At 40.7% G+C, this 144,179-nt stretch overlaps 2 protein-coding genes, 1 long non-coding RNA gene and 1 pseudogene across 5 annotated transcripts; 2 read left to right on the top strand and 2 right to left on the bottom strand.

Moving 5' to 3' along the window:
• The first annotated feature begins 29,453 nt into the window (after positions 1–29,453).
• Positions 29,454–37,781, top strand: MCTS1 (MCTS1 re-initiation and release factor). Of its 3 annotated transcripts, none has more exons than XM_037008465.2 (7): positions 29,454–29,784; positions 30,364–30,408; positions 30,940–31,092; positions 31,616–31,713; positions 34,981–35,114; positions 36,752–36,819; positions 37,577–37,781. In XM_037008465.2, exons 1-7 carry the CDS (start codon positions 29,774–29,776, stop codon positions 37,656–37,658), a joined length of 591 nt encoding a protein of 196 aa, XP_036864360.2. In that variant the 5' UTR covers positions 29,454–29,773; the 3' UTR covers positions 37,659–37,781. The 3 variants fall into 3 exon arrangements, with proteins under 3 accessions (XP_036864360.2, XP_017527451.3, XP_017527452.3); XM_017671962.3 differs by having other exon boundaries at positions 29,455–29,687; XM_017671963.3 differs by lacking the exon at positions 30,364–30,408 and having other exon boundaries at positions 29,457–29,784.
• A 6,492-nt stretch (positions 37,782–44,273) lies between these two features.
• Positions 44,274–47,398, bottom strand: C1GALT1C1 (C1GALT1 specific chaperone 1). The gene is made up of 2 exons (XM_017671964.3): positions 47,205–47,398; positions 44,274–45,320 (listed from the first exon to the last, which is right to left on the bottom strand). Exon 2 carries the CDS (start codon positions 45,313–45,315, stop codon positions 44,359–44,361), a length of 957 nt encoding a protein of 318 aa, XP_017527453.1. The 5' UTR covers positions 45,316–45,320; positions 47,205–47,398; the 3' UTR covers positions 44,274–44,358.
• A 183-nt stretch (positions 47,399–47,581) lies between these two features.
• On the top strand, positions 47,582–127,565 carry LOC108397513 (uncharacterized). Its single transcript, XR_005058593.2, has 3 exons — positions 47,582–47,863; positions 114,742–114,879; positions 124,328–127,565. It is a non-coding gene; the product is annotated as an uncharacterized lncRNA (long non-coding RNA).
• LOC108397512 (eukaryotic translation initiation factor 2 subunit 3 pseudogene) lies at positions 74,849–80,727 on the bottom strand (annotated as a pseudogene).
• Positions 127,566–144,179: the final 16,614 nt, after the last annotated feature.

The following is a 144,179-nucleotide window of genomic DNA, read 5'->3' as shown; positions in this document are numbered from 1 at the left end:
TGTTATAATCCAGTCCCTGAGTATACAAAGACAACCCTTGCCCTCAGTTTTCCACTGGCCTAGTGGGTGAGGCGGACAATTACAGGACAGAGTGATAAAGGCTGCATTAGGGATGCAGAAGAGACACCTGCACAGCCAGGAAGGTGGGGTGGGGTGGAGGAAAGGTTGGGGTGGGGAGTTAAGAATAGCTTCCAGAGAAAGTAATTCAATTTAACCCCCTGAGGGTAAGCGGGAATTAGCCAAGCAAGAGGAATGGGAGGGAGCAGGGGGCTCATGGAAGGAAAATAGGGAACATATTTAAATCCTGAGGGTGAGAGAATAAGGCATATTCAGGAAATTGCAAGGAGACTGGTTTTCAGGGACTATTTTCAGTCCTAACCAGAAGCCCTAGAGTACTAAGGAAGGAAATCAAAGTAGTACCCCAGTCTCAAATCTCGTACAGCAGTTCTTAGGCCTCTTAGCACCAGGCAGTACTTCTTCTATACCTTACTTGCTACTGGAGCCGTGACTACTGATAATTCTTGCTTTGAGCCACACTGGTTCAGGAATTGGGCTTAGAGCTTGGGCACATCCTTAGATATAGGAGCACAGAATAGCAAAGGGCAGGGGCAAGGGTGGGGTGGGAGGATGAGGCATGGGAAATAAGATGAGAAAAAAATGAGATAATATAGATGCACATATGACAATATTGGACAATGCTACAGGAATTCAGATGAACTAGAGCAGTTTGGGAAATGATGGCCAATGGACCAAACTCAGCTGGCTGCCTGTTTTCATCCAGAAAGTTTTAATGGAACACTACCATACTCGTTCATTTACATATTTCCTGCAGCTGCTTTCATGCTCAAACAACAAGAGTTTAGTAGAGTAGTTGCAATAGCCCTTATGACCCACAGAGCCTAAAATATTTCCTATCTAATTCTTCAAAGAAAAAAAGTTGCTGATCCTTGCCCTTGAATATACTAAGTGCTGAAAGTAGATGGATGGGGAATGTTTAGTGGTAGCACAGAGGAAGAAATGATTCAAAACAGGATAAGGATTTTCTGTTCTTTGTCTGCATCACCTTTGATACAGACTTCAAAGAATATCAAGAGAGTGTTCTTCAACGTGAGATTCTTCATGAGTAAATAAAGCACGGTAGAGTCACACAACAAAATACTACACAGCCCTGAAAAATGAAGTATAGCTACATGCATTAAATCACATAAATAACATGACATGAAAAGAGCAAATCACAGAAGAATACATACAATTTGATAACTGCTTTCCAAAGCTCAAAGATAAGGAAAAGTTATGGATACATAATGTGGTAAAAACCATTAAAATATAGAAGGGAAATAATAGACACAAAATCCAGGATAGGGCATTGCTCTGAGGGAAGCAAGGGCGAGAATTTAGGTAGATTCAGAGGCTCTGATAATGTTCTAGTTTTTAAGCTGACAAGGGGTTCCTGGATGTTTGTTTTATTACTATGTTCCATAAATTACATGTCACACATATTCTTTTGTATGTATTAAAATTATATAACAAAAAGTTTTTAAAGAGTAGAAAGACATCAAGTGGTGACTTGTTTAACACTAGAGCACAGCAGTTTGGAGAAAGAATAGCTCACAGAGATGGCAAAGGACACGTAGGACTGCTTTTTGGAACATTTAAGCATTTCTTGTGGAGTCCTTGGAATTACTTGGGAGCTAGGAGAATCAATCACCCACCAACCTGGTGAAAGAAGACAGAAGCTATGTCATGCTCCAGAGTTTGGATTCGATCCAGTAGGTAATAGGTAAATACTGAAGAGCTTCAAGCAGGGAAGGGAGTAATATCAGCTGTATATTTAGAGATGTCCAGATCTCAACTGCCTTTGACTACGAAACAAGATGATACCTCCCTTCACTCCCTGCTCCCCAACTAAACCACTACCCAAAGTTAACCTCAGTTAACAGTTTGCTAATTAAAAATCTTTTCTATACATTTAGCAACATACAGAATTTTTGCATTTTAAAAAAAGAGGATCACACTGTTTGAATTGTTCTGTGACTTTATTTTGCCTAATATTACATCATGGACATCTTTCCTTATCAGTAGACATAGATTTACCTCACAATTTTTAAGGGCATCATAATATACTGTATGTGGATGTATATATTCCTGTCATTTTTTAGAAAGTTCTAATTATCACTTTATTGTTTCTTTTTTTCCCCTTATTGGACTGACTGAATTTCCTTTTTTCAACTATTAGTGTTTGGGAAGTTCTATACACTATTCACATTCTATGAGTGGTTATCTTTAAGTTTTGTTTACTTATACAAATGACACACATACACATTCTTATAAAAACAATACAGAAGGTAGGGTAAAAAGTGGAAGTGTCCCTTCACTTTTAAGTTTAGTGCATAGCCTTCCTCAGCATTTATGTATATATATTTGTATATATGCAAATAGGAAGCTTTGGTATTTTTTAATGGTATCACTACTGTACATATAGCCCTACAATTTGCTTTTTAAACTTGGTATATTTTGGAGATTTTTCCATGACAGTACATAGAGATCTATCTCATTCTCTTTCAAGGCTGCATACCATTTCATAATAAAGCCAAAGCACATTTTTTTTAACCAGTCCCCTATTTTTGGATATTTGGTTATTTCCAATTTTTTGCTACCACAAACATGGAGCAATGAACACCCTGTAACATAGATCTTTGTGTGTGTGTACAAGTATTTCTGAGGATACATTTGAAGAAGTAGAACTGGGTCAAGGAGAAAGTACACTTAAAATTTTGATAGACTGCCATATTACTCTTCAGAAATGGTCATACACTCCCACTTTCAGAATGACTGCTGATTGCCCACACCATTAGCACACTCAATATTATCAAACTTCAAAGTTTTTGCCAAAATGTTCACAAATTCATTCTCATTGTAAAACAACACAAGAAAGCAAAAGCGAAGTGCCCCCTTTACCACCATCCCCTGATACCTACCCTCTCTTGAGAAATTTATTTCCACTTTGCTATTCATTTTCTATTAATGGTTTCATTATACTTGATCTTTTTTGGAATAATTTATTAATAATTTACTCAAACTTTCTAAACATATCCTTAACAATTATTTGGACTTAACTCTTAAGTTTTACTAGTTCATTTACTCACCATTGTCTTCTGGGTTGGCCTCATCATCAATCTCATGCCTTGATCCAGATGAATGTGACATCATCTATCTTTGGGGGGCTATGTTGGAAAACAGAATTCATTTTTACAACTGCCCTCTCTCTTATCTGTATGGTATTATGGATTGACTTTGGTTTCTCAATGAATTTTATCCTATTTGTTTGGTATCTTTAAGAAAATCCTCACAATTTTGGCCTGCTAATCATGCCCTTCTCTATTATCTCTTCTGGTTATGGCTCTATTCTTTCATTTAAAGCTAATTTGGGGAGAAAAACACATTTGTCCTTAGTATCTTAAATTGGAGTCTGACATGCCCTTTTAAATCCTCTTTTAAATTATGGTGGCTTGCCAGTTTGAAAAAGACATATACACCCCTATGTTTATCGCAGCACTATTTACAATAGCCAAGAAATGGAAGCAACCTAAGTGTCCATCAGTAGATGAATGGATAAAGAAGTGTGGTACATGTACACAATCTAATATTATACAGCCATAAGAAGAAAACATCCTACCATTTGCAACAACATGGATGGAGCTAGAGGGTATTATGCTCAGTGAAATAAGTCAGTCAGAGAAAGACAATTACCAAATGATTTCACTCAACTGTGGAGTACAAGAACAAAGAAAAAACCGAAGGAACAAAACAGCAGCAGAATCACAGAACCCAAGAATGGACTAACAGTTACCAAAGGGAAAGGGACTGGGGAGGATGGGTGAGAAGGGAGAGATAAGGGGAAAAAAGGAGGCATTACTATTAGCATGTATAATGTGGGGGGGTGCATGGGGAGGGCTGTACCACACAGAGAAGACAAGTGGTATTCTATAGCATTTTACTACTCTGATGGACAGTGACGGTAATGGGGTATGTGGGGGGGACTTGGTGATGGGGGGAATCTAGTAAACATAATGTTCCTCATGTAATTGTAAATTAATGATACCAAAAAAAAATTATGGTGGCTTGAGCCCCCACCAAAGAGACTCCCCTCAAAGGTGTCTTCCACCTATTTCAGAGGGTTCTGGAAAGTACGATCTCAACATGATCTGAACCAGGTCTCTAACTCTATTTTGGAAGCCTTTTCATCAAGCTACAGCGCTATGGTTGTTGAAGGACTTCCTGTGGACACCACTTTACAATGGAGTTTTCTGATAGATAACAACGGCTCTAACATGCTTTTCCCTAAAATCTTCATCTCAGGTAAGGGCTCTAATTTTGAACATACCTCTTCTAAACATTTGGGAATAACGAAAGGAAGTACAACATGCAGAAATATTTAAAATTGCCTAAAGATGTGGCTTTGCTAAGAGTTTCTTGGCCTCAATGCAGGCCTACAGTTCAGTAAATCCCTAGGGAGCTTTCCCACTTCACAGTCTTGATGGGGCACTTTAACCCACCATCTGAGAGGGCCAACAGAATTTGTTAATTCTGTTCTATCTAGTCTAGTCAGACCCCAACAACTGAGGGCCCTGAGCAAGAACGTTCTGTAAACACTCCACTAATTGCCGTCTGTTCTTCAAATTAAGCTCCACCCACTGAAGATGCATTTCTGGTGTATCTAATGCATTTCAAGGATGATTGACAGTGGATCTGACCAATCCCTTCAGAGGAAACCCCACACACCTCACAGGGGCCTGATTGGCAACAAAAGAAAAAAGAAAAACTCCAAACAATCAGATATTCATGCATTTACCAAAGTCTGGCATATTCTATCTTTAATAATACCACCTTCGGGATATCAGCACATCAGTCAATGTTGTTCTGTGCCAAAACTGGCACAGTTCCTTCACTGATACCAGGTGGTAGTGAAATCCTGACTCTCCCCTGAGTGCTCTGACATGCTCCGAGTGGGGAGGGAAAGGAGGTATCAGGCCCCCCATGTGGTCTCCACTGATGGGGTGGGGGGCAGGAAGGAGGGGAAACAGGAGATAGGGGGAGGAGAGCCTCCTTGTAGCCTGGCAAGTGTGGAAGTCTAGGCTCCCTACTCTGCCATTGCCAGCATGGATGAGGGTAGGGCCACGGGTGTTTTTCTGTGGCATTCGGCTAGGGTAAATTAGTTACCTAAAATTTTCTGCCTTGCTAAGTTGCTTCTTTCCTGGTCCTTTGTCTAGAGAGAACAGAATTTTGTGGTGGCTTTATTTGTGCCAGTTGGTATTTCACACATCTCTTCCCACTGTTGTGAATGGGATACATTTTTTTCCTATTTCTATTTATGTTATTGTTAAAATGAAAGCTATTGGAATATAATAGTAGAGTGTTAATTGTAAAATGTAGGTGGTGAATATGTTGATGTTCACTGTAGAAATCGTTAAACTTTTCTGTGTGTATGGACATTTTTATAATAAATGTTGGAAAATAAAACAAAAGGGAACTTCTTTATAATACTTCAAAAAAAGAAAAAAATGAAAGCTGTGGGATTCTGTATATTATCTTACATCCGGCTTGTGTTAGTTAGGATGCTTGTTTGCAAGTGACAGAAACCCACTTGAATAAGCTTGAGGAAAATTGAGTTTATTGGTTTACATAACTGGGAAGGACAGGGAAGGTCTCAGACACACAGGATCTAGAGACTCAAATAGTATCAAGGCTCTCACTCATCTCTTCATCTCTCTTCTCTGTATTGCCTCATTTTATAAGATTCTTACACATGGGAGAGACATGGGTACCAGCTACTCTGGGGTCACATTCTTACAGTTCAAGATCCAAAGAAAAGGGAAGCTACTTCTTTATATCTGATTTGAAATATTCCAAGGAAGGACTTATATCTCTTGCCTGGGTCACATGCCTATCCCCGGGAGCTGCCACTGTGTCCAGTGGGGGTTTGATATTATGATCAGCCCATTTAGTTGTGTGTGTGTGTGTGTGTGATAAGGCACTATCATTGCTACCCCACCAGGACTATATTGAAAGGACAGTGAAGGAGGAGCAGATCTCTCAAGGAAGAAGAGTGCTGTTACCAGAATCAGGGAGGAAGGAACATTGGGCAAACCAAAACAGCAGATGTCCACTACATAGACTTTTTAATTTTAATAGTTTTAAATTGCATTTCTTGGATTCTCAATACATATAGTCATATAATCCACAAATACTTACTTTTTTCTTTCTTCTTTTTAAATTTATACAACTTATTTAATTTCCTTGATTTATTACATTTCAGAATCTTCAAAACATGGTAAAGGACATCTGTGTCCTATTCCTGAATTTCATGGGAAATGGCTTGATTATGATGCTTGCTCACATGAAACTTGATTATAAGGCTTTTTGATACTCTGTACTATGTTTATAAAGTTCTCTTCTGTTCCATTGTACTTGGAATTTTTATAAGAATTAGCTGATGATTTTTTTTTTAGCTGATGATTTTTATCCAGTGCCTTTTGGGCAGACAAGTCTATATAAAAATCAAGAATTTTGTAGAATGAAGCACAGAAGTCACCCAAAATCAATAAGGAAAAGAAAAAACTAGAATGCAGGCAGGTTCCATCTTCCATGAAACTAGGAAATAAATATGACATGAAGCACAACTTACAAAGATGGAAAGTAGGTAGATAGGTGATTGACTGATGATAGCTAGCACTAGTAGAAGCACTCAAAATATGCCATGGATTGCTGTAAGCACTTCTTGTATGTTATCTCAGTGAGGCAAGTAATAGAGGGATGCAGGCAAATAGAGTTCAGCCGCTGTAAAATAGCCGCTGTAGGTTTCAAGGCCCTTGTAAGTTTCAAGAAGCTTCAGGGTCCTTGAAGGTTTCAAGACTCTTGTGAGTCTCAAAAAAAAAAAACACCCTCTAATCGAACTCAGCCATTCAGCAAGTACACTTGAATAGACCTCAGCTCTGATTGGTTATGCCCTATGCAAGCTGATTGGTTATGCCCTATGCAAATGAAGCATTGTACTTTCAATCAAGAATGGGTTGTGATGTCATCAGTTCAGTTCTCAATTTGGTCCAGGGAGGGTGGGTCTTCCTCCTCTCAGGAGGCAATATCCCAGACTCCACAGTCCCGATTGGCATCATTCCTTGGAGCCCCCCTCCCTCCACTGCTCCCCACCCCGCGCCTTTCTCTTTTCACTCATTAAAAGATCTTTGCTGGTTGCTACCTACTCTTGTCTGCTGGTTTCATTCTCCGTCGCCGCCAGGACACGATACTGGGAAATACAGCAGCGTTCTCAGCCGTTAACATGAGCAAAGAGGCTTATTATTTGTAGAAATAACTAGAGAGATATGGATGCTCATGCCACAGCTGGTTGTGCTTGTGAAAATTCATTGATCTAAACACATCATTTTTGCATTTCTGTATGTTATCAGTAAAAAGTTTAAAAAATAGATTAAAAAATAAATAAATGAAAATGAACCAGGGAGTTATAGACTTGGAAACAAATAGGGGTGGTGGAGTGTGCTAGACTGAAAATAGGGGGAATAAAATAAAGTCAGGGGTTCTATTTCCCATCCAGTTCCCAGAATACAGGCAGCCAGTCTTATATCCCAAGTACGAGATTTAAACCTCCTCCGAAGAACTGAAACACCCTATTGAAAAGACTACTGATACCCCAACCAAAAAGCATCCTGCCATCCAGTCACTGCACAACAAAGTCCTCCTTACCTTGGGTACACAGAACGTCCAATCAGCTTTTTAGTGCCTCACTGTTAAGTATGAACAAATGACCATGAAATTCCAACATGAAAGCCAGAGACCAAAACAAAAATGGGAGTCTTTGATAAAACCAAGACAATGCAGAGAACAGATGAAAACAAAAACAACCAATATGTTTCTACTCCAATCAGTATATTCAGAGAACTAAGAGGCAATGTTGTATTCATAAAACATGTAACAGGAGTGACAACTGGGGACAAAAGGCCCACATAGGGGCACACCATTGTGAAATTTCAGAATACCAGAGTTAAAGAGCAGAACTTAGAAGCTCCCAGAATTAGGAAAAAATGAAGGCCCCATACAAATGATTAGGAATAAGAATGATATTGGGCTTCTCAACAGAAATAGGTAAAGCTGAAAGGCTTTATTGAACCATGCCTTTAATATTCTTAATGAATATAATTTCCAAGATAGAATTCTGTATTCAGCTATCAGCAGAGTGTTAGATAGAATAAATACATTTTCAGACATGCAGTGTTCAAAGTTATTTCCTCCCATGACTGCTTTCTCAAGAAGGGACAGGGACTGGAGGACATGCTTCACTAAACCTAGAGAATAAACCAAGGAGGAAGAAAACACAGCACCCAGGAAACAGAAGATCTCACGCAGATTAGAGAAGGAAGACAGAGGGCTCCAAGAAAAAAAAAATGGAACTGACAGAATATCTATTCATTTCACTGAGTTGAAAATTATATTGAAAGTTTGTTAGATAGTTTAGAAAGTATTCATCACATGTACAAACAGGGCTGCCATGTATAAATGCACAGACCATGCACTGTACAACTCCATAGAACACCATAGAAAACAGCAAATGAAAAAAAGAGACAATTATTAAATCCAGGAAAAGAAAAAGTTGTTTAAGAAAGGAAATGTAACCATAATATACTACCTGGCTCATCAATGAATTATTTACATATAATGATAATGATGTAAAGATAATAGTTTATCCCCAAATTGCTGTAATTCTATTGAGAAGACGAAGAGGAGAGAACAGGGGGAAAGGTAAGGGAGCTAAATAGTTTACGGCCACACCACCCTGAAAGCACCCAAACTCATCTGATCTCAGAATCTAAGCAGGGGTGAGCCTCTTACCACTTGAATGGGAGAGCTAAATAAATGATGGTGTATATGTGCAATGGAACACTATGCAGCTATGAAAAAGAAAGTGATGGAACTGTATGTACCCATCTGAAAGGTATCTATGATGCATTAAGTGGGAAGTAAAACAAATTGTAGCCTAATGTGTATTGACTAATCACATTTTTGTTTAAAAAATATGAATATATATATTTGACTTATATATTTGAATAAGGATAGTAACAAGTCAAAACCATGCAGCAAACTGTTGATAATAGTAATTTCTGAGAGATGTTATTAGATACATATATATGTATTTACAACATACCTCCTCCTACAAGGTTGCTAAGAGGTTTACCTCTGGTGGATATGGTGATGGCCCGGGTCAGATGATTGGAAGTTCTGTGTGCCCAGGGTGAGGGGTACTTTGTTGTGTAGGTCAGATGAAGGAGGGACCTAGTGGTTTCTGATGGTGTCTGATGGCTGTTGGTGGCATTTGCATTAAAGCCTTCTCCCAGTGCTGAGGGTGGTTCTATCTCCAGTGAGGAGGCCCTAGGGTTTAAAACCAGAGTTCCCCGATTGCTGGGGGCATGATCTCTAGGCTGCTCTGCAGTGTTGTCTCTGCAAGGGCTCAGGGAGGTCAGAGGCCCATCTCTTGGAGCAATGGATGGTGGGAAGCAAAGGCTGCTATCACAGGGGGCCTACTTGAGCAAAGTGTCTCTGAGCTTGAACCTGACCTCTCAGCCCTGTGTGTGGAATTGGGAGAAGCCCCAGAGGGTGGAGGCATTGTCTCTGGGCATTGTAATTGGCACTGGCAGAGGCTACCATTGGCTGTATATGCTCCTGTAGCGTATGCCATGCACAAGGGTGAAGGGGTATTGGGGGATGAAATCTGGCCTATACTTTGCTAGTCAATAGCCTTGTGTCCTATTGCAGGGATGCCACTGTCAAGCTTTTTAATAATTGGTCGGTCCAAAGGGGTGCCATTTTCTAATTAATTCACCTTGAGGGGGACCTTCTTTTATTTATTTGTTTATTTATGCAATTCTTCTGCTCTGAGGGTTGTGCTTGCTAGTTGTCACCTTGGCTTTCTCAGAAGCACTGATAACGCAGATACTAGATTCTAAACCCTAATGGGCCTTTTTTAGAAGTTTTGAGTAATCAGAAGCCAGCACTGGAAGAGGCCCTTTCCCCCTTGCTTCTCAGAGTGATCCCTGGCCACTCCACTTGCCTCAGGCAAATTGACCCAAGCAAATACTTTTCATCAGATTAGATTAAGATGGCAGCCTAAGCACTTGTAATTTTGTCCCTATTCTCCCCTCCTCAAATCCCTTAAAACATCAGGACAGCAAAAGGATCAAGAGTGGTAAAATTTAAGATAAGTGTGCCGTCAGCAGTCCAGAAATTGTGAAGAATCCCTGGGTGAAGATAGAAATCAGATATGATCATATTGATAAGAGAGGAGGAGCCCAGTCCAAAACCTGCAAGATAAAATTACTGAAGCAAATCCAGAGTAAATCAAAGCTCAGAATGAATAAATGCAAAGAGCAGGGACCCCTCCTGTCAGTTAAAAAATTATATTCAGAAAAGAAGTTTTAGTTGGGCCTGTCTGTGATCAGCCCTGCCCCTCCTTCCCTCCACTCATTCTAAGGTTAAAGCCTAAACATTCACACTAAAGAAAGTGAGCCTTAAAAAAAAAAAAGAAAGTGAGCCTTTTGCTTCCCAAAGTTTGCAAGTGTGTGTGTAGAATCCTAGAAAAACAAAACAAAAATAAGAACAGATCTTGGCGCAATTTCGACGTCCACAAATTATATGGAAAAACTAAAACGAGAAGCAGCTTTGTCTAGGAGAGACACTGAAGTCCTTCACTACTAGAGTAAAATGGTCTGGGCAATTTGCAGGGAATGAAGTGAGGGGAACAGCCTGTTTCCTCCATACTCACCCACTTTAAAGTGAAGCCTGACAGGTCAACACAGGTCAACACTTACACAAAGTCCTCCCGCTCTGGAGACAGGCAAGTACACACTTAACTGAGGAGGAAACCCAAGCAAGCTGTCTTTGCTAATTGATTTGATTTATCCTTATTCACTGCTATGCATAGGCAACAAAGGATTAACAGAAATACTTGGAGAAAACCTACAACACAAAAGAGAAGAACCAAAACAAAGTGAACAGTTGACTCTGAGTGGGGAAAGGGTGCAGGGGGTGAAATAATACACAGAGAAAGACTCCAATTTTCAGATTCTAATTTCCAGACATATTCAGAATCTCTATGAATTAGACAGGTATTGCAGCAAAATGAAAAATGAATCCCCAAAAAGAGGGTTATGTATAATACAAGAAAAGAGTGGTGAGCAAAGAAATAGTAAAACTGAGTTGTCCAAATGCTAGCCAAAAAAGAGCACTATTTAAATCAGACAAAAATAGAATTCAGAAAGAGAACCCTCATACACTGCTGGTGGGATTGTAAATTGGTGCAGCCACTATGCAAAGCAATATGGAGGTTTCTCAGAAAGCTAAAAAATAGAAATGCCATATGACCCAGCAATTCCACTTCTGGGAATTGACCTGAAGAAAACAAAATCACTAATCCGAAAAGATATATGCATTCTTATGTTTATCACAGCATTATTTATGATAGCCAAAATATGTAAACAACCTAAATGTCCATTGATAGATGAATGCATAAAAAAGATTGATACATATATATACAATGGAATGTTATTCAGCCATAAAAAAGAATGAAATCTTGCCATTTGTGACAACATGGATGGACCTACAGGGCATTATGCTAAGTGAAATAAGTCAGAGAAAGACAAATACCATATGATTCCACTTATATATGGATTCTACAAAACCAATGAACAAATAAAATTGAAATAGACTCATAAACATGAAGAAAAGACTGGCTATTGCCATAGGGGAGGGGTATGGGGGGAGTAGGGGAAACAGGAGAAAAAACAATTGAGAGCCAAAAATATTAAGAGAGACAGAGAGATATTTAATATTGATAAAAGGTATGCTCCACCAAGAACATGTGACAATCATGGACCTTAATGTACATAAAGACATGAATTAGAGATATATAAAGCAGGGTCTATTGGACATACAAGGAGAATAAATGTATAAGAATAAAACAATCATAGAGGGGAGATTCCCTTCTCTTGCTTTCCCTTCCTTCTTTCCTCCCTTTCCTCATTATCTCTTTCCTGTCTTCTCCCCTACTTTCCTCTAAAAATACTTATTCAGCACCTAATATGAGCCAGGCGTTGTGTTAGGTATTGTGAGCACAGTAACAAGCAAAACAATCCTGATACATGCTGCATGAAGCTTACAATCTACTCAGGGAGACAAATGTTATTCAAATATTCATGCAAATACATGTAAAATCACAACTGTGATGAGTGTTCTACAGGAGAAGTACACAGAGATATGAGAGGTCAGGGAAGGTTATCTGAGTAAGTGAAACCTTCCCAGAGATCTGAAGAGTACATTGGAATTAACTGGGTGAAGAGAGAGAATAGGCACTCCAAGCAGGGCAGAGGGAGGCTGCATGTGCAAAGGCCCTGTGGCAGGAGGAAGCGCAGTGCATCTAAGGGACAAAAGAGAGCTGGTGCTACTGCACCTCAGTCAGCAGGTGGAGAATTTTATAAGATGAAGCTAGTGATGCAGATACTGGCCAGGCAATGTAGAGCCTGTATTAATGATTCATGTCTTTATCCTAATCACAATAGGAATTACTGAAAAGATTAAAAGCCTAAAAGACTATTCTTTTTGTAAAAGGTACTAGATGAGGGGCAAAAGTCAAAGAACGGAGCTCAATTAGAAGGTGATAACTGCATGCCTGGTGAGAGAAGAAGGTATCTTAGCAGAGGTGGTGAGAGTGGTAAATCTTGAGAGTGTAGGAGAGAGCTTTAAGAGATATTTAGTAGGTAAAATGGATAGGGCTTCAGGATGGGTTGCACATGAAAATGAGAGAAGACATGGCAAGGATGACTCCTTGGTTTCTGACTTTTGCAAGTGGATGGATGATGGTGCCATTCACTGAGATAGGGAACACTGCAAGAAGACCAGGTTATTGTTTTTGGTTTTTATGGAAAAGGGGAAGAGAAGAGTTTGATTCTGAATATGTTGAATCTGAGGTGCATTTGAGACATCCAAGAGGAGATGTATAGTAGGCCCTTGGATAAAAATGTTTGGAGCTCAGAGAAAAGCTGGAGATATAAATTTGTGAGATATATTAACAGGTGGTAATAGAAGCCCCAGATGTGGATGAGACCATTTGAAGAGAGATTATAAAATGAGAAGGGGTTGTAACTGAGTTAAATGTTAACATTTAGTGACTGAGGTAGAGGTGGGTAAGGAGGAAGCAGAGTGGTTTGAGAAAACTAGGAGATTGATATGTGAGGTGAACTAAGGGAAGAGATTATTTCAAAAAGAGGGAATGGTTACCGTTGACAAGAGCTACTGACACATCAAATGAGGATGAAAACATGTCTATTATATTTAGCAATATGAAGGTCATTTTTTATTGTTTCAGTTATTCATTTCTATATAACATACAATCCTAAAATTTAGTGGCTTAAAAAAAGTTTAACTGTTATTTTTATTATACCTCATGATTATTTGGGTCAGGAATTCAGACAGAGCATATCAGGGATGGCTTGTTTCTGCTTCATGATATCTGGGGCCTCAGCTGGAGTGACTTGAATGGAAAGCAACTAGAATATTTGGGGACAGTCTGAGCATCTTTCTTTCCAGACAGTCTCTCCACATGGCTAGCTTGGACCTTCTCACAGAATGGCAGACTTGGGATTGGCAGACTTGCTACATGGTACCTCAAGATTCCATGAGTGAGTGTTTCAAGAGGCTAAAAAATCAAGAGACAGAAGGGAGAATTGAAAAGGCAAGGTTTCTGAGAAAGCAGAAAGGCATTCGATTCAAAGGACAGGTGGACAGATCAGTCTCAGAGGAGGGCTAGCTTTTCCGTTGCTATGAAGAGGAAAGTTAAGTGGAATTGGATGAGGTAAGTTGTATGTTTGGTAGCAGGAAGATAACGGCAATCCCATCTTATATTTTATGTATAAAGTAGGATGTGATGCAGTGGGGTGGGGAGGAAGTTGAAAAGTACAGAAGCTTTAAACAGTTCAGAATAACTTGAGAAGACATAAATACTAGGATTGCTGGGCAGACTTTCAGGCAAATTTGAGGTAAAATATTTCTCAGAAATCAACAGATCAGGTGAATGAGTAAGGATGTAGAGAAGTTCATAACACTACTTAACAAAGCTGACTATATACATGAGAGATTATCCTCTGCAAACATAGAATTTATTTTCTTGGCAAATACCCATAGAACATTTTAAAAAATGAATCAATTATTAGTCTGCAAGTTTTCAAAAATCATACAGGTATATGGCCCTGGAAGATGACTGGTTAGCCAGAGACGGGTAAGATTCCTCAAGGGAGGAACAACCTAAGACAGGCACAGTCGCAGGGGGGCCATCAGGTGAGAAATTGGGGATCAACAGTGATGAAGCTTAGAACCTCACCCCCCTGTTTTGAGAGAAATCTTCTGCATCCGTGGATGTTTTATTGCCCTTGTCTAGCTTGGATTAAAACATAGTCTACAGGCACACACCTGATCATCTACAATTGCTCTCTTACAACACTAAACTATGTTTTCTACCTTTATCTTGCATCTACCTACCACTTCAGCATTTTTTTAAAAATGAAAATAATAATAATAATAAAGGGAGAAATGTGGGATCCACATATAAATCAAGTATAAAAATCAAACGAATATTCATATTTGACCTGATTGTTTATAGTTCATAATGCGTGATCAAAACCGAAAGTTTCTGTGATGACTGCCCTTGTACTGTTCACCATGTAAGAATTTATTCACTATGTAAGAACTCGTTCACCATGTAAGAACTTGTTCATTATGCTTCAGAAGATTGGAGACTGACGAGAATTAGGCTTGAGATGGATTAATGATTGTGCATTGAGCATTGACTTCCCTATACAGAATTTTATTGTTGTTAACAACCATTTGATCAATAAATATGAGAGATGCCCTCTCAAAAAAAAAATAGACTTTAAGAAGGTATCCCTTGTGTGACAGAAATATTGTTCATAATCTAATCATGTAAAGTGACAGAAAAGGTAATAAAACAGAATTCAACTGTTAAAAAAAAAATCATACAGGTAACAGTCTCTGATCACAAGGCAATAACATTAGAAATTGACAACAAAAAAGGAACCAAAAAAATCTACACACATAGAGTTTTTTCCTGGTTAAAGTCACTTAGATAACAGCTCTCTTGAGACACAGTTTATGTACTATAAAATTCACCCTTTTAAAGCGTATAATTCGGTAGTCTTAAGAATATCCACAGAGTTGTGCAACCATTGTTGTCACATTCTGATTTTAGAACATCTGTACTACTCCCAGAAGAAGCCCTGCATTCATTATCTATCATATCTATTCTCATCTTTCCTTATGCCCTGGCAACCACTAATCTACTGTCTGTCTCTGTATGTTTGCCTATTCTGGATATTTCATATAAATGGAACCATACAATATGTGTACTTCATGACTGGCTTCTTTCACAGCCTAATATTTTCAAGGCTTCTCCGTGTTGTAGCATGCATCAGAACTTCATTCATTTTTATGGCCAAATAATATTCCATTTCTACTTTTTAGGTTTTATGAACATTTGTGTAAAAGTTTTCTATGGGCATATATTTTAATTTTTCTTGGGTATATACCTAGGAGTAGAATTGTTGGATTATGGTAACTCTGCTGTTTTCCACAGAGGTTGCACTATTTTATATTCCCACAGCTATGTACGATATTGTTTATCTTTTTAATTATAGTCACCCTGAAAAGGTATTTTTAATTAACATTTAATTAAATGTTAACTAATTAAATTAATTAAAATTTAATTTAACATTTAATAAACTATTTTAGAATAGTTTTAGATTCACAAAAAAGATACAAGAATATTACAGAGTTCCTATATATCCTGCACCTAGTTTTTCCTATCATTTTTTAAAATTGAAATATAGTTGATGTAACTGTTGACTCACTATGTTGTATACTTGAAACCAAATGTCAGGATTTCTTTCTTTTTTATGAGTGAATAATATTCATAATGTATATGTACCATGTCTTCTTTAATTCATTCATCCGTTGACAGACATTTACATTGCTTCCACATCTTGACTATTGTAAATAATGCTGTGATAAACATAGGGGTACATATATCTTTTTGAATCAGGGATTTTGTTTTCTTTGGGTAAGTTCCCAGAAGTGGAATTATTGGGTTGTATGTAATTTTTTAAAACTATTTTTAGTTTTTTGAGGAACCTCCATCCTGCTTCCCATAATCCAGTGCTACTTGATTTTGTTGTTTATATTGATCCAACTTTGGCCATTAGGAGCTCTTTCTTATTGCTGTATCCCTTTGATATACCCTTATCATTGTGGGGTTTCTTTGTTTGTATGTTTGTTCAGTTTTTGAGAAATTAAAATTTTTTCCAGTGCTTCAGGCTCATCTTATATTTTCTCTGCCCCACTCTTAGAGTCAGCCATTTCTCTACAGAGCTCTGGTTCCTTCTATAAGAGAATGGAGGAAAATTTGGTGCTATTTATTAAATCAAAAATCCACTTAACCTTCAACCCTGCAATTCTATTAGGTATGTAGCTTAAAGAAATAATGACATTTGTTTTGAAAGAGATATGTGCAAGCAATTGTTTGTATGTAAGCATTTTTTTATTATGGTATCATTGATATACAAACTTATAAAAGTTTCACATGAGCAACACTGTGGTTACTACATTCACTCATATTATTGAGTCCCTCCACACACCCCATTGCAGTCACTGTCCATCAGTGTAGTAAGATGCTATAGAGTCACTGCTTGTCTTCTCCATGCTATACTGCCCCCCCCTACATTATGTGTGTTAATCCCTTTCTTCCTCCCTCTACTCCACCCTCCCCTCCCCTTTCCTTTGGTAACCACTAGTCTCTTCTTAGAGTCTGTGAGTCTGCTGCTGTTTTGTTCCTTCAGTTTTGCTTTGTTGTTATACTAGACAAAATGAGTGAAATCATTTGGTACTTGTCTTTTTCTGCCTGACTTACTTCACTGAGCATAATATCCTCCAGCTCCATCTATGTTGTTGCAAATGGTAAGATTTGTTTCTTTCTTATGGCTGAATAGTATTCCATTGTGTACATGTACCACCTCTTCTTTATCCATTCATCTACTGATGGACACTTAGGTTGCTTCCATATCTTGGCTATTGTAAATAGTGCTGCGATAAACATAGGGGTGCATCTGTCTTTTTGAATCTGGGATCTTGTTTTCCTCAGGTAAATTCCTAGGAGTGGAATTCCTGGGTCAAATGGTATTTCTATTTTGAGGTTTTGAGGAACCTCTATATTGCTTTCCACAGAGGTTGAACTAATTTACATTCCCAACAGTGTAGGAGGGTTCCCCTTTCTCCACATCCTCGCCAGCATTTGTTGTTCCTTGTCTGTTGGATGTTACCATCCTAACTGGTGTGAGGTAATATCTCATTGTAGTTTTAATTTGCATTTCCCGATTATTAGAAATGTGGAGCAACTTTTCATGTGTCTGTTGGCCATCTGAATTTCTTCTTTTGAGAAGAGTCTGTTCATATCCTCTGCCCATTTTTTAATCGGGTTATTTGCTTTTTTGGTGTTGAGGCATGTGAGTTCTTTACTTATTTTGGATGTTAACCTCTGTGCATAAGCATTTTGAATGAAGTATTGTATGCATTAAAAATTCATTTAAGAAATATTTATTACATGTTTATTATGAGTACAGCACTATTCTACGTCTTAGTGAGACAGGGACCGTGGGTGTAGTCAGGGTAGGGTGAAGGCCTCCAGAAAAAGCAAGGCAGGATATTTGCAGTCAGAGCAATGTAACTACATGCAAGGAAACCCCCTACTAAAACTCTGTGTTAAACATTCAGCTCTAAAGTCATTCTTCAGTGAGATCAGTTAATATACCCCAGATAAAGAGGAGTAGCACATGTTTATTTTATGCTAATCATTTATAATCATGTGTAAGATTCACTTCAACATGCTAAAAGGCCCAGGCCTATGTGCTGTCTTTCCTCCTTCAGATCTGATGAAGTGATTTTGCAAACTGGGCAAACTAATTTAGCTGCAGGCCCAGCCATAAACAACACACTAAAACGCAAGAGGGATTCCACCTTAAGGATAAGATTGCATTTTAATACCGAAGAAGTTAACATGTTAGAAATTCTTAACTTACTCTTTAGCAAACAATACCTCAGCCCACCTTGGGGGCTGAGCCGGTGGCCTTGTTTCCTATGCCCCCAGACCAAGATCCTGGTATCTCAAGGAGAAATCATCAGAGCAGGAAGTTACTTGTGTTAATTCTAAATATTCTGGGACCATTTAATAAGTCCACACCCCTAAGCTTTTTTTCATTTTCTCAAAAATCCTCAACTGCCTATAAAATCCCTAGACAACTCTCTACTAGGGACTCTCTTGTCCCCTCCTGGCATGAGCCAGGATCTCTCTCCTTTCACTTTATCTCTAAATAAAAGCCTGTACCTTGCTCTCTCACCTTGAGTGTTTGTGGAGCTCATTCTTTGGCTTCGTGAACAAGAACCCTGGCATCATCAGGGGTACAGCAAGGAATCAGACAAAGTCCCTACCCTCTTGGAGCTTACAATCTAGTGGGAGAAACAGACAATCAACAACAAGAAAAATAGATAAATGATATTAATGTCAGTCAGGGTACTAGCAGGAAATAGATGGTACATTCAAACAGAAGAATTGATAAGAGCTTAATGAAAGAGTATGTACAAAGTTGTGAACAATGTTAAGGGAAATAACAAGGAATGATTAAGAACCCAGGGATAGGAGTGGAATGAGGAGACATCACAGCTTGGCCTTAAGGGGCATGGGGAGGGAGAAGTTACTGGAACCTGGAGATAAGTGTAGCAGGATGAGCGTCATTGGATAGGAACATGGCAGCTGCTGAAAAATCACAGTAGGGTGGGAGCTGGGGAATAGATATTACAACTTCATTCTCTCCTACCCTCCTATCTCTTGAGGGCATCTCTCATAGACAAAACCGAAAGGGGAAGCCAGAGGTAAGGAAGCCTATTGTTACAGATCATAAAGCCTTTTTTCCTAGGGCACAGAGCAGGGTGGAAAGGGTAGAGTGGACCTGGACAGGCAAAGTGAGAATATTCAGCAGAGTGGTGATAAGTGCTATGGGGAAAGGGAAGATGGATAAAAGAGATAGAAAGTAAAATGGTATGCTATTGGAGATAGTGTTAAGAGGAGGTAGCATTTGAGTCATGGCATGGATGAAATGAGGGAAGGATACATGTGTCTATCTGAGAGAAGCACACTCTGTGCAGAAGTAACAAAGTTCAAAGGCCCTGAAATGTCACTCACACAATAAAATACCATACAACAATCAAAGTGAATGAACCACAGCAACATGCAAATATATATGGATGAATCTTAGAAAATTAAATATTGAGAGTAAGAATTAGGTTCTGAAAGAGTGCATACAGCTTAATAACCTTTCTATAAAGTTAAAATGAATTATAATAAAAATATATACTTTTAAGAAAATATCTATCTATATACACATACACAAACACAAACATATATGTAAAATTGTATTCAATGGGGTGCCACAGAATGATGAACAAAGGATTCAGATGAGATCAGGCACATTCAGGGAGGTATGGATGAAGGCACTGAACAAAGGATTCAGGTGGTGGCTATTTGCCAGGGGGCGGAGATTGGGGGCTATATAGTTAGACTTGATTATTGGATTCATGGATACTTATTACGTTATTAAAAATAACTATCTAAAAGTGAGCTATACTTGGATTAATGATGAGAATGTGCCATGAATAAAGGATTATGATTGATTTTATTTTATTGATCTGAGGACCAATTAATAAAAAAAAGTTCTGAAGAGCAAGGGACCATGCTTGGCATGCTTGTGGCATAGCAAGAAGGCAATGTAGGTGGATCAGAGTGAGGGAAGGGGAGAGTAGTACTAGATGAGGTGGAGGGGTGGATAGGAGCCAGATGGTTTAGGGCATAGTGATTATTATAACTGAATGGGAAGCCACTGGGCATTTGGAGCAGGAGAGTTACATGATATGACTTATGTTTTTGAAAGTTTGCCCTACCTGCTGTGTAAAAAATAGTCTGTAGGTGGGGGGAGGCATAAGGGTGAAAGCAAGAAGGTAAATTAAGAGGCTAATTTGGTAGTCAAAATGAAAGATGACCACAAATTTTACTAGGGTCACAGTGGTGGAGGTGTGTGAGAAGTGATAAGATTTTTGACATATTTCGAAAGTAAAGGTGGTAATACTTGCTGATGGCCCAGCTGCAGGATGTGAAAGAGAAGACTTCAAGGATTTGGGCCCAAAGAAATAGATAGATAGAAGTGACATTTACTGAGATGAGGAAGACTGCAGGTTAGGGAAGGGGCTGAAATCAAGAATTCTATTTTGGACATGTTTGGTTTCCAATGTTTATTATTCAAGTGGAGATATCAACTTTGGACAGTCTGTAGTGTAGAGGAGGCATCCAGGCTGGAGACTTAAAATTGGAAGTTGATGGTATGTAGATGGTAGAAGCCATGAACTGGCTGGGTGTCACCAAGGGAAAAGACATAGAGAAGAAATTCATGGACTGAGTCCTAGAGCAATCCAACATTAAGTGATTGAACAGAGAAGGAACAGCCAGTCTGGGATAAGGAGAATCATGAGAGTGTGGTGTTAAAGAAGTCAAGGTACTAAAGCATTTCAAAAAGAGATCATAATCAACTCTATTAAATACTAAGTTTGAATAAAATGAGAGAGTTGAGAATGATTTTTGGTTTTGGCAAGGTGGAGGTCATTGGTAACTTTGATGAGAGCTGTTTCAGTGACAAAGGAGTAACAAAAGCCTAACTGGAGTGGATTCAAGAAATAATAGGTGAATAGGGATTGGAGATGGTAAGTATAGACAACTGTCTGAAGGATTGCTGCTATGATGGGGAACGGGGACATTTAATGGTAGCTAAAGTGGTATTCCACTTATTCACTCTATGAATATTTATTAAATGTCTGCTATGTGCCAGGAACCTGGATATAACAGTGGGCAAAAACAGATGAATCCCTGCCTTCAATAGGAGTCAATAGGATTTGTTCATGACTTGGGTGTGGAGTGTAAGAGAAAGAGAGAGTCAAGGAAATTCCCAAGATATTGGATCTGAGCACATGAAAGGATGGAGCTGTCAATAACTGAAGACTGTGGATAAAATAAGTTTGGGGATGAGTGTGTGTGTGGAGGGGGGCATGGAATGCAAAGAGCCTAGTAGTACAGTTTTAGACATGTTTGAGATATCTTTTAGATATCAAGGGAGATATTTAGGCTGGAGATACAAATGTAGGTGTCACTGGCATATAAAAGGTGTTAGGCTGGAGGAAGGGAAAACAAGGACTGCAAACAGAACAGAGAGATGCCATAGGGGAAGAACAGACCAGACCCCAAGGTCCATGCCTTATATGGAAGGGGGACAGCTCTTCCTGAATTCCATCCTTCTGATGTGCCAACTAAGACCCGGATGTCAGCCTCTTCCCTCTTGGAAGGAAAAAAAGTTTCTAGTTGTTTATTATGTCACCTTTAGCCAATCATACCTCTCCACGTCCCCTAGGATAGCTTGCCCACTACCCCCCTCCTAATCCTTTATAAGCCCCCACCTCCCTGACCGGGTGTGACTTCCCCGGCCTGTAGTACCCAGACCGAGGAACATCACCCGGGAGTGGCATTCAAATAAACTACCTGGCCCTTTGTTGCCTGCTTATTTCAGCTAAAATTTATCTTACAAAAGGTATTCCAAGCTGCAAGACTAACTGAGATTACTAAAGGAGGAAGTGTGGAAGGAGAAGAGAAGACCAGGACAGAATTCTGGGGAAAAAAAAGAAATCAGTGAAGGAATATGAGAAAGAGCAGAAAATGAAGTAGGAGGACAACCAAAAGAAGACAATGGAAGATAGTGTTTCCAGGAAGAAGTGGTTAACTCTGTAAAGTGGTGCAGATAGATGAAGTAAGATTAAAACAGAACTGACCACTGGACTTAGTAATGTAGAACTCATTGATTACTTTGACAAGAGAAGTTTTGATAGAGTGGTTGGGGAGAAAACTTAATTGAAGTAGGTTCAAGAGGGAACAGGAAGAGAGAAATAGGAAACTGAACATACACAAGTCTTTTCAGGTGTTGTGCTGTGATGGGGGTAGCTATAGGGAGAAGCTGGAGCTGGAGGTAGAAGCTGGATTAAGAGAGTTTTGTTGTTTGTTTCAGTTTTCTGGATGGAGATGTAAAAGCCTTTTTGTAAGATAATAGGAATGATCAAGTAAAGAGGGGGAAGAAACATTGATACTGGAGAGGTAGGGGATAAGTGGTTAAGCCATGACCTAAAGTAGCTGAGAGGGGTGGACCTAGTCCACGAGTGGAAGGATTGACTTTAGAAACTAGCAGCAGCAAGGATGAGTCATCTCAAACAACAGTTCTCAAACTTATGTCAGCACTCTTTCACACTCTTAAAAATTATGGACAAAAAGAGCTTTTGTTCATGCTGGTTATTTCTGTTAACACTTATGATAAGTTAAAACTTAGAAATTTAAAAGTATTTATTTGTTATAAAATAATAATAATAAAACTCTTACATGTTAACATAACCAACACATTTTAATGAAAATAACAATATTGTCTAAAACCAAACAAGAAACCTTAATGAGAAGAGTGGCATTGTTTCACATTTTTGCAAGTCTTTTAAATGCCTGGCTTAATAGAAGCTGATTTTTCATATCTTCTTTTTCAGTATGTTGGGATATGTTGTTTGGTAGGCATATGTGGAGGAAAGTTCAACCTCAAACAGATACGTAGTTAGAAACAAGAGGATGTCATAGACTCCCAGCGGTCCCCAGACCACACTTTGAGATCCACTGAACTATAGTAAAGGGAGAGAAGACAGAATATATGGGTACAGTTGCTGGTAGAAGTGGATGGATGGGGTGGTGGCAGTCTGTGGAAGGTGTTGGAGGTGGAAGGAGAGAAACAGTCTGAATGGCCTATGCTGTGCTGTACAACACTTACTCACCAGCTACCATTGAGCACTTTCAATGTGGCTAATATGACTAAGGAATGGATTTAAAAATTCTATTTAATTTAATTATCTAATGTAAATATAAGTAGTCATATGTGCAAATGGTTACCCATTGGGCCTGCACAGATTATAGAATATTTACATCATTGCAGAAAGTTCTATTGGACAGCACTAGTCTAATAATACATAATATGATTGCCAGGCAGCATTAAAGAAATGCCCACTTAAGATCAGTGATCTTGAATTAAAAAAAAGTCAGTCAGCATGGTTGTATATTTTTCTTCAGCCACATTCAATTGTCTGGATCTAGGGACAGAATGGGCAGGGTTAGATTTAACCTCGGTCAGATTTTGCCTGATGAATATATCAAAGTGAGGGAGGGAAGGGACTTGAGGATAAATGGAGTGGACCAGTTTATAGTGATTGATCAGGGAATATAAGCTGCGTAAGGAGGGAACTCAGATGATGACAAGAGTGAGGGGCACGGTGAGCAATTGGTAAAATCAGTAGATTGGAATAGAAGTTCAAGTGGGAAAGGAATATTGGAGTCAGAGTACTAGAGGGAATGATCTGTAAATGGAGGAGGTGGTGGTCAGAATGGGGTATATGAAAGTGAGATTATGGTGGGGTTTCAGTTACCGGTAAAGACACAGTCTAAGCGTATCACTATGGAAGAGAATGACTGAGATAAGGTGGGGAGCAAGCAACTGAAAGAGTGGAGGTCAAGGAACTGAAAGGAAAGGATGTTGGGAAGATTGATTAAATGCTTATTGAAAGACTCAGTAATCATAATAGGATTAGTGTTGGGGTTGATAGTATCTCTGGAGTTAAATTGAGAGATAAAGAGGGGTAATCCAGAGATCAGCAGATGATAGGATCAATAAGTGCCAGTAAATGGGTAATATAATCTGCTGACACAAAATAAAGTGGAGAGTTCTAGGGAGGAGAGAGGGGCAATGGTTTGGAAGTGTCAATAGGGAACAAGGAGGAGTCATACCCCACCCTATAGGAGAGTAAACAGCCATGATCTGAGAGCTGCAGGGAATCCACGACTGCAAGGAAGCTCAGATATCCTTTAGAATAAGAAGATGAAGGGTGTACACAGAAGGGAGGCTTAGAAGATATAAAGTTTTGCTGATGATGATACATGTGAATTCTAAACGCTACAGTGGAAAGATTTCAGAAGTTGGGAAAACATGGGAGATAGGGATAGAATGGGGGATGTCCAGAGGCAATCAGAGATAAGAGTGGGCAAGATGAATGGTGACTCAGGAGTCTGGGCTTCTTATGGTGACTTACATAAATGAAGACACATAAATCTCTCTCTAATGAGAACAGTCCCTGATGGACTCAAGGTAGACAATAATAGTGAGGTTGGAGGGAGCAATGGGTGTTTGGAGCTCCCACTTCATTCTTGCTGACAGAGGTGAGGAAGTTTGGGGAAGCTTGAAATTTGCCCCACTCTGAGCCCTTAGTTGGAATGCCTGGGTCCCCTCTTGACCACTGTTGGCAGTAGGTGAAAATCTTGATGAAGTGTGGTTTTAGTCCCAATGTATGAGTTTCTTCTTGACTTCTGCCAGGGGCAGGGCTGTGTATGGAGTCCCCACTGACCTCCTTATGATGTAGTTGAAGACTTTTGAGGTTAAGACAGGTGTTAGAGCACAGAGCCCTGACCCTGATAATAGGAGGTCAGTACAAGGTCTGAGGAACATTGGAGTTCTGTGGCTCCATCCTACCCTTCAGTCTTCTGTGCATGCTGAAATGACTATCAGAAGGGAGCTGTTAATAAATTATGGTACATATGTACCATGGAGTGCCCTATAGCCATCAAAAGCAATTAAGTATGTCATCTATCTATCCATCATCATCTATGATGTATCCATCATCATTTATGATCTGACATGGAAAAATCTTCAAGATATATTTCACCCATAAAGTGAAAAAGCAAAAACAAAATAGCATGTATAATGTGGTCCCACTTATGTTTTTTAAAAGCAGTTATGTACAATGAATATGTGAATACACACAAAAATTTCCATAAGGATACACACAAAACTATCACCAGTTATTACCTATGGGGCGAGAAGGGAAGGAAGGAAGGAAAGGAAGAGCAGAGGAGGGGCTGGTTGTTGGGGGCAGAGTAGATCAGGGGAGAGGGGGATTTAAGTGTTGTGATATAGAGAGCAGAGTTGTGACCACTTGAGTTCAGGTCCAAATTCTGTTACTTCATAGCCTGGTAATCTTGGGCAAGCAACTTAACCTCCTTTTTCCTCAGTTTTGTCATCCAAAAAATGGAAAAATAATAGCATTTGCTTCATAAAGTCAGTCTGATAATGAAATGAGAATACATGAAAGCACTTGCATCAGTGCCTGGCATAGGAGAAGCACTCAATAGATGCAAGCTATTATTGTCATTATACTTCTGTGTTGTTTGGATGGTATATAATGTGGGCATATTCACGTATTTCCTTTGAAAAAAGCTGAGAGAAAGGAGCCAGTAGAGAGGGAGAGGTCGAAGATATAGGAGAGATGTGAGAATAGATTGAGTAAAGTTGCTGAGGACCCATATGTGAATGGGATCCACAACACAGATGGCGGATTAGAACTGGATTGGGGGAAGGCTAGTTGTCATTTTAACAGGAGAAGGATGGCTGGGAGTATATTCCTAGTTTGGTAGTAGTAGGTGGTAGGGAGTTGTTTTCCCATGTGCTGATTTCTGTCTCATCTTTAAGAAGTGAGTTATTTGGTAAGATTGAAGGGGCTGTTGAGGAGTCACAGTTTTTAGGAGAAAGGAGAAACTTTGAAAGAATCATTGGGGAGTATGAGAGTGAGCTAAAAACATGCAAGGTGTCCTCAGGAATATTGAAGGTCCACTTGAGGTTGGCAATCACAAATTGAGAGTCATTCCAGTTTATTCAACTGTGTGATTTTCTTTTGTACTGTTTGACAGTTCTACAGTGGAGAGGAAAAATGGTGAACCATGATGAACCAGATGCCAGGATCTGCAATGAATGAATAGAAGACAGCAAAGAGGCAGTTGAGGTGTAACCAGATGGTATGAAACCAAGAGGAAGGAGGATCAGGATTTTTTTTACCTGAGAGTGAGGGAGGAATTGTCTGGAAGTTGTAATGTGGCTGGAAGAGACTGCCTACCTCACCTCCTGATTCTGTAGTACATGAATGTATTGGTATACATCACTTTCACTTGGAAGGTTGGTAAGGGAAGCACCATCCTCATGGGAAAGCCGGGAATATCAGTGGATATTCAGGGAAGAGTTGAAGAATAGTAGGAGAGTTTGTGAATCATGGAATGCTGTTCTGGGAGGCACAGCAGAAGCACCTGGAAGTTAGAGTAGAAATGAGAGTTCTGGTGGTGGGAGAAGCAGCACAGAGGAATATGGGGATGAAGTCAGAGGAAAGGAATAACAACAAAAAGAAAATAGTTATTTAATAATAACAATAAGAATAAACAATGCTTTGCATGGATTATTTCATTTTACCCTCATAAACTCATAAATTAGAGCATTTATTTTATAAATGAGAAGACAGGCATAGAGTTTAAGTGACTTGCTGAAGGTCACACAGGAAATAAGTTGAACTTGATGCTCACGTATTGGGTGATGACAAAGGAAAACAGGGATGTGAGGGAGGCATGGTGGGCCTGGCTTATCATGAATTTGGCAAGATGGTTAGTTTTGACAGTCTTCTGATAAATATGGGACTCTCAGGTCTCCCCAAATTTAGCCATACTTGGGATTGGAGGTGGGAGTTACAGTTTTGTTGATGTTCCTTACATTGCTCAGCATGGAAGGATCCAGCAAGTGGCAGGGCCAGCATTTTCTTACCTGTGTTTGGCAGAGTGATTGATCGGTGGTAGGGGTAGTGGGATAATTTTAAGGTATGTCTTGCCCTTGTCGGGGGGGGGTAGCTGTAAAGCCAGGCTGCAGGGACCTCTAAGGTGTAAGGCTGAGAGGCACTTTGTGGGAAAAGTGACCCTCCTGGAAGACTATAGAGGCTGTAGATTCTGAGAGTTAAGGCCCAGCAGGGGCTGGCAGTGGCCCAATTGTTTCTTGTGGGGAAGAAGGTCCTCTGGTATGCAAAGCTGTGACTTAGCTCTTAAGAAAATCTTTCTTTACTGGATACTCTGAAGGGTTTTGATGCTATGCTTATTGCTCAAGAAAGCTTATGAAGAAGAAAAGGAGGCCTTTCTGCAAACTTCTGTGGGCAGGATTTTAGAGGTTCATGTCAAGATGACCCTGCAAAATCCTTTCAGAATTCTATGAAGGCAAATACAATTGTTAAACATTTAATGCTTATGAGAGCTAGTTTACTTATTTTAGTAAAATGTATGATGGATTTGGGTTTTCTGTATGCTGTGCTGAATGTACATTGAGGACCATTGTAAAAGAAGTTACACAGAACATTTATGCACAAATTAGAGTATAGAGAACATCTATGTTTAAAACATAAAGGTCCTTTATAACTATTTATTCCATGAGTAAATTAAGCTCATTATTTTAATTTTTGAAGAAGTTTATTTTAAGGTATTTCTTCTTTTTTGACATGCTGTTTGTTGTTGCAATGATTTATTTGAGGATGAGTCCTTTGTTAGGAGCAAACTCCCAGTAATAACCTTGGAAAAACAGAGTCCACTTTATGATGATACTGTTCACTAAACCAAACCAGAAACATGCTGAGGTAAGATTTTGTTCCTACTTATTTATCTGTGTAGGTGGATTATGAATGAAGATATTCATGCACACATACAGAACTAAATACTCCATTAATACTTATGACCTCACTGGGCATTTGTTATAATTCAGATTAGGTTTCCATGACTATCAAAGTACATGAATGTGGATTAATACATGTATGTACATGTAGCTATAGATCTATTCCCATGCATATGGGATTTGTCATAATTTAGACACAGTATGTATGTTATAGAATTAAAACTTAACTTTTGTTTCTAGTACTGCAAATATTCAGCATATTTTTTAGTAAGTCTAAAATTAGGTTTCTCAAACAAAAAGTTCAAGAAGGTAGGAAGTTTTTCTAGGTGTTACTAAGTTTGGGGTCCATCAAGTTAAATTTTATTTACTAGTGGAATAGATAGTTGCTATCATGGTGTTATCATGTATAGATTGAATACAAATGACCTATTTTCACTCACCTGAAACTGCTTAATACTATTTATTGCTGTTATAATTTACTGTTACATGGCAGACTCCCAGGATGATGCGAGAGTTGCCAAGAAAGCTGTTTGGCAAGAACCCTGGGGTCTGGGCTTCAGTTTTGCATTTTCATAAACAATATTCTAAATGTCACAGACTTGACTGATGCTGGGAATGTAGAGTTATGCTAAGGATGTTTGGAAGAGGCTGATGTATAAACCAGAATGCCAATTTACTAATTTGCAGAGACAAACAATTGTTCATGAAGATTTGATTTGACAATAGCAAATTTGTTCTGTGATTTGATTTGCAAATAGCAAATTCTAATTTTCTTTGAAAACAGAAAATCTTCATGAGGAGCTAAATTTTAATCAGAAGATTGTTGCTACCATAGAATCAAGGCAAGGTGAGTTGGTTGTCCAATTCAAACATATAGTGGCACTTGCTAGGATTGCTCCAAGCGCCCGTCTCCCCAATATAGTATTTGCTCCCTGGAGAAATTGGTGTATTTGTTTTACAGGTCAGTGCATATCCACCCAACCTGCTTAAGTTTTGTATTTTTCTATGTTTTCTTTGCCAATCAAAACTCTTGCTTCACTCTCCTTTTAAAAATTACACAAGTAAAACATGTTTCTTTAGCTGCTATTTCTTCAGATTAGTCTAGTATTGCTCGCCTAGAAGGCACTCTATCATTCAAGGAAATTACCTCTTTTGATTTATAGCTCAACTTGAAGGTATGGGGGTGAGACAGGAGACGGCAACCTAGTGAATAATTCTATGGGATCATTTCACTGAGGCCAGTGACCATGGTTGTCAGATTAAAATACTGGACGCCCAACTAAACTCAGATAACAAGGAATTTTTTTTTAGTGTATGTCCCTAATATTGCATGAAGTATAGTTATACGAAAAAAAGTATTCATTGCTTATCTGAAATTCATATTTAACTGGGCATTCTGTATTTTTATTTGCTGAATTTGGCAAGCCCATGAGTACACTAACATGATGCCATGAGGCTTGCCTTCATGCTTGTCGGTTAGCACCAGTCCATTCGATTGTGTTAGGGAACAAAACCCATTCCCACTTAAAAATTATTTAAGTTAACAGTAGATAGCAACGAAAGACGGAACAATCTTGACCTTTGAAGTACCCGTAACTGACGCAAGGACCATAAGTGCTGCCCTGCTTGATTTCCCCGCCCCCTCCAGTCTTCTCTTCCTGCTTCTAAAAGATTGCTCTATCTTTTCTTCCTTCTCAAGTCCCGCCTTTGCTCTGGAAAGGAATCGGTAGCCCGAAAAGGTCCAGCAGAAGCGCCGACGTGTTCAGAGGAGCGGAAGTAGTCAAAGTTCCCTGAGAACCGTAAAGTGCTGCTGGCTGTCTCCCTTTCCGGAGAACGACAGCAGTTCCGACTGTCAGTGCCGGCCTTCCTCGTGTAAGGGGATCTGCCCCACCCTTGCTAATTCAATTTTTTCCCCCATTCCGGGCCCTTCCCTATCGTCGCCCCCTTGACCTTGGATCATGTTCAAGAAGTAAGGACATGCTGTGGCCTCCAACGGCTGCTCACAAAGACGGTGGGGTGGGGGTGGGGAAGAGGGCAAGAGCAAAGATCCTCTTTCTCTCTCCCCGGCCCCTGCCAGCCTTACTCTCTAAGGTTTCTTACAGCACTATGCTGTCCCTCGCAACTTGCAATATTTCTTTGAAGCTTGCCATCTCTAATCCGCAATCAGATTTCAGTCCTCCCACCTTCTTTTTATTTCTCCTTACCCCGCTTTCACCTTTGCGCCCTCTCCCAATCCTATCTCCAGTCCTAGGGTTCTACCAATCACATGCTTGCACTGTGATTTAGGGGCATATCCTCTTTAGCTGGGAGGCAAGCCCTGCAATCACTGCCATATGTTTATTAGTTATGAACTGAATAAAGGAAGGCTTGACTTCCTGGGTCATGGGAGTGAGGGAGTCTGGGTGACAGGAAGCAAGCGGCCTGTCATGCCTATTGCCTAGCTGCTAGATTAACCTTGTCTTGAAAATAGCGTGATTGCCCCATAGGCTATTGAGTATAAGGAAGACAAAAATTCTTTTGGAACCTACCTAGTGTGTTTGCCTTCCAGATTTGGTAGACGCAAAAAGCAAAGGGGGAACATGGGCAAAGGAAGGTGGGTTTTGTGCATGACATTTTGATAAAAAATGACTAATCTTAGAAATCATCATGATCACTTCTTAAAAAGTTTCATCAGATTAAATAGCCTACCAGAAGCCATTTTTTTGTTTTGTATTTGGGTTGGTCTTTTGTATCTCAACAGTTAAGGATTTTTTTTTTTTGTTTTTTGTTTGTTTTTTTCACACAGGTTTTGTTATAGGTGAGAATCTGTGTTTCTTCTTGGGTAAAATTAAGATTTTCCACGGAAGGCATTAGTGAGCTGATTACAAATTATGTGAAATACGCCTAATTCACTACCCCAGCTAATTGTGTAGACATGACAGTTTATTCTAATATTATATTAAAATGTTGATTTTGTGCTAGACAGAATAAAAGGGGAATTATATTTTTAAAAACAATTTATTTCATAATTATTTTAGGCATGTAAATACTTGCTTGGGAATAGGTGACTAAAGTAATACCTTTAGCTATTCTCATACATCTGCTGAGATATGCCTTTTTTTTTCTTGCAAAAATCATTTGGCAGATTTGATGAAAAAGAAAATGTGTCCAACTGCATCCAGTTGAAAACCTCAGTTATAAAGGGTATTAAGAACCAGTTGATAGAGCAGTTTCCAGGTATTGAACCATGGCTTAATCAAATCATGCCCAAGAAAGATCCTGTCAAAATAGTGCGATGGTAAGTCTTTGTTTTTCTTTATGTAAAGTTCAGAGTAGCTGAATACTGTGTGATTAGATTGCACTGATAGAAACAATGATTTTCACATTAACCATTGGTAGGTTAATTACAGGAGTAGATATATAGAATAAAACATCAGTATTTGTATTTTCAAATGTTTTTCTATGTTTGTGAAAAATGTAGCTTTGTGTACTGATTGTTCTATAAAAGAGTTAAATCTTTTAAAATTCAGTTGGATTTATTTCAGTTTGTACTTTAGAGATTTGTTTTATTGAATTATCTAACAATGGAATTAAAATAAGAAAATGTGAAATAAAATTGTAGCAGGTCATATTTTTTCTCTACTGGCATGATAGGAAAGACAATTTCAACAATTTTTTTTTGCCTGGATTTTATTGAAATTTAAAAAATGCTTTCTGTATCTATATGCATATTTCATATTATACATTATTTAGAGGATGTTTGCATATTCATTTTTGAAAGAAAATATCTAACTTGGTACTTTGTGACATTTGTCTTACAGCCATGAACATATAGAAATCCTTACAGTAAATGGAGAGTTACTATTTTTTAGACAAAGAGAAGGGCCTTTTTATCCAACTCTAAGGTTACTTCACAAATGTAAGTCTTATTAGAAATTATGTATTTGGGGATACTGAAAGAGACAAAAGGAGCTGAAAGTGATTTCTATCAGTTTACTTATTAGTACTAGGTAAAACAGAATATATAAAATAAAATGAATCCCCATCTGTGGTAAATCTGAAAAATGCATTCTCTTATTATGCATTCCAGAAAGCCCAAGGAAGAGCATTCATTTATTCATTCAACAAATATTTATTCAACTTACTATGTGCCGGGCACTAAGCTAATGCTGAGAATATGATGGGAAACGACAGACATGCTCCATGGCCCTGTGAAGCTAACCGTTTAGTTGGGAGAATAGACAACAATTAGGTAGTCACACAAATATATAGTCAAAAAACTGTAAGTGCCTGGGAGCATTTCCTTCTTTTACATTTGTATCTAGATTTGCCTCATAGAGATAATTGTATATAGAGGAAAGCACTGGCTAACTGTGAGAGTCCTAGTTATTGTTAGTTGAGTGCCAAAGTCAGTTGTTAAGAAAAATATGTTTATTAGGTACCCACATTTGCATGTTATTAGAGTGAGTGTATTACAAAAGAAAATCCAAAGGAAGGTACAATCCCAATAAACAAGAAGTTTTCAACTATGAAGTAAATTTTCTGCTTTGCAAACCAGTATTCATCTTGCATTCTAGCCAAGAGGTAGAAAGGAAGAGAGTGACTGGTAGTACTGGTGACTTAATTAACGACTTTGGTTTTTGGTAAGAGGAGATGAATTTTGAATTACTTGGTGGAACAGAGGTCTGGAGCAGGAAAGCTATTAGGCAAGTCTTAAAAGAAGTGAAGCATTTTACTGTTTGTAAAGGGTTATTTACAATTATTTGATTAAGTATTCATTTCATCAGGTTAAAAAAACTACGATGGAGAGAAATTGAGTCCTGATGCAATGGGAAACGTTTAAAATGAAAATATTTTGTGACATTGAGACATTTTGATGATATTAATTCCTACTCAACCAAAGAACAGAAACAAAATAATCAAATGTATTACATGAATATAGATTGGATCAAACAAGAAAAATAAAATTCAAATCCCCTTCTCCCCCCAGTAACATAAAAGACTTTCTTGGGACTATTGGGAGAAATTTGAATATGGTTTGGCTATAAGGTTGTATTGTAGAACTATTGTTGAAGTTTTAGGTGTGATAATAATGTTGTGGTTATGTAGGGGAATTACTTTATTCTTAGGTGGTATGTGCTTGTTTATGATGAAGCATGATGTCTGAAATTTCAAACGACAGAGGAAAAATATGTTTGTATAAATAGAAAGAGATAAAGCAAATAGAGCAAAGTTTTAATGAACAATTGTTGAATCTTGAGTGGATGATGTCCAACTGTTCATTGAAGTATTCTTCCAGTTTTTCTATATTTTAAGCATTTTCATAGTGAGTCGGCAAAAAAATGTTCTTAATTGATAATATTTTGCTGGTAACCACCCTTTTAGAAGAGCTTAAAGTTGTGCTTGTGTAAGAAGCAGTATAATGTGGTTAAAAGCATGAACTTGGAGTTAGGCAAACCTGAGTTCAATTCCCAGTGCAAGTCACATTTGTCAAGCCACTTAACCTTTTAAAGCCTGTTTCCTTACCTTTACAAATGGATGTAATTGTATATTACAACTCTCAGGATTGTGACAATTAAATGAGATGCACCTACACAATGCCTGGAATGTAGTTATGGCTCAATATATGATAGTCAGTTAGTGATGTAGTAATTGTTCAATAAATCTCCACTATTACCATTTATTGTCATGATCATGATCATTATTAAAGGGCAGCTATTAAGGAGGATGGAGATCTAGAAAACAAATTATGACTTGGAAATAGCAAATGCATTCATTCATTTAGGTTCCTTTTTATCCATAAGATGTTTACATTAATTTGGAGTCATGTTTACGTTTATTTGTAGTCTTGGTAGGGAAAAGACGTCTTGTTTTCTGATTAGTGGGTAGGTTAGTGGTAAGACATTAGAGTGAATACATTTTAGCAGTTACAGTTGTTATTCTTAGAGAGTTTTGAGAGGCCTAAAAGTTTTTATTCCCCGGTCATTGTTTTAAGTCCTTTAGGTATCCTTTAATTGTTGGGTTATAAATTACTAGTAGACACACAAACATTTTTTAAGATTATAAAAGGAATATGTGTTCATTTTAGAAATTTGGAAAATAAAAGAAATAAAATAACCTATAGTTTCATGACCTAGAGATAACCATTATTAGTATATTGGTTTACCTCCATCCCATTATTTCTTGTGTTGTATGTGAGAGTCTGTGTAATTATATGTATTTTTTCATTTTTAGATTGGGCTCTCTATTAAGTAGTTTTTTTAAATTAACAGAAATTATTTTTTAGAGCAGTTTCTGGTTTACAGAAAAATTGAGCAGAAAGTACAGTACAGAGTTCCCATATTCCTCCCTTCCTTCCCTTATTACCATCTTGCATTGGTGGGATGCATTTGTTACAGTTATTATTAGTCAAAGTCATAGTTTACATTAGTATTCATTCTTTGCATTATACATTCTATGGGTTTTGCCAAATGCATGTCATGTATCCACGGTTACAGTATCATACAGAATAGTTTTGCTGCCATAAAAATCGTCTGTGCTCCAAATATTCATCCTTCCCTCCAACCTCTAGCAACCACTGATCTTCCTGGTAGTTTTTTAATCTTTTTTTTTCTCTTAACATTGTATTATGAACATTTCCCAGGGTATTATGTACTCCCTAAAACATGGTTCTATTATATAGATGTTATAAACATACCTTAAGTCATTTATCTCTTTGTTATTGGACATTTAGTTTGAGCCCAGTTTATTTCTATTATAAATATTAGTGTTGCAATGAATATATTTCTATCTAAATATATTGTACATCTCTCATTTTTTCTTAGGACAAAGTCCTAGAAGTAGAACTACTGAGTCAGAGTTGAACCTTTTCAGACCTACTGACACATGTTGCCAAGTAGTCTTAAAGAAAGGTTATTCCCATTTATAAGCCTTCTAGCAGTATATGGGAATGCCAGTTTTCCTGCACTCTTGCTAGCACTGGGAATTACTTTTGTTTATTTATTTATTTTTGGAATTACTTTTCTTAAAAATATTAACCAATTTGGCAAATGAAGGATGGTGTTTCAGTTTTATATTGCATCTGTCAGAGTACTGTAATTCGGGAAATACTTGTTTGTGTCCTTTGCCTTTTTCTGTTGAGTCATTAGTTGTATTAATTTATTTAATGTGTTCTTTTTTTTTCTAGATCCTTTTATCCTGCCACACCAGCAGGTTGACAAAGGAGCCATCAAATTTGTACTCAGTGGAGCGAATATCATGTGTCCAGGCTTAACTTCTCCTGGAGCTAAACTTTACCCTGCTGCAGTAGATACAGTTGTTGTATCCTTCCCAGGCAAAATATATTCGTTGTATTCTTATTACTGAAATATCTATCATCCTGAGAGAACATCAGATGTACTGTTTGGAGGTTACTCTTACTGTTGTCTTTTTCCTTTCTAGTTATATTTTTATAGAATACAAACATATTTTATATAACTTTATTTCTTGAGACTGAATTTTGTCCCATCTTAGAAGTTAAAGGAGGAAAGTAATAGGAGTCTCAGCTGCATTTCAGCCCAGTTAGGTCCCAGTGTCATCAGACTCAGGATACAGTATAAAACTTAATTATTAATGGAGAGGATATATATGATATGGTTGGATCACTTCTTTGGACATCAGCTTGCTACTTTTATGCTAGACTTACCCAGATACACTCAAGTTAAAGCATTCAAAAGGGAAAAGATCTTAGCCATCAGAGTGCTAAAAAGTAGATAGTGGGAAATACTGGCAATCCCCAGCTCTTATTTTAAAGTACATATTTTGTTTGTTTGGGCCTCAGAACATGTTTTCTCAAAGAGAAATGTTAAAGTCCCGGATAGTCCTTAAGGATCTTTTCAACTCATGATACAGCTGAATAATTCTGTTATTTCCATTTTTGTGGTACTGTTTCAGCTATGTTGTAGATTAAATAGATTTTTGTTAACTACTCTGAACAGGAGGATATCCTCTCCTTTGTCATAAAGTGGTCATTTGCCTCAGGCTCAGAAAAGGAACCATACTTGGTGGGAATGAGGAAATCACTATGGAGTGGGAAGGTCACTGGAGTGGGTTTAAGAGTGTGTCCTTTGCTTAAAAGAAGGATGTCCTTTGCTCTCACAGTTGTGTCTAAGGGGTGGTATAAATTACATGTCTATATTTTAGGAACAATGTGTATTGACATAGATATTGGTCACATAATAGATGCTCAGATATTTGTGGAACACTGAATGAATGTATGAGTTAACTGATGAATATTCTGTGGGGACAGGTTACTGTTTTATGTTCATTATTTTTCTAAGTGTTAAAAGTTTATAGTTCTGGAGTTTACCTTAAATGGAAAATTTTTCTAGTATCTAGACTTTACTTTTTAAATCATTTTTATTTTTGAATAATTGCAGACTTTCAGAAAGTTGCAAAACTAGTAGAGAGAGTTACTGTGCACCCTTTAACCTTTACTTTTTAAAATATGTACTACAGTGTGCTTTAATTGATAACCAAGAACATTTTGGTTGTTCTATCTTGAAACTTACATTGGGCTCTTAAAGGTAGAAGGAAGATACAATTGTTGTTTCAATGTGTCCTTTACACAAAACCACCATTCAGTGATTTAAATACTAGAACAATTGATATTTATTTGTTTCACAGTTTTTAGTGTTTATGTGCAAGAAATTGCATCTTTTTTTTTGCAGGACTTACTCTGGTTTTATTGGCATTGGTTTTGATTAACATTTGACTTAAAAACCAAGAATGATCATTAGATTAATTCATTTAGCATTTATTGTGGATTTATAATGTACCAATAGGCTCTGCTAGGTCCCTGCTCTCAAGGAGTTAACCATCTAGGCAAGGATACAAGATGGGTTCAAAATGGCTAAACTACTAATGTGATCATTATTTGATACCCCCTCTCCAAAGTTTTCTTAGCTGTGTGTTTTCAGGCAATCATGGCTGAAGGAAAACAGCATGCTCTGTGTATTGGAGTCATGAAGATGTCTGCAGAAGATATGTAAGTCTCACATTAGGCTCCCTTAGCTTTTGGGTAACCTACACAGGAAGGATCAGAATTACAGGGGAAATTTGCTCTCATTCATACCATATCTTACAAATATTTAAGCACAGAAACCTCATTTCTGACTTTTCCTAACACTTAGGAAGCCATTGAAACCTATATTGTCTCCAAGATTGCATTCTTTCTTAAGCACTCCGAAAAGAACCGTGTGCCAACACAGCTGTTTTATATGTATGTATGTAGTATTTCAGGAAATTTCTATTTAGTATGATTTAAACTGGGTGGTCGAAAGATGTTTTGCTGCTAGTTTTTAAAACACTGACATAGTTCATTACCATACATATAAGTATTTATCTTGTATTTTGATCTGGTGGTATAGAATACTAAGGAAATACTAAAGATATATTACTAAAATATAACTAATATATTTCAAAACTTTGGAACCAATTTAATGACCAAATTATTCCTAGGAATTTGTTTCAGGGTCAGTTATAACACTTTGATGTTCTTCTGGTATGGTGACATCATTACTGTTTCTGTAGACCCACTGGTTAGAACACTGGAACCACTTTAAGACATGAACTGCAGTAGAGTGATGTAGTTTACTGTTGTCAATACTGTTAGTGTAATGTAAATAAATTCCCTACACGTGGCTCAATAATTGCAAATTAGCACTGCAATTTGACTTATATTTACCATGAGTAAACCTATAAAATGTATAACAGTATGTTTATGTGCTTTTTTACTTCTACAGTGAGAAAGTCAACAAAGGAATTGGCATTGAAAATATCCACTATTTAAATGATGGGCTGTGGCATATGAAGACATATAAATGAGCCTCAGAAGGAATGCCCTTGGGCTAAATGTAGATATTATGCTATATCTGTGTTTGTGTCTGTGTATGACAGGATGAAGATAACCTCTGTGGTTATGCTGAATAAATTTGACAGATGCTAAAATTCTCTTAGCTTCAAAAATTATTTTAATTTTTCTTAAACTCAAAATTGGGTAACAAACTTGGACACTGAAAGGTATCTGGTAAGTAGCCAAACTCAGACAACTTAATGTCCTTTCTTAATGATGTAAGATGAAGGGCAGGACTTGATAAATGAACCTGCTAATACATGGCTGCCCTCTGCTGACCCCACAAAAGAATGTAACTACTTAATGGGGTTGGAAGCTAGACTGGAAATTTTATCCCATTACCTCAGGGCACCCAGAAATGCCTCTTCTCTTCTGTGTGTGTTTTGTTTTATTGTCTTTAAACTTTTCATTATGGAAAATCCTAAACATATACAAAGGTATGAAGAGTATAATGGACCTTTTCTGTATCCATCACCCTAGTAGTTCATTTGATGGCCAATCTTATTTCATCTGTATCTCATTTACTCCTTCCCACCTTACCCCCTGCCCAATTATTTTGAAGCAAATCCCAGATATATCATTTCCTCCATAATACTTCGATTTGTATCTTTGAAAGGTAACTGGGTTTTTTTTTTTAAGAAAAAGAAAATTTCACACCTAAAAAATTTAACTGTTTCCTAATATGGTCAGATGACTGTGTTCAAATATGACAAACGTATTTGATTATCTTTCTTTAAAAATGTTTTTAAACCATTGGTTTGCTTGAAAATAGTTTCCAGACAAGGTCCATATATTGCACTTGGTTGTTATTTATTTAAGTCTCTTATTCTATAAGTTACACCTCCTTTTCCCCTTTAAATTAATTAAGAAATGTAGTTGCTTTTTCTTACAGAGTTTCCTCCCACCTATGGACTTTTCTCATTGTATCACTGTAATTGAACTTGTTTTTATGTCCCTGTATAGCTGTAAAACAGTAGGTTTGATCAAATCCAGGTTCAATTTATTTAGTGCTCTCTCGAAGCTGGGTTAAAATCATACTACACAGGTGCCCGAACTTCCAGGTTTGCGTCAACACTGTATGCCCCCAAAGAATATGTATCTCTTATCATAAGTGGCATGTGAAGGCCATGGACCAACTCAAGAACAGTAAGCTGTGTGGGGAGTTAAAAGGAGCAGTTAAGAATTTATGTAGTTACAATAGGCCTTTCTTCCTAATGACCTTGCTGTTATCCTAGTGCCTCAGCCATCTTCTTTGGTTGTTTATAAATATATGACATGTGATTTTATTTTTCAGATGGATACAGACATTTACAAGATTGTGGTGACCTGTGTTACAGTTAGAACTTGGTGAGAATGGTGAGGGTGGATAAGAAAGAGAGACCATTTGGCTGGCTGTTGTATTCGGGCTTCCCAAGACACATAACATAGGGGAAGCTTATAGATCCAGGGTCTGACCCTCAGATTGAGAAATTATTTCCTATTAGTGAAACTTCTAAGACTTGGAGATTCCGATGTTAGAATGTAAATGTATTAATTTATGGTGGTAAGTCTGCTTAGGGCAAAGAATTAGGAAGTTAATTGGTGAACATGGATAGGAGTAAAGGAAGGTTGGTAATTTGTGGGAATATTTCATCTGGGCTGGGGTAAGGCTTGTAGAAATTTTCCTGCTTCATCATTAATTAGAATGCTATGTCTGCCAAAATCTTTCTTTCCTAGCTCATAGAGGTGCCCTGATATTTTACTTCCTATATCCTTTTTAAGTTCTATGTAGAATATTTTCCTTTGTTATGAGGGACTTAGAACTTACCATATTGTTGTTTTATTGCTGGTGGATAGATATGAAGTCTCATTGGTAACATTTATAAATCATCCTTCTGGGTAGGTTTCTTCAACAGATAGTCTCCATTTTTGCTGACTATGGCTTTAAATTCAGATGTCTCCCCATTTGGTGGATAAAGCACCCGATTTGAGGCCTATAGCTCCTTATATTCTTAAAAAGAGAGTGTCTGCATCATTTATGTCAAAACCAAACCTTGAACCTTCATTTTTGGTACTGAGATAAAGTTAATTGACCAAGATTGTCTGTGGAGTGTTAGCAATGAAAAACAAAGCACACCCACATAGTAGAGAAGTTGAAACCTTTAATTGCCTGGTTTCTGAACTAATTTACCCTTGTTTCTAACCACTGTTAGGGTGGGAGTAGGAAACACTTAAAATATTCAAAATCATCATCTGTGCATGTTTTTCTACTATGCTGAAGTACGTTGACTGTGTTGCCTTGGTGATGTGGATTAAATATGTATGTTTCCTCCTTCACCTGGGTCTGAGGCATCAGATCCTGGTGTTAATCAGGGGTGTCACTCTACATGTGGGAGCCTGGTCAGTGTCTAAACATGAGGTCACACAGGGAAGCCAATTCAAAGAGATTAAACTAGCAGATATATCAGCCTCTTTAGGCCCTCTGCTTAAAGGAAACTGAGTTTACCAACATTCCTGAGAACAGGAATATAGGGAGAACCTATTTCTCTCAGGCAATGTGTCTTCAGTTCATTTTTAGTTTCAGGATGTATTTTGTGTCAAGTCAACCTATAGTCTAGCCATTTCTGTGTATCTGACACTCAGCCAAGGTCATTTCAACTCAGTGGGCATTTATTGAATATTTACTATGTTCCAGGTGATGTGGCACAAAGATGAGTAATATACAAGTGACCCTTGCCCTTAAGGAGCTCCTAGTCTAGTGAGTAAATTTATAGTTTTAAAAACCTGGGTAATGTTGACAGCCTGTTAACAATTTATAAAGCCAGGAGGAAGTTACTAATACTTTTCCAATTTCAGTCATCAAGATTTGTAAATTACACGAGTCAATATAAAAGTATTCCTTAGGTTGTATCCAATGTGAGAAGGTAAAGAAAATACAGATGTCTTGGAGTTGCAACAGTTCAGCCTTCCAACTCAGATGGTTGTGCCATTGTGCAGTAATATAAAGGCCTGATCAATTCTCTTCTGGCAGACTTTATATTGGTTTGGTGGTGGTCTGTTGGCAGCTGCATTTTTCCTTTTTAAAAAATGTTCTGGACCTAAAACAAGCAGCTGGGTTTATCCCTGCGGTAGTCATGAACATTCCCAATTTGAGGAATTTGATAGTCTCCAAACAGAAGGTCTTATGGCATTTGTCAAATAAGGATTATATGCAGCCAAGTTCCCCCTCTGTATACAAATCAGGTAATTAGGATACAGTATTTCTAAGCATAGTACTTCAGAAGAAGATATAAGAATGGCAAATGACTAAATTTGTGGAGGTATTTCATTATAATAAATATTTCACTTTTTTGTTGTTCATGAGAAATTAGTAAGAGAAATTATTTATATATTAATGGAAATATGAAATAAATGTATACCCAAACAAAATGTGGTAAATATTTTAACTTTGTTTATCTAGGTTCCTTAATTTTGAGAATATGTCTCTCAAGGTTCTACAGGAAACTCAAAATCTTCCAATTTCTAAAGTATCCACTAAAACTGATTTATAATGAAAGGAAAAAATTGAAAATGTATGCATCCTGTCAATATAACCATCACTTCTAAGGGTGGGAAGGGAGGTACAAGGGGGAAAAAATGATTAGCAGACATAATGTAGGGGGATGCACGGGGAGGGCTGTACAACACAGAGACCAGTAGTGATTCTATAGCATCTTACTACGCTGATGGACAGTGACTGTAATGGGGTATCTGGTGGGGACTTGATGATGGGGGGAGTCTAGTAACCATAATGTTGCTCATGTAATTGTAGATTAATGATATGAAAATAAAAAAAATTAAACATAAATACTATATCAAACAGCCAAAAAAAAAGACTTTTCATTATAGTCACCACTCCAATTTCAGTATCTGCATAGAGAAGTACAGAGGGTTAGACTGAAATTGTGTATGCTGAAGAACACTGATAAATTAACTCTCAGGAAAATTATTAACCTTTGTAAGTAATTTTCACTTTCTCAGGCAGAGATTTTAGCTACACTTTAACATTGGTTGGGAATGTTTCTTTTGCTGCTTGGTGTATATTTTGAGAAAACAAATCCATTGGCACTTGTGGAGGCTTAGAACATAAACCAACATTAGAAGTAATGGAGGAAGTTCTAGTCATGGCAGTCAGACAAGATAAAGAGATAAAAGGCATCCAAACTGGTAAGAAGTAAAACTGTCACTATTTGCAGGTGACATGATACTATACAGAGAAAACCCTAAAGACTCCACCAAAAAACTATTAGAATAACTGGATTTAGCAATGTTGTAGGATACAAAATCAATATATACAGAAACTTGTTGCATTTCTATATGCTAACAACAAACTAGCAGAAATGGAAATCAGGAAAACAACTCCACTTAAATTGCATCAAAAAGAATAAAATACCTAGGAGTAAATCCGATCAAGGAGGTGAAAGACCTCTACTCTGAAAACTATAAGACATTCATGAGAGAAATTAAAGACACCAGTAAATGGAAATCTATCCATGCTCATGGATAGGAAGAATTAATATTGTCAAAATAGCCATCCTGCCCAAAGCAATCTACAGATATAATGTAATCCTTATCAAAATACCAATAGCATTTTTCAAGGAACTAGAGGAAATAACCCTAAAATTCATATGGAACCACAAAATACCCCAACTAGCCAAAGCAATCTTGAGAAAGAACAAAAAAGCTGGGGGTGGGGGTGGGGTGTCTCATGGTCCCTGGCTTCAAGCTATACTATAAAGCTATAGCAATCAAAACAGTATGGTGCAGGCAAAAGAACAGACCCCTAGATCACTGGAACAAAATAGACCAGAAATAAACCCATGCATAGATGGTCAATTAATATACAACAAAGGAGGCATGAATACACAATGGGGGAAGGACAGTCTCTTCAATAAATGGTGTTGGCAAAACTGGACAGCTACATGCAAGAGAATGAAACATTACTGTCTAACTCCACACACAAAAGTAGACTCAGAATGGATCAAATACCTAAATATAAGGTATGAAACCATACAACTCTTAGAAGAAAACATAGGCAAAAATCTCTTGAACATATGCATGAGCAATTTTTTTCTGGACATGTCTCCCTGGACAAGGGAAACAAAAGAAAAAATGAACAGTGGAACATCAAACTAAGAAGCTTCCATACAGCAAAGGTCACCAACAAAACAAAAAGGCAACATAAAGTATGGGAGAATATATTTGTAAATGATTTATCTGATAAGGGGTTAACATCCAAAATATATAAAGAACTCATACAACTCAATACAAAAAAAAAAGCTGATTAAAAATGGGCAGAGGACCTGAACATTATTCCAAAGAAGAAACAGATATGAGCAGACACTTCTCCAAAGAAGAAATTCAGATGGCCAACAGGCAAATGAGAAGATGCTCATCACTGACTATGAGGGAAATGCAAATCAAATCCACAATGAGATATCACCTCAAACCAGTTAGGATGGCCACTATCCAAAAGACAAGAAATAACAAGTGTTTGTTAGGATGCAGAGAAAAGGGAACCCTCCTGCACTGTTAGTGGGCATGTACATTGGTGCAACCACTATGGAAAACAGTATAGAGGTTCCTCAAGAAACTAAAAATATAAATACCATATGATGCAGTAACTCCACTTCTAGGAATTTACTTCATGAAGGAAACAAAATCTCTGATTTGTGAAGATATATGCACCTGTTTGTTTCATTATTTATAATAGCCAAAATATGAAAGCAACCTAAGTTTCCATCAATAGATGAATGGATTAGGAAGATGTGGTATATATACACAATGGAATATTATTCAGCCATAAACAAATCCTACCATTTGCCCTAGAGGGTATTATGCTAAATGAAATAAGCCAGGCAGAAAAAGACAAATACTGTATGATTTTACTTGCATGTGGAATCTAAAAACAAAACAGCACTAGATTCACAGACACTGAGAGGTGACTGGAGGTTACAATGGGGGATGGGTTGGAGTAGGTGAGTGGGGAGGATGAGGGGGATAAATGTGAGTATAAAAATTTCAATTATAAGTTGGTCGTGGGGATGGGAGTGCAGCATGGAGAATATAGCCAATGATTCTGTAACATCTTTCTATGTGGATAGATAGTAACCCACTTGCTGGGATGAGGATTTAATAATATGGGTAACTGTTGAACTGTGTTATATATTTGAAACCAATATAATATTGTCTATCAACTATACTTCAATTAAAAAAATTAGTCAACCAAACCAAAAAAAACAATAGAAACCCACAGCTGAAAGTTTTACTTGAATCAAATTCACACCTAGGTTTCATTTGCATATCTTAAAAAGCTAAAAAGACATTAAAATTTTTAACCAATCAGCAAAAATATGCCACGTATTTTAATGTTTATAATTTATAATTTATCATATTTGTAAATACATCTTTTATTTGAAAAATTATTATCAAACATTTTTTTCCAACATGATTGAAATTTTCACAAGTGTTTTAAAGGAAAAAAAACCCACCCTATGTGAAAATGTACTACTAAACTTTAATGTGCAATTAAACTAGTGCCACCAAACTGAAAAAGAAACAAAACATACTCCTGTTTTAGATATGTAGTTTTACTACAAATAATGGCAACACATGTTGTAGATGGTGATCATACACACGCTTTTGTTCCACTTCTCAGTCATTGTCAGAACCATTTGGAGGTAAGAAAACCAATACATCATTGAAAACATGCCCAAATGCTCGGAGGCGGTATACCCCATACATCATCACGTGCATTTGATTAGGAGTCAGTCCGTTAAACGTAACAGCCATATCTGAACAACATCCTTCTACTACCAGGTTAGGGTGATTAGTCATTGCCTCTTTAATGAAAAGGCCAACAGATTTGGTATTAAATACATCTTTTCCTTCAGAATCTTCTGCATTTTCTGCAAACACTCCACCATATTTCAGGCAGACCGCTAGCTGTTTATCTTCAGATATCTTCCAAATCATCCCTCCTTGTTCAGGACACTTTTCAGGGATAGTGAGAAGACTATTAAGTCTTTTCATTGATTCTATACTTAAGACAATCCCTCCTTCCATACTCACATATTCAAGGTCTCCAGATTTTATAGTGTGGCCTAGATAGAAAGGTTGTGATGGATCCTTTTTTAACAAAAAATATTTTAAGTTTTCAATAACAGCAAATGTAGTGGGGCGTGCAAGGAAGAACCAGTTGTATTGGTCTCTATATTTGTCAAAGGCGTATTTGTAAGCTTTTCTCATCATTAACCACATATCATTTGTTTCCATGTTAATTGACTCAAACACTTTAACGTTTTCAGAACTGAAGAACTCTGCTTTGTCACAGTGTTTGGTCCAAGTGTTCTTCACTGCAGCCCAAAGACTCACATCTTTGGGTTTTACAAGGATGATACAGTATACCCGAAAATTCTTACTGAGCTCCACGCGTTCAACCTCTGAAATTTTCAATATATCTTCTTTATTAGGAGCTTGTAGGTGATGATGCTCATGGTGGTGCATTCTACTTCCATGACCAATCCTAATGTGTCCTAGCATTGTGAACAAGGCACAGAAGATGCTTCCGAGCATCATACCCTTCAAAAATGAACTGCTTTCAGAAAGCATTTCTCCTACGAAGAAGAAAAAGATCTTTAGGATCTACTCCTCCATATAACCTGGAACTTTGCATCAGCACCTCCATGCAGAAGAATTTTCTGGGAGGCTATTTTTGTACCTCATCTATGGGGATTTAATCAATCAACTACTAAATTAACCCTAGAAACCAATGTTACAGAGATTGTCCATCATTCTCTTTAAAGGAATTTCCTTTGATATGTGTGCATTATATTATTTAAATAACCTCTGCAGATATAAATGGACTTATACCAAAACTTTAATTGAAGACATAAAACCACCTACAACTGGCAAATCACCAATGGTGTCTGTGCTGGCATTTCTGTTCTCAACCTAGTGCTTTAACTCACGGCTGCTGTCCTTAGGTGTTCTGAGTACACCTAAATCAAGTTTCTCAAGATTGACATCATATATGTTAGTAGTTACCCTTTTGTTTCTAAGACTAAATGGTTTCCAATACAGTATACCAACTACATGATGTAATAAAAGCCCATAATGAAAATAAATGTTTTGGATGATAACTGAGTCAATGTAGGCATATGTGGGGTGAAATTAACATTTCAATTTCCTCCAAAGGCATTTCCTTATTCTTCAGGGAAGTAAAAAGGAAGACTATACACTTTCAATTAGAAATTAAAAGAAAAGCCAACATTAAACATAACGACTGATATTTTCCCAATTTCCCCTTTATCTCCACAAGGAACGTTCTACTGAGCTACTTAGATTTTCCTATTGTGTCTGAAAGTTGAAAGGAGCCTTAGAAGCTACCTAATGTCATTTTTCTCATTTTACAGACAGGAAAACAGAGGGTCTACAGAGGTTAAGTAATTGACCCAAAGTCACAGTCAGTCAGTGGTAGAACTAAACTATAAATCAGATCTCTTGATGTCAATTTAATGCTTTTTCTATTACAGAATAATGATGTCAACTGTGCTTCCATCCATATTATTGATAATTTAGTTAATGAGTTACTGAATAGCCTTGTTTTCCTACAAATGAAAAAAATTTTATGGGGTTTGTTAACCATAACTGACATTTTGCAACCAACATCACCATACTGCTACAAGAAAACCATCCCTTGGTTTTCTTCTAGAGGAAACAGACTTTGACTTCTACCAGAAGGAAAGGTGTGGAATAGCCTGGCAGATGTAATTCCTGAGGGGTGGGGTGGGGAAAGAGGCAGGATTATTTTCCTGTGTGACAGAACTTGGTCAATAAACACAGCTCTAAGAAAGAAAAAAGAATTGGCAGGAAACAAGCGTTGCTTAGTATTAGAATTGTCAGATGCACTCTAATTAATTTATATAGAATTTTGGCGTTTCATTTTACACGTTATTTCTGGCCAATACATGATTAATTCACACGTGTCTCTGAGCTTGATAATGGCATATATATGTCAGAATTATTCCTGACGGGGATGCTATTCATGGATCATTTATACAAATTATTCTAAGGATATATTTTTCCCATTAAGGGAGGAAAAAGAAAAAGTGTAACACTGGAAATGCACATTTTAGGTATTTGGTGCAGAGGAGAGGGAAACAAAACTGCACACAGGCACAAATGAGGCAGAAACTACCAGAGTGGTTTTTGAGATTAATCTTTTGGCAAGGTGAAGGTGGTTGGGGTGGAATATGGAAAGGGAGAAGGACAAAGTGGGGAATAAAAGCGAGAGGAAGGACATAGTCCCAAGACTCCACTGGGGGCCAAGGGAGCGCCTCCCGGTGTCCCCTACTCACTATTACTCCCTGGGCACCTGCCCAGGAACCTCGCGTGGAGCATGCTGGGAATGAGCCCGGTCCAGGCCTTCCCCCGAAGAGGGGCGGGGTCGGGCCACTCCGGGGTCGACTCAGGGTATGCGCCTGTGCCCCAGTACTCACCGGCGGCCACCACAGCTCAGGGGCGGGAAAGCGCAGCCGCACACAGCTTTCCTCTCACGTTCGCGCGCCACTCTATTACGCCACTGGTCGGGCTGTTCTAGATGGCAGACGATGTCCTCTCGGTGGTTTCGCTAAAGGTAGGGCGAACCAGGAAGTGGAAGCGGCGATGCCGCGAACAGCAGGGCGGGGCAAGCGAAGCCTCCGCCAGGCAGAGCGGCGGGCGCGCCGACGTCTGTAGGGCCCGCGCGCACGTAGCGCGCACTTCCCGCCCCGCTGCTGAGTTCCGGAGGCCGCGTCCTGCTGGCGTTACCTGCACGCTCGCCTGTACCCAATGGGACACACCGGTTGGCGCGCATGCGTAAGACCCGCTATCACCTTTCACCTCTTCCCTTCCGGAAGTGGGAACTGCGAGAGTGAGGTCGAACCTCGCTCCTTGCAGCGGCTCTGTTAGCTCTCAGTGTTTTCTTTGACGTTCTCCTGCGTCATTGCACCCTCATATTGACAAGAGGGTGCTCCACCCGGTACTCCTGGGCTGGGGCCAAAATGCAGGCCACTGAAATAGTCATCGAAGTATGAGGGCAAGGATTCGCTGTGGTTATTGGAGTGGCATCTGAAGCCCCACTGTCTGGAATCGAATCCTGTTTTCACCGCGTCTTTTGGTAAGCTGGGAAGGTGATTTCACCTCGCTACGCCTCAGTTTCCTCTTTTGTAAAGTACAGAAAATACCATGTCGTGCTATCTCAAAGAAGATTAAGTGAAATAGTGCATATGATTCCGTTAGCAAAAGACCACGCACAGGATAAGCATTCTTTAAATGTTGGCTGTTATACATCCCCGCATCACTAGCACTTAACATAGTGCCAACACGAGTAGACAGTACATATTTGGGAATTAATGTTAGAGCTACCGATGAGGAAGCAGGACCAGAAAGGATAAGGAATTTTCTGAAAGCCACACAGTAATTAACGGCAGAGCTGGGACTAGAATCCAGGTTTCCTAATGACAAGTGCAGAGCTTTCTGCTAAACGTGATCTTTTAAAAGTATTTTTTGTGGCAGAACACAGGTTCTTACGAATATATAAAATGTACTTTCAGTAGGTTCCATCTAAATAACACTGAGTGGTAACTAACTCAGGTCTGAGTTCCTAAAAACACATATATTGGAGTATTGGCAATGGCCCAGTTTAAGTAGATTAAAAGTTTCAGGAGGCACTGAAACACTGAACATACAGAATTTAGGCAATTGCTATCCTGGCAAGCACTACCCTAAATTCTGGAGATACAGTAGTGAACAAAATTAACCCCCTGTCCTCATGGAGCTCTTAGTCTAGCAGGGAAGAAAGACATTAAACAATTCATTACAAATAATTATAATGGTGGTATATTCTTTAAAGGAATACAAAACAAATTTTAGAACTAGAAGGGAACTTAAGACTACAGAGTGTCTAACCTATATTTTGTTAAATACTATATATTGTCTGTTGTCACATATCTATATGTGGATATTTTATATAATATGCACGCACAGGTGATACTATATATGTAACTAGTTAGGTGAAACAAGTTGCAGAGTTATGTGTATAGTGTTGGAATAGTATATACGTTGGAAAAAGCATAATTTTATATATTTGCACATATGTTTATCTGTTTGTATGAGCAAGGAGAGTTGTGGAAGGCTCCTTAGCAGGCTGCAAATATTGATTGCATCAGGAGGTTGAGGTGGAGGTGATTAGCTTTGTCTTTGTACCTCCTAGTATTGCATTGTTTCACTGGTTATAACAAGCTTTGTTTCTTCAAATTTGAAGAATAGCAGATTAAGTGATCTTTAAAATTAGAGGGACAAAAAGGAAAAGAAGAAAAGATACTAATACAACTACCTTTAAAAGAATGCAGAGAACAGTGAAATAAGCCAGGTGGAGAAAGACAAAGGCCAAATGATTTCCCTCATTTGTGGAGTATAACAATGAAGCAAAACTGAAGGAACAAAATAGCAGCAGACTCACAGACTCCAAGAAGGAACTAGTGGTTACCAAAGGGGAGGGGTGTGGGAGGGCTGGTGGGGAGGGAGGGAGAAGGGGATTGAGGGGTATTATGTTTAGTACACATGGTGTGGGGGATCACAGAACAGTGTAGCACAGAGAAGGCACATAGTGGATCTGTGGCATCTTGCTGCACTGATGGACAGTGACTGCATTGGGGTATGGGTGGGCACTTGATAATATGGGTGAATCTAATAACCACATTGTTTTTTCATGTGAAACCTTCATAAGAGTGTATATCAATCATACCTTAAAAAAAAAAAGAATGCAGAGAAGCAGTATCGCTCTGCAAAAAGGGGCCAAGGAAAGACAAATAGAAATGCACTCAGAATTCAGAAACAGTGACTATTTATTTTTTTTGAAGTTATCATAGATACACAATCTTATATTGGTTTCAAGTATACAACACAGTGGTTCAATAGTTACCCATAGTATTAATTCCACACCCCCACTAGTGCAGTTACTGTCAACATAGGAAGATGTTACAGAATCATTGGCTATATTCTCCATGCTGCACTTCCATCCGCATGACTAACTTACATTATGATTGAGAATTTTTGTTTCCTTTTATCCCACCTACCCCAAACCCTGCCCCATGGTAAACATCAGTTACTTCCCAGTGTCTATGAGTCTACTGCTATTTTGTTAATTTTGTTTCATTTTTATATTACAAGACAGTTTAAAATGCTTCTCTCTAGTACCGGAAGATATACCAAACTGGAAGTACTGATACAAGATGCTCGGAGACAGAATAAGCCACAGGATTTTTTTTCCTTTTGGTATCATTAATCTACAGTTACATGAGGAACATTATGTTTACTAAACTCCCTTATCACCAAGTTCCCCCAACATACCCCATTGCAGTCACTGTCTATCAGCGTAGTAAGATGCTGTAGAATCACTATTTGTGTTCTCTGTGTTGTACAGCCCTTCCTGTGCCCCCTGCCCCCCACACATTATGCATGCTAATCGTAATGCCCCCTTTCTTCCCTCCCCCCCTTATCCCTCCCTCCCCACCCATCCTCCCTGGTCCCTTTCCCTTTGGTAACTGTTCGTCTGTTCTTGGGTTCTGTGAGTCTGCTGCTGTTCTGTTCCTCCAGTTTTTTCTTTGTTCTTGTACTCCACAGATGAGTGAAATCATTTGATACTTGTCTTTCTCTGCCTGGCTTATTTCACTGAGCATAATACCCTCTTGCTCCATCCATGTTGTTGCAAATGGTAGGATCTGTTTTCTTCTTATGGCTAAATAATATTCCATTGTGTATATGTACCACATCTTCTTTATCCATTCATCTACTGATGGACACTTAGGTTGCTTCCATTTCTTAGCTATTGTAAATAGTGCTGCGATAAACATAGGGGTACATATATGTCTTTTACAAACTGGGCTGCAGCATTCTTAGGGTAAATTCCTAGGAGTGGAATTCCTGGGTCAAATGGTATTTCAATTTTGAGTTTTTGGAGGAACATTCTTTAATGTTTTCTACAGTGGTTGAACCAATTTACATTCCCACCAGCTGTGTAGAAGGATTCCCCTTTCTCCACATCCTTGCCAACATTTGTTGTTGTTTGTCTTTTGGATGGTGGCCATCCTTACTGGTGTGAGATGATATCTCATTGTGGTTTTAATTTGCATTTCTCTGATGACTAGTGATGTGGAGCATCTTTACATGTATCTGTTGGCCATCTGAATTTCTTCTTTGGAGAACTGTCTGTTCTGTTCCTCTGACCATTTTTTGATTGGATTATTTGCTCTCTTTTTTTTTTTTTTTTTAAGGAAAGCAAGGTACAGGCTTTTATTTAGAAATAAAGTGAGAGAATAGACCTCCTGGCTTATGCCAGGAGGAGACAAGAGAGCCCATGTTGGTGCGTTGTCTAGGGGGTTTTATAGGCAGCTGAGGATTTTTTGAGGACATCAAGAAAAAGGCTTAGGGGTGTGGACTTGTATCACCTGCCCTGTCCTCAAGGTGGGCTAGGTCATAGTCTGATTCTAGGGCTGACAGCAGAGTCACGAGTTATGCTGATACCCTTGCAGAACACTCAAACATTCCAGGCCAAGTTGCTCCTGGCCTTTTGACCTTTAACTGATCTCACTGAATGTGTCTATATTCTTAGGTATCTTTCCCTAGAGAATTAGTGTGACGTTGACTTTGCATAATGCTTAGCACAGAGTTTCAATAGGGACTTCTTTGCCCATTGTTACATTGCTCTGAGTGTAAATATTCTGCCCTGCTTTTCTCGGAGGCCCTCACCCTACTCTGACTACACCCACCGTCCCTGTCTCATTCTCCCCTCTACAGATGGAGACCCTAGCTACTGCTAGGGAAAGGGGGAGATGACCGCTCTGGCTGCTTCATGCTGAGAGGGGGTGCAGTACAGGGCGCAGTTAGGACTCCATCAGTGGTCAGTTGAGAGGGCCTTGGAAGATGGGCACTTCTATTCCCGGTTCCATTTCTATTACTCTTTGCAGTTTTGTGGCTTCTAGGCAAGATAGAAGAAATTGTGTTACTAGGTTAAGTAGCAACATGTGGAGTTGGATTTTCCATTCTGGGGGACAAACCTGATGGGATTAAGAATGCATGGTTGAATATGAGAACTAGAAATAGTATAACTTTAATTGAAATGATAGGAGAAAACTAAAACATCTGGAAAATAATAGCCAGATATTTTGAAGAAGCTAGAATTCTGGATCTAGTTTATGTCCCAATGACTAGTATTAGGATTTAGTATGGATAAGGCTGCATTATTGAAACAATATTTTTCTCCAAAATCACCCTCATTTTTATTAGAAGTAACCAGATTAAGAAAATAATTAACACTTGGCTTTATTATTTGCGTAATTGCATCAAGAAGAGCAATTGATTACATAGGCTCTTTTAAATGTGCTTTGCTGGAACTTTTTATAAGGAATTTCAGATTGAACTTTTAAAGGCCTCTTGAGGCCAGAAAGCCAAGCCATACTTGCCATCAGGTTTTGCCTGCAGTACCTGTAGATTTGGGTGAATTCCTCTCTTCTTGAGGCCCCCAAGACATCTTGAGGTTCCTGCACCTGCCAGGAAGTGACCTTCCTTACTCACCTGGTAAGGCTGCTGGGAACCCTGTAAGCAAGGTACCACGCCAGTTCTTCCAAGGGGATTTGTTGGCTTTATAAAGTCAACCTTAGTTCCTTAAAGCTGTTCAAATCTGAGTTTATGCACGTGTCTCTCAGGTATGACATTCCAGTCAAAGCCTTGGTAGTATAACCTGTGTTTTTAATTGGTCCTCATACAAGGAAAGCAGGTTCTTATTGAACTTACGCAAATAAACATACCGTCATGAAATATAAAAATAGTCACTGAGAGTTTTTTAATTCTGGAGAGATCAGGTCGAGAGAAAGATAAATGTTTCAATTCTGCTTATAAAGATAGTCATTTACTAAACTGTTGTCAGCTTAAGGGAACAAGCTTAAAATACTTTATCAGCAACATTTGAAACAAAAAGCCACAAGATCATCGTCCTTACTTTACTTAATCCTATATAACCAATAACTGTTCTGCTGAAATCTAGTTCTTTACTAGCTTAGGAGTAATAAAACAGTGGCTGTAAATGACAAAAGACTTACAAATAACAATGGTTAAAGATCTGATGAGAGCTTACTGTAAGACAGTTCACATAAGGAAATTCAGATATTTCTGTAACACAAAACATTCAGTAACAAAGTTTAGCATCATTCCCTTTGACAGTGCTTTCCAGGTAATTCAGCAGGTAATTATATATCAGATAAATAACCCAAATTAGCCAAATACTTTCTCCAATGAGAAAAAATTCCTCTGACATGTTCCAGGGGCCCTCTGGAAAATATCAGAGTTAACTAGAGGTACCTTTTTGAATTTGATTTTGGGAAGTTGTCAGAAGAAAGTTTCTTTGGCACTTGCTTAAATAGGATTATAGGTTGCCATGAAGCAATACTTATCCATTTAACCATTTAACCAGAATGACAACCTCAAAGGCAAATAAAGAAGGTTACACAGTTGGTAGCAAAGTTTAGCTTTTAGTCCTTTTAATATTAAGGACTAAAATTTCACTAATAATATTAATCTCATTTTCTTAAATACTCTGACAACTCATTGAGACTTTAAGCATGAGAAACTGCTTTGATAAAACAATTAGAGAACCATTTGCAATCTTTCAATATTAAGAGTAGACTAACAGTTAAGAAAACTTTGTCTTTTTTTGTTATCATTAATCTACAATTACATGAAGAGCATTATGTTTACTAGGGTCCCCCCTTCATCAGGTCCCGCAACAAACCCCATTACAATCACTGTCCATCAGTGTAGTAAGATGTTGTAGAATCACTACTTGTCTTCTCTGTGTTGCACAACCCTCCCCATTCCCCCCACCCCACATTATACATGCTAAGCGTAATACCCCCTTTCTTCTTCCCTGCCCTTATCCCTCCTCTCCCTCCGATTCTCCCCAGTCCTTTTCCCTTTGGTAACTGTTAGTCCATTCTTGAGTTCTGTGATTCTGCTGCTGTTTTGTTCATTCAGATTTTCTTTGTTCTTATACTCCACATATGAGTGAAATCGTTTGGTATTTGTCTTTCTCTGTTTGGCTTATTTCACTGAGCATAATACCCTATAGCTCCATCCATGTTGTTGCAAATGATAGGATGTGTTCTTCTTATGGCTGAATAATATTCCATTGTGTATATGTACCATATCTTCTTTATCCATTCATCTACTGATGGACACTTAGGTTGCTTCCATTTCTTGGCTATTGTAAATAGTGCTGCAATAAACATAGGGGTGCATCTGTCTTTTTCAAACTGGGCTGCTGCATTCTTAGGGTAAATTCCTAGAAATGGAATTCCTGGGTCAAATGGTATGTCTATTTTGAGCATTTTGAGGAACCTCCATACTGCTTTCTGCAATGGTTGAACTAATTTACATTCATTCCCACCAGCAGTGTAGGAGGGTTCCCCTTTCTCCACAACCTCGCCAACATGTGTTGTTTGTCTTTTACTGGTGTGAGGTGATACCTCATTGTGATTTTAATTTGCATTTCTCTGGTAACTAGCGATGTGGAGCATCTTTTCATGTGTCTGTTGGCCATCTGAATTTCTTCTTTGGAGAACTGTCTGCTCAGCTCCTCAGCCCATTTTTTAATTGGATTATTTGCTTTTTGTTTGTTGATGTGTGTGAGGTCTTTATATATTTTGGATGTCAAGCCGTTATCGGATCTGTCATTTACGAATATATTCTCCCATACTGTAGGGTACCTTTTTGTTCTATTGATGGTGTCCTTTGCTGTACAGAAGCTTCTCAGCTTGATGTAGTCCCATTTGTTCATTTTTGCTTTTGTTTTCCTTGCCTGGGGAGATATGTTCATGAAGAAGTCACTCATGTTTATGTCCAAGAGATTTTTGCCTATGTTTTTTTCTAAGAGTTTTATGGTTTCAGGACTTACATTCAGGTCTTTCATCCATTTCAAATTTGCTTTTGTGTATGGGGTTAGACAGTGGTCCAGTTTCATTCTCTTACATGTAGCTGGCCTGTTTTGCCAGCACCATCTATTGAAGAGACTGTCATTTCCCCATTGTTTGTCCATTGATCCTTTATCGTATATTAATTGACAATATATGTTTGGGTTAATGTCTAGAGTCTCTATTCTGTTCCACTGGTCTGTGGCTCTGTTCTTGTGCCAGTACCAAATTGTCTTCATTAGGCTTTGTAGTAGAGCTTGACATTGGGGAGTGATATCCCCCCCACTTTATTCTTCCTTCTCAGGATTGCTTTGGCTATTTGGGGTCTTTGGTGTTTCCATATGAATTTTTGAACTATTTGTTCCAGTTCGTTGAAGAATGTTGTTGGTAGTTTGATAGGGATTGCATCAAATTTGTATATTGCTTTGGGTAGGATGGCCATTTTGACGATATTAATTCTTCCTAGCCAAGAGCATGGGATGAGTTTCCATTTGTTAGTGTCCTCTTTAATTTCTCTTAAGAGCATCTTGTAGTTTTCAGGGTGTAGGTCTTTCACTTCTTTGGTTAGGTTTATTCCTAGGTTAGGTATTTTATTCTTTTTGATACAGTTGTGAATGGAATTGTTTTCCTGATTTCTCTTTCTATTGGTTCATTGTTCGTTTATAGGAAAGCCACAGATTTCTGGGTGTTAATTTTGTATCCTGCAACTTTGCTGTATTCCGATATCAGTTCTATTAGTTTTGGTGTGGAGTCTTTAGGGTTTTTTATGTACAATATCATGTCATCTGCAGACAGTGACAGTTTAACTTCTTTACCAATCTGGATTCCTTGTATTTCTTTGTTTTGTCTAATTGCCGTGGCTAGGACCTCCAGTACTATGTTAAATAACAGTGGGGAGAGTGGGCATCCCTGTCTTGTTCCCGATCTCAGAGGAAAAGCTTTCAGCTTCTCACTGTTCAGTATGATGTTAGCTGTGGGTTTATCATATATGGCCTTTATTATGTTGAGACACTTGCCCTCTATACCCATTTTGCTGAGAGTTTTTATCATGAATGGATGTTGAATTTTGTCAAATGCTTTTTCAGCATCTATGGAGATGATCATGTGATTTTTGTCCTCCTTTTTGTTGATGTGGTGGATGATGTTGATGGATTTTCGAATGTTGTACCATCCTTGCATCCCTGGGATGAATCCCACTTGGTCATGGCGTATGATCCTTTTGATATATTTTTGAATTCAGTTTGCTAATATGTTGTTGAGTATTTTTGCATCTATGTTCATCAGGGATATTGGTCCTTAATTTTCTTTTTTGGTGGGGTCTTTGCCTGGTTTTGGTATCAGCGTGATGTTGGGTTCATAGAATGAGTTTGGGAGTATTCCCTCCTCTTCAATTGTTTGGAAAACTTTAAAGGAGAATGGGTATTATGTCTTCTCTGTATGTCTGATAAAATTCCAAGGTAAATTCATCTGGCCCGGGGGTTTTGTTCTTGGGTAGTTTTTTGATTACCACTTCAATTTCTTTGCTCATATTTAGTTTGTTTAAATTTTGTGTTTCTTTTTTGGTCAGCCTTGGAAGGTTGTATTTTTCTAGGAAGTTGTCCATTTCTTCTAGGTTTTCCAGCTTGTTAGCATATAGGTTTTCATAGTAGTCTCTAATAATTCTTTGTATTTCTGTGGAGTCTGTCGTGATTTTTATTTCTCGATTCTGAGTCTGTTGGTGTGTGTTGATTCTCTTTTTCTCTTAATAAGTCTGGATAGAGGCTTATCTATCTTGTTTATTTTCTCAAAGCACCAGCTCTTGGTTTCATTGATTTTTTTTCTGTTTTATTCTCAATTTTGTTTATTTCTTCTCTGATCTTTATTATGTCCCTCCTGCTGCTGACCTTAGGCCTCATTTGTTCTTCTTTTTCCAATTTTGATAATTGTGACATTAGACTATTCATTTGGGATTCTGCTTCCTTGTTTAATTATGACTGGGCTGCTATATACTTTCCTTTTAAGACTGCTTTTGCTGCGTCCCACAGAAGTTGGGACTTTGTGTTGTTGTTGTCATTTGTTTCCATATATTCCTTGATCTCTATTTTAATTTGTTTGTTGATCCATTGATTATTTAGGAGCATGTTGTTAAGCCTCCATGTGTTCGTGAGCCTTTTTGTTTTCTTTGTACAATTTATTTCTAGTTTTATACCTTTGTGGTCTGAAAAGTTGGTTGGTAGAATTTCAGTCTTTTTTAATTTACTGAGGCTCTTTTTGTGGCCTAGCATGTGGTCTATTCTGGAAAATGTTCCATGTGCACTTGAGAAGAATGTGTATCCTGATGATTTTGGGTGTAGAGTTCTGTAGATGGCTGTTAAGCCTATCTGTTGTAGTGTCTTGTTCAGTGCCTCTGTGTCCTTACTTATTTTCTGTCTGGTGGATCTATCCTTTGTAGTGAATGGTGTTTTGAAGTCTCCTACAATGAATGCATTGCATTCTATTTCCTCCTTTAATTCTGTTAGTATTTGGTTCACATATGCTGGTGCTCCTGTGTTGGGTGCATATATATTTATAATGGTTATATCCTCTTATTGGACTGAGCCCTTTATCATTATGTAATGTCCTTCTTTATCTCTTGTTACTTTCTTTGTTTCGAAGTCTATTTTGTCTCATACTAGTACTGCAACATTTGCTTTTTTCTCCCTGTTGTTTGCATGAAATATCTTTTTCCATCCCTTGACTTTTAGTCTGTGCATGTCTTTGGGTTTGAGGTGAGTCTCTTGTAAGCATGATATAGGTGGGTCTTGGTTTTTTATCCATTCTGTTACTCTGTGTCTTTTGATTGGTGCATTCAGTCTGTTTACATTTAGGGTGATTACTGAAAGATATGTACTTATTGCCATTGCAGGCTTTAGATTCGGGGTTACCAAAGGTTCAAGGTTAGCTTCTTTTGTATCTTACTGTCTAACTTAACTCACTTATTGAGCTGTTATAAACACTGTCTGGTGATTCTTTATTTCTCTCCCTTCTTATTCCTCCTCCTGCATTCTTTATATTTTGGTTGTTTTATTCTGTCCTCTTTTGTATTTCCTTTAACTGCTTTTGTGGGTAGTTGATTTTATTTTTTGCCTTTAGTTAGTATTTGGTTGGTCTGCTTTCTTTGCTGTGATTTTATTTTCTCTGGTGACATCTCTTTAGTCTTAGGAGTTCTCCCATCTAGAGCAGTCCCTCTAAAATACCCTGTAGAGGTAGTTTGTGGGAGGCAAATTCCCTCAACTTTTGCTTGTCTATGAATTGTTTAATCCCTCCTTCATGTTTAAATGATAATCGACTGGATACAGTGTTCTTGTTTTAAGGCCCTTCTTTTCATTGCATTAAATATATCAGGCCATTCTTTTCTGGCCTGTAAGGTTTCTGTTGAGAAGTCTGATGATAGCCTGATGGGTTTTCCTTTGTAGGTGACTTTTTTCCTCTCTCTAGCTGCCTTTAAAACTCTGTCCTTGTCCTTGATCTTTGCCATTTTAATTATTATGTGTCTTGGTGTTGTCCTCCTTGGGTCCCTTCTTTTGGGAGTTCTGTGTACTTCCGTGGTCTCATTGATTATTTCCTGCCCCAGTTTGGGGAAGTTTTCTGCCATTATTTCTTCAAAGACACTTTCTATCCCTTTTTCTCTCTCTTCTTCTTCTGGGATCCCTATAATGTGGATATAGTTCCTTTTGGATTGGTCACACAGTTCTCTTAATATTGTTTAATTCCTTGAGATCCTTTTATCTTTCTCTGCGTCAGCTTCTATGCGTTCCTGTTCTCCAGTTTCTATTCCATCAATGGCCTCTTGCATCTTATCCATTCTGCTTATAAATCCTTCGAGAGATTGTTTCATTTCTGTAATCTCCTTCTGGATGTCATCCCTTAGCTCTTGCATATTTCTCTGCAGCTCCGTCAGCATGGTTATGTCCTTTATTTTGAATTCTTTTACAGGAAGATTGGTTAGGTCTATCTCCTCAGGAGTTGACTCTATGATTTTGGTGTGTATCAAATTCTTCTGCCTTTTCATGGCCTTAGAAGTAGTTGTGGGGAGCTGGCGCATGTGTTGGCTGGGAGAACATCCCTTCTTGCTGGTTTGTGGCCTTCCTCTCCTTTGAGAACAGTGACCTCTAGCGGCTTGTGCTGGGTAGCTGCACGCAGACGAGGCTTCTGATTCTTGCATGGCCACTGTGAAGTTAAGCTCCATGGTTGCTGTGGGTGGGGCCCGCTTCAGGCTGCTGCTCCAGTATGGTGGAACTGCGTCAGAGGGGAAACAGGTGGGAGGCTGTTTATCGCTGTGAGGGGCCTCTGAGCTGCGCTGCCTCCCAGGGGATTAGGGTGCCTGGAGTTCCCTGGGATTCCCAGCTGCTGGGCTATGTGTCCCGGGACACTTCTGTCCAGCTGTGGGGTCCCTGTCCCTTTAGACTTTCAAAAAGCACTCACTTTTCTTTGTCCCAGGGGTGCCGGCTGCATGGACCTGCTCACAGGTCTTACTGTCCTGTTTCCCTAGTATCCAGCACACCATGCACTGTGTCTCTGTGCTCTGGTGTGGATGGCCAGGGATGGCTATTTAGCAGTCCTGGGCTCCCTCTCCCTCCCCACTCCGACTTCTCTCCTCCTGCCAGGAGCTGGGGTGAGGGGCGATCAGGTCCCACCGGGCTGCAGCTTGTATCTTACCCCCTTCGCGAGGCACTGGGTTCTCGCAGGTGTGGATGTAGTCTGGCTGTTGTCCTGTGTCTTCTGGTCTCTCTTTTAGGAATAGTTGTATTTGTTGTATTTTCAAAAATATATATGGTTTTGGGAGGCGGAGCCAGGATGGCGGCATGAGTAGAGCAGTGGAAATCTCCTCCCAAAAACACATAGAGCTATGAAAATATAACAAAGAAACATCTTCCTAAAATAGAGACCACAGGACACAGGACAACATCCAGACCACATGCACACCTGCAAGAACCCAGCGCCTTGCGAAGGGGGTAAGATCTAAGCCCCGGCCCGGCGGGACCCGAGCGCCCCTCCCCCCGGCTCCCGGCGGGTGGAAAGAAACTGGAGCGGTTTTTTTTTGGCGAGTGCTTTTTGGAAGCCTTAAAGGGACAGGGACCCCGGTGCTAGGGAGGCAGGGTGGCGGGACCGGTGAGCAGGTGCCTGGGACCGGCGCCAGAGGACAAAGAATATCCCGCATTTCTCCCTGCGGGACCACTGGGCGGGTGCCTGAGACCGGCGCAAGAGGACGGAGGAAATCGCGCGTTTTTCCCCTTTTTTTTTTTCTCTTTTTGGCGAACGCTTTTTGGAAGCCTTAAAGGGACAGGGACCCCGGTGCTAGGGAGGCAGGGCGGCGGGACTGGTGAGCGGGTGCCTGGGACCGGCGCCTGAGGACAAAGAATATCGTGCGTTTTTCCCTGTGGGACCGGTGGGCGGGTGCCTGAGACCGGCACCTGAGGACGGAGGAAATCGCGCGTTTTTCCCCTTTTTTTCTCTCTTTTTGGTGAGTGCTTTTTGGAAGCCTTAAAGGGACAGGGACCCCGGTGCTAGGGAGGCAGGGCGGCGGGACTGGTGAGCGGGTGCCTGGGACCAGCGCCTGAGGACAAAGAATATCGAGCATTCCTTCCCTGCGGGACCGGTGGGTGGGTGCTTTTTGGAAGCCTTGAAAGGACAGGGACCCTGGTGCTAGGGAGACAGGGCAGCAGGACCAGTGAGCGGGTGCCTGGGACCGGCACCTGAGGACAAAAAAAAAACAAAAATCGCGTGTTTTTTCCTTTTTTTTTCTTTCTGTTCCCTCTCTCATTGTTGCTGTTGTTGTTTTGGTTTGGAGAGTGCTTTTTGGAAGTCTTAAAGGGGCAGGACAGGTCACTTAGACCAGAGGCAGGGAATCTGGGGATCTCTGGGCACTCTAACCCCCTGGGCAGCAGGGAGCACAGAGGCCCCTTACGGAGATAAATAGCCCCCCGGCCACTCCCCCTCCAACGGGGCTCTACCATTTTGGAGGAACAGCCCCAGCCAGGCCAAGCCCACAGCAACAGCGGAGATAAACCCCAAAGCAACTGGGCAGGAAGCAGAAGCCCTGTCTGCGCACAGCTGCCCAGCACAAGCCACTAGAGGTTGCTATTCTCCCAGGAAAAGGCCACAAACCAACAAGAAGGGAAGCTCTTCCAGCGGTCACTTGTACCAGCTCTGCAAACTATCTCTATCACCATGAAAAGGCAAAACTACAGGCAGACAAAGATCACAGAGACAACACCTGAGAGGGAGACAGACCTAACTAGTCCTCCTGAAAAAGAATTCAAAATAAAAATCATGAACATGCTGACAGAGATGCAGAGAAAAATGCAAGAGCAATGGGATGAGATGCAGAGAAAAATGCAAGAGCAGTGGGATGAGATGCAGAGAAAAATGCAAGAGCAGTGGGATGAAGTCCGGAAGGAGATCACAGAGGTCAGGAAGGAGATCACAGAAGTGAAACAATCCCTGGAAGGATTTATAAGCAGAATGGATAAGATGCAAGAGGCCATTGAAGGAATAGAAGCCAGAGAACAGGAACGTATAGAAGCTGACATAGAGAGAGATAAAAGGATCTCCAGGAATGAAACAACACTAAGAGAAATATGTGACCAATACAAAAGGAATAATATTCGTATTATAGGGATACCAGAAGAGGAAGAAAGAGGAAAAGGGATAGAAAGTCTCTTTGAAGAAATAATTGCTGAAAACTTCCCCAAACTGGGGGAGGAAATAATCGAACAGACCATGGAATTACACAGAACTCCCAACAGAAAGGATCCAAGGAGGACAACACCAAGACACATAGTAATTAAAATGGCAAGGATCAAGGACAAGGAAAGAGTTTTAAAGGCAACTAGAGAGAAAAAGGTCACCTATAAAGGAAAACCCATCAGGCTAACATCAGACTTCTCGACAGAAACCCTACAGGCCAGAAGAGAATGGCATGATATACTTAATGCAGTGAAACAGAAGGGCCTTGAACCAAGGATACTGTATCCAGCACGACTATCATTTAAATATGATGGCGGGATTAAACAATTCCCAGACAAGCAAAAGCTGAGGGAATTTGCTTCCCACAAACCACCTCTACAGGGCATCCTACAGGGACTGCTCTAGATGGGAGCACCCCTAAAAAGAGCACAGAACAAAACACACAACATATGAAGAGTGGAGGAGGAGGAATAAGAAGGGAGAGAAGAAAAAAATCTCCAGACAGTGTATATAACAGCTCAATAAGCGAGCTAAGTTAGGCAGTAAGATACTAAAGAAGCTAACCTTGAACCTTTTTTAACCACGAATCTAAAGCCTGCAATGGCAATAAGTACATATCTCTCAATAGTCACCCTAAATGTAAATGGACTTAATGCACCAATCAAAAGACATAGAGTAATAGAATGGATAAAAAAGTAAGACCCATCTATATGCTGCTTACAAGAAACTCACCTTAAACCCAAAGATAAGCATAGACTAAAAGTCAAGGGATGGAAAAACATATTTCAGGCAAACAACAGTGAGAAGAAAGCAGGGGTTGCAGTACTAATATCAGACAAAATAGACTTCAAAACAAAGAAAGTAACGAGATAAAGAAGGATACTACATAATGATAAAGGGCTCAGTCCAACAAGAGGATATAACCATTCTAAATATATATGCACCCAATACAGGAGCACCAGCATATGTGAAGCAAATACTAACAGAACTAAAGACGGAAATAGACTGCAATGCATTCATTGTAGGAGACTTCAACACACCACTCACCCCAAAGGATAGATCCACCGGGCAGAAAATAAGTAAAGACACACAGGCACTGAACAACACACTAGAACAGATGGACCTAATAGACATCTATAGAACTCTACATCCAAAAGCAATAGGATATACATTCTTCTCAAGTGCACATGGAACATTCTCCAGAATAGACCACATACTAGCTCACAAAAAGAGCCTCAGTAAATTCCAAAATATTGAAATTCTACCAACCAATTTTTCAGACCACAAAGGTATGAAAGTAGAAATAAATTCTACAAAGAAAACAAAAAGGCTCACAAACACATGGAGGCTTAACAACATGCGACTAAATAATCAATGGATCAATGAACAAATCAAAATAGAGATCAAGGAATATATAGAAACAAATGACAACAACAACACTAAGCCCCAACTTCTGTGGGATGCAGCGAAAGCAGTCTTAAGAGGAAAGTATATAGCAATCCAGGCACACTTGAAGAAGGAAGAACAATCCCAAATGAATAGTCTAACATCACAATTATTAAAACTGGAAAAAGAAGAACAAATAAGGCCTAACGTCAGCAGAAGGAGGGACATAATAAAGATCAGAGAAGAAATAAACAAAATTGAGAAGAATGAAACAATAGCAAAAATCAGCGAAACCAAGAGCTGGTTCTTTGAGAAAATAAACAAAATAGATAAGCCTCTAGCCCAACTTATTAAGAGAAAAAGAGAGTCAACACAAATCAACATAATCAGAAATGAGAATGGAAAAATCACGACAGACTCCACAGAAATACAAAGAATTATTAAAGACTACTATGAAAACCTATATGCCAACAAGCCGGAAAACCTAGAAGAAATGGACAACTTCCTAGAACAATACAACCTCCCAAGAATGACCAAAGAAGAAAAACAAAAGTTAAACCAATCACAAGCAAAGAAATTGAAACAGTAATCAAAAAACTACCCAAGAACAAAACCCCGGGGCCGGACGGATTTACCTCGGAATTTTATCAGACACACAGAGAAGACATAATACCCATTCTCCTTAAAGTGTTCCACAAAAAAGAAGAAGAGGGAATACTCCCAAACTCATTCTATGAGGCCAACATCACCCTAATACCAAAACCAGGCAAAGACCCCACCAAAAAAGAAAATTACAGACCAATATCCCTGATGAATGTAGATGCAAAAATACTCAATAAAATATTAGCAAACAGAATTCAACAGTATATCAAAAGGATCATACACCATGACCAAGTGGGGTTCATCCCAGGGATGCAAGGATGGTACAACATTCGAAAATCCATCAACATCATCCACCACATCAACAACAAGAAAGACAAAAACCACATGATCATCTCCATAGATGCTGAAAAAGCATTTGACAAAATTCAACATCCATTCATGATAAAAACTCTCAGCAAAATGGGAATAGAGGGCAAGTACCTCAACATAATAAAGGCCATATATGATAAACCCACAGCCAGCATTATACTGAACAGTGAGAAGCTGAAAGCATTTCCTCTGAGATCGGGAACCAGACAGGGATGCCCACTCTTCCCACTGTTATTTAACATAGTACTGGAGGTCCTAGCCACGGCAATCAGACAAAACAAAGAAATACAAGGAATCCAGATTGGTAAAGAAGAAGTTAAACTGTCACTATTTGCAGATGATATGATACTGTACATAAAAAACCCTAAAGACTCCACTCCAAAACTACTAGAACTGATATCGGAATACAGCAAAGTTGCAGGATACAAAATTAACACACAGAAATCTGTAGCTTTCCTATACACTAACAACGAATCAATAGAAAGAGAAATCAGGAAAACAATTCCATTCACCATTGCATCAAAAAGAATAAAATACCTAGGAATATACCTAACCAATGAAGTGAAAGACTTATACTCTGAAAACTACAAGTCACTCTTAAGAGAAATTAAAGGGGACACTAATAAATGGAAACTCATCCCATGCTCATGGCTAGGAAGAATTAATATCGTCAAAGTGGCCATCCTGCCCAAAGCAATATACAGATTTGATGCAATCCCTCTCAAATTACCAGCAACATTCTTCAATGAATTGGAACAAATAATTCAAAAATTCATATGGAAACACCAAAGACCCCGAATAGCCAAAGCAATCCTGAAAAAGAAGAATAAAGTAGGGGGGGATCTCACTCCCCAACTTCAAGCTCTACTACAAAGCCATAGTAATCAAGACAATTTGGTACTGGCACAAGAACAGAGCCACAGACCAGTGGAACAGATTAGAGACCCCAGAAATTAACCCAAACATATATGGTCAATTAATATTTGATAAAGGAGCCATGGACATACAATGGCAAAATGACAGTCTCTTCAACAGATGGTGCTGGCAAAACTGGACAGCGACGTGTAGGAGAATGAAACTGGACCATTGTCTAACCCCATATACAAAGGTAAACTCAAAATGGATCAAAGACCTGAATGTAAGTCATGAAACCATTAAACTCTTGGAAAAAAACATAGGCAAAAACCTCTTAGACATAAACATGAGTGATCTCTTCTTGAACATATCTCCCTGGGCAAGGAAAACAACAGCAAAAATGAGCAAGTGGGACTACATTAAGCTGAAAAGCTTCTGTACAGCCAAAGACACCATCAATAGAACAAAAAGGAACCCTACAGTATGGGAGAATATATTTGAAAATGACAGATCCGATAAAGGCTTGATGTCCAGAATATATAAAGAGCTCACACGCCTCAACAAACAAAAAACAAATAACCCAATTAAAAAATGGGCAGAGGAACTGAACAGACAGTTCTCCAAAAAAGAAATACAGATGGCCAAGAGACACATGAAAAGATGCTCCACATCGCTAATTATCAGAGAAATGCAAATTAAAACTACAATGAGGTATCACCTCACACCAGTAAGGATAGGTGCCATCCAAAAGACAACAACAAATGTTGGCGAGGCTGTGGAGAAAGGGGAACCCTCCTACACTGCTGGTGGGAATGTAAATTAGTTCAACCATTGTGGAAAGCAGTATGGAGGTTCATCAAAATGCTCAAAACAGACCTAGCATTTGCCCCAGGAATTCCACTCCTAGGAATTTACCCTAAGAACGCAGCAATCACGTTTGAGAAAGACAGATGCACTCCTATGTTTATCGCAGCACTATTTACAATAGCCAAGAATTGGAAGCAACCTAAATGTCCATCGGTAGATGAATGGATAAAGAAGATGTGGTGCATATACACAATGGAATACTACTCAGCCATAAGAAGTGGAAAAATCCAACCATTTGCCGCAACATGGATGGAGCTGGAGAGTATTATGCTCAGTGAAATAAGCAAAGCAGAGAAAGAGAAATACCAAATGATTTCACTCATCTGAGGAGTATAGGAACAAAGGAAAAACTGAAGGAACAAAAAACAGCAGTGAAATTACAGAACCCAAAAATGGACTAACAGGTACCAAATGGAAAGGAACTGGGGAGGATGGGTGGGCAGGGAGGGATAAGGGGGGGGAAGAAGAAGGGGGGTATTAAGATTAGCATGCATGGGGGGGAGGGAGAAAGGGGAGGGTGGGCTGTACAACACAGAGAGGACAAGTAGTGACTCTACAACATTTTGCTAAGCTGATGGACAGTAACCGTAATGTGGTTGTTAGGGGGGAATGATATAGGGGAGAGCATAGTAAACATAGTATTCTTCATGTAAGTGTAGATTAAAAAAAAAAAAAAAAGAAAGAAAGAAAGAAAAGGGGGATTACTCCTTAACAGGATAAAACTATTGGTAAATCAAAGATCAACGCATGCTTTAAATATCCTTAATGTTGATCACTTAAAGGGTGTCAGATTATCAGCTATGGAGGTACTCTTTTCTGATAATATTCCTTTCTCTTAATTAAAAAAAAAAAAAAAAGCAGTTACTGTGTGCTGACCTCCAATGAGTTCTGCACAGTGGTATAGAGGGCATGTCAAAGTGTGGGCAAAGGGTCTGTTTGTTTCTATGCAGAAGATCAAGGCCTAGCTTGGATACCCAGAAAATGAACTAAGATACGATATGAGGAGGAGCTTCCGGCATCAGCACTCTCTGGAGGACTTGTGCCGGGGGATGATCATCAAAAAGCCTCCACAGGGATCCGGACGATGCTGCGGTTGTGGCTGCATCCAGCCCACCGTCTCCTGGACTTGCCATAGGAATGAGGAGGGAGATGTCTAGGCTGGCATGTGCATACAGTGAGACAACGAATTTGACTGGATCTGTACTGTTGGAACTCAACCAGGAGTTGGGAGGGGTGCAAGTTGTAGCACTCCAAAATCTCATGACTATAGACTATCTATGGTTAAAAGAACATATGGCATGTGAACAGATCCCAGAAATGGGCTGCTTTAATGTGTCTGATGGTCCAAGTACAGTTGGACAATATCCATCATATCATAGATAAATTTGCACAAATGCCTAGGGTGCCTAAATGGTTTTCTTGGCTTCACTGGAGATGGATGGTAATTATAGATTTGCTTTGTTTATGTCACCGTAGTCCTATTATTTTAATATGTGTGTGCAAATTAGTTAGTAGTTTAAAACCTATACATACTTAAGGTACTCTACAAGAAGATATGTCAAAGAAATAATCAATCCTCCCATGTTTCCTTCATATGCTACATCTATAGCTTTTCTTCTTCCTTCCTAATTACAACCCTTAAATAGAATTCGTGCCTCAGATCGAATTTACTGAGTATCATAATTCCTCCAGGTGGTAAAGATACCTCGAGACAAGTGCTGGGCATAGAAGCCACAGGGCATAAATCTGCAAAGAAGTAAAAAGCTAACCTTTTCAAACAATATGGCTTCTCTCTCACTTACCAACTTTACATTTCCCTGTATGGCCGCGGAAGATGACTGGTTAGCCAGAGACGGGTAAGATTCCTCAAGGGAGGAACAACCTAAGACAGGCACAGTCGCAGGGGGGCCATCAGGTGAGAATTTGGAGATCAACAGAGGTGAGGCTCAGAACCTCACCCCCCCTGCTTTGAGAGAAATCTTCTGCATCCGTGGATGTCTTGCTGCCCTTGTCTAGCCTGGGTTAATACTTAGTCCATAGGCACACACCTTATCATCTGATCATCTACATTTGCCTTCTTACAGCACTAAACTATGTTTTCTACCTTTATCTTGCATCTACCTACCACTTCAGCATTTTATTAAAAATAAAAAAAAAAATAATAATAATAGGAGAAATGTGGGATCAACATATAAATCAAGTACAAAAATCAAACAAATATTCATATTTGACCTGATTGTTTATAGGTCATAATGCATGATCAAAACCGAAAGTTTCTGTGATGAATGCCCTTGTACTGTTCACCATGTAAGAATTTATTCACTCTGTAAGAATTCGTTCACCATGTAAGAACTTGTTCGTTATGCTTCAGAAGATTGGAGACTGACGAGAATTAGGCTTAAGATGGATTAATGATTGTACATTGAGCGTTGACCCCCCTATACTGAATTTTATTGTTGTTAACAACCATTTGATCAATATATATGAGAGATGCCCTCTCAAAAAAAAAAAATCCGAATTGCAAAAAAAAAATATATATATATATAATGTTTTGGGAGTTTTCTGCTGCTCTACTCACGCCGCCATCTTGGCTCCGCCTCTTGTCTTTTTAACTGGAAACAAAATTCTAGTTTTGATGTGTACTTGATCCCGAGACTCATTTGCTTTAATTTTATATAGCATGACCATATTAAATTCTTCCACAAACTTTCTACAATCTTCTTTTTACATTTAGAATTCTCCCTCTAAATAAACAGCTGTTCTTTAGAAGAAAGTTACTTTCTTTTATCAAAAGATACAGTCTTTAGCACGCAGAAATGTTTTCCTTATTACTTTAAGTAGTTATAATTAGAACTCAAAACCATTAGGTACCATAATTTTTAGAAAACACTGAGAAGCAGGTTTTGTAAACTGTTACACTAGCATTCTTTGGATTGACAAATTTACGAACATTTTATAATTTCTGTAACCATGAGCTTTACAGCACAATCTCTCACTAAGCACAAAGTATGTCTTCTTAACTTAGCAAAACTTTAAGGTTTTAGGCTACCACAAAGATTCTGAGGCTGTAAGTAGGTATACACACTGTAACACACAATTATTAAGGTGTTCACTTGCCACGCTTTTTTAGTTCACTCATTCCTAACCACTATGCTAGATTACTTACAAAACCTTTACTGAATATTAGACAAAGTCAAGCCTCTAAGCATTTTATTATTGAAAGATTTAGCCGATAATATCAGCTTAAATGACTTTAGGTAAACTTAGGCAGCTGATAACCATAAGGACATGTCTGTTTCAATTCAACTTAAATTAGCATTAATGCTTAATATTTTCTATTAGAATTTTGTGGAAATTTTAGAATGTCCAATTTTCACAAGCGCTTGTCTTTAAATCAATTTTATTAATACCATCTGGAGGTAGAAAAATCTTTCATTTACACGCTTAGACACACAAACATACAGATTGAGACATAATGACTACAGTTAGCAACACTTTTCATAAAAGAACATATACACGGACAGATAAACTCATACAGAGATTTGAGTTACTGATATCCAATTGCCTTTCCTTTTAGCTTATTTGACTAAAAGTATCTCAGTTTTCAAGAATACACTCTACGGGTGAGCAGTTTACATAACTGGGTTAAGGTTTAGATGGCCCCCGACTAACAGGGCCGATGAAGGCTCTGAACTGATAGGGACTGTGTGTGTCCAGGGGACTGGAAATGAAATCCAAGGACAATTCTAGCACCAGTCATTTAAAGCCAGGCTGTATTGCAGAAGATACATTTCTTCTGTTTCAAGGAGTCTAGTTTAAAACCTCCCAATTTTTGAAGATAATGAACTCAATATTTAGGATAGATTTCCACCAAAATAATTTAGAAAACCAGCTCCATATTAAAGTAGTTCACGGGACTTTTGACTATTTTCCTTCCTTGCATTAAAATAAATTTAGCTGCATAACCTTATATTGTATACTTTTCTCCCGGGCCAAGCCTTTCTATTAGAGAGTTTGTATTGAGGCCAGGCTTGTGTGCAGAAGATAAAGCACTTTTTCAGGGTCTGGGGATCAAAATTGCTCCCAGTTCTTTAAAATGCAAGCCAGAGGCATGTCTGGCTTTAACTTAAAGAGGAAGCCCCCACCTGGAATAGAGAAAGACAGGTGTGCGACACCTGGTTGGCCTTTTCTCTGTGTGAGGGCTTCTCCTCACCTTGGAGCCTGGGTGACAGTGGTCAATCACCTCCTCTGCCAGGCCTACTGGACTTAACCACTCCTTACCAGCGTGGCCTGTATCTTGCCTTGATTCCCCTCTTGGTTTCCCACTAAGCAAGGGTTGCCTCGGAACTCTGGATTTAGTGGGACCTTACCAGTATGCTCTTACTTTACACCTTCTGGTAGTCCTGATCCAGACCCTAGTTTCTCTGCATGGGCTTCAGCATAGTCCACTTGGGCTGCCGGTAAGGAAATGCCTAGCTCCAGGAAGACTGCCTCCAAGGAAGAGAGATCAATAGAATAGAGCCATGGCTGGAATTTAAACTGGGCCATTTACATGTACAGTTATGGAGGGGGCTGTCTATATTCAAACACCAGTTTCTGCCACTGCCTGGGATTTAGCTATTCACCCACTATAACAAATCTGATCTGTGAAACAAGAGGTTGGGGGGTTATCTGGCACTCTCCCATAGGGAGCAACCTAGCCGGAGGTTTACCCAGTGCCATGGGATCAATTGGCTGGAGCTGAGATCCAGGACCATGGTCTTCTAGTCCGGTCTTCCGTCCGAGTCCACAGATTAGGATAGGAAAGTAGGAAATCCGCTCAGCCACTCTCCAACATTCCCATCTGTCTGGAGGCGGGGCTAAAGGAGTGGCAGACACCCGGAAACCTCTCACCTGAGAATTAAGACTGGTAGCCAACGCTAATCGTGTTTTAAGTGGCTAACAGGTGCCCAGACACATTTTTATGACATAGAAAGTACAGCATTTAGTCAGGAATAAGAGCAAAGCATAGGTCTCCTACCTTGCAGTGGTGGGCATTGGGTTCCATGAAATTGATGAAGTTAGGAGAGAGTTAGGAACACCCCCTGACTCACTGAGGCCAGGGCGGCCTGAAGAAGCAGGCTGGAAGTCAGAGACAGAGAAAGAGACACTCCTCACGGATACCCAGTTGGGCTGTCGGGGTCTGATTCCAGACACGTGGACCTTTGGGAAGCCGCTGAAGTGCAGCCTCAGCCTAGACTCCTGGACTTGCCCACGGCTTTCCTCAGTCCCTCGCATCCAAGGAGATGCATTGGAAAGGGAATCCTGGCCTCCACTCAGCTGACTTTCCCAGCTCCCAAGGGAGATGGGGGATCCACTGAGGGAGACACAGGGGAACCTTTTGCTTGAGACTTTGAGATTGGCAGCCAGGCTAGTCCCATTTAAGTGGCTGACAAGTGCCTAATTTTGTGTGCCATAGATGGCTTCCTTCTATAAGGACAGTGAAAGAAAAGGCAGGCTTGGATGCCAATACTCACCTCTGAAGTTATCCCGGATGAGCACCTAAAGATGATGCCGGGGTTCTTGTTCACGAAGCCGAAGAATGAGCTTCACAAACAGTCAAGGTAGGAGAGCAAGGTACAGGCTTTTATTTAGAAATAAAGTGAGAGAATAGAGCTCCTGGGTCATGCCAGGAGGGGACAAAAGAGCCCAGAGTGGTGTGTTGTCTAGGGAGTTTTATAGGCAGTTGAGGATTTTTTGAGAACATGAAAAAATCTCAGGGGTGTGGACTTGCATCACCTGCCCTGTCCTCAAGGTGGGCTGAGTCGTAGTCTGATTGCTAGGACTGACAGTGGAGTCAGGGGTTATGCTGATACCCTTGCAGAACACTCAAACATTCCAGGCCACGTTGCTCCTGGCTTTTGACCTTTAACTGATCTCAGTGAAGATGTCTATATTCTTAGGTATCTTTCCCTAGAGAATTAGTGTGACGTTGACTTTGCATAATGCTTAGCACAGAGTTTCAATAGGGACTTCTTTGCCCATTGTTACATTGCTCTGAGTGTAAATATTCTGCCCTGCTTTTCTTGGAGGCCCTCACCCTACTCTGACTACACCCACCGTTCTTGTCTCAATATGTTCATGCAGGGCATTTTTTTTTTAAAGTTTATCCAGCAATTCTAATGTCAGCCAGAGTTGGGAATCACTACTCTAACACTCTTACGAAACAAAAAAAATTGGTTAAAATGCATAACATAAGAAAAGTGCAGGAACATGGAGATTAAATTAAAAATCAAAGGGCTTACCCTTTGCTTTCTGATGTCATTTACCTCTTGAAAAGTTCATAGTTTACTAATATTTGAACTTATATAATTTACTGTATCCATTAAGCAGTTAATAAAAAACACAAAACAAGGCCTACAAAGATCTGTTACTTATCTAGAATCATCTGGTGTAACAGTATTTTCCAGTGAATGAAGCCTGTTGGGTTTCACCCATAAACCAATGCAGAAACAATCACAGGGCCCCACAGGTAAAGAGTGAGAACTTCTGGGTCTAATTTCCTGCATTCTAGTCCAAGAAATGAGAGGAAAGGGAGAGAAATGTGTGTCCATGGGAACAAGCACTCTTGCAGTAAAGGATAGTATTTATTAATTTACTTTTCACTCAATATTTCAAAGATAAAGCAATATAAAAATGTGGGCCCAAGGAAAGCTGGTTTTTGGGAATTTGTATCTTCAAATTTTTACTGGTATAACAGTTCTTCAAGGCTGGAGGTACTCAAAGACAGTCATGAAAAATAGGAAGAAAAATTTTATTTCAGGTTCAGTGGTATGCATGCTACAGCAAAGGCTGGTTATAGCAGTTTCATTTCAAACCTGCACTGATGTATAAATTAGACATTATTTGACAATGATTAATTTCTGCTAAAATGTAGATTCAACCCAACATTATGCCAATTTTTACATTTGTTGTAGATCCAGTTTTAATACTAAAAGTTACATTTAATCATCAAAAAATGAGAATAACCTTATAGCTACTACTAAGGTAATCAGCTATGATATTAATTCCTCAATATTGCTATGAGAACATACCCCTAGGTTGTTCAGAGAAATTCAAAACTCATCCAAATGTATTATTTAACAGGAATTCTTCATCTAAGGCAAAATCGAGCTGAAATAACCAGGCGAGGAGGCTACAAAGGAGCCAAAAGTTTAATAGGGCACAATCCTGGGCGATGTTCGCTGGTCTGGTTAGTCACAGGCTGGAAAAGTCATGTCCAGCAGGGCAGGCAGTGAGTTTATAAAGAAGTTAGGGGGAGGGAGAGCATAGGTTTACAGTGGCCTGAGGATTGGCTAACCTAAGGCACCTTTTCCAGGTTGGGAGGGGGCAGCAGCTGGGGATTGTGGCACATCATCAGGCCGGAATCTGTTGGTCTCTTTCCTTTACTAGGCCAGGGTTGGGGGCTTTGCTGCTCCCTATCCTCATTTGGTGAGGGCTGAGCTTGTCTGACGTGCTCACCCCTCCCTCCAGTGCCTCCAGCCTTACACTTCAGTGATCATTGACTGTTGGCTTGATTGTCACTCTTCTTATTTGACCCCAACCAATTAAACGCCAGTGTTTTTCAAGTATTCGGCTAAGGGGAATTTTTTCTCCCACTTCTGTGCACGCAGGATTAGTCAATACGATTTTGCCGAAATCAGCCTTGACTGTACTGACTCTTCCTCCTGTCAACAGGGATCCTATGTTCACCATGAGCACTTCGTTCTTAGACAGCTTTTGCACCTTTGCTGCTTTCTTATCTCCTCCAGTGCGTACACCTAGAAGGTGTCTAAGTAGGAAATAGGAGATTTCCAACTCTGTGAAGATCTCAGGTAAAGGTCCAACTGCACCAAGTACAGCGTGGTGCAGCATGATGGCTCAGCACTACAGGAATAGAGGTGTCCCAGACCATCGGGTTAATTCCGGTCGACGGTACAGGAGGGTCTGTGGAGGGCTCAGGGCCACAACTTATACTGGCTAGGGCAATGAGTGAACTCGGTTGGGGATGACTAAACGGCAGGGAGATAGAGGCACCAAGCTTGGATAGGAGATCCCTCCGTAACAAAGGGATGGGACAGGATGGGATGACCAGAAATGAGTGGGTAAGAGTATGGCCCTCAAATGTGCAGGCTACTGGACCTGTCTCTAGAGTCTCAGGGTATTCCTATGACACCCATGGCCAAGACCTGGGAAGGATGTAAACACCCGTGAAAGGAAGGGAAAACAGTAGGTAGCCCCCATGTCTACCAAAAAGGAGATGGACTTACCCGCTACCCACAGTGTGGCCCTGGGCTCAGCAAGGGTGATAGGGGTGTTCGAGTCCAGGCAGCTTCAGTCTTCGAGCAGGTCTGGAGGGGAGTCCCTCAGGGGGGCCTGCCTCCAGTGAGACTCTGTCATGGGGGGACGACCTTCCCCAACCGGGTACTCTACCTTCCAGTGACCTCTCTTACCGCAAACTGGGCAGGGTTTAGTCGGCTTATTGGTCGGGTTGGGGCATCTCTTTGCCCAATGGCCCTCTTGGCTGCACTGGAAGCAAGATCCTGGAGGCTCACGAGCTTTGGACCGGTATTTGGTGTGATGAGACCCCTGTCCTGCTGGCCGTAGGGCTGCCGTGAAGGCTTGGGTCCGGGATGCTATCTTCCTCTCATGTTCTTCATCACAGGTATTAAAGACTTTAAAGGCCATGGTTACCAGGTCACGGAGTGGAGTCTGGGTCCCCTTTTCTGCCTTTTTTAACATGTCTTATGTCTGGGGCTGACTGGGTAACAAAATGAGTAGCCAACACTGTGGACCCCAACGATGAGTTGGGGTCGAGGCAGTTATGTATGAAGAGAGCCTTGGTGAGCCGGTTAAGAAAACAGGCTGGGTTCTCATCAGGTCTCTGAGTAATCTCTCTCAGCTTATCATAATTAATGGCCTTTTGAGCCATCTTATTCATACCTGCCAGTAAATACTGGAGCATTTGGTCCTGCTGAGTTCCCCCATCATGGGTATTATAGTCCCATTGGGGTTTCGTGAGAGGACCTGCCTCCATCCCAATTGGCTTGGCCTGATCTGTGTTATGTGCCTTGTTTGCACAATGTTGGGTGGCTGAGGTAACATGGTCATATTCCTCAGAGGTAAGAGCGGAGGTTAGGATAACATATATATCATGCCAGATAAGTTTGTAGGCCGGAGTTAGATAGTCAAACTCTTTGGTATAAACTGTGGGGTTAGAGGAAAAAGAGCCCAGGTGCTTCTCAATCTGGGATAGTTCTCCTAGGGAAAAAGGGATGTGAACCTGGGCAACCCCTTCTGCCCCCACAACCTCTCAGAGAGGGGCTACTAGTTGGGCCTTTGTTTGGGGCAGCCGGTGGGCCTTGGATCTGGTGACCAAAGGGCTAGACTAACTGGGCGCTAAGGGCAGCATGGGCACCTAAGATGGTGGCGGGGTGGGAACAGGAAGTGAAGGACAAGATGGAGGTGACACCGGAAGAGGAGGATACAAATGGCAAACGGCAGGTGTGAGGCGGGTGTTGGGTCGGAGAGGAAGGAGGCAGGTTTGTGCTGGGAGGAGTCTTGTCCGTAGCTTCTGGAACCAGAGGGTGGGAGGAGCCTGTTCCAGTGGGGAAAGAGGGCGGTGAAGGTGGAAGGAGATGGGGAGGGGTTGGCACGGACAGCAGAAGAGGAGAGGAGCAGGAAGATGGCATGGTTGAGAATGAAGGACCTAAAGATGGTGGCGATGCTGGTGAGGACAAAGGACTTAAAGACGGTGGTGACACGTGTGAGGACAAAAAACTTAAAGATGGCGGCAGCATGGGTGAGGACAAAGACTTAAAGATGGCGGCGGAGAGAGGGGGAGGGTATTGCAAGCTGAGGGAAGTGGGTGACCGAGGTCCTCCGGTGGATCTGAAAAGGAGGATGGACTGGGCAGAGTAAGAGGCTGGCAATCCTTTACTAGAGATTGGGCCAGGAGAACCTGGGTCTTTGAACACTTAATGTAAAGGTCTGGGTGGGAGCGCAATGTCCAAAAGGCCTGGACATATGGGACATCAGACCACTTCCCAGTTTGGTGACAGAAATTAGTTAGGTTGGTGAGGAGGCTAAAATCAAAAGTCCCCTCTGAGGGCCAGTGAGATTGATTGTCTAGAGGATACTGGGGCCAAGTCTGAGAACAGAGTTGGACCAGTTTCCATTTACGGATCTCCTCTACTATATCTAGGGTCACCAGAATGGATATGAGACACCACAGAGGGGTCTGAGCCTCCAGTTTAGAGGACTGTTTCCCTATGTCTGTTACCCATTTCCCGGAGCCCCTAAACCTGTGAGCCCAGTGTCCCAAACTCACTCAGATCAGAAGGAGACAACGAAGTAATGTACTCTTCCCTGGAGATCTGGGAGCCCGGATGAGGACATCTCCTCTATCTTGGCTGCCTCCAGCCTTACACTTCAGTGATCATCTACTGTTGGCTTGATTGTCACTCCTCTTCTTATTTGACCCCAACCAATTAAACGCCAGTGTTTTTCAAGTATTCGGCTAAGGGGAATTTTTTCTCCCACATCTGTGCACGCGGGATTAGTCAATACGATTTTGCCGAAATCAGCCTTGACTATACTGACTCTTCCTCCTGTCAACAGGGATCCTATGTTCACCATGAGCACTTCATTCTTAGACAGCTTTTGCACCTTTGCTGCTTTCTTATCTCCTTCAGTGTGTACACCTAGAAGGTGTCTAAGTAGGAAATAGGAGATTTCCAGCTCTGAAGATCTCAGGTAAGGGTGCAACTGCACCAAGTACCTGCCCTACCATTTTGTCTGCCCTGAAGGAAATGGGGTCAATTTTTGTCCCAAGTCCAATAAGACCTCCTGGAGCAGCATAGTGGACATCATTATGCTCAGCAAAAAGGGACACAATTTTGGAAAAGATTGGTTTACACATGAGTTTTCCTTCACTGTATTTGGAAACAATGCCAGGTCTGACTTCAATCTCCTGGCCCACCTTTAAAACTCCTTTTAGAATACTACCACCAGCTACACCACCCTTAATGTCATCAACTTCACAGCCAGGTTTATTGACATCAAAGGACTGGATAACAATAAGTCGGGGCTCTGAAGTAAAGTTCCTTGTGGGTACTGGAATTTTCTTCACTAGGTATTCACAGACAACTTCAATGTTGTATTTCAGCTGAGGAGAAATTGGAATGATAGGAGTACCTTCTGTTACTGTACTTTGTACAAACCCAAGAATCATTTCATACTGTTCTTTAGCTTGACTTTCTTTTACCAAGTCTATTTTATTTTGTAGAAACAAAATACGCTTCAGTTTCATGATTTCTATGGCAGGCATTGCCCCGGCTGGTGGGGAGTTCAACAAGGGCTCGAGGGGAAGTTAACCTGGATGAGAGACAAACCAGACACAAAGAAGGAGACCAAGTTGAAAGTCTGATCAAGGTCTCAAGGTTTATTCTTACAAAGTAGATTATATAGGAGCTAGGAGGGGGAAACAGCCCCAGCTGAAGTGGCAAGGATTATCTAGGTTGCTAGGATACCTAACTGAAGAATGTTCTCTGGAAAAGATCATGGGTGGGGGATTTCTGAGAAAAGACAAAATGTTTTACTAAGGAGGAGATGTTATCACAGCAGCTGCTTAATCTCTATCCCAGTGGTCTAATCGCAAGCTGGATCAATTGATCTTTTGTAAACGGGGCAGGCTTGAGAAACTAGAGACCTAGGCGAAAAGGGCGAGACCATTGTTTCTATGGCCTACGGCTCCCAACATCTCCCTTCTTTTATACAAAAGAGGGGGAGGCCCGCTATTTAGCAGTGGGCATTAACCAATTGGGGGAGTAGTGACCTGGCTCCTCCGAGACTCCCCATTGATGGGGGTCAACGTTGGCCCTTGGTATCTTTTGTGGAGGGGAGGAAGGGTGTATTTATTTTAGATACCAACCTCCATGCAAGCCAGGTTTTTCTCTCAGGGAATTCAGAGGCGGTTCATGGACCTTCCCTTGCGATGCTTAGCTTCGCACCCACATTGGTGCCCATATCGCACTTTATCGTGAGCCGATATGCATAGGTCTGAATCCTATGCAGCTTCTAAAGGAGGGGAGTCATCTGGTACATCATAGCCTTGGTCCACCAGGTCAAGCTGGTGATAGTGGGCTTGTATCAGTTTGCCGAGGGCAGTATTGATCTGTTCTCTAATGAAGGTGGTAATTCTCCGGAAGGCCCAAGGGCCAAGGGAGAGCACAAGCATGAGACTAAGGAAGAGTCCTAGTATAGGGAGAAGATAAGGAAGAAACCCACTCATCCCAGTCCATAGGGGATTTTCAAACAGTTTTTTCTTTCATTGCACGAGATCTTCTTGGAGTCTTTTTATTTTGTCACGAACTACTCCGGACTTGTTTGCGTAGAAGCAGCATTTCTCTTCTAAGGCTAAGCAGATGCCGCCTTGTTCCGTGGTGAGAAGGTCTAGGCCACGCCTGTTCTGTAAGAATACTTCTGCAAGGGAATCTATTTGGTCTTGAAGATCTTGTAAGGTTCCTGAAACAGCTTCAATATCATTAATCAATTGATGGGATAGTTGATTATATTTGTGTATGGCAACGCCCATTCCTGCGGTACCGGTCGCCAGACTGCCTGTGACTCCAAGAGCGATTAACAGAGGAAGGACAGTAACTGCTCTTTTTATGCCTTACGGGGTAGTAATCAAAGGTTGGCAAAGGGACCGGTTCTTTTCCGTCAACTAAGGATATATCAGGTAAAGGGCTAGCAGTGGTGCACTGCCCTGTCCAGTTGGTGGGTAGAGAGGTGTATGCCATGTTAGTCCCACAAACAAAGATTTGGTCTTTGGGGGGGCATAGGACACTGTTTGTAACATTAATGACAAGAATTTCTGAGCAGTGGCTGAAAGAAATGTTCCCTAGGTCAATATCATAGGAATTATTTTGAAATCTTGGTACAAGCAGGTTATGTTATCTAATGATACTGGTTGCACTTTAAAAGGAGAGGAAAGTGAGCAATTGTTATTATTTTGGAGATTTTGTGTGATACTGGGTGTGAGAATAGCTAGAGGCATGGGTGTTCCCCAAGGCAGACAAAGCCAACAATTGGGATGCAAGGTCAGGGTTGGTAAGATTAAGGAGTTTGTGAGTTTCTTCAAGCAGGTTGCTCATAGGTGAATTAAGATAGATTCCTCTGGGTTTTGGGAGAGCCAGGGGGTGATAAAGAGGAAAGGAGTCTTGTATGATTTTCTCTATTCGTTTTTGAACATACTGCTCAGGAGCCTTATCTGTTTGGCCTCCTCCATCAGATACGTGGATTGGCGCCGTGGTTTTCCAGCAGACATTATTACCTACCTCTCCTCTGCAGGAGGCTTACACAAGCGAGTTTGTGTCATCAATTTTTCCTAACATCCTTTTTAGCAGAATGGCTTGGTAATATGTTTTCCCATTATACTTACATAGATGGCTATCTGTATAACAGCTGGAATGCATTTGATCGTAAACTACAAGTGATGTGCGTTCGAAACATTTACAAGGAGAGCCATCCAGAGATGGCCTAACCTTTTTTACACATTTCCAGTTTCGTTGTTGCCAACCTCCAGCAAAATGGCCTTTGGCAGTGAGATAAGCTGTTTTATCTCCACAATCTATAGGCCCCTTGGCGGTAATTTGGGAGGTAAACTTAGGTGGCACATTTATGATTTCTTTACAATCACAAGGTTCCCCAAACAATTGTTTATAAAGTTGAGCTCTTGAAGGTGGTGGCTGAAAACCCCCTAAGCAATGATTAATCAACAAAGGGCTTACTTGGAAGAGGAGGAGAAAAGGGCTGGTGGGCTTCATTTGTGGGCAGAGTTTATTCTAAAGGAAGCAATTAAGCCAGGCAAACACGCCGATGAGGAGCCGGTAGAGAATTATGAGGATTGCTTGCTGCCAAGGCGTCCACTGCTGGGGGGTGGAGGCGGCGAGTCCTATGCCTAAGATAAAGGCAAGGACTAAACCGGCAGCCAGAATTTATGGAGAGAAGAAGAAAAAGGATGTTTCAGGGGGTGTCACCACCCTGGACAGTTGGATAAGATTTTTAAAAATCTTCTGGTAAATCTATTGGTTTAATCAAACGCTCTGGCAGCCAGCGAGCAGCACTTTCTTTGGTGTTGAAAACACAGGCAGATCCCCGGCCCCATATGAGTATGGGGTAGGGGCCATTCCAATGGGAAGTAAGGGGGTCTCTCCACATGACAGTGGCATAATTTTTATCAGTTTGTGGGTGCCAAAGGCAATCAGCTGCAGATTTGCCATGAGCGTCCAAAGTTAGAAAATTAAGAACAAACAAGGCATGATGAAGAATATTTCTTGGAGAACCTTTCATGGGATATAAATCCCCCATTTTTAATTTGTGGAAGGTATGTTTAATAGTTAGATGGGCTTGTTCGACAATCCCTTGACCCTGGGGATTGTATGGTATGCCTGTAACATGCTTAATTTGTAATTGGTGACAAAATTCTTGGAATTTTTTCCCAGTATATCCAGGACCATTATTAGTCTTGATAATCTCAGGTTTTCCCATGACACTAAGACAATTGAGTACATGAGCAATAATATTTTTTGAAGCTTCTCCAACATGGAGGCTGGCAAAAATAAATCCACTAAAGGTATCTACAGTAACGTGAAGATATTTAAGATTTCCGAATGAGGGGACATGTGTTACATCCATTTGCCAGATCTCATTGGGAACTAGGCCCCTAGGGTTCACACCCAAGTGAGGAACAGGCAGGAGAGTAACACAATTTGCACATTGTTTAACAATCTGATGGGCTTGTTCTCTAGTAATTTTAAAAAGAAGACATAAGGTTTGAGCGTTAAGGTGGTGTAAAGAGTGAGCTTCTTTGGCTTGAGCCACAGGATCGAGCTCAGCGAGAAGGGCAAGTTGGGTAGCTTTATCAGTCACAGCATTGCCTGTGGCTAGAGGTCCAGGAAGACCAGAATGGGCACAAATATGGCTTATATAAAAGGGATGTTGCCTGGAATGTATGCACTGCTGGATGGAAAAAAACAGAGGGGTGGCATTTGTAGTGGGTTTTATATAGGGCACAGTCTCTAAAAGGGGAATGGATTGAGCAATATAAGCACTGTCAGTGTATAGGTTAAATGGAGTATTTGGGAGTTGTTGAAAAACTTGTAAAACAGCAAAGAGTTCAACCAATTGAGCAGAGTGGAATGGGGATTGTAGGGAAGTGGTTTGATTATCTATGGTGAAGTCTGCCACTCCGTTGGAGGAGCCATCGGTGAAAACTAGGGGGGCATGAGGAAGGGGTTGGGAGGAGGTCAGTGTAGGGAAAACAAATGGTTGGGTCCTTAGAAAATGGCGAAGCTTGTTAGCAGGGTAATGATTGTCAAGGGCTCCCTGGAAAGAGGTGCAGGATGTTGCCCATTCATCGTCATTCTCTATCAACCACTGGATTTGGGTAGGGGAATAGGGTAGGACAATTTTGTTGGCGTCTTTACCAAATATTTTCCTGCTGTGGTTGCGTACGATTTTTATCAGCTCAGCCACCCAGGAGGTATAGGGGATAAGGACTTTGGGTGGCGAGGCAGGTAAATGGACCCAAAAAAGGGGCCCCTCTTGCCAGAACACTCCAGTGGGTGTAAAATCAGTAGCACAAATGACTAGGAGAAGAGGCTTCTCATAAGAGATAAAGGTGACCCTTTGGTTTAGAATTGCGGCTTCCACTGCCTTTAGGGCTTCTAGGGTGGGGGCTGTTAATGAGCGACTGGAAGTAGGATCTGGGTCCTCTTTAAGAATATCAAACAAGGGTTTAAGCTCTCCAGTTGTTAGCTTGAGATAAGGTCTGAGCCAATTGATATCTCCTAGAAGTTTTTGGAAATCATTTAAAGTTTTTAAGCAATTGGTTCTAAGTTGAACCTTTTGTGAAAGAATCTTATTATGAAAGAGGTCAAAGCCTAAAAACAAGTAAGGGGGTTTTAATTGAATTTTATCGGGGGCTATCTGAAGACCAGCTCTGATAAGGGCCCTAGAAAGCTCTTGGAAATAAGCAAGGAGTTCAGTGGGGTTAGGACCAGCCATGAGGAGGTCATCCATGTAATGAATTAAATATGTAGAAGGCCGTCTTTGCCTAAATGGGTCTATAATTTGAGCTACAAATTTTTGGCACAGCGTAGGGCTGTTTGCCATTCCTTGGGGCAGAACTTTCCAGTGGAATCTTGGCATAGGGCCTTTAAAATTAATCACCGGCAAACTAAATGCAAAATGCTTGAGGTCTTTAGGATGTAGGGGAATTGTGAAAAAGCAATCTTTTAGGTCAATAATGATTTTACAATATCCCGCAGGAATCGCCACAGGAGTGGGGAGGCCTGGTTGAAGGGTCCCCATAGGTATCATAGCTTTATTGATTTCTCTAAGATCTTGAAGTAACCTCCATTTTCCTGATTTTTTTCTTTATGACAAAAATAGGAGTATTCCAGGGAGAGGCGGTGGGCTCGATATGGCCTGCAGCAAGTTGTTCCTGTACTAACATTGTGGCTGCAGCCAGTTTTTCAGAAGTTAAGGGCCATTGATCAACCCATACAGGCTCAGTTGTTTTCCAGGATATTTTATCTGCATGGGGTACAGGTATGTCAGCAGCTGTTAGGTAAATTTTCATAGCCAATTCCAGCACGATCAGTTTTTATGGTGACCCGGACCGGCTCTTTTGAGCCCTGAGAGTGTTTGCCCAACCCTTGCCCAGGGTGAAAGCCTTGATTGAGCATCTGGTGAGTGACTAGTTCATTAGGGCTGCACATAATGAGCTTCACTTGAGAGAGAATATCTCTGCCCCAGAGGCTGATAGGTAGGCCTGCAACCACGTAGGGCTGGACATTACCGTGATTGCCTTCTTCATCTTCCCATTGAATAACTTCGGAGCTTTGTAGGGGGTTGGAGGTTTGTCCAATACCTCTAAGGTGAGTCATGGATGCGGTGAGAGGCCAAGATGAAGGCCAATCCTTACTGGAAATAATTGTGGCATCCGCGCCAGTATCTGTAAGACCTTCAAAGGTTTTTCCTTTTAATTTTAACTTAAGAAGGGGTCTTTTTTGAGTGATCTCTTGTGCCCAATAAACATCAGATGATCCAAACCCATGGGGCCTCTCTTTTGCTTATAGCAAGGATTTTTATCATCGAGGGGGAGTAATATTAATTGAGCAATCCGTTGGCCAGGGGAAATGGTAATTGGTCCCTGAAAGGCTGTAGCCATAATTTCAATTTCTCCAGTATAATCGTTGTCAGTGACTCCTGGAGAAATAGTGAGGCCCTGAATAGTGGAGCTGGCATGACCCAGAATAAGACCAAAGGTGCCTTGCGGCAAAGGGCCAAAAATCCCCATAGAAAGAATTTGAGTTCCCATTTCTGGGGTCAATATTGACTGGGAGGTGGAACAGAGGTCCAGTCCTGCGCTACCGGCGGTTGCTCGGGAGAGGATAGTGACGCTGGATTTTGGACTAACTGGGGGACGAACCTGATGACCCCAGGGTTCTGTCCCGGGTAGGTTTTGGGGCCCTGGGGTGGGCCCTGTATTAAGTTTCCCTGCTTCGGAGGCAGAGGGTTACCCTGTATGTCAGCCTTGGAGCGGCATTCGGAGGCCCAATGCTTACCCCGTTTGCATCGTGGGCACAGGGATGATGGGAGCGATTGTTCGGTCCTAGGGGCTGTGCACTCTCTTGAAAAATGACCTGGTTGCTTGCAATTAAAGCAAGTCTTGGGCCTGGCTCCCTGAGTAAAATCTTTAAGAGCTGCCCATATGGCTATTCCGATATTGCGAGAGGTTGGGTTGACATCGGCACAAAGTTTTATAAAATCAGAGACATTTTTGCCGCAGCGATGGGGATGCATAGCCACTTGACAAGCTGAGTTAGCATTTTCAAAAGCAAGATGTTTAATGAATTCATTATCTGTTTCCTCCCTTCCCATGAGGCATTCGGTGGCCTCTGTAAGGTGGCCTATGAATTCACTGTAAGGTTCCTGCAGCCCCTGTCTAACCTTGGCAAGAGAGGTGACGGCCAACCCTTTAGAAGGGAGGCTCTTCCAGGCCTTAAGGGCTGCATGTTGGATTTGTGTGAGTAAGCCTGGAGAAAACTTAGCCTGTTTTTCATTTGTGTCATAGGGGCGATTGCCCAGAAGTTTGTCTAATGTCCAGGATTTGGAAAGACTGCCGGCAGCCATATTGCGGCGGGCAGTATCCTGGCATCTTTCAGTGTAATCAGCTTTCCATAAGAGAAAGTCACCCCTTGTTAAGGTGGCTTTAGTTAACATGCCCCAATCATTAACTGTAAGTCAGTCTTCGCTTAGAGACTCTAACAATGAAATAGTGAAGGGGGCAACAGGGCCATATGAGGAAACAGCATTCTTTAAGTCTTTTATATTTTTAAATTTAAGGCGGCGGTACCACTGAGTCCTAATGGTTGAAGTTGCATTCTCGTCCTCTCCCTCAGTGTTTTCTGACTCAAGCTGGGCTATAGGCTCTTCTGCATCCATATCTCCCCCTTCTGATTCTCGTGGTTCAGCCTCATTTGACTCTCCCTCGGTCGGCTCTCCCTCGGTCGGTCTAGTTTGGGATCGGGTCACCGGGAAGACATGAAGGGTTTTACTTTTGGTTTTAACTTTCTGAACGTGGGGAGCAGAGGGGGAACTTATTTTTATTTTCTGAACAGGAGGGACATGGGGGGAGCTTATTTCTAAGTCAAGGTCATGTAATTGCCTAAGCAATTGGGATCTCTCCCTTTTGATCTGAAGCAGTGCCTTAAGGGACTGCGCCTCCCGACAGAGTTTAACAGTGGCTTGTCTAGTTATTTCTTCTAGATTGGGTTGAATACAGAAAGGGGGTGGTATGTTATAGGGCAGTGGACATGCACCTAAAGGTACTTGAGGGGGCCAATCAAGATTATGGTGCTTAGCGGCGGCGTCCTTTAGTTCGGCCTCCTCTTCAGGGGAGAGGGGATCATCATCAGGGCTGTTGGACTTGAGACCGCACAGGACTGGGTAAATAGATTTTGGGGGGGGCCGCTAGACGGCAGATCATTATTAACCTCGGGCATGGGAATGGAGACAGAGGGACAATTAGAGGCTGCGGAGGAGGGACGAAGGTCCTCGGGGATCTCCTTTTTGTGGAGAGAAGTCTGACTGGTTTTAAACTTTTCCTTCAGATAATTTTCACTATCATCAACAATCTTTGAAACATCTGGGTGACAGTGGCGGACCTGCAACACATCGTCTATGAGATTCCAATAAGAAAATGCCTGTGCTGGGACCTTCTCAGGGCCAAAGGAATGATAATAATCATTCAGGCAGTCGCCAACTCGGCGCCACCATTTTTCATCTATAGTTCCTTCCTGGGGGAACCATGGGCAGACATCCTCTAGCAAGATAAAGAATTTAACTAAATCTTTTTTCTTAACCTGTATTCCTCGTGTCTTGAGAGAAGCCTTAAGTCCCTTCACAAATAACTCATGCTTATTTAGTGTTTGCCCCATGATTGCGTCGCTTTCCTTACCTTGACTGATTTGTGTCACAGGCGGGCACTCCTGTGGTGATCTTCGTGCGGATCTTCACTCTCCAGCGGGGTGGCGATCCAAAGAAAGAAGGACGGCCGTCAATATGAGCGACGTCCAGATCAGGCTTCGTACCTCGAGCCCCACGTTGGGCGCCACTTGCCCCAGCCGGCGGGGAGTTCAACAAGGGCTCGAGGGGAAGTTAACCTGGATGAGAGACAAACCAGACACAAAGAAGGAGACCAAGTCGAAAGTCTGATCAAGGTCTCAAGGTTTATTCTTACAAGGTAGATTATATAGGAGCTAGGAGGGGGAAACAGCCCCAGCTGAAGTGGCAAGGATTATCTAGGTTGCTAGGATACCTAACTGAAGAATGTTCTCTGGAAAAGATCATGGGTGGGGGATTACTGAGAAAAGACAGAATGTTTTACTAAGGAGGAGATGTTATCACGGCAGCTGCTTAATCTCTATCCCAGCGGTCTAATCGCAAGCTGGGTCAATTGATCTTTCGTAAATGGGGCAGGCTTGAGAAACTAGAGACCTAGGCGAAAAGGGCGAGACCATTGTTTCTATGGCCTACGGCTCCCGACAAGGCATGTGTTCACAAGTCTGAGGCTGAGGAGAAGACTCATTACCAGCCATCAACAGAAGAGCTGCATCCATCATGGCTGCACCATTCAGCATAGTAGCCATCAAAATGTTATGGCCAGGACAGTCAGCAAAGGAAACATGTCTGACTGATTTGAAGTTCCCTTTGGTCCCTTGAATGTCTGTAGGAAACTCATCAGGTGTACTACTTCCACAGGATCTGTAACATTCTGGCCGAAAACAGCTTGAGTCATCAAGTTTATAAATCTTGGTATTAGCATATCCAAGTTGATTGTACTATTTCTTCGTAGTTCATTTTAGAACCTGACAGTGTGAACTCCTGAAAGAGCTTTTACAACTGTGGATTTCCCATGGGCTACCTGAGCAATTGTACCTATATTTATTGTGACTTGTCTGCTGATAACTTTGTGTGAAAGTGGATTCAACTTGGTAACATCCTGCGTGTCAGGTTTCCACGTTGTGACGACAGCGCACAGAGCCCCCTACCGGCGGACCCCGCCTCCCTGGGTGGGCCAAGCCACAGGATTTTTAACACCAAAAGCACTATGTTAATGAGAAATTGTTGAAGAATCAAGTTCTGTACCTAAGACAGAGCTTATATATACTTCGTATTTGAAGTGAAGTTAGTAAGATCATTGACTTGTAGTTAGGTGATTGCATTTAAAAACACCATTCCACATTGTAACCCTCATTTAAAAATACATTTGATTAGTATATATTTAGCCTGACTTTCTTTTACCAAATCTACTTTATTTTGTGGAATCAAAATATGCTTCAGTTTCCTGATTTCTATAGCAGTCAGGTGTTCAGAAGTCTGAGGCTGAGGACAAGACTCATTACCAGCTATCAACAGAAGAGCTGCATCCATCACGGCTGCACTGTTCAGCATAGTAGCCATCAAAATATCATGGCCAGGGAAGATTAAAGATGGCAGCATGAGAGGAGAGACAGAGGCTTCTTCCTAAAACTGGATACAATTAGAAAATATAATTGGTGCAGCTAATCCTGAGAGAGCAACAGGAAAGAGGATGGCGCCAGACTGCACACACCTGGAGAAAAACGCAGACCTCATCGAACGGGGTAACGTACCAAAGCTGTGGCTCAGTGGGACCGGAGCCCTGCCCCCACCACAGCTCAATGGTGGGAGGAGGAGAAACTGAGGAGGGAGGGAGTGGAAGGCTTGGGACTGCTGAATACCTAGCTCCGGAGATCTGTGCTGGGAGCACAAACCTACATTTCATGGTGCTTTCATCATACTCTTCTGATTACAGGGTTGGAAAGCTGGGACAGGCAGAGTTCCCGGGGAGACTGGGATTCCGCCTGCTTGTGGAAAGCAGGGATCCATATCCTGCTGCTCTGGGACAAAAGCTTATATCTGTGTGCTCGGCCCACTGGTTCAGGCAGTGGAGACAGGAACAGCAGCCAGGAAGCGGGGAACAGCTTTTTCCTCCCCCCCAGGCACCAATACCGCTCCCCTGCGACCCCCGACATTGCTTCAGGGACTGAACAGCTCCAGAGTAGAGCTTCTGGACACTAGAGGGCGCCATATACAAATATGAATGCCAAAGAAACCTGGTCCAGAGTAAAATTATTAATACAACTCCTGAGAAAGATTTAAATGATATCGACCTTGTGACTCTTCCTGAAAGGGAGTTCAAAATAAAAATCATCAACATGCTAATGGAGGTACGGAAAGAGATCCAAGAACTCAGGAATGAATTCAGGTTGGAGATCCAATTGCTGAAGAGCACGATGGAGGATATTAAAAGCAGGTTGGATACGGTGGAGGAGACGATAAATGAAATAGAAACTAGAGAGGAATACAAAGAAGCTGAGGCACAGGGAGAAAAAAGGATCTCTAAGAATGAAAGAATATTGAGAGAACTGTGTGACCAATCCAAATGGAACAATATTCGCATTGTAAGGATACCAGAAGAGGAAGAAGAGAGAGAAAGGGATAGAAAGTGTCTTTGAGGAGGTTGCTGAAAACTTCCCCAATCTGGGGAAGGAGATAGTCTCTCAGGCCATGGAGATCCACAGATCCCCCTACACAAGGGACCCAAGGAAGACAACACCAAGAAACATAGTAATTAAAATGGAAAAGATCAAGGACAAGGACAGACTGTTAAAAGCAGCCAGAGACAGAAATAAGATCACATATAAAGGAAAGCCCATCAGGCTAACATCAGACTTGTCAGCGGAAACCTTACAGGCCAGAAGGGAGTGGCATGATGTATTTAATGCCATGAAGCAGAAGGGCCTGGAACCAAGATTACTTTATCCATTAAGATTATCATTTAAATTTGAAGGAGGGATTAAACAATTTCCAGATAAGCAAAAGCTGAGAGAATTTACCTCCCAAAAACCATCTCTACAGTCTATTTTGGAGAGACTGCTATAGATGGAAGTGTTCCTAAGGTTGAATAGCTGTCACCAGAGCTAATAAAACCACAGTAAAGAAAGTAGAACAGCTAATTACTAAGGAAATGCAAAATTAAATTAACTATCCCCAAAGTCAATCAAGGGATAGACGAAAGTACACAATATGACACCTAATATATAAAGAATGGAGGAGGAAGAAAAAGGAGGAGAAACAGTAAAGAACCTTTACACTGTGTTTGTAACAGCATACTAATTGAGTTAAGTTAGACTCTTAGATAGTAAGGAAATTAACCTTGAACCTTTGGTAACCATGAATCTAAAGCCTGCAATGGCAATAAGTAAATACCTATGGATAATCACCCTAAATGTAAATGGACTGAATGCACCAATCAAAAGACATAGAGTCACTGAATGGATAAAAAAACAAGACCCATCTATATGCTGCTTATAAGAGACTCACCTCAAACCCAAAGACATGCACAGACTAAAAGTCAAGGGATGGAAAAAGATATTTCATGCAAACAACAGGGAGATAAAAGCAGGTGTTGCAGTACTAGTATCAGACAAAATCGACTTCAAAACAAAGAAAGTAACAAGAGATAAAGAAGGACATTACATAATGATAAAGGGGCCAGTCCAACCAGAGTGTATAACCATTATAAATATATATGCACCCAACACAGGGGCACCAGCACATGTGAAACAAATACTAACAACTAAAGGAGGAAGTAGAATGCAGTGCATTCATTTTAGGAGACTTCAACACACCATTCACTCCAAAAGATAGATCCACCAGACAGAAAAGAAGGAAAGACACAGAGGCACTGAACAACACACTAGAACATGGACCTAATAGACATCTACACAACTCTACATCTAAAAGCAATAGAATACACATTCTTCTCAAGTGCACATGGAACATTCTCCAGAATAGACCACATACTAGGCCACAAAAAGAGCCTCAGTAAATTCCAAATGATTGAAATCCTACCAACCAACTTTTCAGACCACAAAGGTATAAAACTAGAAATAAATTGTACAAAGAAAACAAAAAGGCCCACAAACACATGGAGGCTTAACAACATGCTCCTAAATAATTAATGGATCAATGACCAAATTAAAATACAGATCAAGCAATATATGGAAACAAATGACAACAGCACAAAGCCCCAATTTCTGTGGGATGCAGCGAAAGCAGTCTTAAGAGGGAAGTATATAGCAATCCAGGCATATTTAAAGAAGGAAGAACAAACCCAAATGAATAGTCTAACATCACAATTATTCAAATTGGAAAAAGAAGGACAAATGAGTCCCAAAGTCAGCAGGAGGGACATAATAAAGAGCAGAGAAGATATAAATAAAATTGAGAAGCATAAAACAATTGAAAAAATCAATGGACCAAGAGATGGTTCTTTGAGAAAATAAACAAAATAGATAAGCCTCCAGCTAGACTTATTCAGAGAAAAAGAGAATCAACACATATCAACAGAATCAGAAACAAGAAAGGAAAAATCACGACAGACCCCACAGAAATACAAAGGATTATTAGAGACTACTATGAAAACCTATATGCTAACAAGCTGGAAAACCTAGAAGACATGGACAACTTCCTAGAAAAATACAACCTTCCAAGACTGACCAAGGAAGAAACATAAAATCTAAACAATCCAATTACCAGCAAATACATTGAAGCAGTAATAAAAAAGCTACCCATGAAAAAAATCCCCAGGCCAGATGTATTTACCTCAGGTTTTTATCGGACATACAGAGAAGATATAATACCCATTCTCCTTAAAGTTTTCCAAGAAATAGAAGAGGAGGGAATACTCCCAAAGTCATTCTATGAAGCCAACATCATCCTAATACCAAAACTAGGCAAAGACCCCACCAAAAAAGAAAATTACAGACCAATATCCCTGATGAACGTAGATGCAAAAATACTCAACAAAATATTAGCAAGCCGATTTCAAAAATACATCAAAAGGATCATACACCATGACCAAGTGGGATTCATCCCAGGGATGCAAGGATGGTAAAACATTCGAAAATCCGTCAACATCATCCACCACATCAACAAAAAGAAGGACAAAAATCACACAATCATCTCCATAGGTGCTGAAAAATGCATTCGACAAAATTCCACATCCATTCATGATAAAAACTCTCAACAAAATGGGCATAGAGGGCAAGTACCTCAACATAATAATAAAGGCCATATACGATAAACCCACAGCCAACATCATACTGAACAGTGAAAAGCTGTAACCTTTTCCTCTGAGATCGGGAACATGACAGGGATGCCCATTCTCCCCACTGTTATTTAACATAGTACTGGAGGTCCTAGCCATGGCAATTAGACAAAACAAAGAAATACAAGGAATCTAAATTGGTAAAGAAGATAAACTGTCACTATTTGCAAATGACATGATATTGTACATAAAAAACCCTAAAGACTACACTCCAAAACTAATAGAACTGATATTGGAATACAGCAAAGTTGCAGGATACAAAATTAACACCCAGAAATCTGTGCCTTTCCTATACACTAACAGTGAACTAATAGAAAGAGAAATCAGGAAAACAATTCCATTCACAATTGCATCAAAAAGAATAAAATAGTTAGGAATAAACCTAACCAAAGAAGTGAAAGACCTATACCCTGAAAACTACAAGATGCTCTTAAGAGAAATTAAAGAGGACACTAACAAATGGTAACTCATCCCATGCTCTTGGCTAGGAAGAATTAATATCATCAAGATGGCCATCCTGCCCAAAGCAATATACAGATTTGATGCAGTCCATATCAAATTACCAACAGCATTCTTCAATGAACTGGAACAAATAGTTCAAAAATTCATATGGAAACACCAAAGACCCTGAATAACCAAAGCAATCCTGAGAAGGAAGAATAAAGTGGGGGGGGAATATCACTCCCCAACTTCAAGCTCTACTACAAAGCCACAGTATCAAGACAATTTGGTACTGGCACAAGAACAGAGCCACAGACCAGTGGAACAGAATAGAGACTCCAGACATTAACCCAAGCATATGGTCAATTATTATATCATAAAGGAGCTGTGGACATACAGTGGGGAAATGACAGTCTCTTCAACAGATGGTGCTGGCAAAACTGGACAGCTGCGTGTAAGAGAATGAAACCGGATCACTGTCGAACCCCATACACAAAAGTAAATTTGAAATGGATCAAAGACCTGAATGTAAGTCATGAAACCATAAAACTCTTAGAATAAAACATAGGCAAAAATCTCTTGGACATAAACATGAGCAACTCCTTCATGAACATATCTCCCCAGGCAAGGGAAACAGAGGCAAAAATGAACAATTGGGACTATATCAAGCTGAGAACCTCTGTACAGCAAAGGATACCATCAATAGAACAAAAAGGTACCCAACAGTATGGGAGAATATATTCGTAAATGACAGATCCGATAAAGGGTTGACATCCAAAATATATAAAGAGCTTACGCACCTCAACAAACAAAAAGCAAACAATCCAATTAAAGATTGGGCAGAGGTGCTGAACAGACAGTTCTCCAAGGAAGAAATTCAGATGGCCAACAGACACATGAAAAGATGCTCCACTTTGCTAGTCATCAGAGAAATGCATAATAAAACCACAATGAGATACTACCTCACATCAGTAAGAATCACCCAGATCCAAAAGTCAAACAACAGCAAATGTTGGTGAGGTTGTGGAGTAAGGGGAGAACCCTCCTACACTACTGGTGGGAATGTAAATTAGTTCAAGCATTGTGGAAAGCAGTATGGAGTTTGCTCAAAGAGGTCAAAATAGAAATACCATTTGACCCAGGAATTTCACTTCTAGGAATTTACCTTAAGAATGCAGCAGTCCAGTTTGAAAAAGACAGATGCACCCTATGTTTATCACAACACTATTTATAATCGCCAAGAAATGGAAGCAACCTAAGTGTCCATCAGTAGATGAATGGATAAAGAAGATGTGGTACATATACACAATGGAATATTATTCAGCCATAAGAAGAAAACAAATCCTACCATTTGCAGCAACATGGATGGAGCTAGAGGGTATTATGCTCAGTGAAATAAGCCAGGCGGAGAAAGAGAAGTACCAAATGATTTCACTCATATATGGAGTATAAGAATAAAGAAAAACTGAAGGAACAAAATAGCAGCATAGTCACAGAACCCAAGAATGGACTAACAGTTACCAAAGGGAAAGGGACTGTGGAGGATGGGTTCGAATGGAGGGATAAGGGTGGGAAAAAGAAACGGGCCTTATGATTAGCATGTATAATGTGGGGGGGGGGCATAGGGAGGGATATGCAACACAGAGAAGACAAGTAGTGATTCTACAGTATCTTACTATGCTGATTGACAGTGAATAATGGGTTTTGGTGGGGGGACTTGGTGAAGGAGGGAGTCTAGTAAACATAATGTTCTTCATGTAATTGTAGATTAATGATAAAATGAATTTTAAAAAGTAATAAAAATGTATCATGGCCAGGACAGTCAACAAAGGAAACATGTCCGACTGTTTTCTAGTTCCCTTTGGTCCCTCGAATGTCTGTAGGAAACTCATCAGGTGTACTACTTCCACAGGATCTTTAACATTCTGGCTGAACACAGCTTGAGTCGTCAAGTTTATAAATCTTGGTATTAGCATATCCAAGCTTGGTTGTAATATTTCTTTCTAGTTCATACCCATTTTTGAACCTGACAGTGTGAACTCCAGAAAGAGCTTTTACAATTGTGGATTTCCCATGGGCTACCTGAGCAATTGTACCTATATTAATTGTGGCTTGTCTGCTTATAACTTCGTGTGAAAATGGAGTCATCTTGGTAACATCCTGCGTTTCAGGTTTCCGCATTGTGACGACAGAGCATGGAGCCCCCTACCGGCGGGCCCCGCCTCCCTGGGTGGGCCAAGCCACAGGATTTTTAACACCAAAAGCACTATGTTAATGAGAGATTGTCAAAGAATCCAGTTCTGTACTTAAGACAGAGCTTATATATACTTGGTATTTGAAGTGAAGTTAGTAAGATCATTGACTTGTAGTTAGGTGATTGCATTTTAAAAACACCATTCCACATTGTAGCCCTAATTAAAAAATACATTTGGTTAGTATCTATTAAAATTAATCATATTGATACTCCAGCTCAGCAAACCTACTTCTTGTAATTTCTCCCTCAGAAATTAAAGCTGCAGAATGTAAGGTTAAATGTATAAAGTCAAATGCATCATCATTGATAATAGCAAAAGTGAGAAACATCTATCAGTAAGAGAATGGTTATATGAATTCTAGTGCATCCATATGGTGGAATAGTAAGCATAAAATAAACGGCTTATTTTGCTAACTTGCACTAAGCACATTAACTTGCACGTTGTATGGGAGGGTTGCTTTTGAATTTGATTATCATGTACTGCAGGTAGGCAAGACTGCATTCAAAACTGTCAACACTGCATTTTGTGTAAAGCCCTGCTGTCAAGTGCATGCATTATTCATCATGAGAAGTCATTAATTTCTAGTAATTGGCGATTCCCTTGCATGTCAACACTCAAATTTTTGAAATTTGTTCAAAAGCCTTTGGGAAATTAACATAGCTTTCCACAGCAGTTCACTTGAATAATAAATATTGAAGAACATCTAAGGTGGATTGTTTCCCGCATAACATTTTTTTAGAGGGTTAAAAATGTCTTCGTGCTTACCACAATTAAGTATATGTAATATACATTCCTTTTCTGCCCAGAGTTTCAGAACTGTTCATTTTCAATAAACAATTTCCCTTGTCTGAGTAGATATGTTATTGTTTCCATTTGAATATTGTTTGGTCCCTAAATGAATGTCTTTTGTGTTTTCAGGCATATTCATGCTTGCAATCTCATTACAAAAATGTTTTTCCATTTGATGGCCATCTGAGAGCTTTCTTTTTAAAAAATTAAACCCATTTGCCTGCCAACAAATACGTGTTGTTTGTCAGTCACTGTGCTTTGTATTGGTTCTTTCAAAGTTTTTTTATTATAGGGAATTTCAGACATATATAGAAATAGAAGAGTATATGAAATCACAGGTAGTTTTTAGGAAGCTTCAACACCATCCATTCTACCACATCTATACCAGTTCTACCACCCTCCCTTCTAGATTATTATGAAGCACCTACAGGATGTCATATAGTTTCATCCATAAACATTTCAACATGCACCTATAAGAGATAAGGGCTTATTTAAAAAAACCCACAATAATACTAGGTAACTAAATAATTAATAATTCCTTAATATCAAATATCCAGTGTTCCAATTACGAATATCATGAATGGCATGTTTTTTAAAATAATCTGAATCAGAATTCAAGTAGTCTACACTTTATGATTGGTTTTTGTGTCTCTTAAGTTTCTTTAGTCACTGCCTCTCTCCTTGATGTTTCTGTGTTGAGGAAATCTGGTTGTTTGTATTATATATTTACCCAGTCTGGTGCAGGTAACTTCTTCCTGGTTCCTTTAATATGTTTCTTGGTCCTTTTTGTTCATGAGTAATTGGACATAAAGTAGGGTTGTGAGATTTAGCAAATAAAAATATAGGGTGCCCAGTTAAAACCGATTTTCAGGTGAACTAAATACCTTTTTAAGTATGTGCCAAATATAATGTATGGGACATACTATGGGACATGCTTACACTCAAAAAGTTACTTGTTTTATCTGAAATTCAGCTTTAACTGGGAGTTCTGAATTTTATCTAGCAACTGTTAACCCTATTCTGAAAGCTTTGATTCAGGTTCAGTTGGCTGGGGTGGGGTGGGGTAAGGGGTAGAATTACTTCATAGATGGTGTGTACTCCCTTCAGGAGCCATATGTCTGGTTGTCTCTTTTTGTATAGCTGCCATAGATGCTCAGTGCCTAGATCCATAATTCATTAGGGTCGTAATATGGTCATCTTCTAGCTTTTCAAGGCATATTTTTTGGCAGGAGCCATGCTACTCAAGCTGTGTAGCAAAGCTCAGGCTGGAGGAAGACCCCCACAAAGCAGGGGCCTTCGCAGCTGGCTCCCCCTATTAGACACGTTAATTTTGTTTTTCTCCATTTTACTATAGGCTTTGATTTTGCTTGCATTTTTGCCAAAGACTAAGCTAACCTTTGACAAGCAGCATGGAAATAAGGATGTTGGTCCACTCCCTGCCTCTAAGCTGCAGACAAGGGAGGAGATGGGATGGGTTGTCGAAGACCTGAAAGGACCAGCCAGGGGGCTCAAGGCGTAACAGCTCAAGAGCAATGCCAAGAAGGCATTTCTCATATTTATTGAATAAATGAACTTACAGTGAACTCAAACATCATTATTTGGCCTTGAGTCTAACCCAGGGATGCGACGCTTCTCAAGGATACCAAAACTGTGTGAAGATGGCTCCGAGCCATGAGAACTGCTTTTGTTCTCATCACTCAGTCCTTAATTACACATCAACAGAGTGTGTAGGAAAAACAATCAAGTCATGTGTCCTTATACATTTGATTTCTACCTTACTTGAATTATGTATTAACCCCATCAGTACCACAGAGGAGAACGTAAACTTTCCAGAAGCGCTTCAGGACAGTGCTCCTTAAGAATGGAACACGCAGGGGCCAGATGGCAATCTTGGCGTGGAATACCAAAACCTGCAGTTAGTTAGTCAAACACTGACAACCCCATCTCCACCTAAGTGGGAATGCCTCCCTTGTTTGCAATGCTAGTGAAATTAGTGATGAAGAGTTTTATAGGAAAATTAGAGAAATAGAGTTATGGGGGAACACTGAATGGAATAACCCTGGCTGACACTTAATCAATCTTCTCATGTTTTCTTCCATCTGCTACTTCTATAGCTTCTCTTCTTCCTTCCTAATCACAGCCCTTTACTAGAATTCATGCCTCATACGTGAAATTACCAAGTACCATAATTCTTCCAAGTGGTAACGATACCTCAAGACAAGTGCTGGGCATAGAAGCCACGGAGCATAAATCTGCAAAGAAGTGAAAAGCTAACCTTTCAAAGAATATTACTTCTCTCTCACTTAACCAGCTTTACATCTCCCTGTATGGCCCCAGAAGATGGCTGGTTAGCCAGAGACGGGTAAGATTCCTCAAGGGAGGAACAACCTAAGACAGGCACAGTCGCAGGGGGGCCATCAGGTGAGAAAATGGGGGCCAACAGAGGTGAGGCTTAGAACCTCACCCCCCCAGTTTTGAGAGAAATGTACACCCGCGGATGTTTTGTTGCCCTTGTCTAACTTGGATTAATACCTAGTCTATAGGCACAGACCTGATCATTTACACTTGCTTTCTTACAGCAGTAAATCATGCTTTCTATCTTTATCTTGCATCTACCTACGATAGAATAAATATTATGAGGGGATAAAATGTACCCATTGTATTAGAAATATAGATGATGATACCTGCCTAGCTAACTGTAGTAGTGAGTGACCTGTATTTCACCCTGAGCTGATAGACTCCATAGTCACTGCTATATGCTGCACACTTCTGCTGTCGCACGCCTTACTTAGAAACTGTGTTGCATAGAAACGAGAGACACAATAGAGTACGTGTTGCTAGGAAAAGTTTAGGTCAAGGAACAGAAAAAAAATCACCTGTCTAACACTTGGCTAACCATGTATAGATTAGAAATAAATACAAAGAAAAAAGCTTGCCTGTGCTTGTTAATCAAAAGAACAAATGAAAAATAATCATATTCTTTTGCAAATGGTATAAATAAAGATGTCATTGGCACTTTGTTGGGAGAGCTTCTCCAACTGACTCATACTTTTACCTCTAGTTAATGACTAAAATAGGTTTTAACTGGGCACCCTATATTTTTATTTGCTAAATCTTGCAACCCTACTTTATGTCCAGTTACTCATGAATAACAAAAAGGACCAAGAAATATATTAAAGGAACCAGGAAGAAGTTATCTGCACCAGACTGGGTAAATATATAATACAAACAACCATGCGCCAACTCTGTCCTGCACCTTTGGGCATCCCCCCCCTTGGGTGGAGCTGGACTCCGGCAAGTAGTGCCCAACGTGGGGCTCGATGGTAAGTTCTCCCATTTCCCTTTCCCTCTAATCAAGGATGGATAGGACTCTGCCCCAGGTCTTGCAAGCCCCTTTACATAGGAAAGCAAAGTTAGGAGTGGACAGATAGTCAGAACTACTTGAGAAGATGAGCCATGGAGAGTCCAAAGAAAGAGGTCTCCTCATTGAAATCATTAAGCATATGATATAAAAAAGAGGAATTAAGGTCTCTTCAGGACAGCTGACTAAATTTCTACATTTTGTGCAGGAGTGTTGCCCATGGTTTCCTAAAGATTCATGTGTAGACATGGAAATCTGGGACAAAGTGGGCGAAGGTATGCAGGTCTATTGTTATCATCTCGGACCTGAGAAGGACCCTACAGATGCCTTTGCACTGTGGAATTTAATCAAGGAGGTTTTAGAAGTTAAAGAGCACCTAGAGCCCCCCACCCCAGATTTGATCAAAAGACTCCTACTGGAGTAAGGACTGCCTTAAAGCAAGCAGAACAAGAAAGGGACATAGAATTTATGTGTTACCCAATTATTTGTGGAGGAGAATTTGATGATGAAAGTGTATCCTGGGAGCCCATCCCATATAAATTAATAAAAGAATTAAAGATTGCCTGCAAAGACTGTAGTCTCTCGACACCTTACACTTTGACATTGTTAGAAGCTTTCTCTAATAGATGGATGACACCGCTACTCTCTGTAACAAAACCTCCAGTGATGCTTGTTAGACTGGAGGAAGGAAAAACAAGGACATGCAAACAGAACAGAGAGATACCATAAAAGGAGAACAGACCAGACCCCAAGGTCTGTGCCTTATATGGAAGGGGGACAGCTCTTCCTGAATTCCATCCTTTTGATGTGCCAACTAAGACCCAGATGTCAGCCTCCTCCCTCTTGGAAGGAAAAGAAGTTTCTAGTTGTCTATTATGTGACCTTTAGCCAGCCGTACCTCTCCACGCCCCCTAGGATAGCTTGCCTACTCCTCCCCCTCCTAACCCCTTATAAGCCCCCACCTCCCTGACCGGGTGTGACTTCCCCGGCCTGTGTTTCAGACCGAGGAACATCACCCAGAAATTGGGCTCAAATAAACTGCCTGCCCTTTGTTGCCTCTAGTTGCCTGCTTATTTCGGCTAGAATTAATCTTACAATGCTGGCCTCTGCCTCTCCTTATGATGAAAGATTAACTCCAGAAAAAGAAGAGAATTTAGGAGAAACTGCAGCCCAATATAATCCCTTTAGAATAGGTGCTGCTCAACTAGCTAAAAAGCCTCCAGATTCCAAAGATCTATAATCAAGTAAACTGAAAAGAAAGAAGGCAATTGAATATTAGTAACTCAAATCTTTGTGTCAGCTTGTCTGTCTGTGCATATGTTCTTTTGTGAAAAGTGTTGCTAACTGTAGTCATTATGTCTCAATCTGTATGTGTGTCTAAGTGTGTAAATGGAAAATATTTTTTTTACCTCCAGATAGTATTAATAAAAATTGATTTAAAGACAAGCGCTTGTAAAAATTGGGCATTCTAAAACTTCCAGAAAATTCTAATAAAAGATATTAAGCATTAATGCTAATTTAAATCAAACTGAAACGGACATGTCCTTATGGTTATCAACTGCCTAAGTTTACCTAAAGTTATTGAAGTTGACGTTATCTGTTAAATCTTTCAAGAAAAAATGCTTAAAGAGAGGCTTGACTTTGTTGTTTAGTAAAAGTTTTGTGAGCATAGTTAGGAATGGGTAAACTAAATAAGTGTAGCAAGTAAACATCTTAATAATAGTGTGTTAATGTATTACAGTGTGTTACAGTGTGTATACCTATAAACAGCTTGAGAATCTTTGTAGTAACCTAAAACCTTAAAGTTTTGTGAAATTAAGCAGACATACTTTATGCTTAGTGAGAGATTGTGCTGTAAAACATGGTTCCAGAAATTATAAAATGTGTTCATAAATTTACCAATCTAAAGAATGCTAGTGTAACAGTTTACAATAGCCCACTTCTCAGTGCTCACTGAAAATTAAAGTTCCTAATAGTTTTAAATTCTAAATAAAACTACTTAAAGTAATAAAGAAAATATCTCTGCTTGCTAGAAAAGATGTGTGTTTAATAAGAGAAGGTATAAAGAATAGAAATTCATTTTGTTGAGGATAAAAGAAGGTAACTTCTTAAGTACAGGTGTTTATTTAAAGAGAGAGAACTCGGAATGTAAAAGAAAGTTGTAGAAAGTTTGTGGAAGAATTGATACCGTCATGCTATGTGAAATTAAAGTAAATGAGTCTCGATATCAAGTACACAGCAAATTAGAATTTTGTTTTCGGATAAATGGACAAAGTTTTTTTAAACTGTTAGCCTGCTCTTAATGTTTAAAGATTGCAAAGAGCTTTCTAATTGTTTTTATCAAAGTAGTTTCTCATGCTTAAAGTCTCAATGAGTTGTCAAAGTATTAAAAAATAAGATCTTAATATTAAAAGATTAAAAGCTGAGTTTTGCTAACAACCATGTATTTGCCTTTACAATCTTTTATTGTCATTCTGGTTAAATAGATAAGTATTATTTTATAGTGACTTATAATTCTATTTAGACTGTTTGGGCAAGTACCTTAAAAACTTTTCGACAGCTTCCCAAAATCAAATTTAAAAAGTTGCTTTTACCTCTAGTTAACTCTAATATGTTCCAGAGGGCCCCTGGAACATGTCAGAGGAATTTTTTCTCATTGGGGAAAACATTTGGCTAATTTGGCTTATTTACCTAATATATATTTACCTGGAAAGCACTGTCAAGGAGTATGATGCTAAACTTTGTTACTGAATGTTTTATGTTACAGAAATATCCAGATTTCCTTATGTCAACTGTCTTACCATAAACTCTCATCAAATCTTTAAACATTGTCATTTATAAGTCTGTTGTCATTTGTAGTCACTGATTACTCCTAAATTAGTAAAGAACTAGGTTTCAGCAGAACAAGTATTAGTTACATAAGATTAAGTAAACTAAAGAAAATGATTTTGCGGCTTTTTGTCTTCAACTAATTCCAAACCTTTAGTAAAGTAGAAAGACCTGCTTACAGGGCAGTAGAAATGGCCTGATGTTTTAATAACCTGTGGGAGAGGATATGCTTATATTTTTAAACAGGACTCAGATACACCCATGTGGGTACCAGACAGACTCATCAGACAGATCTCAACCACCACCTCCTCCCCCACACAACTTCCTGAGACGAAGTGAAAGCCCCTGCCCAAGAAAAAACCTTGAAGAACTTCTAGTACAGCCTTTACAGAACCTTCTCTCCAAGATTCCTGAGAAGCTCGCCAGTCGCGACCAAGTCTTCCCCCACGGCGGCGATTGGCAAGATCAACCGAGAAAGTGACCCTCCAACCTGAGCCCAGATAGAGAAGCTGATGGAGGAAGCTGAAGCTGTAGATCGCCTTCAGAGTTTGCTATTCCTAGTAAAACTTTGTTTATTGCTATGCTTGAGTCCCACCCATATTAACTACATCCCTAAATGAAAAATCTTTCCTATAGTCCGAACTACGGCAATTTAGCTTCTGTCAGACCAGTAACACTGCATAGGCCCACAAGAAAAACTGTTTATCAATCTCATGCCTGTTTGCAAACTCCATATGCCTTTTTACTATCAGAATTATGTATCTATGAATATTAGCAAGACTATAGATAAATTCATTATAAATTGTAATAATTGTACTCTTTCTACCTGTTTTTCTGTAAAAAATAATGCAAAAGTCATTTCTATTGTTTACCATCCCCCATATTTGATAATTCCTGTTACTTTAAATTTTATGTGATTTAATGATTATGAGCTACAAGCACTTCGTGATACCAGCACTCTCTTATTTCAGAAAAAGTGTTTTGTATTTCCTAGTACAAGAGACCCATTCTTCCACTTATTTATCAGTTGTCTAGGAATGTATCATTAGCTTTAACCACTTAAAAGGTTATTGATCAAAAATTAAACTCTAAAGTTAATGCCCTAGAAGAGACCCTGCTTTATGTGAAGAACCAAGTCCAAAATTTAAAAACTTGTTTGATCACCAAATCTTATAGTAATTATAAATAGATTTGTGTTACTCCTTATAAATATAATTCCTCAGACACCTCATGAGATAAAATTTAGAACCACTTATTAGGAGTTTGAGAAAATACCAATATATATTATTAAATATGAGTAATTTACAAAAACCTATTACTGATATTAGTGCTGCTCATACTTCCTCTATCTCCACCTCTGAAGTTCCAGGTTCCCTTTTAGCAACTGTAAAACATACCTCTACCTCTGCTTGGTTGTCTTCTTTTATAAATTTAAGAATTTCAGCATGAATTATTTTTCTTGTATTCCTCCCAGTCTTCCTCCAACTGCTAAGCAAAAGTGTAAGAAAAACCTATTTAAAACTGAAGACTTTAAAACTTGCTTTAAAAAATAAAAAAGGGGGAGATGGCAGGAGCCATGCTACTCAAGCTGTGTAGCAAAGTTCAGGCTGGAGGAAGACCCCCGCAAAGCAGGGGCCTTCGCAGCTGGCTCCCCCTATTACCCACCTTGATTTTGTTTTTCTCCATTATGCTATTGGCTTTGCTTTTGCTTGCATTTTTGCCAAAGACTAAGCTAACCTTTGATAGGCAGCACAGAAAGGAGGAGAACATAAACTTTCCAGAAGCGCTTCAGGACAGTGCTCCTGAAGAATGGAACACGCAGGGGCCAGATGGCAATCTTGGCGTGGAATACCAAAACCTGCAGTTAGTTAGTCAAACACTGACAACCCCATCTCCACCTAAGTGGGAATGCCTCCCTTGTTTGCAATGCTAGTGAAATTAGTGATGAAGAGTTTTATAGGAAAATTAGAGAAATAGAGTTATGGGGGAACACTGAATGGAATAACCCTGGCTGACACTTAATCAATCTTCTCATGTTTTCTTCCATCTGCTACTTCTATAGCTTCTCTTCTTCCTTCCTAATCACAGCCCTTTACTAGAATTCATGCCTCATACGTGAAATTACCAAGTACCATAATTCTTCCAAGTGGTAACGATACCTCAAGACAAGTGCTGGGCATAGAAGCCACGGAGCATAAATCTGCAAAGAAGTGAAAAGCTAACCTTTCAAAGAATATTACTTCTCTCTCACTTAACCAGCTTTACATCTCCCTGTATGGCCCCAGAAGATGGCTGGTTAGCCAGAGACGGGTAAGATTCCTCAAGGGAGGAACAACCTAAGACAGGCACAGTCGCAGGGGGGCCATCAGGTGAGAAAATGGGGGCCAACAGAGGTGAGGCTTAGAACCTCACCCCCCCAGTTTTGAGAGAAATGTACACCCGCGGATGTTTTGTTGCCCTTGTCTAACTTGGATTAATACCTAGTCTATAGGCACAGACCTGATCATTTACACTTGCTTTCTTACAGCAGTAAATCATGCTTTCTACCTTTATCTTGCATCTACCTACGATAGAATAAATATTATGAGGGGATAAAATGTACCCATTGTATTAGAAATATAGATGATGATACCTGCCTAGCTAACTGTAGCAGTGAGTGACCTGTATTTCACCCTGAGCTGATAGACTCCATAGTCACTGCTATGCTGCACACTTCTGCTGTCGCACGCCTTACTTAGAAACTGTGTTGCATAGAAACGAGAGACACAATAGAGTACGTGTTGCTAGGAAAAGTTTAGGTCAAGGAACAGAAAAAAAATCACCTGTCTAACACTTGGCTAACCATGTATAGATTAGAAATAAATACAAAGAAAAAAGCTTGCCTATGCTTGTTAATCAAAAGAACAAATGAAAAATAATCATATCCTTGTGCAAAATGATATAAATAAAGATGTCATTGGCACTTTGTTGAGAGACCTCCTCCAACTGACTCAGAGTCCTGTTTCCGTGCGCCGACTTGGTCCTGTACCTTCAGGCATCCCACCCCTCGGCTGGAGCTGGACTCCGGCAATTTTTAAGAGGAAGTTTGGTGTAGTGATTAAGAGGTCAGAATCTGGTGTAGGAAAGACTTGGTTTGAGCTCTGGTTTAGCTACTTACCTGTGCAGTCGACCTGGGCAAGTTAATTCACTTCTCTCAGCCTTAGCTTCCTCATCTGTAAAAACAAGGCTAATAGTGGTATCGAGTAAGATTTTGTGAAGATCAAGTGGGTATGTGGAGGATTTAACACTTAAAGAGCTAGCTATTATACCTAATGAGCCTCTTGAAGAATTATGGCCTTTCTGATTCACGAGTCTCCTATATTAGAAACTTTAAGTCCTTCATTCAGCAGTTAAGTTATATTTTCACATTATTAATAAAAATAAGAATTTATTGAGTGACCAGCCTCTCATATTTGTCCAGTGCTTTGCAGTTAACAAAGGCCTTCTTCACATGCATCCATTCCCGTTTGATCCTCAGAACAGGCTTTTAACTGGAATGACTAGTCTTAATTTGTTTTTTATATCTGAAGAATCTTGGGTTTGTGGAGGTGACTAACTCAGTGCTAACACAGCTAGAAAGTCACGCAATAGAGCATGGACCGAGTCTTAGCCCAAGGCTTTTTTGATGTAAACCATTAAGTGAGCAAAATGTGTGATCCTCCCTCTTTGCAACATTTTCATTTCTTGGTTCCAGTGATAACACTATCTTGTTTCTTTTTCAACTTTTCATGTATTTTTCAAACTACTCCTAACCTATTCCCATTCTTGGTGTGTCTTTCTCTTCTTTCTGAATGTAATGTTCCCCAAACTTTTATCTTGGGTCATTTTATTGCTGTATTTCCCCCCTATGGTATCTACCTAATAGGTTCATCTATTCAAAGAGCCTCAACTATTCCTTCTGGAAAGGTAGCTTCCAAATCTGTATTTCTGGCCTCTACATCTTTGTTGAGGTTTGGGCCCAAATTTCAATTGCCTGCCTGATATCTCCATATGGCTGTTTCAGACAGAATCTTACATTCAGTGGGTCTGTTTATCTGGAGCCTTATTTTAACTTATCAGCTATAAACAAACAGACCATTGAGGCAATTGGAGTTCTTACTTGATGATATTAAGTATTTGGTGACATTAAAGGCTTAATGTTAATTTTTAGGAGAGAGAATTATTTGTGGCTATGTCAAGAATATCTTTCAGAAATACATACCGAAGTGTTTGATGATATGATATCTAGGATTTACTACAAAATAATCCAGTTGGTAAGAGGAGGAATAGGTAATGGTATTGATGAAACAAAATTGGCCATGAATTGACAATTGTTGAGCTAGGTAAAGGGGTGTGTGGGGCTTCAATATCCTGTTTTTCTCTATGAGGATTTGCATAATAAAATTTTTTTAAGTTAAATAGGCCCCAAAATAAATTGATCGATATCACCTGCAGCCATCTCCTGACAATCGTGTTTCTGTTCATGTCTCCTTACCTTCCCAGTCACTTATTACAAAAATTCTAAGCTCACTTGGTTCACTCCTTCTCCCTGACCTCTATACCCAATCAGTTGCTAAGTTAGGCCGAGACTCCCTTTAGAGTGGATCCTGCTTCTATCCTTTCTTTTCATTCAAGCTTCTACCATTCTGTTAAGTTCCTCATTATTTCCTGCTTGAACTAGTGTAACAGCATTCATAAGTTTCTCCTCATTTCCAGTGTCTCCTCACTCAGTGTATGTAAAGCAGCTGGCGTAGTGCTTGGTATTTAGTCCCTTCTCCTTTTCTCCTGAATTGTGAATTCATTTTCCTTACTGCTGCCTGTTTAACCCTGTGATGAGAAACTTCTTTCCCTGAAGAGACTTCTTGTTCTTCACTCTTTCAATACTGCCTTCCTCACTGTCCCTCCTAGATCCTGCAACCTCACTGCTGCCTCCACTCCACCCCAACTGCCATGCTTTTTGGAGGAAGCGTGTGAAGGCATATTCTGGTGCGCTAAGACCCCCCACCCCTTAAGATCCAATCACCACCGACCAGATGGTCGCCCATCCCTTAAGATCCAATCACCAACGCAGAACACGCCCTACCCCTACTCCTTCAAATACGCGCTTCCTCACCCATGAGCTGCTGCTCCCTCTTTCTGGGGGCAGCCATTTTCTCTTTCAGATAATAAAATCTCTTGCATGGGCCGGTGTCTCCTGAGTCGTTCTGGGGTAAGGAGGGTCATGGCGAGATTCCCTTTTAGCGTGTATGTTTAAATGAAGACTGATTTCTCAGTTCCAAATTTAGATACAAGAGCAGGATTTTTCCTGGCTATAGATGAGTGGGCTTTTACGTACAGACAAAACAGGCATAATAATGTGAGTGAAAGAGAAGCAAGTTTTAAAACTGCCTCCTGCCCTCCCCACCCCACCCCGCCCCCAACCTCAGTGGGGAAGGAAAGGGAGGCTCTCTAGTCCAGAGGGATCAGCTTCTAGGTCCAGGCATGGAAGGGTAAGTGCTGATGGCGAAGAAGGAGCTGAAAAGATACTATTCCATAAGGCTGGGGGCTTCTTGAGGAAATACATCTTGCCTAGTCTGGCCAAGGTAGGAAGAGCAGGAACTGCTTCCAGTGGGTCTCAGAGGGGCAATGTCAGCAGTATGGATTGGGTGGGTGAGGGTCCTGTAGCCCAGGGCTGTCCCAAAGAAATGGCTATAGAACCCTTGCTTTTGGTGGCTCAGCTGGGTGTACTCTTGAGAGCAGCTAGGCTTTCAGGGGCTGGGCTGATCAAGTACAAAGAACCCTTCTGTCCTTTCAAAAGAAAATGCTGTAAGTCAATCACATTCTTAAATTTTAAGCATAACACTTTCCATTAAAAACAAACTGCTGTATTATGATCAAGGTGCATCTGCCTGTTTTATATTTAAGACCCACAGGCTTCAACTAATTCAGGGGACCATCTGCTGAAAAAGAGAGTCTTATTACAAAGTGACATTTGTTTGCTGGCTGAGGCCTCAAAAGGGATTTTCCTGGGGACCTCAACCAGTTTTCTGTGCCAGTGCTTAGTGTGCCTGACCCTTCTGCTTAGGTAGAGAGGCAATGGCTTTGCAATCAGACAGGTCAGATTCAGTTCCTCCTTCAGCATTCACAAACTGGGTACCTTAAGCTGTAGGATTTATGAGGCTCAAGTTCCCTCAGTTTCCTCACATGTAAAGTGGGAATTAGATTATGCCTGGAGTTGTTCGGAAGATTAAAGGAGATAAAGTCTTATAGTGGGATCCTGGAACTTTGGCCTCCATTCTTATGATCCAACTTAATCCTCCATTTTATCCCCTCTAACTAAGCCTTGTTCTTCTTGCTGCCTTTGTCTAGTGTCCACTTTCACATGCATGACCATGGGCATGGTTTTAAACAGATCTTTCAAGAAATGGTCTGAAAAAAGTTTTGTTCTAATGCTGTTATTTGTTCACTTCTCCAAAAGGTAAAGAATTGAAACGGACTTGGCCTGGGATACACAGGTCAGAAAGCAGTTTTGCCTCTTCTGCTGTACCCTCAACAAATGTATTCTCAAAGTCCTCTGTACTACCTTTATGTAGTTGAAAGGATTAGATCAGTTAGCTGGGACAAATGCTGATGGCAGCTCAGGGGTGGGAGGAGAGGGAGTTGGGGAGCAGGTTGATTAGAGATGGAAAATCTGGGAATGTGGATGCTTTCAGATTCTAACTACATAACTGCTACTTGGGTGACAGCTTTATTTCAAGTGAGAGGATTAATTTGGCTCTATTTCTAGTCAGAACCTAATGCTCAAACTTTCCTCTAAATCGAGTAACAACATTAAAAAGTGATGATAGAGATTGGCAGAACGTAATTGCTGAAGCTGAGTAATGGGTACCTGGAACTTCACTGTACTATTCCCTATACTTTCTTGTGTATTTGAAAATAACCTTAATGAGAAGTTTTTTGTTTATGTGACAAACGTGGGATAATAGAGGTCACTCAAGAACTGGGAAGTTTAATCTTCATGTTAGAAAAGCTAGTAGAGGATATTTGAACCAAAAGAATTCTCTAGAGGAAATGTGATTTCTCTAATGTTTAGTTAATTGGATTTATTTGAAAGATTAAATAGCATGCAGATAAAACATTCAGTGGATATAATATAAATCGACCTCAAAAAATTTCTGACAAAATGTCACAACCACTGTTTTTAAGGGAATTGAGTCATAATAGGACTGTGACCCTCTTTCCTCTGAGTAGGTATTGTCTTAGAAATAGGAAGCAAAGGTAAAGGAGGTTAAGGACATTATTTTGACATTTTGAAAGAAAGAATGATGTGTAGAGAGGGGAATAGGTTTTCAAAAAAATAAATCTTCACAAAAGATCCAAAGGGAGGAATGCACAGTGAGATTTCCAAGTGGATGATTATAGGAAACTCTTCTTGACAATCAAAAGCTTAGTTGATGATGATGGGAATAATCTATAAGGAAATCTCTCAGGCATGACTCAGTATTGCGTCCTAAAGATAATTTACATATGTAAATATGCACACATGTGTTTGATGCTAGAGTAGTGGTTGGGATTGCTTGTGGAACTCTGGAAAACAGGTTTTTCTTCTGCTAGGATTGGTATTTTGGAAAGTAAAGGGAGATACTCTAACATGGACACCCACAAGCCATCTTGTTAGGGGCTGGGAGGAAATATAAAGCTAAAATCTAGTAGGGAAGGAAATAGCACACCTTCAGAGGCTTTCCCCTTCTACTTGAAGAAGGAAAATGAGAGTAGCAAGTTCTCATAGTGGTGGTGGTTGCTGAACAACACGTTTCAGAATGAGACCTGAAGAGGCGAGGTATACTCCTGACAGGACCAATTCCATAATTTGCAGGAACCAGTGCAAAATGAAAATATGGGGCCCCTGATTTATGAATTATTCAGAATTTCAAAATAGTCACAACAGAATATTAAACCAAACACAGGTTCTTCTAAGCGGGTGCTCTGTGTGACAGCACAGGTTGTGTGCCCATCAAACTGACCTCACCCTGGGCAGAAGGCATTAATGGAAAGGTATAAAGCAGAGAATCAAGATCATCTAAAATTCCACCACCTAGAAACAATCATTGTTATCATTTTGGTATCCCAGAGATTTTTCTATATGCATATACATATGTAGACATGTATTCACACAATTTTTATACTGTGAAAATGGTACGTAATACTGTGGATATGGTATATATTCTCTTTTGCCTTTTTAAAAAATTACATTTTAGAGAGTTTTCCATGTTAGAAAATACAGATCATTCAATTCTACTCTATAGAGATTCCATGTTCCATTTAACCAAACCCTATTGTTGGTGTCTGAGGAGTCTTGAGATTTTCATTATTACAAATGATGCACATTGAATATCAGTAAAGTCAAGTGAGGACTGAATAAGTCAATAAGTGGAAAGCTCTTAGCACAGTACTTGGCAAATAGCAAGCTGCTTATAAATATTAGTGTTGTTTTTATATTGTCAATTGCCCTGTATAAAGGTGAACTAATTTACATTTACAACAGCAGGGTGAGAGGTTTTCCTAAATCTTTGCCAGTTGTTTTAATTTTTGCCTTTTGTATTCTTCCTCTGTGAAAAATTTTTAATTCATTTCTGTATTGGGGCTAATAATCTTGTAATATGAATAAAAGTACTTTTTTCCCTAGTTTTTTTCTGTTTGTTTAATGGTTGATTTTGTTTGCTTTAACTACACAGATGTTTTTAAGTTTAGTATTGTCAAATCTTGTCCATCTTTTCCTGTAGGATTTCTGTCTTTGCTCTCTTCTTTTAGAAAGTCTTTTGTCTCAGAACAGGTTTAGAGTTTATGGTGGTGAAGCCTTACCTACCTTAGCTCCAGTAGGTTTCCTCTGAGGCTTCATTCTTCTGGGGTGTGATATTCCAAATCCTACCAGTGGAATTCACAACACTGGAATACTTCAAATGTATATAGGAAGGGAATACATTTATTTACTTTGAATCTACAGGATGATTAAAAGTGAGTGTCTGTCTTCTTATGTCCGGAAAACATTTTTGCTCTTTTCATATTTTCTGCTTTTCTTTGCTTTCTTCAGAGAGTTCTGTCTTTACCAGAGCTATTCTTTGGGGGATCCAACCAAAGAGAACTTGAACTACAGATTCATTTATTTGGAGTAAGTAGGATATACTTACGTGGTTTGCTATCACTTCTGTGTATAGTTGTTATTGATGGCCTGTAGCAGTGTAGGAGTGACTTGTGGGAACACATCCAAAGTAGCAAATCCAAAGCTTATTTAAGATTTGTTGCATAAAAACTTGACATATCCTAAAACCCTACTGCTCGCATATAAAAGAAATAATAGAAGTTTGATAGAAATGATTTGAAGAAAAGAAATGACAGAAGTTTTCCCAAATTTGATAATAATCCAGAAAATTCACATAATGTAAATCAGTGATGAGTTGTGAAGCTGAAAGAAACTTTTCTGAGCTCTTGGGGAAAACTACATTGTTTTTCTAGTCTATAGACATTATAGTACAAAAGTGGTAGTGGGTGAAGAGGTGATCAAGAGATACAGAGGCAAAAATTATAGAGAGGCTAGCAAGGAGGCGTGTCAGTTAAATTTGATGAAAAATGTTATTTTTAAAATTCTGTGATGTTTGTGGTATTTGTCAGCTTTTACAGCTTGAAATATCTTGTGAATTATTGTCTCATTCTAAATAAATGTTCAGGATTGTACCTAATTTTAGACTTTTAAAAAAACGTATTTAACCCAAGTAGTGTAAGTTTCAGGCTCCAGAAAACCTGGACCTACCACTACCTGTGTAGGAAATACTGATGGTCATTTGGAGCATCCCAGGTTGCAGATAAGAACACTGGCTTGCCCAAGCTAGCGTAGATAGTGGGAGAGCCAGCATCCAACCCTAAGTCTGGCTTTGAAGCTTTTTTTTACTATCCAAAACTGTCTTGGATGAAAATACATAGTGATCAACCCAAATTATAGTAATAATAATAATAATCTGTTGTGTGCTTACTAGGTGTCAGGTATTGATATGCATATGCATTATTTCATTTAAACTGCACAATAACCCTATCATGTAGATAGCATCATTCTCATTTTACAGATGGGAATACTAGGATGCAGAGAAGTATATTAAATGCCCATGGTCACACAGCTAATGAGTGGTAAAACCAAGATTTGAATTCATGTCTAAAGAAGTCTAAAGCCTCAACTATGTTACAAACTGCTTGCGGAGAAAACTCTGGAGTCATTATAAGGAAGACCCACTGTTCCTCCCATCAACCTCCAGATGAGTACAAAAGAGGACAGAGAGTGCCTTCTGCAGTCCAGATGTGAGCAGGGGGTCAAGTCCTTCCTCTACAAATTTTGGCACAAAACCAAGATGCTCCAGATGCCAGTGACATTCAGGTGGCGGAGAGTTACACAGGACGGCATTGGCACAGAGACCACAGAGACCACACAGCCCCGTCTGGGCACAGACTCACTTAAATACAGAACAGGTTCAGAAAAGAGAGAGAGAGGAACAACACTAACCATGCATATCCTAGATGGCGTTCTGTCACTGCCTTTGCCCACTCATCTCTGAGACTGATCTTGGCTGTTCCTGATAGAGGGGAGGTGTGAATGTGACCAGTCAGGGAGCCTTCTGGCCTCTTCTTCAGGGTGGTACACAGTTGCCGTTGCAGGCCCACTGCATTAACACTAAAGCAACCCTGCCCTTCCTTCGTTGCTTTCATCAGTTCTGCTTTTGGCAACAGTACTACCCTTTCATCTATTTAGTTGCTGTCAAATATGGTTGTCAGCTCCTGGGCTGTCACGATTCCTTTGTCTTTGAGAAAGGTAAACCCCAGGGCATACGCCTGGATCATGTCAACTCTCACCTCATTTCTCAGCTTGGTGGAAAACAGGAATCTTTGGGTCACAGCCTTCCAATATGGGATTTCAACCTGGCCCTCTCAGTAGGGCAGGTAGAGGCTGAAACAGAACATTCTGAGGGCCTGTGAAAGAATATGAGGCAGGGCTCACCTTCTCCAATTAGAGCTTATTTGATGACTGCCAACTAAATTTAGGGAAAGCACTTTGTCAGTCTTCTCAATTTCGGAGACAGAGCCTGTATTTCCATTACTCCTTTCTCCCTACTCAGCTAGGAGTTCACTTCTCCGCCATAAAGGAGATTCCCTTTCTTCACACAGTCAGCCCAGGCCTATGGTCCCTGCCTTCCAGAGTACCAAGTAGCTGAGGATGTTGTCTGTAATATGTCTATTTTGGGCTACCAACTCAAATTTCTGAGTTGGATATACCAAGTCTCACCAGCTGACAGACTACTTGGCAAAAAGCAATGGTTATCCTTGCTTCTGGGTCTCTATGACACAGCACAGATCCCAAGTCCTGAAAACTGGTGTAAGTTTATAAAAAGCCTTGGTGCTGGACAGCACACACTAAAACAGAACCCTGAGCCAGGCAGCCTTCCAATCTCCAAAAGTTCAAGTAAGAGGAATGGTGCATGATAGAAGTTTGCCCAGGTGAAAATTCCTGTTTCCTTTTTGGGGGCTCTACCCACGAGGGCAGCTTTATTTTGATATGCAACATAGTTCTGCACCAAGCGCAAGTGTTCCTGACTGCCAGGCCCTGGTATTTTGTACCTGCCTTCCCTCTTCAACTTGTGTGTGTTCCAGTTTTGATCTAATCACCCAAAGCCAACCTAATGAGGTGTTTTGCAATCTTTGAACAATTCTTCAACCTGCTCCTGTAGTGTCTGCTGAATACCCCAAGTGGTTTTAAATGTTGACTCTGGTCATTGAGTAATCTTTCCAGAGACTGTGCCCAGCCCCTGTTGTGATTTTATTTGTCCAACATATTTTGTTGAGGTTTGGCAGGATTGGCATTTGTCAAGGGACAGTTTTAGCCCATGTTTCCCAGGTAATCTGGTAATAAAAGGAGACATTGTTCCTCTCCTCCTAAGCTCTGCCAAATATAATTATGCTGTCTAAACAAATAAGACCTCTGGGTAATTCATATCAGCAAATGCTTTTCCCATAAAACTCCTGAGGTGTCTGGGGTTCTACAGATGTGTGGGACAGCCTCACAAGTAGGTAAGACCACACAGGGCAGATGAAAGCTTTTTTTTCTTGCCCCAGTCAGCCACAGGGATTCAACAAAAGCACTTCCCAAGCACAGTACTGGGAATTACTGATTTCCTACCATGCAGTCTAGAGGTTAATCTGAATGCAGAACTGTCTCTGTAAGGTGGAGAAAGATTAACAGAATATCAGTTTCCCCATCCCCATCCCACCGACATCCTGAGTCTGCACTCTTATCATGAGCTTTCCTTTTTCCCCTTAACATTTGTTTATTCAGCTAAACAGTAGTTCTTAACCTTGACTGCCTATTACAATCTGTGGAGTTTGTTAGAAATCATCTATCCCTGGACCCCACCTACCCCTACAGATCCTAACATTTTCTAAATGCCTACTCTATGCTAAACCCTGTGCCTTGCCCTAGGAGTAGAGGTAATTCAGTCATGGTGCCTGCCTCCATGTAGTTCATAGTCAAGGGGCAGAGACAGATCATTGAAAAGTATAATTCAGAGAGAAAATATGGAATAACTCCATGTTCTTTTCTCAATCTAGCTTGTTTCTCATAAAACTGTGCCGATATGGGTAAGGTAAACTTGGATACTTGTTCAGCAAGTCTAAGTATATAGGAGGAGGCTGCTTTCTTGGGTTTTTAGGTGACATAAATGGAGAATTTTTTTAAATTTCAAAATATACACAAATGTCCATAGAAATTTTATTTGTAACAGCCAAAAACTGGCACCAGCCCAGATATCCTTCAGTGGGTGAATGGTTACACAAACTATACAGCCATACCTTGGAATACTACTTAGCAATAAAACAGAACAAACTTGTTACACATGAGAACCTGGATGAATCTCTAGACAGTTATGCTGAGCAAAAAAGGCTAATCCCAAAAGGTCACATCCTGTATGATCCTATTTATATAACATTCTTGAAATGACAGAGTTATAGAGATGGAAGAAAGTTTAGTGGTTGCCAGGGGTTAGGGAATCAGAGAGGGAGATAGGTGAGTGTGGCTATTAAAGGGCAACATCAGGGATTCTTGTGATAAAAATGTTTCTTGGTTGTAGTGGTGGTTATGCAAGGCTATATATATAGTAAAACTATATAGAGCTGAACACCCACACACATATACACCCAGATACAAATGAGTACATGTTTAAGTGCTGCTATCTGAATAAGCACTGTGGATTGTACCAATGTCAATTTCTTATTTTTGATATTGCACTATAGTTGTATAAGATGCTAACATTGGGGGATACAGAGGAAAGGGAGCATGGGTTTTCCCTATATAGTTCTTGCAACCTTCTTTGAATGAATATTTCAAAAGAATAAGGATAAGAAATTACTAACCAGAAATGAAAAGGATTAAAAATGTTAGACACATTTATAAATGCAAAACCATAAATGGCTATATTAGGAGAAGCTGGGAGTATAGTTAGTCTTTAATGTTATAAGGAAGGCAAACAGGCCTTGGAATATTAAAAAAAATAGATGTCTCATTGTATTTTCCAATAAAAAAAGAATGTTTCTTATGGAAAACTTGGAACATATAGCTCAAAAAATGTCATTAATAATCCTATCATTTTGAGATAACCATTTTTTTGACATTTTGGGTATATCTTTTTCAGTCCTTTTTTCTGTGCATAAAATTAGAACAGAGATTTTCACATTCAACAATAGATTTTTCCTGTCTTTAAGGAGACCTGTCTTTAAAGAGACTTTAATGTATATACAGTATGGATATAGAAAGAATTATTTACCCAATACTGTATTTTGGATATTTAGATTATTTTCAAGTTTTTGGGATTATAAATAATGCTCCAATATACATCATTGCAGTTGCATCTTTGTTGATGTCCCTGATTACTTCTTTAGTAGAAATTCTTAGGAGCAAAATTACTGGGTCAAAGATTCTGTTAAGTTTTTAAAGCTTTTGCTGTTGGCTACATTTCCTCCAGAAAGGTTGTATGAAGGTCCACCTCTGTTTTTTCCAGAGCACATCCTTTGTTGTTGATGTTAGCAACTGAGTAGTAGGCTGGGTAGACCTGCTGTGGCAATTCTTCTGTTCTTTGGTACAGTCTTAGAGGATCTAGCACAATGCTGGGTATACACTAGGCTGATTTCATATCCTTCCTAATAGATTCCTGGCAATTCTTATCTGGGACCCACATTGGAAACAAAGTAATCGAATATTAGTGTCCTTTAACCCTGAATTCTATCAGTGACATCTAGTAAAAGAGTAAGGCCTTGAGGGAATGGATAAGTCTATTTTGACAGGGAGGAAGAACGTGGGAAAAGTCTGGAAGCTCTAAAGTGGGAAGTGTGAAAATAAATAAAGGAAACTTCATTTAAAATGGAGTTCAGAAGCACCGAAGGGGTAGCTCTCAGGTGCTTCCACTTGCTGTAAGAAGCATACCTCACATTCCTGATCAGGAAGAAGCTAACTACACACTCCAGCGGGAGGAAGGAAGACTTTCGTCCGGCCCAGCAACAGCGCAGCCAGTGAGAACTCAGCAAAACAGGCCCTCCCAGCTTCCTCCTTTTCCCTATGAAAGCAAGATCCTCTCCTCTGTTCTCCAGATTTACCTTTGGTTTACCAAAGTGTGCCTGTCCTGAATTACAATTCCTCTGCTGTTCCCAAATAAACTCATTTTGCTGGTAAAATAACAGGCTCTTTTGTTTTTTAAGGTTAACATTACATGGTGACCAGATAGGACCTGAAGGAGATGAACCCCTGAGAAGTAATGACCCCTGGAACTCTGTGATATACCCATAGTGTCCCTCGTGCTCTCCACTTCCATGAGCCATCATTTTCCTTTTGGTTTGGTAAGTTACCTCTTGGATCCAAGCTTCCCTTTTGGTGGAGCTCTGACTCAGGGGATCTGTTTTTGGTTATTTGTTTTTATGTAGGCATTCTCCTACCTGGTGAGTGCTCTTCTGTTTTCTGAACCTCTGGTTTTAAATAATGGGATCCTAATCTGCTAAATTCTCAGGGGGATTCTCTTTCTAGGACCCGCGCTGTTTTTATGTTTGAAAACCATGGTCACTCCTTATGTGCATTTTTAACTAATTGAAACAATTTAACCAAAAATAATTTAGAACTCCAATGGCCATTATAGGGAACTTTTGATCTCCCCAAACTTGCTTTTCTTAGAACAAAATTAGAAGACCATGGCTCTAAAATAAAACATGGAATGTTATGTCTATTCCAACTGGTATATTGAGGCTTTCAAGCATATTCTAAAATTGCCTCTTTACAAATACCATTTTGAAATTAACCAAGGTGAACAAACAATTGAAAGACAAAAAAGCTTCTGAGGCCTCTTTGTGTCTGTCTCTACCTCCTTATACCCTCCACTTCCTTGTTCTAATTTTCTTACTGAACTTCTCTTTTTCTATGAACCTTTCCTCACTCCCTCCTCCCCAAACCCATTAGAACTTGCCCCTTTAAAATTAGACCTTTTGAGGATCTTAATGCTAAGCCCTCATTTCCCCTGTCCCCAGGACTAAGTCTGACCAGAGGCCCATAAGTCTTGCCACAGTTCTTGCACCCAAAGGGGTCAGTGACTAACCATACAATTGGCATGGTGCCATGTTGGTACCTATAGAGTCAAGCCCCAATATTGGGCTCCATAGCCAGCAGAACGTGGTACATGGTAGCCAATTGTTTCTCTATTAAGGTATACCGGACCTCTGTTCTTTTCTATAATTATGACCAGAATCCCGTAGGGTTGGCAAGTTCATTCAAACCACTGCCAGAGACTCCAGCAATAACCATCTTCGGTCACATGGAAATCCAGCTCACAGGGCCTTGACTGCTCTATCACACTTAAGACATGCACTGCCTTGACTGCCCACCTTGCAGTGGCAAAGACAAATACATATGTCTCACCCAAGTCCCACCTGACTCCTTTTCATACCAAATGGTATCAGGGCTCCAGAATTTGTGCCAAGTGTAGGCTAAACACTCTATAGTAGTCTAAAAGACCCCAAAACTTTTGCAATAGTGTTAAACAGTTGTTTGTAAGAGAATCAGAAGTAAGCATGACATCATACACAGTATACTCCTTTTTGGGATAGATGCCCTATTCCTAATGGGACTTGGGCTTGTTTCACTTGCACTTGTTTCCTTAACCCTGTATCCATCTATAGCAGTGGGGGTTCCAGGAAACCGCTCAGGGTAGCCATAAATCAGGCAGCACTCAGCTCCTGTGCCTACCAGAGCCAGGAAATGTTGTACATTCACTGGGGACCAATGAATTGATATTTCAAAAGGTGGCCTCTGTTCCCCACCTGATCCCTCAGGGAATGTGCCTCAACCCTCTCCTTAGTCAAACTGTATCACCCAGTCATCTTCCTTCCTGTGAGGGTCCTGGTGAGGATGTCTCACTCTCCAGCAGGAAGTCTTGCAGGCACATAGGCTGGACTTGTGGCTTTGTATCTGGCCCCCACCTCTTGGTCCTCAGTGGCTGAAACTGCTGCTCTGGCTTCAGTTGTTGCCACAGCTTCAGTAAGATTTTATTTGACCTCCCATCCAATTTTTCTCTGTCTGCTCCTGCCCCTATCAAATCAACCCATATGTGGGTCCTTGTGACTTTCACAGGGCCTTTAAGCTCTTCCTTTTAATAGTGAGCCATACTCCCTTCTGTGCCTGCATTGCTTCAGCCTCTCCCAAATTTGCCATAGTATGGGTAACTACATTTATGGGCTACCCTAAGTGAGAGGCAAGAATGGCTATTGAGGGCTTAAAGAGGGGTGGGGGAGCCATTTACAGTACTGATCCCTCATCCCGCTGTAAACAGGTCCTTGTCCAGATCCTGATTTACTTGGTTATAAATGCCTTTTCATGCCCAACTCCTGTAACACCTGTTGGAGCTTGGCATACATCTGCCATCTAACAGGGGAAGGTGGTAATTCACCCTGATTGGGCCATATAGTATGAACTGTGGCCATTAGCCATTTGAGAAGGGAATGATTCCTGGTATGCATTCTGCAGTCACTGCTGCAAGGCAGGATGAATTGTCAGGGAAGCCAGCTTACTCATTTTCCCATCTCTGATCCAGATAGAATGATCCCATTCACACCTACATCCCAAAGGCGCAGAAGATAGGCTGATAGGGACTCTCAGGGTTTCTGCTGAAACTAGGAGCCCAAATCCACCAGCATCACCTGTATAGCAGGGCAGAGCATGGAGTGCTCTGTGACCTGGGGAGGGGGCTGCAACTCTCCCAGAGAAACCTGTAGTTGCTGTGTCTTTATTTTCTTGACTACAACTGGGAAGGATTTCAATAGAGTAGGGGTTGGTGCCTCTGGTACCACCTCCACCCACTAGTCCTCCGATGTATGCTCTGCTGCTTCCAGAGCTGACTGATGGCAGCTCTCGCTGCTTCACTGAGTGCCTCCATCACTACCTCTTTTACCTTCTCCACAGTGCCTTGCAGTGATGCTATCTCAATCTTCAACAAATCTCTTACCTCCTCCACTGCACCTTGTAGCTTGCATTCTTGTGCTGTCTTGTCTCGTGCTTCTCGCTGGAGTACATCCTTCTCCTTCATGGCCTTTACCTCTTCCATAGAGGCTTGCAGTGATACCATCTCATTCTTCAACAAATCTTTTACCTCCTGCACAGCACCTCGCAGCCTGTGTTCTTGTGCTGCCTCTTCTCATGCCACCATTACATTCTTTACCTTCTCCATAGTGATGCCATCTCAGTCATCAATGAATTTTTTCCTCCTTCATGACCTTTACCTCTTCTCATGCTTCTTGCAGGAGTACATTCTTCTCCTTTATGTCCCTTTTTAACACTGTGAGGAATAGCCAACCCATGGTTTCCACTGCCATGTGGGCACTATGTTTCTCTAATGACCTCCCTATTTTGCAGAGGGCCAACTCTACTGCCTCAGGCATCACCTCCACCTCCCCCTGTTCTGGAGGGATCCACTCCTCTAGGAGGATTGCCACCTCAGACCTTATGTCCACTGGGGGAATATCCACGTGTCTCCCCATTCATAGGGGCAGCCTACTAAAGTACTCCTCCCATGAGGGCAGCTTATTCTGTTTTTTGGTCTGGAGCAATTCCTGCAGACCATGCCAAATGTCATGACACAGGTTTCCAGCTTCAGGCAAGTTCACTCTGGATTTGATGAGACTGAATAATGACAATGGAATGTTGGCGGTAAAAGGTCTTATTCCGAGCTTTATTCTTGTGATGGCACGTTGAGTGCTAGAATCACATCTGCACCTGGCAAGTCTGTAATCTGTCTCTGCCTTTGCCTCTGCCTTTTGCTCCATGCATAGCAATAGGGGGAGGTCCTTATAACAACACAGTCGATAAGGATTCATTGCCAAAATGTGCGCAAGCATGCACATACTAGTAGATTAGGGTCACGAGAGGATCCTGGCTATGGGAACCCATTTTTCCTACACCTATTCATTTATTGAGCCAAGATTTCTTAGAGAAATCTCATGCCGGGATTTTTTCCAAAAGGGAGAGGGAATTCTAGAATGACAGCAACCAAAATAGCCAACCAGGTGAATCAAATGACTCTCTAACATCTTTTATTTGCTCCGTCAAATTTTTCATTGTGATTGATTTTCCTGTGGATAAGGCCAGTCAATATCTCTTTGCCTTTACGTGGGAAGGAAAGCAATGCACCTGGACAGTAATGTCCCAGGGTTTTACTGAAAGTCCTTCCTGCTTCCCAATTCTTTTTTTATTATTACAGTATCACTGATATACAATCTTATGAAGGTTTCACATGAACAACATTGTGAATTCAGCATTGACCCATATTATCAAGTCCTTACCCCATGCACTAACCCCATTGCAATCACTGTCTAGCAGCATAGTAAGATGCTATGGAGTCATTACTTGTTTTCTTCGTGTTGTACCGCTTTCCCTATGACCTACTTATATTGTTAATTGTGAATTATAGGGCCCCTTAATCCCATTCTCCATCCCCACCCACCCTTCCCAACCCCTCTCCTCCACCCCAACCCGTCCCCTTTGGTAACCAATAGTCCCTTCTCAGAGTCTGTGAGTCTGCTATTATTATTTTTACTTCAGTTTTGCTTTGCTTTTGTACTCCACAAATGAGTGAAGTCATTTGGTACTTGTCTTTCTCTGCCTGGCTAATTTCACTGAGCACAATACCCTCTAGCTCCATCCATGTTGTTGCAAATGATAGGATTTGTTTTCTTTTTATGGATGAATAATATTCCGTTTTCTTCTTTCATCTACTGATGGACACTTAGGTTGCTTCCATATCTTGGCTATTGTAAATAGTGCTGTGATAAACATAGGGGTGCATCTGTCTTTTTGAATCTGAGAAATTATTTCCTTCAGGTAAATTCCTTGGAGTGGAATTACTGGGTCAAATGGTATTTCTATTTTTAGTTTTTTGAGGAACCTCCATACTGCTTTCCACAATGGTTGAACTAATTTACATTCCCACCAGCAGTGTAGGAGTGTTTCCCTTTCTCCGCATCCTCTCCAGAATTTGTTGTTTCTTGTCTTTTGGATGTTGGCCATCCTAACTGGTATGAGGTGATATATCATTGTGGTTTTAATTTATATTTCCCTGATGTGGTATGAAACATCTTTTCATGTGCCTGTTGGCCATCTGAATTTCTTCTTTGGCAAAGTGTCTGTTTAGATCTTCCACCCATTTTCTAATAGGGTTATTTGCTTTCTGGGTTCTTTATATATTTTGGATGTTAATCCCTTATTGGGTAAGTCATTTACAAATATATTCTCCCATGTTGTGGGATGCCTTTTCGTTCTGCTGATGGTATCCTTTGCTGTACATAGGATTTTTAGTTTGACGTAGTCCCACTTGTTCATATTTGATTTTGTTTCCCTTGCCTGAGGTGATATGTTTAAGAAAAAGTTGCTTATGTTTATATTCAAGAGATTTTTGCCTATGAGTTTTCTTCTATGACTTTTATGGTTTCACAACTTACATTCAGGTCTTTGATCCATTTTGAGTTTACTTTTGTGTAAACTCTTACATGTAGCTGTCTAGCTTTGCCAGCACCAGTTGTTGAAGAGGCTGTTATTTCCCCATTGTATATCCATGACTCCTTTACCATATATTAATTGGCCATATATGTGTGGGTTTATATCTGGGCTCTCCATTCTGTTCCATTGATCTGCGGGTCTGGTTTTTTTGTGCCAGTACCAAATTGTTTTGATTACTGCGGCTTTGTAGTAGATCTTTTAAGTTTGGGAGTGTAATCCCCCCAGCTTTGTTCTTACTTCTCAAGATTTCTTTGGCTATTCGGGGTCTTTTTTTGGTTCCATATGAATTTTATAAGTATTTGTTCTAGTTCATTGAAGAATGAATGCTGTTGGTATTTTGATAGGGATTGAATCTGTAGATTGCTTTAGACAGGATGGCCATTTTGACAATATTAGTTCTTCCTGTCCATGAGCATGGGATGTATTTCCATTTATTTGTGTCTTTAATTTCTCTCATGAGTGTCTTGTAGTTTTCAGAGTATAGGTCTTTCACCTCTTTGGTTAGGTTTATTCCTAGGTATTTTATTCTTTTGGATACAATTGTAAATGAAGTTGTTTTCCTGATTTCTCGTTCTGCTAATTCATTGTTAGTATATAGGAATGCAGCAGATTTCTGAGTATTGATTTTGTATCCTGCAACTTTGCTGAATTCAGTTATTAGTTCTAATAGTTTTTTGGTGGAGTTTTTAGGGTTTTCTATGTATAATGCCATGTTGTCTGCAAACAGTGACAGTTCAACATCTTCCTTACTGATTTGGATCCCTTTTATTTCTTTGTGTTGTCTGATTACCATGGCTTGGACCGCCAGAACTATGTTGAATAAAAATGGTGAGTGTGGGCATCCTTCTATTGTTCCTGATTATAGAGGAAAAGCTTTTAGCTTTTTGCTCTTAAGTATGATGTTGGCTGTGGGTTTGTCATATATGGCCTTTCTACTTCTCCCAGTTTTTAAAAGGCAATTTAGATGATATGAAGTTACCTGGAGGCTATACTTCATTATAATATGTAAAAAAATTGCTTCTGTGCTCCCCTTCTCAGAACTCTTTGCAGAATACAGCATCCACCTGTTAAAACTTTTAGCCTTAAAGGGACACAGTTTCTGAGGAGAAATTGCAGTTTGCTCAAACTTAGGTTTGATATTTGGGGCACCTGATTGCAGAACAAGGGCTACCTTTAGATCCAAATAGGCATCATGGACTATTTAGTTTCCCAAAGCTAAGTGCCACGCTGGCTACTTGGGCTAGTTGGCTACTGTCAAAATTGGATTCTAAACATCGGTCTTATGGCTGCAACCATATATGTTTTAAAAAAGAATAAACAATAAAATTGTTTATTGTTTTAAAAAAACAATAAACCTGACCCTATTATATAAGAAGATCAGGATAATTTAGCCTTTAAAGCTCTAAAGGAAATCTTGATAAATCCCCCCCTGCTCTTGGGTACTCCAATTATCAACTTCCCTGTTTCCTTTTGTATTTGAAAAGGGAGGGAATTCCCTTGGGTTCTGACCCAGAAACATGGGGTCCACCATTGACTCAGGGTATCATAGCTGACAAGTAGACCCTGTGTAACAGGATAGCTCCCTTGTCTGGTCACTGCGTGTTAAGTCAAGGCCACCAATGAGATAGTCATGGGATCTCCTCTAACCATCTTGTACTTTATGCAGTAGAAGCTCTCCTGAATTTGCATCACACTCAACACCGTTCAGCCAATCGTCTTACCTCCTACAAGATCTGTAGTAATCTTAACTCTGCTGTCCTTCTTCCCTCTTTTGTGGACAATACTCCTCACAACTGTTATATCTGACTCATAGATCGCCACCTGACACCTCCCCACCTCCTCTCCCTACGATGACTTACAAGAAACTCCTTTGAATAACACTTACTTTTCTTGTATTCCCCACAGTTCTTATTTAAAAGGTGAAAATGATAAATATGGTGAATATACTATTGTAACTGGTTTTGAAGTCCTCAAGGTAGCACCTTTGCCCACAGCTACCCAGCTCACCTGTCTGAATTGTATGCTCCTGTTCAGGCCTGCATTTTATCCAAGGGCAAAACTGTCCATATCTATACCGACAGGAGGTGTGCCCTTGGAGCAGCTCATGACCTTGGAATGCTATGGAAACAGTGAGCTTTCCTTTCTTCCAGTGGAGACAAAATTAAAAATGGCCTACATGTCCAGGAATTATTAGATGCTATACTCTTGCCAGCTGCCTTGGCCATTATCAAGGTCCCTGGGCACTCCAAACTTGAGTCCCTGGAGGCTAATGGAAACCATCTTGCTGATATTCCCATGAAGAACGATGCCTTTAAAGAAACCTAAAGCAAACCTCTGTTATGGTCCAAAAGGATGTTTTCCGAAATTATAATCTAGAAAAGTTGACTAGAGATGCCCAAAAATTGGTCCCCAAAAAGAAAAACAATATTGGCCATCTAATAACCATTAAAAAAAATAAACAATGAAAAAATAAACAAAAGAAAACAAAACTCTGGCTTGGGCCAAATAATAATCCAGTTCTGCCAGACACTCTCTGAAGTTCCCATAACAGACTACTGTAAATTCATTGATTCATTGGTATATTGATAAAATGATAACCTTTATGAACCAATACTAGTGGAGAAGTATTAACAAAACTGCAGAGAGTATCTACTTTGCCCTTCCTGCCCAAAATACAGTTCAGGAAAACCTATCCATACTGCTCCCAGACACTTTAAATTGCTCAATGGCCCATTTGAGTTTTGGCAAATGGATTTTATTCAGTCTCCTCATCTCATGGATATAAATATGTCTTGGTAATGATTTGTATGTTTTCTCATTGTACTGAAGCCTTCCCTTATAGATAGGACACTGCTACTTACGTGGCTAAAATCCTACTAGAAAAGATCATTCCTACCTGGGGAACTCCTCTTAAACTTCAAAGTGACTGGGGAACTAATTTCTCTTGTGTTACACCATTTTCCTTGTGCTTACCACCCTCAGTTCTCGGAACTATTTGAATGCACTAATGGCATAAGCAAAATTTGTAGAGATCCTTCAAATACCCTGGCTATGTTGGGGGGAGCATTGTGTATTTTCCTTGGTTCTTGTCCCTGCCGCAACAAAGAATTGAAGGGCAGAGACACAGTAATAAAGCAGAGCAAAAGTTTTATTTAAAGTTACTCAAAGAGAGAAAAAGTACATGCCACCTCAGCAAGGAGAGGTGCCCTGAAAGGTTGAAAAGAGAGAGTTTAACGTTAAAAGGTTATGCCCTTAGAAAGTGCCGGTGATCTCAGAGAGAGGAGTGCCGTGAAAGGTTGGGGGTTCCCCTTTTAAGGATTCTTTAGGAATGTGTCTAAGGCTGGGGGTACAGACTTGTTAAGGGATCTCTGAATATTTAGAATTAACTTAACACAAGGAACTTCCTGGTCTGATTTCTCCCTGGGATACCAGTGCCTTGGTCTGGGAACATATCAAACAAGACTGCTTGCCTAGCCCCCAAGGTGGGCAGAGTTATTTGTTTGCTAAAGAGTATGTTAAGAATCTTAATTCTTAACTTCCTAAATTTTTTTAAAATGAAATTTTGGCTTTAAGGTGGGATCTACCTGTCTTTATTATGCTCTTTATAGCTGGGCCTTTTAGCAGGCTAAAGTAAATCTTGCAGTGGCATGATCTAACTGACACAATGAAGACTTGGGCTGTGCTCAGATACTTTTCTTTTCTGGGGAGTATTCAAACATTCCAGGCCAAGTTGCTCCTGGCTTTTTGAGCTTTAACTGATTAACTCATTAACTCTATGTCTTTTCTGGCTTTCTAGTTTTAACTGGTTAACTGAGTTCTTTCTAGGGGGCTTTGCTGACCTTATTCTCTGTCCACCCCGCTCATATCTATTTTCCTGCTTAACAGATAAAAGCACTGCCATTAATCCTTCTAAATCTCAGGTCTATTCCTTTTGGAATGCATAAACTCTTAACCCTTTGAGAGAATCTCAGGATGCCCAATGCATTCAGCTCCTGCTTACTTTGATCCACAACTGGTAAAGGGGGATATACTTCAATATTGCAAAGGCCTAATTGCTACTGTTGAAAATAACCATGCTTTAGCAGAATAGTCTTTCTATAGTGTGATCCCAGGAGATGAAGACCTTGAACATCACACCTTGTACCCAGAGATTTCATCTATTGGAAGAGACATCTCCAGGAAGACTCTGTTTAGCACTGTTGGAAAGGCCCCTGTCAGGTAATGTTAACTAACCCTTGTGCTGTGAAACTCTAGGAATAGACTCTTGGATCCATGAGTCACACCTAAAAAAAGCACAAAACCTTGACTGGACCTGCACACCAACTGATGACCTGAAAATAAAGATTTCCAGGAGTTGAAGCAGATGATAACTGAAGGAGACAGCTTTCCAAAGATGACCGGATCAGACCTGTGTACCTTTTTCTCATTGTTGCTTCTTATTTCGTCCCTTTCCTTCTTGGCACCATCTGATGTAAAAGGGAGAAACCTTTCTGACTGTTCGATCTGTCCCCAGAAACTCTGATCTGTTCATGATATTGGAGATCCCTTAGTCTTCCTTATTTAAATACTGTTTGTTCCCCTGTACTCATGGGAAATACAAATAAGCTATCTTGTCTGCAAGAACTTTGGAAAAGATTCTTCAAGCTAGAATGGTGCCTTGGAAATGTCTGTTCCTCATCTTAATCTGTATAATCATTTTTAAGCTTTATACTTGTTGCCTGTCAAACCTTTGTAGCAATGACTTGCTTGGTAGTGTGATGCACTTTGACCTTTATAAGCACCTCCAACACTTACGTCAGATGGAAAATGCCTGAGAGCTCTCCCTCCTACCCTTCCTTGTTACTCAAATGTGGCTTCAACAGTTTCTAATCTAGGTACTGTTCCTCTGATGTGGAACATGACAACCAGGAAAGGGCTTTCTGGCACCAAGGGACAAAACCACTAAATATCAAAAAACCTTGACTCTTGATCAGCAACCTTTTCAAGAAAAGATCTTGGTCAAAAGAGGGGAATGTGAACATAAATAAAGGAAATTGCATTGAAATGGAGTTGGGAAGCCTTGAGTGGGGAGTGCGCATTCACTGTCACTTCTCATAAGAAGCGTACGTTGTATTCCCTGGCAGGAAGAAGCTTGCTTTATACACCCCAGCTGGAGGAGGGAAGAATTTCTCCTGGCCAGCAACAGCACAGCTAATGAGAACGCAGCAAAACAGCCCTCCTAACTTCTTCCTTTCCCCTGTGAAGGCAAGCCCTTCTCCTCTGTTCTCCAGAGTGCCTATGGTTTGCCAGCCTCCTCCTTTTCTATTCCCAAACAGATGCATTTCACCGGTGAAATAATTGGTTCTTTTGTTTTTTAAGGGCAGCAGAAGCAGAAACCATCTGAGGTTTCTGGTAGCAGACTGAAGGGTTCTGAAAAACTACGGTTTGCTGGGAAGAGAGGTGGTGTCTGGGGCATCAGGGTAGTTGGTGAGAGCGGGCTGTAGGAGAGAGGAAAGATCTTACTTACTACCTGCTTCCCATTACCCCATTCCTTTAAGCGCTCAGAATGTTAATTGACCTGGTGGCCTTTATGTAAAACATTAGTGTGCAAACTTCTCCCAGCAGAAACGTGGGCAAAATTACAGTTGACCCTTGAACAACATGAGGGTTAAGGGCAGTCAAAAATCTGGACATAACTTTTGACTCCCCCAAAATTTAACTATTAATAGCCTACTGTGGACCAGAAGCCATACTGATAACAAAGTTGATTAATATGTTTTGTATATGTGCTATATACTGTACTTTTACAATAAAGTAAGCTAGAGAAAAATTTTTTAAAAATTGTCATGCATCTCCAAAACATTTTCTAGTATATTTATTGAAAAATCCACATATAAGTGGACCCACACAGTTCAAACCAATGTTGTTCAAGGGTCAACTGTGTAGTGAATTGTGCTTGTATTTTTATTGCAGTGGGGAAGCTTTGGGTTTCTTTCCAAGTTTCACCCCTTTGTGTCCTGCATGTGGCTATTACCAGTTAAGTGGGACCAGTGGCCAGAGGTCTGGACTTCCCATCATTTGCTGCCCCTTTCACCCTTTGCCTGAAATACAAATAGGTTGGGAGACCACAAAGGCCCCAGGCTCTCTGGGAGGAGACCATCATGGTTTCAGAAAGAATAGGCCAAAGCCAGCTCATTTAACCACTAGATGTGATTAAATAATAATAATGTGTGAGCACTCAAAATCATACCAGACTCTTCTTGGATGACTTTGTCATAGTGTTTAGTTTTTCTAACAACCTGGTAAGATAGATCCTTATTATCCCCATTGTACAGTTGAGGAAATGGAATTAATTAAATTACCTGGGTCACTCAAGCTAGTATGTTGCATATCTAGGGTTTGATGGATTTAAAATTCCATCTACCTGACCCTAAACACCATTCCTAATCTGTGTGCTTTATCTGAAGCACGCAGGGCTATATGGTTTTCCTGAATCTTTTTCTTGCATTGAATGTCTTATTAGATTTCACCATTTGAAATTCCATCCCTTGAATCATGAAGGCTTTGCCTACCCAAATTCCCTTTTCAAAAGGTATCTGTCCAAAGGAGCAGCAGTGGCTTAAGCATATCAGGTAACATTTGAGTGGAGGAAAATGGGCTCTCAGCTAAGTCCCCCACAAAGGACATGGGCAATTAATTCAGTTTCCTCAAGTTAATGAGTTTTGGAGAATCAGGGACACTAAAGGTCCAAAGAAAGATTGGATCAAGTATAAATTTTATATTGGTACTCTCAGAGGTTTGCTACCATTTAGAAAGCCAACCCTTTGGGGCCTAATCTATTGTTTTTGCATCCAGATGACATTATTAGCACATAATATAAACAATACATTATAATGCTCAGAGGCTCCTGACTCAACCTTCTGTAGCCGTTCTTGCCTCCTTCATAGTTACCATTATTTCTCAGGATTACAGGAAGATTCAATCATATTCATATATCCTGAGGGAGTTTTTCACCCAGCAGACTGAGACAGCATACTGTCACAGGCCCTTTGATATTCTGGTTTCACTGTACATTTTAATAGGTACTCGTTTAGATTAATCAACAATCTGTAAGATGTAACAATATTGTTGAGTGTACATTATATTCCAGACACTGTAGTAATAAGCACTTTCCATGCATGATTTCATTAAAATCTCATGAGTCTGAGAACAAATTTATCCCAGAAAGACCAACTTGTTCAAAGTCACACACACACATAAATAGCAGAGCAAAGATTTAGGTCCAGTTTAACTCCAGAGCCTCATAACCATGCATGGTGGTAAATGTAGTTGGATAATAACATGTGATCTAAATATAGTCATAGAGGCTCTGAGAAAAGATGGTAGGGTATTTACTGGTCAACAATGTGGTCTGTACCACTGTTGCTTAGAGCTCATTCCTGGAGGGGTAACTCTCAATGAAATAGCACATTTATAGTAATAATAATACATATAACTGAATAACAATAATAACTATTACTGTTATTTTTATCAGTAGCAGTAGTGAAACACTTCCATCATTCAACAAATATTCACTGAGTGCTTCCTATATGTGGGTAAAATTGTAATATTTCCAGAATACCTCGCCTGGCTTTAGTACATCTGCATATCAACAGGCACTCAAGGGTGGAGAGAAGTATGGCTTTAGTGCATTTGTATCATTCCTCAGGGGTGGAGAGAAGTTCATCTCCATATCAATGGGTAATTACCTGGGCAACCAAGGGCTTATCTATACCTGAGAGGTGAAGGGGAGGGCCGGTTTTGCTTCTGCTGGAGCAGGAAAGAGAGAAAGCCCTGGACTGCAGTTTGTGAGCAATAAACGGGTTTTAAACTTCATTTCTCTGTTTGACTGATTTCAGTTTTTAGAGGTATTTTGTCCTGGATTTCCTTTCCCCGGACTTACACTATATGTCAAGCATTGGGAAAGGTTCTGGGGATACAAAAATAAGCAAAAAAACACATGTTCCTTGCTTTCTTGGTGTTTATGTTTTAGTGACAGAAACAGACATTAAACACACTGGTGAAAAATTACAGAGATAAGTGATAAGAAGGGAAAAAATATGGTTCTTAGTGGGCAAATACCAAAAGAGCTCAAATAGATGGTGGGCTGGAATCAGGGAAAGTTTCCCTGAAGAAGAGAAGTAAGGAGAATTGAAATGGACTAGGTAAGTAGAGGATGGGAGTCCAGAGCTGAAAGGCACATCTCAGCGAGGGGGACCATCACTAGCATATGTCTTAAGGATTTGGTCTCCATCCTAAGAGCATGAGAAGTCACCAAAGGTTTTAAGCAAAGGTGTGCCATGATCAGATTTACATTTTAGTAAGATCACTTGAGCTGCTGCAGGGTAATGGTTTGAGGGGAGAAAAAGTGGAAGTCAGAGGACCAGGTAGCAATAGTCCAGGCCAGAGATGGTGACTTAGAGCAGGATGGTGGCAGTGGAGATGGAAACATTTTGGAGGTGACAAATTTCTTGGAGGTGGTTCTCATCGAACTTGGTGATAGATTCAATAAGGAGGCAGGATGGGAGAGGGCAGTGGTGCCCTGTAATCTTTACAGTTACCCTGTGAGGGAGGTGTTACTATTTTTCCTTTTACAGATGAGGAAACAGACTTCTCATGGACACTATATAACCTAGGTTCTGCTGACTTACATATCCTGGTCTCCCCTCTGCCTTTATCCTTCTAGTTCTCTGTGCTCAGCTACAGTGGCCTTTTAGTTCCTTACTACACCAAGCTCCTCCTAGTCTTAAAGCCCTTTCGGATGTCTTGACCTGAAGTGTTTTTCTCTTCTTTGCCTGGCTCATCCTTCATTGGGGAAGCCATCTCTGACCGACCAGACTGCGGACTGGGTTAGGCCTTCACATTATCTGCGCTCATAACACTCTGTACTTTTTCACTTAGTACATTTGTATCTAGTTTCTTTTGTGATTGTTTTTGGACTGTCTCTCTTACAAAACTGTAAGTTCCATAGAAGGCATTGTATCTGTCTTGTTTATTCCTCTACTCCCAGTGACTAGCATAGGGCTCAGCATATAGTAAGTTGTTACATGCATATTTGTTGAATGAACGAGTGAAGGTTAGAGTCTAAGTTAGCTTGCCTACTGTTAAACAATAAGTGATGATCCAAGATGATGCCGGGGTTCTTGTTCACGAAGCCGAAGAATGAGCTTCACAAACACTCAAGGTAGGAGAGCAAGGTACAGGCTTTTATTTAGAAATAAAGTGAGAGGAAAGAGCTCCTGGCTCATGCCAGGAGGGGACAAGAGAACCCATAGTGGTGCATTATCTAGGGGGTTTTATAGGCAGATGAGGATTTTTTGAGAACATCAAAAAAAGGCTTAGGGTTGTGGACTTGTATCACCTGCTCTGTCCTCAAGGTGGTATGGGTCATAGTCTGATTGCTACGGCTGACAGCAGAGTCATGGATTATGCTGATACCCTTGCAGAACACTCAAACATTCTAGGTCAAGTTGCTCTTGGCCTTTTGACCTTTAACTGATCTCACTGAAGATGTCTGTATCTTTACCCTGGAGAATTAGTGTGACCTTGACTTTTCATAATACTTAGCACAGAGTTTCAAGAGGGACTTCTTTGCCCATTGTTACATTGCTCTGACTATAAATATTCCGCCCTACTTTTTCCCCGGAGGCCCTCACCCTACTCTGACTACACCCATGGTCCCTGTCTCAAAGACTTGAACTAAGTCTAGCTAACAATAGAGCTCAAGCCCTAAACACCATGCTAGACTGTCACTGTTCATGTGTGCAACTGAAACATGTCCAAGGCCATACAGCAATTGCTAGAGAGATTAGAATCAGTTTTCTTTTTCCTCCCCTCTCCTCTTCCTTCTTTCCTTCCTCCCTTCTTCCCCACCTGCCTGTCTTTATTTAAAAAAAAATAAGATTTGGAAAGGCTATAGAGGTCTCCTTGCCCAACCTGCACATTTTACAAATGATAAAACTGAAGCTAGAACAAATTGCTTGCCCAAAGGCTATAGTTACTGGCAGACTTAATAGATAACTTTAGCTTTTATGGCGGGCATCCTTCTAGCAAAAATCAGTGGAGATCTAATTTATTTCAATCTTGTTAGCCCAATTTCCATTTGTTATAACCAGGTTAGTCTCATCAATGACCTGCGCACATGTTTTGCTCATTTTTACCTCAGTAGCATGACCTGCACTGGTCTCTTTGCCTGGGATTTATTCTTTCTTTCCAACCCGTCTATTTTATTCATCCTTCAAGCCGCAGCTCAGTTCTCACCCACTCCACGCAGACCTTCTGGCTCAATGTAAAGTCATACAGCTGTCTATAGCACTCATTTGGCCTGTCATCACACATCAACATGTATTTTCATTTAAGTGTTCTCAGGTGTGTTTTTCCCTTCCCTACAAACTTCCCCTGCCCCACCTTCATCAAGGGCAGGAGCCATGTCACATAGTGTGCCTCTTTTGTAATCATTTTGATTCCTATAAAAGCACTACGCACATAGTAGGCACTCAGAGAATAATTCTTGCATGAATGAATGATATAAACAGGAAAAAATGAAATGGTAAACTCTGCCATCTTGTGGCTAGTAGTCTTTAGTGTTGCCATTTCATTGCATTTTGAGTGTTCAAATTAGAAAAGTGGCACCTGGAAGTAAGAAACAAAGGTGATGGTGGTGAAGTGAGGAAGGTTTCTTTTTCTTTTGCTCAATGTACAAGCATGATGGTCACTAAAATTTTTTATGAGATTAAATAGAGGTGGAAACGAAAACTAAACTGTGTACCTAAGGACTGAATATAGACCTGGGGAATATTGATTGGATTTCCTCATTTACAATCCTTGCTTTGAAAAGGACAAGTAAAATAAATTGTCCCATTAGTCCAGAGTTCTGATCAGATGACCAACCTACTTCTTTAGGGGTATCTGTTAATAAACCATCTGGTGAAGAGAATCTCTTCTTTGAGTTAATGGTTCTTCCAGTCTTAGTTTTACTGAGCAATCTTGTGCAGATCACACAACCTCTCATTTTTCTATCAGTTTTCTTATTAGTTAACTTACTGCCCATTTTACTTCCAGGGCTGCTGAAAGACTCTGTAGACCACAGGTGTAAAGATTCTTAGGAAAGTTTTTGAAGAGTGATATATATGTTTAACATGTTCATAAAAGAACAATAGTATTTATGCTTTCCATTTTTATAGCACCTAAACATTTACGAAGTGCTTTTAAGGTCATTATCTCTTTTCAGTCTTAGCAGCTGTAGGAGGTAGACAGGCAGGCAATATTACCATCAGTTTACAGATGAAGTTTGGAGAGTTAAACTTATTGAGGACTGTTGCATGCCTGGCATACTCTGAAACTTATTCAGAATTAAACTTATTGAGGACTGTTGCATGCCTGGCATACTCTGATACTCTCTCATATGTTAGAGAAGTTAAGTTAGTTGCCCAAGATCATCTGGCTGGTAAGTGCTGGCTGGAGTCTGCACTCCAACCCAGGTCATCTGACTTTGGAACCCAGTGCTTAAGCACTACTATCTTTAGATCAGTCCAATTCCTCTCCTGGGACCATTTGCATTTAATTGTTCTCTCTTTTGTAGAATAAAATATTTTGTTTCCCATTTAAAAGAAAAGAGGTGGTGCACCAAAAAACACTTGGTTTAGGTTACAAGCCTGTACTCTACTAAAGGCTGTGGTTTCTCAGCCCTGGTTATACATTAATATCACTGGGGAGATGTCCTGGCCAGCAATGTCGTGGCCCCATAATAGAGTAATTAAATCAGAGTCTCCATGGGTGGAGCCTGGGAAAAAGTTTTTTTTCTTTCTTAAAGTGAATTCTAAGGTGCAGCCAAGGTTGAGAACCACACTGTTATGGCAGAAAGGTCAGTGACCCAACATTCTAACATTCAATCCAACTTTCTTAGAGACTGGTCTTGCTCCTGGTTAGGAGCATTCAGTGAAGAAGAGGGAAGAGGAGTAAACAAACACCTTAGCAATGTCATTCTTTCTATATGATTTTAGAAGTGAAAGTGAACTGAACAGCAGTGACAGAGGTAAAACATTAAAGCTAAAGAAGAACCAGGAAAGACACCGACATGGATCCCACTTTGAGGTGGAGAGAGGGAGGGAAGATACCTCCTTCTCACTCCAGAAGAGGCAGACCTTATAAGCTCCTATTCACCTGTCTTGTGATGCACTCATAAATCAAATATTTGCCAAGCATCTACTCTGTCAGGCACTATTCTAGGTACTGGGGAAATAGTAGTGAACAAGCGAGATACAGATTTACACTCATGGAACTTTCATTCTAGTTGTGGTTGGAGGGGAATGGTTCTGCGATGGTGTCCTGGTGACCTTGACTGTCTCCACATAGACAAGGCTACATCACAGTATGACTCAAGTCTTGGGGGCTTGCCTTGTAATCCTGTCTCGAACATGGCAAGGTAAACAATACTATGAAGAGCTGTTATAAGACCATTTCTCACCCACCTCCCTATTTTGTGGGAGGCTGCCATGAGACAGTTTCTCATTTGCCTCCCTGGTTCTGGTGAGGCATGGAGCTTTCCACCATTAGGTGCACAATCCCCCTTCAGTATAGCTGCAGTATGAACGGCTTGGCTGAAGTTTAGACCTGGCTTCTCCACAACAGAGAGTAATCCACTGCTCGTGTCATCTGTCATCTGTCATCTGGCCTCTCCAAGTCCATGTCATCCTGTGGGACTAAGGATATGAGTGCTGACACCATGATGATCTTGCTTTTGCTGCCTGTGTAAGTAATAAACTATCCATTTGGGCTCATTGTTTTCCTATCGGCTGCATCTATAGAAGTGTTGGAAGCCAGCCTAGCAACTGCCAATGCATTGCTGCTTAGGGACTGCTTGACGGCTTGATAGTAGGGACAGATCCATACCAATTAGACAGAAAAGAATATTACAAATTGTGGTAAATACAGTGAACCCTACAATGTCAGCACTGTGTGAGCTTAGAAGTCACCTAAATGTTGGGAAAAAGGGATAAGTCTCACAGATGAATTCCTATTAAGAAATGTAGAAGAAATGAGAAATACAAAAATCACCATTAAACAAATACCTTAGTAATAATTGTGGATAAGATGGATGCTAAAATCAGTGGGCAAACGTTTGAGAAGAAATAGGTATCTGTGTAGTCTCAGAGTGTCTCCCCCAGGATATTTATAAATTCAAGGGGAAAAATAGTAACTTTACAGTGGAGAAACCAACCCCCCACAGTTTGAGAGGGAACATATTGGGGGTCAGGTAACTAATGGAATCCTGGCCCAGTACTAGTTCAGTGTGGGTCTGCTGGGTGTATAGACCTAACTGGTATTATTTCCCTAGTTCCAGACTGTATAGTTTGATTAGAAAAACTTAACACTTGGTAGAACCCTCACATTGGTTCCTTAACCAGTAGAGTTAACAGCTATTGTAGGAAGGCCAGATAGAAGCCTCAGAAACTCCTCACAACCACCTACCAAGATAGGAAGTAAATAAAATTTAAACAGTATATTGCAACCCAGGGAGAAATGCAGAATTTGGTACTCTGAAAGACTTATCAATGCAGTCCCCATCAGACACTTATTAAATTCACTAGCTTGGCCCCTGACAAAAAAGCAGATAAATCATGGCAGGTGACAAAACGAAGTACAAGGCATTTTACTAATATTACCGCCTTTGTATCAGATGTGGTATCTTCACTAGAACAGACCAACATAGCCATGTGTATGTGTCTATTGATCTAGTGAATGTGTTATTTTCTATACCCATTGGAAGGCAGGTCAGAAAGTTTGCATTCACATGGTATGACTGTATGTACCTGTGGCAAATGCTGTAATGTGCTGCCCGATCTCCCTTCAGCCATGAAGCTGATACTCCCTCCGCTGCTGGGAGCACATCTAGATGTCAGCCCTTTTGATGGTTTGCTTCCACTAAAGAAAACCTCCTCATCCAAGACCATGCCTCTTTCCAAGGGAAGCCCACATCCAATGACTAATCAATGTAGGGCATAAGGGCCCAGCCCTCTTGACCCAATTTGGAACAGTCATTCTAGTTCCCGAGCCAACTAGGGGGAACATATCATAGCTTCTGGTCTCCCTCTCCCCAATGCTGCTTCTTCGACCTCCTTTCCACAGGCGTTAATCTCAAGGGCACTCCCTAGCAAACATCCCGAAAACTAGTCTCCATCTGAAGGTCTGTTTTCTGGGGAACTCAGACTTGAAGTTGGTGCCGAGAGTGGTCAAAGGAAGCAGGTGTGTCTCTGTCTTGCCAGTGGGTTTCAGCCCCAGGCAAGTTTGCTATGGATTCAATGTGACCAAAGAAATTGACACCAAAACATTCTTTGGGGTGAAAGGGTTTATTAACCGGCTTGTTCTTTTGGCGGTAGGCTGAGCAGTAGCATCTCTGCCTTCATGCAGAGCACTGGGCCGAGCTCTCTATATAGTGCAATAATAGATTATTGCCTAAAGGGGTGGAAGCAATAGCCTAGCCACAGGCCAGTTACATCATCAGGTGGTTTAAGTTCAGTGAGGATCCTGGCCATAGGAGCCCCAACTCCCCCACACTCCACTCCTCCAGGATTCTCGCTTTACAATATACACTCTTTCAATCTTCTGCAATGATCCCTGTGCAAGAAAGCTGGAGCACTGTGACCAGACTCCAGAACAGCAACAGAGGATAACAACAACTTAGAGATAATAATAAAAATTAAGATACAACAAGATTTTGATAAAGGTAACAAAAATTGTAATAATCCTCAAGCCAGAGGAGGTTTCTAATAACAAAAATTATAATAATCCTCAAGCGAGAGGAAGTTCTCAGTCCACAAAGACTTTAGGGGCAATAAGACACATGTTTTAATGACACAACATAGGCAAATCTTGTCCATCACGTAAGATGCATGCAAGAGAATGGTCCTGTGATAGGACTGTAGCAGGAAGGGGGGTCCCTTCCAGGTCTAGTATACCATACTTTTACTCCTTTCCCCATGGGGGTTACTGAGGGGTCTATATATAGTGCTACTGGAGGTGCTTGCACTGGCCGTAATGATAAAACAAAACTCTCCGGTAAGATGCTCTTACCTTTTGGCCATTCAAGATATACTACTGTGACCTTTGGGGGCCACTCTGCTGTTATTCCAGGAATACACTGGAGGACAGCTTCCAGGCCTTGTCCCCAAGGTGCCAGGAGAGCCAGCCATCATTGGTCCATGTGTCAAAAGGTCCAAGGCTATGTCCACTCAATGGAGTCTCCAGGGTTCAGTGCAGCTGGTGCTGGCAGCAAGATGTTTTTCTGGTGGCCGAACCTTGGCTTCAGTGATTCTTCCTTGGTTTGTACTTGCAGTTGTATGGGGGAGGCAGCCATATGTGTTAACATGTCTATGGGGCTTGGGGCTCCCTTTCGGGGTCTCTCATTCAAATGCTGCAGCACGGTCCATAAACGGACTTGATCAGCCCTGCAGACTATTGGTATCTGACTTTAGTCCGGATTTTAACAAGCCATTGTGCCTCTCTATCATGCCTGCTTTGGTAGGATTGTATGGCACAAGAAACTTCCGTTTGATTCCCAGCTGTCGCACTCATTCTTGCAGTGTATGTCCAGTAAAATGGGTGCCCTGATCACTCTCAATTACCTGTGGTCGGCCATAGGCAGCAAAGAGATGCTCCAGGTCTCTTTTGGTCATCTGCTGGTCTGTACAACGAACAGGTAGGAAAAGCAACCAGAAGTCCAGTAGCTGTGTCCACACAAGTCATGGCATACCGATATCCTTCTGACACAGGGAGAGGCCCAATATAGTCTATCTGCCACCTGATGAGAGGTATAGGCCCCTTAGCTATTGTCCCATGTTGCCGTGGAACTCAGTGTAAGTCCCTTTTGGAGCACATGACACACTCCTGCCAGGCTCTACTACTTCAAACGTCAAAGGCAAGCCCCACCGACAGGCTACAGCCCACATTGTCTTTTGCTCTGCATGCGCAAATGCTGATGTAACAACTGGGCTACATCAGAGGCAGGCTTTCCTTCTAACCAACATATCTGGGCTAATTTATCTGCTTCATCATTTCCTGGGGATGCCAGTGGCAAATGACCTATCACATGGCATACTGTAATTATTTTAGTCTGACCACGGGCCCATAAGTCTTGCCACAATTCTTGCTCCCAAAGGGGTTGGTGACCAATCAGCCAGTTGGCATGGTACCAGATTGGTAGCCACAGGGTCAAGCCCTGATAAACAGCCCAGCTGTCAGTGCAGACAACTATAGGGAGGGCTCCTGGCTGATCACAAGCCACACGACCCGCAACTCTACCCATTGGCTGCTCTTCCCCTCACCATTTTCCATCCATATTGTCTCAGTCTTAGGATGGAAAGATATGGCCCTCCATTTTGGGGGCAGCCCACAGCTGGAGCCATCTGTGTATCATGCATCTTTGGGTACAGGGACTTTTCCCTCCTGATAGGGACTCTGTGCTACTAATGATTCAAAAGCAAGTTCTTCCTGCTTATCACTAGTATATGTCACTGGCCCCAATAAGCACTGGAGTTCTTCACTCAAGGGGCTACTAGGGAGGGCACTATGCTGCTGTATGTAAGCACCTCACTTGGCTAGTGTGGGTGTTTGTGCCACACCACTCCTTGGCTTTTGGGTCCAGTCTTGTACCCATCCCAAGATGGGATAGGTGGTTATTACCTTTATCGGGGCCATTCCAGTGATGGGTTCTGTAGCCAGCAAGGCATGATACATGGCAGCCAGTTGTTTTTATATCAAAGTGTATAGTACCTCTGCCCCTTTCCAGAGTTGTGACCAGAATCCAATAGGTTGGTGAGATCATTCAAGCTGCTTCCAGAGACCCCAGCCATAACAGTCTTCAGTCACATGAACGTTCCACTCACAGGGGCTTTTTTACTGGCCACACTGTGAAATTGAAAGGACTATGAGTGGGCTTTATAATATCCACCTTTTCCAGCTCCTGGAGAGTTTCTCCAATCTCTTTATGCCCTCCAGGCAGTTTGTATTGTTTGGTATTAGTCACCCGCTGAGGCACAGGCAAAGCTATGGGCGGGTGTCTAGCATGTCCCCTCAGAACTGCCTTCACCACATGTACTCTCAATCTGAACTCACCTGCAGTGGTCTGCAGCCATAGACCCTGCAGGATACCCAAAATATACTCAAGGATAGGAGATATATACACAGTATACTCTTTTGGGGGTAGATGCCCTATTCCCAAAGGGATTTGGGCTTTTTTCACTCTGATAGCCTTACCCTTGTATCCATCTATGACAGTGGGGTTCCCAGGGAACCACTCAGGGTTACCATGAATCAGTGAACATTTAGCCCCTGTGTCCACCAGAACCAGGACACGTTGTATGTTCACTGGGGACCAATGGATAGCTATTTTCAACATGTGGCCTCTGGTTCACCCCTGGTCCCTCAGGACAGATACCTTGACCTTCCCCTCAGTCAAACCGGGTCCCCCAATCATCTTCCTGTGTGAGCTCAAGTGAGGTTGGCTTGCTGTCCAGCAGGAAGTCTTGCAAACAGACAGGCTGGACTTGTGGCTCTGTCTCTGACCTCTACCTCTTTGGTCTTAATGGCTGGAACTGCTGCTCTGGTTTCAGCTTTTGCTATAGCTCTAGTAAGATCCTATTTGACTTCCCATCTAATTTCCTTCCATCTGCTCCTGCCTGTATTAAATCCACTCACTTCTGGGTCCTCGTAACCTTCATGGGGCCCTTCAAATTCTTCTTGGGTGTAGGAGATCTTATTTCTCTCTGGGTTCTCATTGCTTCAGCCTCTCCTAAGTCTGCTACTGTACCTGTCACCTTGCTTATGGGATGCCCTAAGTGAGGGGAAACAATGGCCACTAGAGACCCACAGAAGGATGTGGGAGCCATTTGAAGTATAATATTTCTCATCCCAGTAGTGAAAATCTCTTCATCTGGGCCATAATTCTCTGGACTATAGATGGCATTTCTTATGCCTAGCTCTCGTAACACCTCTTGGCACTCAGCCTAAGTCTGCCATCTAACAGGAGAGGATGGTAGATCACCCTGATTGGGCCACACAGCACGAAGTGCAGCCATAAGCCATTTGAGGAGGGAGTGACTCCCTGGGGTCTGACGTGCATTTTGTAATCGCTGCCTCAAGGCAGGCTGCGCCGTCAGGGAAGCCAGCTTTCCCATCTCTGATCATGACAGAACAATTCCATTTACCCCTAAGTCCCACAGATGCAGGAGCCAAGCTGATATTGAATCCGAGGGCTTCTGCCCAAACTGGGGGGCCAAATCCACCAGCTCAGCCTGAGTATGGGGTGGAGCATAGAGTGCTCCATGACCTGGGGAGTGGCTGCTCCTCTCCTTGGGGAATTCTCAGCTGCAGGGTCTTTATTTTCTTTACAATCACTGGGTGTGCTTTCAGTACAGGAGGGGCCAGTGCCTCTGGCACCACCCCTTCATCCTTCCCCAGCTCCTCCATTTCTGGGGCTGATGGCACCTTTCTCTCCCCTCCCCCAAGTGCCTCCTCTGCTACAACCTTTACCCTTTCTACTGTGCCTCGCAGCAATGCTACCTCTGTCTTCAGGTCTCTTACCTTCACCTCAATGCTTCGCAGCTGATGTTCTCATGCCACCTCTGCCTGTGCTTCCCTCTGGAGTTCGTCTTTTTCCTTGATGGCCGTTTCCTCCTTCAGAGCACCTGGCAGCACTGCCATCTCGTTCAGTAAAGAATTTTTTGCCTCTTCAATGACACCTTGCTGCCGGCATTCTTGTGCTGCCTCCTCTCGCATCAATGCCATTTCCTTCTTCAGGGAACACACAGAAGTTTGCAGCTCGCGTTCTTGTGCCGCCATTTCTTGGGTCTTTCTCAGGAGCTTGTTCTTCTCTTCTGTAGACTTTTTTAATACTATGAGAAGCAGCCAACCCATAGTCCCTGCTGCCTCATGGGCACTCTTGTCTCTCAAAAGACCTGCTTACTATACCAAGGGCTACCCCTACAGCCTTATGTATCACCTCCACTTGCCTCCAGTCCTGGAGTGGGGCCCAGTCCTTTAGGAGGCAAGCCACCTCAGACCACATTCCCATTGTCTCCCCATTCGCAGGAGCAGCCAGCTGAAGCATCCCTCCCATAAGGGCTGTCTGTCTTTTTCCTTGGGCAATAATGAACCTTGCCGACTTTTGCCAGTTTTCTTGCCAATGGGTTTCAGCCCTGGCAAGTTCACTATGGATTCAGTGTGACCAAAGCAATTGACACCAAAACGTTCTTTGGGGTGAAAGGTCTTACACCTGGCTTGTTCTTCTGGCAGTAGGTCGAGCACTAGCGTCTCTGCCTCCTCGCAGAGCACTGGGCTGAGCTCTCTGTATAGCGCAATAATAGCTTATTGCCTAAAGGTGTGGAAGTGGCAGCCTAGCAACAAGTCAGTTACATCATCAGGTGGTTTAAGTTCAGTGAGTATACTGGCCATAGGAACCCCAACTTCCCCAAGTCTCGTCTGAGGGTTTCAGCCTCTGGTGTAAGTTCACCCTGGATTTGGTGAGACCAAAAAATGAGAACAGAATGTTCTTGGGGTAAAAGGGGTAAAAGGGCTTATACCCAGTTTTATTCTCTTTGTGGCAAGTCAAGTGCTAGAATCCCATGGGCCTCAGGGCAGTTTGCATGCAGCAAGCTGATCTCTTTGTAGCCCCAGTGAACTGGGCAGAGCTCTTTATACGGAGGCAGTAATAACTCATTACCCACACATGTGTAAGCCTGCACCTGTGCATATTGCACGTGCACAATGGACAAGCAGACCAGGGTCAGGTGAGAATCCTGGCCATGGAACTTCCATTTCTCTACAAGTGTTATGATAGGAATTTGAACCTGGATCACCCACTGCCTGGCTGGCATTAAGGACCCCATCCTGATGACAGGTGGAGCATGCATAGTCCCTGACACAAGGTAGCACTGCAGTTAAAACTTTCATTGGTGGGAGAGAAGATAACAGCCATAGGGATATATCAGACATTTGAGGAATATGGGGAGAACAGTAATATTTAAAAGAATAGAATTTGGTGGCTATTCCTGTTTGATTGACATTCTGGAAAAAGATAACAAAAAGCTGAAAGGGATTAATTGGCAATGTATAAAGTGAAGTGTGAAAGCCACAGAACCTCCTTGGTAGCATATAAAGAAGCTCTTGCCACCTGGGCAGGATGATAAAGTGAAGGACGGCCCAGGATTTCAGTCATAAGAGTAATCAATCTCCAAAGGTGGTTATAGTCCCAACCAATGCAGGTCTGCTATGCCAAGGTCAGGGCCCTGGTTGGGAAAGAATGGGACTCTGACATATGAGAGAGGGACTTCTTGGTCTTGAAAACCTTGAATTCCCAGATTTCCCTGAATGCTCTGAGCCTTAGAAGTGTTCCACTCATCCCTATTAAAAGCTACCCTGCTTGCTTGAACACAATTCAGAGGCTTCTGCCTTGCAAGACACGTGCCTTCCCCCGACTCCAGACTTGTCCTCCACCCCCTACCCTGCTTCACCTAGACAATAGGTCAATAACTAGGGTTAAGTCACAATGTCACCCAGCTAGGGATGTGCTCTGCCTGCTAAGATAGGAAAGGGACAATATCCTGATAAAACTGCAGCATCTAGTCAAAACGTGCCAGCAGAACAAAGACAGTAGGTATGAGCAAGAATTTTACTGAACCTAGGGAGGTAGAACACTGTGGATAAAGTGAAGGTTCCTGTGGCCAGGATTCTCACCTGGCCCTGGTTGGCTAGCTCACTACACACCGGTGGGCAATATGTTGCTATTGACCCTATATAAAGAGTTCCACCCAGTACTCTGGGAGACACAGTGGCACAGCTGCAAGGGTGCAGCAGAGATGAGACTGGAGTGGTGGCAGCACTGAGGATAGAGACTGAGTTGGTTGCGGGGGTAGAGAGGCCCAGAGGCAGAGACCGGCTTGCTGCATACAGACTCGCTCTGAGTGGATGGGATTCTAGTGATTGACCTACCACCGTGGGAATAAAGTTGGGTATAACCCTTTCACCCCAAGAACATTCTACTCTCATTTCTTTGGTCACATTGAATCCATAGTGAACTTGCCTGGGGCAGAAACTCATTGGCAAGACAATTGACAGTAGTTGGCAGGATTCATTGTTGACCAAGGAAAAGAAAAGGCTGCCCTCATAGGAGGAGTGTTTCAGTGGGCTGTGCCTATAGACAGGGAGACATTCAAGTGTCCCCCAGTGGACATGTGGTATTGGGAAGGGGTAGAGGACTGGGGTCCACCTCAAGAGAAGGAAAATTTGTTGCTGACTGAAATGGTGTCACTACAAAGTACTGTGGAAATGGTAAAGGATGTCGTGGTGGCCCGGGGGGAAGCAGCACCAGAAGGAGCAGCAGCCCGAGAGCACAGGCTGCCAGGTGCCATGAGGCAGGTGAAGGATGTAGTGGAGCCGTCAGCCCCAGAAATGGGGGAGTGAAGGTTTGATGAACAGGTGGGGGTGGAGGCCCTGCTGGTGCTGGAGGCATCAGCCCCTCCTTGGTTGAAACACCATTTGGTTGAAAGCTGGTGGAAAGCCAGAGGACTCGGCAACTGCGGGTTCTTTCAGGAGAGGTGCAGCCCCCTCCTCAGGTCGTGGAGCACTCCCTGCTCTGCTTCTATCCTCAGGCTCAAGCACAAGAGGAAATACAGTCTGCTTCTCAAAGCAAGAGCTTAAAGGGCCCTGTGAAGGTCATGAGGACCCAGATGTGGGTTGGTTTGAAAAAGCAGGAGCAGACAGAAAGAAATTGGGTGACTGGAGCTGTGGCAACAGCTGAAACTGGAGCAGTGGTTCTAGCTGCTGAGGATGAAGCAGAAGGCAGAGATAAAGCAACAAGATCAGCCTGTGTGTCTGCAAGACTTTCTGCTGGAGAGGCTGGAGAAGGTGGGTATTGTAAGGCCCACCCATGGCCCTTTTACAGTGTTCCAGTTTCCTTGCACAGGGACCATTGCAGAGGACTGAGGACACATAGACTGATAGGTGAGAATCCTGGAGGGGTGGAGTGTGGATAAAGTGAAGGTTCCTGTGGCCAGGATTCCCATCTGACCCTGGTTCACTAGCTCACTACACACATGTGGGCAATACATTGCTACTCTATATAAAGAACTCTGCCCAGTGCTCTGGGTGACATGGTGGCATGGCTGCAAGGCTGCAGGAGAGCAGAGACAAGAGTGGAGTGGTGGCAGCGCTGAGGACAGAGACTGAAATGGCTGCGGGGGTAGAGAGGCCCAGAGGCAGAGACTGCCTTGCTGCATGCAGACTCACTCTGAGTGGACAGGATTCTAGTGATTGACCTGCCATCATGGAAATAAAGTTGGGTATAACCCTTTCACCCCAAGAACGTTCTACTGTCATTTCTTTGGTCACATTGAATCCATAGTGAACTTCCCTGGGGATGAAACCCATTGGCAAGACAAACACAAATTTGTATTAAAAATATTTGTAAGTATAGGAGTATTCTCTTGGGATATAGGATTTAACACCCTGGCAAGGGCACTGAAAGATGGTGCAAACTTCCAGGATGGATCCTAGAAGCATGGAAAACATGTTGGTTGATACTAAGTTGGGTAGAAATGCTTGTATTGCCAGGACAGACTGATTAGAAGGCTCAGGCAGGTAGGCATGCTGGAATGGATATGTTATGTGAAGGCAGATTACGCATTGGCGGTTATATGGTACAGAACAGCTCAGGGAACACACTATTCACCAAGGCCATGAGGAATGTGGTGATGAGAAGGGCACCAGTGTCACTAAGAAGTTCACGTGGTTCTCCTCTGCATGCCAGAGCAGAGAATAGGAGGGGCCATCACAGAGCTGGGCTCATAACTAGTAATGGGGGTGTTGAAGAAGCTGAAGTAATAAAGGCCAGGTGGCTGTACTCAACTGCCAGGAGCTCGGTGGATGCAAAAAGGTAATATGGAGCTAGGTTAGCGTGGCAGCCAAGGGGGCCTGGCCCAGTGAGGGTTATGGAGGTGCTTAATAGAATATGGCATCCCTAGGGACAAAATGGATGGGAAGACAATCCCATCCTATACTACTCAGTCTGCAAAATCCAAAGCAATCAAGCTTGAATGATCAGGAGGCTGAGGGTAGTTGCTCCAATACAAAGTCATGATTTCTTGCTGAATTTCTGGACTTGAACTGGTTTTCAGACCTGGAACCCATGGACTAAAGGGTTTAAGTCCCCAGGGAAGAAGGAGCCTGCAGTACCCCTGCAACTGTATGTAGTAATGATTCCCATAGTCCTTTCCCAAAGGGACCCACGGCCATCTACTTAGGTAACTGTGCACTAGAGAAAGGGGACTCAAACATTTTGAGACCTGTTGCGTACAAGAGACCTTTTCCTGAAGGTCAGGGAGAAAGTACATGATAATGCAGTTTATACACCAGAGGATCTCTGTGGGTTCAGCCTGAGTCTAGTCTCCGTCGAAGACCAAATTCTTGCCAAACATTTCCCCTGGCCCTATCCTGCTTCTCTTACTCCTTTCTCTTGAGAACACCTCCCTGATGAATCATGTGTACAAGAATCCTTATCTCAATTTCTGCTTCTAGCAAATCCAACCTGAGACAAACTGTGTCCATTAATACATGAAACATTCATAGTAATCCACAGTATGGTTGTGTCCTGGTACATTCAACTATTCTCCAAGTAGTGGACATTTGGGATTTATCTAGCCTTTTTCTACTACAAACATTGCTTCAGTGAACATCCTTGCATCTGACTTTGTATGTCCCATATGTCCTCAATCCTCTTTATATAACTTGTCATCAGAAATACTCATCTAGGATTTCAGGGAGTCCTAAGAGGGCTATGAATATTCATTTTGTGAACTATGGCTATTTTCCAGGAAACTAATTACCTAAGGTAAATCATAAAAAAGTCCATGAAGTATGGAGCTACACAGAGGTATTCACAAATGGGTCATAAATTAGGGGAAAGGACATGAAGGATGGATGGAGAGATAAGTTGAGTTAGTGAGAATAGTCCAGATAAGCTTTGAGGAAGTTGTTAGATTTAAGTAGCACTTAGGGGTATTTTTATGAGAGGAGAACTAGAATATTGAGGTTAGGT

The sequence above is a fragment of the Manis javanica genome, chromosome X (assembly GCF_040802235.1).
Source record: "Manis javanica isolate MJ-LG chromosome X, MJ_LKY, whole genome shotgun sequence".
Taxonomy (NCBI): Eukaryota; Metazoa; Chordata; class Mammalia; order Pholidota; family Manidae; genus Manis; species Manis javanica.
This window is presented reverse-complemented; position numbering and strand designations above follow the sequence as displayed.

What these genes read in the sequence shown, in the direction of transcription:
- MCTS1 (XM_037008465.2), top strand. An exon ending in GGGAACATGGGCAAAGGAAG is followed by an intron (nt 30,409 to 30,939) that starts GTGGGTTTTGTG and finishes ATCATTTGGCAG; the next exon opens with ATTTGATGAAAAAGAAAATG. An exon ending in TCTAAGGTTACTTCACAAAT is followed by an intron (nt 31,714 to 34,980) that starts GTAAGTCTTATT and finishes TTTTTTTTCTAG; the next exon opens with ATCCTTTTATCCTGCCACAC.
- C1GALT1C1 (XM_017671964.3), bottom strand. Translation starts at nt 45,315, where the DNA reads ATGCTTTCTGAAAGCAGTTCATTTTTGAAGGGTATGATGCTCGGAAGC.